The following is a 143,048-nucleotide window of genomic DNA, read 5'->3' on the forward strand; positions in this document are numbered from 1 at the left end:
ATGTGTCAAGTTTCCATCACACACACACACACACACACACACACACACACTCACGGACAAGCCAACTTACCAGTCAGCAAGGAGTGCTGCGTATACAGACCAACGCTCTCTAGTTGTTTTAATCGACATCTTTGTTTTGCATATTAAATTATTTATTTTATTTAATCAACACAAGACCAGTAGGCTTAACTATAATATTTAGCATGTGTGCATTTATTGTAGTGTCAGTTAAACGTTTTTGTAGAGCTGCTTTAAAAGAAAATGTATAGTGAAAAACACTTTTATGTGCATCCGTAGTATAGGTTACACAATAAAGGCCTTTAATATAAAATATATTTAGCTAAATGCTTTTAATCATCATGTAAAATGACCTGAAGCCAGTAGTATTCACTCATTAGGCCTCTGCCTTTTGGTTTGCAACATTAATGCAACCCAGCTGTCAGACCTACAAACAAACCTCAAGAGATGTTTGTGTTTAGTTGAGAAAAATTAAACCGATTTTTGTCCCAAACATATTCTAAATAAAATGAGATGGTTGTCTGTGCAAGTTGCCGCAACGATGACAATACAATGCTGTGGGAGTTTTCTGATGTGGTCAGTAAAATGAAGATTTTTTTTGTGGTTACTTACTTCATAGTTACTTACTTGTTACTTATGCTGCCTTCACATGCTTTTGGGATTATCGTAAATACTAGTTTCCTAAAAAATTGGACATTTGGACATTTGAATGTGATGAGCTCGTAATCATGATTCAATTCAATTAATGGGATGTAGGAAATTTCCAATAGAGGGTTGAAGGTATGAAGGCTAAAACACATAAGCGAGTTAGCATTTTAGCACTTCTGGTTCCATCGCCCTGAAATCATTGGTTTTTTTGAATGGGGTTTTGGTTAAATGGCTTAAACAAGGTCTGTGGTGAACACAAGCTCAAGACATCTACGGTTTATTATATCACGTAAAATACAGTATTACTCCACTTGTGATTTTTTTGAAGCTGTTGCGTGTCTTGAAAAGGTGGTTGCGAAGAAGTGGCTAAATGCTACGCCGAGCAGGTAACCTCAGTCGGCCCAATTTAGCTTATTATTGTGCTCTTATAAACTATAACTCAAACATTCTGGGGAAATGTTTTGAGGTAAAAACTGAAAGATTTGTCAGAAGCTTAGTGATGGTGACGTTGAGTTTGTGGGACCGTGGTGTTGTTCATTTATAGTGTACCTTAGCTTTTTACTTACGGCGACTGCATTTAGACTTCAAAATTCATAAAAGTTGCGTTCATCTGGGATAATAATCTTGATGGACAAAATATGTAAGCAAACTTGTTGCCCACAGAGCTAGTTTTAAGCGATAATCCGAAAGACTAAGCATAGTCTATAGATTTTTTTGAGGGAACGCATGTGTTGCTAAGTGCTGATTGGCCTACAGAACTGTTTAAAAAAAAAAAACAGCATATACTGGTTAGGTATGTTTTGAAGGATGGCAGCTGGTTTGAGCTAGTTTATGCTGGTCCTTAGTTGGTCATGAGCTGGTTGTAAGCTGCACAATTTGAGGTGTGATTATTATCTGTGTTATTTATAGACAGTGCAGGATGCTTAAGGTTCCATTTACATCTCTTAATCATAAATCAGATCAGTATGAAAGACTTCTAGCTGCTAGGCATTGACTGTCAGCACTGCAGTATCTTCTCACTGCCCTCTAGGGCCTTAAATCAGTACTGCAGCGGATCTGTCAGGAACCGCACCGGCCCACACGCGCCTCTCATTGATCGCTCGTCACACAATTATATATGATTGACTGTATGTATCATCACACATTTCTCACAGATATTATTTGAGCACACTGACATACCTTTATGGTAAAAAGATGATAAACCACTTACATACAAAGTAGAAAAAGAGGGGTAGGCAGAGAGATCAATCTTTTGTGCAGTTTAAATAGATAACACCCCTTATGATATGTTGTTCTACTTCTCTTACCAGATCTTTCTGTAAGGTACTTCAACTTACATTAGTCTTACGTCTATAAAAAATTATAATAATAATAACTCTAAGAAACTGTCAGCTTTATGTTTTTGCTTCATAAATTCATCTGACTACTTTATTTTTTTTCCTCATGTGTCTGTTATTCTTCCTTAATAATGAACATGAACTCCTCCTGTTGTCCTCGACTCTCACTTTATTGATTACAATAAATCCACTTAGAAGATTGATGATCTTTCACACAGCACATGGATCTCATTTTCCTCAAAACTGGAAGGAAAACAAAAGCATGGAAATGACTTGTTTAAGAGTCTGGCACTGCTTTCCTCTATTTAAATCAGATAGAGGCCGCTCTTTTGGAAAACAGAGCGGCATTTCTAAGTGGCTATCATGGTTTAGCATTAGGCGTGCAATGAATTGCAGTGGGGTTTGAGTGCCTGTGGTGGCTGTAGTTGATGGAAACCAAAATGACAAAAAAGAACGACAATCCTTTTGTTATTTTTGTTCTTCATCAGAAGCTGTGCTTTTCCAACCAGCACCGGTAATCCATATGAATTCTTCTACACATTTTTTGGGTTGTCTACTACAGTTCTCAAAGCCATTTGTTTGAATTTCATGCCGTTACCTCAGTCTGTTTTTGGTCTTCATCTCTGTGCCAGTAATGTATTTTCAGGACACAGGATATTTGGGGATTCTTGGGGAGAGATGGGAAGCCCCTCGCTTCTGGCGCTGAAGGTTCACTCGATCCCCTGAATATTTCTTCAGTTTTTCCATAGAATTCGGGGAAAGAAAAATAACTGATGCCAATGAAACACGGACTCTCCTAAACTGAATGATACAACTATACACTTTTATTTTGAGAACTGCCATTGTGAAAAACCATCAGGAGGACAGACACTTAAACTTTAATAAAAGGCATTATTGGGGTAAAAAGATAAAGAAAAGGTTTATCTAATATAGAAAGGTTATGTCTAGTTACATTTGAAACAAGTAGAACTGTGTTCTATGGAAGTTTAGTTCTGCCACAGAAACAAAAATGTATATAAAAAACTTTTAGCGTATAGTTTACTTTTCATATTGTAACTTTTAACTCTTTTTCAGAGAAAAAAAGTCAGAATTATGAGATGTACACTCAGAATTAAGAGAAAAATGATGTATGTTGCAAATTTAGAAATTCCCCCTTTTTTTTATTCTGCATGCGCATGTGGTCAGGTCAGGTGTCTAAACATTTGAGGGGGGGTGGGGGGATCTGAGATGTTAACTCATTTCAGAGAAAAAAAATCAGAATAGCAAGATGTTTTCATGCCATGAACAAGATGACAAGGTAAATTGTGGTTCACCTTCATTCCAGTCAGAGTAACAACACTGTTCGCAATTACAAAGACAGAAACAAAACATCCTTTAGGAGATGAAGAAGATATAATAAGCATACTAAGTAGGAAAGGACAAACTCTAACGAGACAAGGCAATGAGAATGGATAGAGGATGAGGATATATATGGTCCATAACTGGTGATGAGGAACGTCTTAAGAGCCTAAGAGGAGATAGTCTTTAGAACTCTGGTGAATGGGACCGGTTTGGAGGTGCAGAACCAGGTGGAGGAGCGACAGATGTTAACTCAGAATTGTGATATGTAAACTAAGAATTCAGATTTTTTTTAAATGGCATTTTGAGATGCACACTCAGAATTCTGAGAAAAAGGTCAGAATTGCAAGAAGTAAACTAAGAATTCAGAAGAAAAAAAAGACTTGTATTCAAATTCTGAGGGAAAAAGTCAGAATTGTGAGACATGCAAAGAATTTGGAGGGGGAAAAAGTCTGAATTCTGAAGAAAAGTGTCAGAATTGCAAGGGGAAAAGTCAGCGTTGCAAGATGTAAAATTCTGAGAACAAAAGTCTGAAATGCAAGTGTAAACTCCGCAGAAAATGTGAGTTTATAACTTGCAATCGCAAGATATAAACTCAACTGTGGGGAAAAGCTACAAAAAATGACCTTTTATATATATTCCTTCTGTGGCAGACACAAGCGTCCATAGTGTTCTGATTCTTCAGAAAGTTTGCTTGTTTAAAGCAAGAGGAAATGGGTCATGTCCCAGGATGCTCTCGGTTTGAAATGATTCAGACCTTACTGCAGGCTAATTGCTTTAACAGTTGACTGCTGGGTGGAAGTCAATGCAAATGGACCCTTAAACCACATGTTGTTACATTTGGTTTATTACACTTACTCTTTTTGAAAAGAAAGAATGGTGTATAACTCTGCATTGGTATTTTTGCATCTAAAGTGCAGTACATTTACTTAAAACACAGAGGTCTGAAACAACAGTGTCAAAATGGTAATCTTTTGCACAATTTAAATAATGTATAGCATCAAAACCATAACCTAACACTGCAGGCATAGCTGTTACCATAATTACTCTGAGTTAAAGACACGAGGGAACATCATGAAAGAGCAGACGAGAAAAGCTCTCTCATCAATCTACGACCATCCAGTTAAATACAGGTCTTTTTTCCATAAGAGGTGAAATTAGAGGGTTATGAGATGTTTACTGTGTATCGATAAGTAACCTGATGGTGTTTGTTGTATTTCATCAAAAGAAGTCCCAAGTGCAACCTGTATGCACATGTACTGAAGAATGGGATCCCTGTGTTTATGTCCTAAGACAGGAGATCATAAAGATATATTAAAACCAGCTGTGTGCTCAACTGGCTCACCCAGATCTGACACACACACACTTAAAGGCTAGTAAAAGAGGGATGCCACATGTGGAAACATAAACTTAAAAGGTGATTCATATTTGAGTGGAAAACGATGGTTTGTGAAGAACTAAGCACAAAAGAGACTGTGCATCTATGTATTTCAGGGACTTTTTTTTCAGGTTACATTGTTACAGTAAGTGGCGAAAAGTTATTCTCTTTAAGAGTAAATCACAGATTGTGTCCAAAAGCACGGATTCATTCAGCAACAAATCCTGTGGCTGCACCTGAAATTGCATATTCTCCGAATAGGAGAACATTCCTTTGTGACTGTTATAGAGTATGTTCTATATAGCATAAATGTGTGTAGTATGAATGAAATCTGGATGAATTTATGTTGTCATTGTATTGTGACCTGTGATTCACAAATCCTTTCCTGTGGCCTCATGGAATAGTAAATTGTCTATTTTCAATACGCACATGATCTGACGACCCGCTTACACCATCTTTTAAAAGTGACCCGTTTCTGATATTTGCATTACTAAACACTGGCGAAACAGCCCAAGACGTTCTGACCTGGAAAATGAAGTAAAACTACATGATACGCAATGGACGCAGATGAAATTGTTAAATTCTTTGCTTAAAGGTCAGCAAAACATTGCTCTCGTAAGATGAAGAAAAAAGAGAAGAGCCCTTGATCACATTTCATGTCCACCTGAGTTGACGTCATTGACTCACGACTCGCATTTACTGGGGGAAATCCGATTTGACCGCTTACATGGCAGATGCAAATGTACGCATCCGAATCATATCGGATTTATTACCACATATGAGTGAGGCCTGAATCCAATCTGAGGATATCGGAATTCATGTTTTTTTGGTTTGTTTGTTTTTTCCTGCTTAGACGTTCACGTCATATCCGATCTGTGCCACATGAGAGGGAAAAATCGGAATTGGGTCACTTGAACCATGCGGTGTAAATGGGGCCTGAATCTCATTGGACATTTTTTGATGGTGTTATGAATGCTATGAATTCGGAAATACTATTTTTACATACAGTTTTTATGTCTACTAGGGAAGTATCCATATTTGGAGGCAGCCAGTGGTTTTCGTTATGAATGAGACATTGAATAATTTACTCAACAGATGTCAAAAATCACTGATTCATTCAGGAACAGCAATGTTCTGTTCTAGTGTTTCTGTTGATAGAGCAAAACACAGACCAATTAACAGGTATTGTGTTAATATGTGAGTTCCTCTATATATATATATATATATATATATATATATATATTATTGAACTGATGTATAAATATAGTTTTTATAATTACAATTAAAGCTTCTGCAATTAAAGCTAGACTATGTAAGTTTCCGTCTGCTAGAGGGCGCCTATTCAATACAAAGGCATAGTTTGATGATGCCAAGTTTGAGCTCAGAATCTAGGGACATGTGGTCTTCACCTCACAGCCGGAGGAAAAGAATCGGGATAAGACTCATGTTATAAATCATGTTCATGGATGTGGTTATGAACGCTACTGTGGTATGAAGCAGAGCAGGACCGAGTGTTGAAGGAGCTGAGCAAGGCCGCTGGATCGATTGAAGCGCAACACACAGCTCACGAGCAACGGGACTTTCATTATGGCGGGACACAGTCGCCAGCGCTATTTCCACTTTTCCGGTCATGAGAATGAGGTAAAGCAGCTCTGTTTATCATATTAGATGTTAGTTTATCATATTAGATGTATTGAACGTTAGTCTGTGCGTTCGCTCAGCGGCTGCTGTGACACTTGTTGCACTGCTTAGAGTAAAACATTTCTGACAAATAAAACCGGAAACCGAGGGTAACGCAGATATGACGCAATATGACGACGACTCCCTCAGTCGTTCCGGCTCCTTGGTTAAAATAGCAATTTTCTCACAATTTACAAATAGTTGGAAACATTTGGGATATTGTAAGAACTCAACTGAACAAAATATATAACACTGGCCTGGTGGTTTTTGGATATTTTACTGCAAAAATCCTACATAGTGCACCTTTAATTAATTTTGAAAGAGACGATTACTACATTCCATTTCTGTCTGCTCCAGTTGAGTCAAAATGTCATATTTCCAATATGTTTAAAAAAGAATGTTTAGAACCAAAGCGAAAAGCATTGTCGCACAAAAACATTTTTTATGAAAATTCATCACTACACTTATAATATAAAAAATAAATGGTCAACAGACATATTTTGTCAGAATTGTGCAGCTCTCACACATTTCCCATTTCTTCATGCTTTGTTATTCAATTTGTTATGTCACTTTGAAGGAGAGTGTGGGATGAAACTCAAGAGACATTCAGCTCCAGTAGCTTCCCTCTGTATGGACTTGTAGAGCTTCGAGCAGCTCCCAAACTGCTCCAATCGCTCCTCTACACATCTTGTGGTGTATTTTTCATCCATTTTAGTGGTCTGTGCCAGTGGGAATTTATTCAAGCTTCTTCCCCGCCGCATCCATGTTTGATTATCCAGATGTAGAAAAGCTCTGGAAGGTTTTATTTTTAATGGGCTTATTACTTTTTTGCAGTCAATGCCTGGGTGTCTTCTTGCCATGTCTCAAATTGAATGTCTGTAAATAAAATAAAATAAAACATTGTTTTTCTTGAGGGTCTTCAATCTGAAGTTTAGTAATAATCCCTGTCATAGTCCTGTAATTGGTCATAGGCAATCATTTCATTTGTGTTTTGCTCCAAATAGGCAGACATCTCATCTGAGTAAAAAAAAAGACAGAAAAAAACAAACAGATTATACATAAAGGTATTGGAACAGGGAGTATTAATACAGGCCATTACAGCTCAGGGTATATCTTTTGGCAGCGGCTATTTACACAAAATGAAAATAGTGACAGATTTTATTTAGACTGTAAAAATAGCCATGTTTCCTATGCAATAAGTATAAATAGTAGTTAGATGCTATTTATACCTATAAATAGTGGCAGATACTATTTGCACCTCAGTGTTGTTGTAGATTAAACGGTATGCAATAATAGCAATAGGTCTCATGCATGACACTTTCGCAAATATACAAGAAAATTCGGAGTAATTTGTGCATAACATGGACCTTAACAAAAACTCTCCTCCAGATTCACAAACGCTCCGTATAGGGTTTCAGTTAAATGTGTGTATATTAATGAATTTCAAACATTAGTAAATAGAGTGAATTTTAAATATTCATTATCAGCATAATCCCCGCCCCTGAGTTGCAACTACAAATGACGTATCCAGGAACGCTGTGGATGGAATCTTTTGGACTTTGGCTCCAGTATTTTGCATAAATGACAAAGGGCCCTACCTTGTAACCAGCGCAATTGACTATTTACACCAACGCATGTGTCATTCCTATTTTGCACCCGCGCAAAGCGCGCATTTCCCTCCACAGAAGCACGTCGCTAAACTAGTGAATGAACTTGCGCTCCCTGGGCGGTTCAGCGCAAAAAAGGAAGAGTGTTCCGGCGCAAACAATCCCTGATGCTATTTTGCTGTTCCATTAAACAATTGCGCCACTGACCAGAAAAAACCTGGTCTAAAGTCAGTGGCGCGTTGCGCGTTGTTCATTATGCTATTTTAAGGGCGCATGCTTGACCATAATGTATAGCGTGCACAACGCGCACACACTTTGCTCATGTAATCTACACAGATGCAACAGTTATTTTTGCAAATCATAAATTGTTACACTAAAAAAATATTAACACGAGATGACGGAAATCATTGTGGTGTGCCAAGAAGATGTGAAAAAATAGGCACAAATCTAGCTTACAAATTATTCAGGCTAATTGTAGTAATTAAGGATCAGACCTGTTTGCCCAATAGCGGCAAGACATATATGTATATAAGGACATCTGACAAATTGGTTTGTCCGTCAAGAACCAGGAAAATAAAATCGACTGAAAAACTGAAAAAACTGTTTAACCGATGCTATTTTGGGTGAGTTTCTCCCATCCCCATACAACACAACTTCTCTGTCTTTCACTGCTCTTACAAGAACATCAGTCTCCTCGGCAATAGCAATCCATAATGGAACTTGCGCACCTGCTTTTAAAGGAAATTTTGGATGACGCTCTGATTGGTTTATTCACGTTACGCCCAAACCACCGCTATAATGAAGCTACTTCAGACCAACCCATTTTAGATTTGCGCCGGGCGCAAAAGCCATTTATCCCGCTGGGAAAATAGCAACAGCGCCGAGACCCGCCCACAAAGTTACTTGCGCTTCGCGCTTTGACACTTGCATTTCAGATCGTTAAAAAAAGGGCCCAAAGAAACAACACTGTAAACTTTTTTTTTTTTTTTGGTTTAACTTGAAAAAGTAAGTAACCTGTTTGCCTTAAAATTTTGAGTTTATTGAAATTAAACATTTGAGTTGATACAATGAAGGACATTTGTTTAATAAATAGAAACTCAAAATATCTGAACCACATAAAAAAAAATTATAAATCATGAAAATTATTTGGCTATTTGGCATGTTTCACTGCGTCATCAGGTAATATGCTTACAAAATATTTTAATAAAGTTTGTCGAATCTCAAAAAATGTTCATTGTATTAACTCAAAATTGTAATTTCAATGTACTCAAAATTTTAAGGCAACCAGGTAACTTTTGTTCTAAATAATTTTTTACAGTGTAATGAATATTCAATTATCTTATCTACCAAAGCATTTTTAGCCAGCTAAAAAACGCCTGGTGCTCTTCTGAAAACGGCCAGCTAGTGGTGCTTAAAAGTGCTTTGCAAGCTGAGATATTTTGGTTGTTATGATACAGAATAGCCATGGCAGTAATAGTATCTCCTTTTGAGGAATATTACACCAATTAAATTTACATCAGAGCAGCTTTATGAACAATTTACACACAAATTTGTTCTGCACATATTTTTATGAATGAGGCCCATAGAGTCTAAATGATTATATTTATTAAAATTATTAAATGGATCCCGCCTTATTTGGACAGTTAAGCCCTCCCTACATCTCTAACCCTAACCGATAAACATAAAAGTTAGTAGAGCGAGCAAAAGTCAGATTTGAACTTGCGTCAAAACTTTCCGCCATGTGCCTTACCCCTACACTATTGCCAGAATTTGCCACTTGTGCCGATCCAGCGTCTCTTTCGTCATTTTGTCTGGCCCAACAAGACATCAGTGGGTGGAGTTAGTGTAAATAGCCTCCGCCAACAAGGTGAGCTTTTTGAACTTAGTGTAAATAGACACTCCGATATCTCTTTTACCTGGAGGCAGGACTCCTAAAATTGCTGTGGCTGAGACGTTGCCAAGCTCATTTCGAGCAATGCACCTGTATGTGCCAGAATCCATCTGACTGGCGTCTTCAATCTGGAGCCAACTGGAAAGTTCATACTTTTGAGGGCCACCTCGGGACTACAGGAAAAAATGGAGAAATGGAAAGGCTGAGGAGGATCCCTAAATACTTAGGAAGGAGATCCCTTTTGTAATTCTTCACAAATTCATTAAAATGCATAACCAGGAATGCCCTAAAATGTCCTAAATCTTGAAACCATAAACACCTGCAGTTAGACAGGAATATTCCAATAAAATCTGGTCACATTTTCTGCACTCAATTTGTGTGAGGGGAAAAAAACTGTGTAATTTAGTGTAATGGATTTCAACATATCATTAGCCAAACTATTTAAAGGAAGTGTATGTAAGATTGTGGCCAAAACTGGTACTGCAATCACTTTTAAATGACTGTAGAGCGGCGTATCCCCCTCCCCCTGACTCGAGGTTGCCAGATAGGCGGAGCTTCAGACCAAAACACATGACAATGTCATCATCAACATCAGTTGAGAGCTGCAACAACAACTTTTAAAAAATGACAATATACTGGCTGGACTACTGTTGTCAGTGATATAAGTATTTGAAATGAACATGATTTCTTAATGTCTAGTGACATATCAGGGCTATTTTATCATTAATTGACAATTCTTACATACAGTTCCTTTAATAAACAGACACATGGAAGATGAGTAGACTTTTATGAATGGCGTGAAAATCTGTAGAGCTTGTAAAGTTATGTGGCTGAAGATTCTGCGTGACCCTACATAAGTCAAGGTTATATTGGTCTATATTACATACTTAGAGTTTATGTGTAAAACAACGGTCTTACATTTGAAAATGCTTTACCTGAACAGATATGTGTGGATCATCGCCCGGTAAAATGACCTCTTTTTCATCTTTCCTCCACTCCACTAGCGCCATGGGAAATGCAAACACCTCGCAGAGAAATGCTATACTGCTGCCAGTTACATTTACCAGATTATGCGGCGGCACTTTGATGACGGGGACTTACCAGAAATAGACAGAGAAACAGAAAGAGAGAAGGAGGGCATATCAGGGATCACGTTCAGAAACCACTTCCTATGTCAGCCTGATGTGAAGAGCTGTTTAAAGGTCATAAACCCCCTCTTTAAAGCCACTGGGAAAATTATAGGGGCCAGGTCCAAAATTCCCAAGTGCTGGCAGCTCAGAGACAAAAACACTATCGAGATAACACTTCAGTTCCATGTGCGAAAGAAAACAAGAAAGAGCTCAAAATAAATAAATAAAAAAACATGTTAGAAGAACACTTCATTTCTACCCTATCTATTAAAGAAAATATATAAATAAATATGGGTTATAAAACACTGTTGAAAAATGTTCTATTCTATGCATTAAAGAGGGAAGGAGACAAAGGTAAAAATGAAATTATTTTAAATATTAGGTGAAAAAACACTTGAAATACTTCTGAAGTTCGTCTCCATTTATTAAATTAATTAATTAAGGTTGCAAAAAGACATTTTTATTTATTAAATAAAGAAAATAAATATAAACAAATATGGGATAGAAAAAAACAACTGAAATGTTTTGATGAATTGTTATTTATTACATGTATTAAAGAATGAAAGAGACAAATATTTTTATTAAATTAAATATTATTGGTAAACGCTTCTGAAATACATTTACTTTATTTGAATAAATAAATAAATAAATAAATAAATAAATAAATAAATAAATAAATAAATAAATAAATAAATAGGATTGGAAAAACACTCGTGAAATTCTGTAAGAATTTTAATTTAATTAAATATTGGTGGTTAAAAACCCTTATGAAATACATTTACTTTATTGGAAGGAAGAAATTAATTAATTAATAGGAAAAACGCTCTTGTAACACCTGTAAGATTTTATATTTATATAGAAATAAATAGGGTTAGACAAGTTGGACAAGGGTTTGTTTAAAACATTCTTGAAACATCTGTAAGAATTTAAATTCAAATAAATATTGGAGGGGGTATTGGAATAAATAAATATGGTTGCAAAAATACTCTTAAAACATCTGTATCTAATGTAAAGAAAGAAAGAAAGAAAGAAAGAAAGAAAGAAAGAAAGAAAGAAAGAAAGAAAGAAAGAAAGAAAGAAAGAAAGAAAGAAAGAAAGAAAGAAAGAAAGAAAGAATTCCGTGCATTAAATAAATCATGTAAACAAACACCTGAATAAATCTATGGTTGGAAAGCAGTTAGTGTGTATGTTCATACCTGTCCTGCACGGCCCGTCGCTCACATTCAGTCCAGGCCGTGAATAAGCCGCTTCCTTGAATTTGCAGAGATTCATGTAGGTCTGACCGTCTGAGCCACACAGAGGTTTCTGAGACAAACACACACACTGGGCTTCTGGCTCCTCTCCGTCCGCTCCATCTGACCTGTCCAGTTTGCACTCCATGTCCTCTCCACACAATCCATAATAGACATTTCTCTGGCCGAGGTCACAGGTCTGTCCCTCCAGGTTGGCGCATTGAGAGCAGCAGCCGCAGCTGTCCTGCACCCGTCCCGCTCTACAGCCCTGCGCCCGCGGGCACAGCTCCGGGACACACTCATCACACTCCTGCGTCCTGTTCCCCTCATCAAACTCATCCGTCCCTTTGTAATAGTCGAAGGTGGCCAAGTCCTCGTCCATATAGTCATCCTTGTAATTGGGAAAACCTTCTCCGGATCTGACGCTCAGAACCAAAAGAGCAAACATAACTATGTGCATTAACATCGTGAGAGCTTATGTCTCGTGCCCCAGCTATGCATGCAATGAACGCAAGTTTTCCCCCGAAGCTGCGGCTTCATCCCCGAGTGTCGTTGTTCTGTCTCTCCCTCAGTCTCGCAGCTTCTGAAACCATCTGTGGCTGAAAGAAAATAAACACCGCTATCCTCCCCCACTCCCGCGAAAATACAGCTTCGTCCTATTGGATGCCAGAGTAGCAATAGGAAAAAAATCATGGTGAATTTTTGTGGTGTATTAGAAGTTTACCAAACAATACATTGCGTTTAAGAGTGTTTACAGCGGGCGATAGCTAACGACCACTAGGTGGCGGTATATCTCTAAACTTTAATTCAATTCAACTTTATTTCCAGACTCAAGGTAGCCTACATTAGTAATAAGACCACCAGCTAACACAAAATGACAAGCAATATAGAATATTTAAAAAAGACTATGCCAGTACTTTCTCATAGGTGATTGGTTTCGCATCACACTTTGCTTCAGATTAGACAACAACATAATACCATTCTGTGAATTATCCAGTCAACAGATGAATTCATACATCAAATTCCTAATTAAAGCCATACAAGTTTTTACTTTTGACATACAAAATAAATTATTAGCACTACTCCACCTTTGTTTTTTCAATATGATCCTCAAACAATCATTGTAGGCAACTTGAAGTTTACATAAACTCACTTTTTAAAACTTAACCCACATGGGAGCAGTATAAAAGGATGTACAATATGCTCTAAAAAGGTTCATCTTAACCTGATCTGAACACATATGAAATGTCCTTACCAACATAAATGTGCTGCCTATACATATCATCGTCATCACTTATATGCCCTGGCAGATAAAAATCTGCAAAACTAAGGTTGAATCTTTAACTTCAAGCAAATTCTAATATCATAAAGTAAAACATTCATTGTAAAAAAAATGTCAGACCTCTCCAAATCAAACATTTCTAGTGACTGGTCATATAAAAAATGTTTAATTGTCCAAATTGAATTTTGGTGAATTGAATTGTATCAGTTGTGGCAATAGTCTGTAAAAATGGGCTCAATCAGACATAATATGTTGAGCCAATGGGAAAAAACAAAAAAAAAACAAGCAGTGACGAGGGGAACAAGACTCACTTTAATGTACAGCCCGCAGATTCGAACTTACCCTGTAACTACATAAAACAAGAGGGGAACAAGAACAGACTTTAATTTCCAGCCTGCAGATTCATACTTATCCCGCAACTACACAGATAATTACCCCTTAATTAAAAAAAATACCTCCAGTATAAATAATTTGTTAATTTCCTGACAGTTACCCCTTTATTCCCCAAATAATACATAGTGTTCCCTTATACCTACAAGTACTTACTTAATAGTTACACTATAATTACCCAAAGTTATGCTGTAAATTCTCTTTAATTATGCAGTACTTTCCGGGCCAGAATCCAAAGCGTTCATGATGTTTGTACTTTGTCTTTGTATTTCGTTTTTGCCTCCTATAGCCTATAAGGACTGTAATACATTTTTTCCTATGTTTGACTTATTAGGTTAGATGCTATGCTTAAAAGACTGTGAAAATCACAACCTATGATAATTTACCTGAGTTATGTGTTGTTGTACCCCGTTCCTGTGAAAGACATATCCTGTCTTACAGTATAGTGATGTGAAATGTCTGGCTAATGAGACTGTTCCAAAAGCCTGTGTTGAATTGTTGTGTTGAAGCCTGTGTTCCTGTGAATGAACCCTTGCACCCGGCTTCATACACTCTCTCCTCCAGTATCATTACACTTGAGGCCCACATGGAAGTTTTCTGAGGTGACTTAGTGGGCCCCGGTCAACACATTCTCACACCCAATTCGTCACATATGGACGCTTGACCCGGACCCCTTGTCGTCACTTTTTATCAATATTATCGTCATGGTGAAATTTATTTTTTGATTTATTTATTGAAATTATTTATTGGTTTATAATTTTGGCATTATGACATGTTGGAGTGTGCTTCTCAATTAAATCAGCAAGCATAATTCAATTTACATTTATTTTATTTACGCTATTTATACACATTTTAACATGATTTCATTTATTTTATTTATGCTATTTAGATAGCCTGACAAGCCAGACCCACATCAAGATGTTTGGTCTGGAAACTCACCATAGACAGGGCTCAATCCGAGGGGCGGGATAAACGGTTGTCTTTCAAACTCCCTCTGCACGTGATAGGATAGCGCTACACCAACCAACGAAGGTGAAACAGAGCTTGCTGACTGATTAAACATTTGCCGTATCCGGTCGGCTAAACTCCGAACACATCATCTCCTTTTTAAGAATGACTTCAGTGCTGCTCTTTGTTCTTTTCTCAGAGAAAAGCTTAACTCCAAGTCTTCCAGAATCGCAGTCAAAGCTGATTCGAAACTTGCGGGCAGATTAAATTTGCTGCCGCTAGGGTGCGTCTAGATTTCTAGGCTACTATTTAGACACATTTTAACATGATTTCATTTACATTTATTTTATTTACGCTATTTAGACACATTTTAACATGTAACCCAACCCCATCCCATCCCTAAACCAACCCATTTGTGTGAACATGATATAAAACAGGATATAACATACGACTGCATCCACGAGTTCTTCCAAAAATTTAAATAATCCAAGTTTTCCGAGGCCAAACGATTGATTTGCATGAAGAAAATCCCCAAAAGCGATCAGTATCTCCATCCGTCAAAGATCACGAACAGAACACATCAAATTTCAAATATTGGCGCCCGTTACGTGAGATTTCATAGTGAAATTGCATTGGCTCTCGTATGTCTTGTGACCAATTGTGTCATTACGTCAGCATTGATTGTAAAATGTCATTGGCTCTCCTGTGTCTTGTGACCGATTGCATCATGTTTAAGAGTCTTTTGAATTATTTGAATGAGATGAATGAGTTCATTCACGTGGCAGCGGGATCATCATTTCAGCGATTAAAACATTAAGATCAACTCTGTTCTTCACATGAAGGCATCGTATGACTTCAGAAGACTTGGAATGCAACATGAGCTAATACTTTTATACTGTTTTGGTCAGTTTTTGCAATAAATACTTTTGCCTGGTAGGCCTATGTGTTTTAGATTGTTAAGATGTGGGTAGGTTTAGGGTAGGAGTTGGGTTAGTTGCTCCAAAATATAAAAGTAGCTTTTAAATATTAATAAAATGATGTCTGCTTTTACAAACGCAAAGAATTAAATGCGTCTGTGTATGACGCCAAAGGTTTATCATTGAAATGAATGGAGCACCCAGCGCGTTGAAAATTGACGATAAAGGTACGCCTAGTTCGTTGAAAAGTGACGACAAGGGGTCCGGGTCAAGCGTCCATTTGTGACGAGTTGGGTGTGAGAATGTGTTGCCCCGGTAGCCTAGAAATCTAGACGCAACCTAGCGGCGGCAAATCTAATTTGCAGCGAATGTCGTATAGCAACTCCCCATAGACTTGCGAGCTGGAAAAAACAAACTCTGGTCAGGCCAAACACATCGTGTATAGAGTCGGTGGGCGGGGCTTAACATAATGACGGCAGTCATCCGCGTGCTACTTGTAAACAAAGAAGCTGGCGAACAGCGGTTCTTTCGAATAGGCTTTGGCCACGACTCTGGAAGACTTGGAGTTAAAGGAACTGTATGTAAAAAATGTATTTCAATTAATCATAAAATGGCCCTGATATGTCACTAGACATTAAGAAATCATGTTCATTTCAAATACTTATATCACTGACAACAGTAGTCCGTCCGGCCAGGATATTGTCATTTAAAAGTTGTTGTTGCGCCGCTCAACTGATGTTGATGTAGTCATGTTGTGTTTTGGCCTGAAGCTCCACCCTCTCCACCTATCTACCAATCACAAAGTCAGTAGTGTTTCGGCATCCGGGTTGCCAGATCTGCTCTAGTTACCACAGCTGCAGTTACAAACGTTCCTACTGGGTCCTGCAGCCTATCTGGCAACCTTGAGTCAGGGGGAGGGGGAGAGGGGAGACACCGCTCTACAGTCATTTGAAAGGGATTGCAGTACCAGTTTTTGGCCACAATCTTACATACACTTCCTTTAAGCTTTTCTTTGATAAAAGAACAGCACTGAAATCATTCTTAAGAAGGGAAGATGTGTTTGGAGTTTTGCCGACCAGATATGGCAAAAGTTTAATTATCAACTAGCTCCGCTTCACCTTCTTCGTTGCTCTGGTTGCTTTTAGCAATATCCAACTGTGTGCAGAGGGAGTTTGAAAGACAACCGTTTATCCCGCCCCTCGGATTGAGCCCTGTCAATGGTGAGTTTCCAGACCAAACATCTTGATGTGGGTCTGGCTTGTCAGGCTAGGGCCCCGACCCCCTGGTTGAGAACCACTGCTATAGAGCCTTAGCAGTAAAGGCCTATATGAGCCTCCACTGGGATATCAGATCTGCCAAGTCTCTGTTTTAAATCGTTTAGAAAACTATTTAAACAGACTTACATTTATCAATACAGAATTTGACTTTTTTTTTTATTTACGCCTACTTTATATATTGTATTGCCGCTTTAATGTTTATGGTTCTTAAATGTCTTAACTTATATTTTCATGTTATGTCTTTTTTTGGGTTTGTGCTGTAAAGTAACAGAACAGTTTATATGTAATGCAACACCTATGTTAATATCAAAGTGGATTCAAACAACACGCCATTGATGAAAAACATAATTAATATTACCTGAAAGCCATTTAGTGACCAACTAAGATGTTTCTGAAATTTCACAGGATTCACAGTAATTCTAAATAGCAAAGATGCAACTGCCTCTCTCTTTTAGTTTCACATCCAGAGCGGTCACTCCTGTTGTAGGTCCTGGACTCTTGGCACAGGTTGTGCTGAATCATGGGATATGGAACAAAGCGTGGCCGGGCGAAAACTGACAACTAATGAAATAACTTTGTGGCGCATCAAAAGAAAAGGGAGGGTAGGATGGCGAGGGTGAGGATGTTTGGCTGGACTTCTTCAGCCCTCCCAGTGCCAGCCGGTCAGCCTATTAGGACCTGACTATGAGCGTGTTCTGGACAGAGACATGTTTTTGGCAGTGTTTCCGCCCCTGAATTTCCGATATATATTGAGCCGGTGATTTCACCACACAGCGACTGGCACACTCCGGAGCTGGTAAGACATACATATTATTGCTTGCTTTACTATTGGTTTTGTGTTATTTTCACTGTTTTATCTACTTAAGTATGGAATATAAACATCTCAGCCAGCATTATTAGGTTATCTACTTCCGACACTAATAATTATTGTTTGCTTCCTTCTCTGTTCCTAATTTGATTTCTGAACAAAGCTCATCACACCCATCCTGGTTCACTATGGCAACTGATCACCAGAATCCTGCAACCAAGCAAAAACAACCAGTTGCCAGTGCCTTCAAGGTACAAACACGTCGTCAGTGTATATTACATATCCGTTACTCCTATTTATTTTCCTTCATACTCTCTCTCTCCCTTCAAAGTTGGTGATCTACGAACAGGAAAACTTTCAAGGCCGCTGTCATGAGCTGACTGGGCCCTGTAACAACCTCCAGGAGGCGGACGTGGAGAAAGTGGGCTCAATACTGGTGCTGTGTGGACCGTGAGTTTGTGTGTGTGAGAAAACATGCAAGAGTAATCTCAGTTGGGGAAAAAAAAACAGTTTTTGAACCATGGCAGCTGGTTTGAGCTGGTTTAAGCGGGTCATGAGCTGGTTTAAGCTGGTCAAGTGCTGGTTCTAAAATGGTCCTTAACTAGCTCCAGCTCAGGACCAGCTTAAACCAGCTAAAGACCAGCTAAAGACCAGCTCAAACCAGCTGCCATGCTTCAAACAGATACCTAACCAGCATTTTTCAACAGGGATATTAAGCAAAATAAAAAAGAAGTTAATATTAAGTAAATTACATTTTAAACAACAACAAAAAAGTTAAGTTTGAATGGTTATTTTGTTCCGCTGCCAATGAAAATGAATCCAAACGAATGCAACACATGGACCAGAACAGAATATGTGGACCGAAACGGCTGCTCAAATATATTCCACTCCGGTTTTTCAATTTCTCTAGTGACAGAAATGCACATTAAAGGGATAGTTCACCCAAATATAAAAATGTAATGTTTATCTGCTTACCCCCAGGGCATCCAAGATGTAGGCGTGTTTGTTTCCTCAGTAGAACTCGAATGAAAATAAACATCACATTTTCATTTTTGGGTGAACTATCCCTTTAAGTTGTCCTGGAGTTAAGAGAAAACAAAGCCTGTGAAATTGGGCTTTGACATATCGCATACTATATTTTAATAGAAATACTTATATATTGAATCCAACTTAATAATGATAAAATGCTTTCGATGATATGCCAGCCCAGGGGGATTTTGTGAGGGACTGGCGCAGGTAACAGATGGCAAATATCTCCACGATTGTACCTAGTAAAAAATAAAAATAAATAATGAGGTGTCATATTTTCCAAGCCAAAAATGTATTTAGACACCTTCAACATTTTCTTACATCATCACATTTTATTAGCTATAGTTTAGAAAATGGTGATAAAACATGACCAGAACTCTAGTTAAACTATGTCAAATTAATCTTGATAATGTCAGATAACTTATAGAAAGGTCTGAAAGAGATTACAATCAACCAATCAGCTGTTAAATTTAAGAAGACAATCAGATAATGCCGATTTAGTTCAACCAATTACCAAGGAATGCTTAATTTTGTTGAGTCTGTGGCGCTAAAGGTCGCATTAGCAATTAAAGTAAAAATCACTGGCCAGGTCAAAGTGTCAGAATATTTTTTTGGGTATAATGTCTTACAGTTTACTTTATTTTGCTATCCTTACATAAATGAACTATAGTATCCTGCAAGCTGTATAATACAAATAGGCTAATTGTCACTGTAAATATATATACATTTCAGGTAGGGTGAATTCAGGGTGATTGGGACATTTTTGCCATTGTAATGACTTGGAGAAAGTGTCCCAATCAGCCTGAATTCACCCTATAGGAGTGGCATATTTTGAGTTGTGGTATTTGGATTAGTTCAAACGATCATTGGAACAGTTTTGATTGGCTATTCGGCTGGTTTTGTTACACCGATCTGACAGAATTTAACGACTCATTATCACGTGCATACTCTTTTCTCTAACGTTACGAACACAGACAAGTGGAGTGATGCAAACAGTTAAATGTCCCCGTGCTGTTAAACTAGCACTCTATGAACACTTCACGGTGCGAAAGCATGACAAAGAAGTTCACTTTTTGTTCTAGGTGGGTGGGATATGAGCAGCCCGGCTGTAAAGGGGAACAGTATGTGTTTGAGAAGGGTGAGTATCCTCGCTGGGACGCCTGGACCAACAGCAGACGCAGCGACTGCATCGTCGCCTTCCGCCCCATTAAAGTGGTAACTAATACATAACTGCAGGATTATGAAGTGTCATTGTCAAAAATATAATGTTAACACCCTGAGTGATGTGTAAAATTATAGTATAGTTTTGGAAAGCATTTATGCATACGCCTTTAGAGTAAGACATTTCAGTCAAGCATTCATTTGTCCCAAGGGTTTCTCTCAATATAGCGTGCTACTCTTATGTCCTCGCAGGACAGCCAGGAGCACAAGATCGTCCTCTACGAGAACCCAAGCTTCGCTGGAAAGAAGATTGAGATCGTAGACGACGATGTCCCAAGCTTCCACGCTCATGGATACCATGAGAAAGTCTCTTCAGTCCGTGTGCAGAGTGGCACGTAAGCAAAACCTCAAAAGTCGTGATCATTTCTGATACTTTCCACGTCCTCCTGTATAGTAACCGTTTCACTTAATTTCTTGTTTTAATCTCTATTACAGGTGGGTGGGCTATCAGTACCCAGGATACAGAGGCTACCAGTATTTGTTTGAGAAAGGAGAGTTTAAGGAGTGTTCTGAGTTTGGGGCCGTGCTGCCTCAGATCCAATCCGTGAGGCGCATCCGTGACATGCAATATCACCCAAGAGGGGCCTTTCAAACCTCTAACTAAGTTCCCAGCAATCCCCCTCAAACCCACAAAGCTTCTGAAACACCCCCTCTTTTCCCCACCTTTGAATGCTTATCTTTGACCCTTTCAATTGTCTCAGTGATTCCATTTGCTACTGCTGAGAAATAAATAAGTGATTTTGCGTTACGAATGTTTCTGAGCTTTTATTTGGGCAGTCACTGTTTTGTAAGTGGAATGGACTTTTTGATTTATAATTAATTACATTCAGTCTCTTTGAAAAGTGCCATTCGAGCCTGCCTGCCTAAATGTCACAATATTAACAGTAACATCATTTATATCAAGCTAAAAAAACAACAACTATATTGTAGCTTATTGAAAATATACATATTTATATTTATTTCATTTATCTAAAATACAAGATACTGTCAAAAGGGAACTCATTTTGGCATCCTTACCTGACATCATGGTCTTGAAAATACTTTTGATTCTGCCTCAGAGAAAACGGTTCATTGGAATATCACTGAGACAACACATTATGAGAAAATAGTAGAAAAAATATATATTTAAAAACAATTGTACAAAAGTCCTACACAGCGTTAAAATTGCAGTTTCTTGTGATGGCCTATTTGTGAAATAACATCTTTAAAATAAAATAAAAATCCATTTGAATATAATTCGATTTAATTTAAAATGTACTTATTTCTGTTGTGTAATATTATTATCATTTAGAAAACTATTTTAATATATTTAAAAATGTGCTATTATTTGTGCTAATATTTTAAAATATTCCTGTGATGCAAAAATTATTACAGGATCCTTCAGAAATCATTCTAATACTTGCTGCTCATGAACATTTCTTATAAATATCAATGTTGGAAACCGTGCTGTTTAATATTTCAGTGCAAACAGTGATGCATTTTCCCCCCAGAATTATATAGAAAGATCATAAGAACATTTAAATGAAACCAGAATGTTTTGTAACATTATAAACTACTGTACTTTTCACTTTTTTTTTGGGGGGGGGGGGGGGGAATGCTGTTTCATGCATACTGAGCTTTTTACACTGTTAAAGACTTGGATTCCCATCCTAAACATAGTCAAAGTTTCAAAAACTAATGTTGGACGTTTGATGGAGTATTTCTGTGTCAAAAATACTCCTTCTGGTTTTTCACAAGTTTTGGCGAGTTTTTTTCAAATATGGTCGGCTTGACGTTAATAAGAGCGGAAGGTCCTTGTTTGGGCCGTACGGGCTCTTCTCCCGGTAGGGTGCGTGCGCGTGACTAGAGCGAAAGAGGAAATGCAGACCCATAAACACTCGCTCAGCTGCAGATGCAGTCGTCCGTGAACACTTATGTCGCGCGACGCGCTCCACTTTATTCCTCATCAAGCGACTTCAAGGCTTCAGCACAGCATTCCGGGAAGGCAGCGCTGCATTTGAACCGATTTGAACGCAGAAATGATGGGAAGCTTCACAACATCGCTTCAGTCGCGTCTCAAAGTGGATCTCTACCATTCACTGCTGTCAGGACTTCACCAAATCATACCAAAGAAGTGTGTTTTTGACGGAGCGGTCCCAGCGATTCGAAAGGTTCGGTGCTGCTTTGGAAGCAGCCGGTGAGTAAAACTGCTTCAAATGTCTGTGCTGTTTGCTATTGTCACGTGAGTAAACATCAGTAAACGACACGATCGCGTGCTTCGTCATTGAAATGCGCTAACGGACTCTCTTGTTGTTCTATGTATAACGTTACACTAGTCTGACGTGCAAAACCGTTTTGCTTGCTACTGCTAAGGTTTAGTCGCATACAATAGTCCATAAACCCAATCATGTCCTCATACACTGCGAGTAAAGACACACAAATGTTGACAGGCCACTAAATACTGTACATACCACAGAGACGGAAGTCCTGCTGTTGCTGTTTCTCCTGTTCAATTTATTTCAGCCTCCGAATGATTCTGGATCATATATCTATTAGCTGAGATCGATAGCCATGGGTTTCTCCACGCTTGAGGACGTCACCGCTTTGTTCGCACTCATCATTCTTTAGCTCCGCCCACACGATACACCTCCTGGCGCTCTATTTTTTTCCGGAAAGACTCGGTACAGCCTATATTTATTTTATAAATATAATAAAACTAAAGACCCTAGATATGAAGGATGCAATACTACTGTATAGGTACTCAAGATTGACATGAGATTGACTGAAACTGAGTGTTTCACCCCCCCCCCCTTTATGAAATTTACACGCATTACATAATCAGATTACTTTTGATACTATGAGTAAAGTAATGCATTACAAGTAAGGTGTTACGTAATCAGATTAATTTTTGATCTAACCAGTAAAGTTACAACATAACTTTAACTTGCATTACAACTAACATTCATAATGCAGTCAGATTACTTTTTGATGTCACGAGTAAAGTAATGCATTAAGTAATCAATTAATTTTGATGTGAAGACTAAAGTAACGCATTACAACTAACACACATTACATAATCAGATAATATTTTAATCTAACGAATAAAGTAATGCATTACATGCAACACGCATTACGTAATCAGATTACATTTTGATGTTACAAGTAAAGTAACGCATTATATGCAACATGCATTATGTAATCAGATTACATTTTGATGTTACAAGTAATGCATTACATGTAATACGCATTACGTAATCAGATTACATTTGTTGTTACAAGTGAAGTAATGCATTACAAGTAACATGCAGATTACTTTTTGATGTTACGAGTAAAGTAATGCATTACATGTAACACGCATTATGTAATCAGATTACTTTTGCTGTTACGAGTAAAGTAATGCATTACATGTAACAAGCATTATGTAATCAGATTACATTTTAATCTAACGAGTAAAGTAATGCATTACATGTAACACGCATTATGTAATCAGATTACATTTTAATCTAACGAGTAAAGTAATGCATTACATGTAACACGCATTATGTAATCAGATTACTTTTGCTGTTACGAGTAAAGTAATGCATTACATGTAACACGCATTATGTAATCAGATTACTTTTTGATGTTACGAGTAAAGTAATGCATTACATGTAACGCATTATGTAATCAGATTACTTTTGCTGTTACGAGTAGTAATGCATTACATGTAACACGCTTTACGTAATCAGATTACATTTTAATCTAACGAGTAAAGTAATGCATTACATGTAACACGCTTTACGTAATCAGATTACTTTTGATGTTACGAGTAAAGTAATGCATTACATGTAATGCATTATGTAATCAGATTACTTTTGCTGTTACGAGTAATGCATTACAAGTAACATGCAATGCATAATCAGATTACATTTTAATCTAACGAATAAAGTAATGCATTTTATGTAACACGCATTATGTAATCAGATTACATTTTAATCTAACGAGTAAAGTAATGCATTACATGTAACCCGCATTATGTAATCAGATTACTTTTTGATGTTACGAGTAAAGTAATGCATTACATGTAACATGCATTATGTAATCAGATTACTTTTGCTGTTACGAGTAATGCATTACAAGTAACCCGCATTGCGTAATCAGATTACATTTTAATCTAACGAGTAAAGTAATGCATGACATGTAGCACGCATTAAGTAATCAGATTACATTTTAATCTAATGAGTAAAGTAATGCATTACATGTAACACGCATTATGTAATCAGATTACTTTTGCTGTTACGAGTAAAGTAATGCATTACATGTAACACGCATTGCGTAATCAGATTACATTTTAATCTAATGAGTAAAGTAATGCATTACATTTAACACGCATTGTGTAATCAGATTACATTTTAATCTAATTAATTAAAATGAATCTAATTAAGATTACATTTTAATCTACATTTTAACATGTAAGTAATGCATTACATGTAACATGCATTACGTAATCCGATTGCACTGTAGAGGTTGATGTGCAAATATGCCATTAAAACCCATGCATATGAAAATACTTTTCGAATAGCTTTTTACTGTATTGACCTGCAAAGTTATCCGTGTTAATAGATGAGTTCTTCCCATAAGGCTTTACTACCAAGAAATAAAATTCTTAGGGGTGAGGCACATTACTTACGAAAAGTGAAAAGTACACTTTTAAGAAAAAGGGGAAAAAATAAATGTATAGTAAATTTTATTACGAATTTACAGTATTGGACACTGACATTACAACAGTGCAATAAACATTTTTACAGTTAAATTTAAAATAAAAAGGACAAATTACCCTTAAACATACTACAACAACTGTAGGCAGACAAAGAATAGAAGCTGAAAAAAAAAGGACTGTAGGACACATTACTCACATACCGTCAGCATACCAACATCACAACATTGACATCAACGAAGACTCATGCGTTACAAAAGTGACTATTGGTCAGAACCGCTGTTCATCAACAGGTGAAAAGTGCTTGTTAAGTGGGAGTGGCAAAATGGCCCAGCATTTTTTTTTCTTTCAAAAATACGGTAACAATTAGTGTACAATGTAATGTGAACAATGTTTACAGTACTTTGACATTCTCAAACTTCCCTTAAGCGAACTAGTAAACAAAAGAAACAAACTTAAGATGTGTTTAACCTAGAGTGAGGGACACAAATGAAACACTTTCCCTTTGTATTCATTCGTTACTACATTGCAAGAGAAGAAAAAGAGATTTTTATGCTGATTGTGCAATTTCCTACCATCATTTTTGGCCCGTCATTAAAGCGACTAGAGTATTGGGATAAAAGTAAGAAAATGACGAGAAATAAAGGGAATGACTGATTGTACATGCGCAATTTTTCCAATCGTGATATTACGGATTCAACTGAGAACGTGATGGAATGTTGAAAATAAACAAATGATCCGTTATACGGCAACACACAGACCTTTGCATGTCAACACCCCAAATCTGAACACAAAATGTGGGTTATTATTAGGAGTGAAGAGGTGTGCAAACAAACGATGAGCTAAATTCATTCATTGGCCCATCCAATCAAATTCCCACACGCACATCGACACGCATACATTTTCAGGGGATCGTACTTCTTCTTAAATGAAGAATTTCGACCCCTTTTTTGATCAATAAACATTTACCATTTTCCTCTTTCAATCCGACATTAATACAAATATAACATTTTGTGATTACATGAACATTTGTCATAACTAAATACACTTTCTATAGAGACAGCTCAGCGATGATTGGTTGACTATTAAAGTTTAGAAATAAAATCGTGATGTCTATCGAAATGCGTGTGCAACTGATGCCTATAACCATCAACTGAATGAAAAAAAAGCATGAAGGCTGTGCTAATATGAACATAAAGGATAAAAATAAACCAACATCATACTCCAGTTACTTGAAGCACTTCAGGTTACTTGTAGGTGCGTGTGGTCCCGCGGTTCCACTATAAAGGATGATCTTTTGCTCTCTAGAGGTTAAAGTGGCTCTATGCAAAAATAAGTCTCTCTCATATGACGAAGAGCTAAAGATTAACTCCACAACACATACATGGACACACGCTTCACACGCAGATCTCTGCTTCGCCCTTAATGTCAGCCAGAAATCTTTTAGAAAGGCACCATGCACATGTACACGACTCAGGCTGGAGAGGAAGGCTGGAGAAAACCAACGAAACAGAATGATGTCGTAGTCAGCAGCAGCAGCAGAATTCCCGTCAACTCCAGGTCAAAGGTTAAGGCTTCTGTCACGAGTTTACAGCTACAGATTCTGCAGTTATAAGGCATCCTGGAAAACACAATTATAATTAGGAATGTCAAAAGTGCAGGTAAGAAAAAACTTAATCATCCTCCAGTGCTAGTACGCTTTATCATGGTCTGACTGCTTTTTAATGGAAACATGTCCATAACGCTACAGTAACTCACCTTATACTACTTGTATGAGGTCAAAGGTCATTACCTGTTTAAGCAAAACTTTACCATCTTATGGACTTGTACTCATTACCTTGATGCGTTTACCTCCGGTGGTTTATTTAACGTGATTCTTTAAAATGAACAGGTTTTTTTAGAATGATCAGTAAAGTTCCCAAAGAGACAGTACACCCCAAAATAAATAATGAACATACTGTATTTTATATGTTGAAAATGCTGGTAACCGAAAAGTTTTAGTGATTACTGACTTCCAGTGTTCCACACACACACAAAGACATTTGGTCAAAATATTTGCTTTTATGTTCCACAGAAGAAACAGGTCTTGCAGTTTTAGACAAGAGGGTAAATAATGACAGAATTCAATTTTTTGGCTGACCTATTTCTTTAAAGTTCCACTGTGCAATATTTATGAGGATCTTTTGACAGAAATGCTATATAATTTACATAACTTTGTTTTCAGTAGTGTATGAAGACATTACATAATGAACCGTTATGTTTTTATCACCTTAGAATCAGCCATTTCTATCTACATAAACCACGGGTCCCCTTACAGTGAAGTCAACATTTGGCACCGTTATGTTTCTACTGTAGCCCTAAACGGACAAACTGTTCTACAGAATGCTAGCTACTCTCTGCTGTCTCAGACGATTACTATTTTTGTCCTGTGTCGGCCACTGTAGCTCTCTATGTGCTTTGAAAGGGAGGGTTGAGAGGTGGGTGGTTGCAATTCGCAACCTCACCGCTAGATGCCGCTAAAATTTACACAGTGAACCTTTAAGTGAATTTAATAAATTAATTAAATTAATTATTTAATAAATGTATATACACTGTATTTCCTCAAATAAAAGCCTGTAGTCAATTAAACGCCGGGCCTCTGATAGTGGTCGGGGGTGTGGTCAGCACAAACAAATAAAGGCCGGTCTCAAATAAAGGCCAGGGGAAAATGAGTGGATAATCTCCTAAATGCCGTTAATTTAATGCAAAACCATCCTGATGCCACGCGCCCCGATGCGAGTCAGGCCAGTGCGACACACACTAATCCTTATCTCTTCTATAGTTAACCTAAAAACTTTACAGGGATTTCTTTGTAAATTAAATTGAGAATATAACGCATGCATGAGCCATTTTAAATAGGCTACTGTGGTCTATGAGAGATGCGACGTCTGTGAAAATGCCGTGTCAGGCAGGCTGCAGATATTGATCTTCACAATGCGTGCACCTCAATCTGCTCCGTCAGTAGTCAGGGCACTGATCAGGGAGTCAGCCCATTGACTGACCGGTATGTCCTGATCAGTACCCTGACTACTGAACTAGGGAGCTGATTAAGATGCATCTAATATTAGCCTCTCGTCTCTTTTATGTCTTAAGGGTGTCGTGACAAAAGAATCGTGTAAAACTCAGTAAACCTTGGCTTGATATTATTACTTGTGACATGAGAACAAAATATGCACTAAATTAACGATCTCTTAAATATTTCCTAATTTCACTAACCTTTAATGTCGTGATTTATTTATTTATTTGCTTAAACCTGGATCTTAATTTAAAATGGCTTATTTCTGCTTTTGTAGGCTCATTCAGTAAATATAAGCTCCTCATTTGTATGTGCAAACTGGGGCCGGTGTGATGAGTCATGCTCGGCTAGATTCGCCGAGAACTCGTTCATCTTCGGATGCGGAGCTGCGCGCGGAATTACAAAAAATGCGTATTATTTTGGTGTATGGTGATATTTTTGCAAATGTTTCTTAAAAAATTCAATGATATTTGTCCACTGGAACGATCACTTTAAATTGAAAACGGTTTACATAAAGCAATTATATTTCAAACAGATGAATTAGAAATACAGGCCTGCCCCTAATAAAAGCCTGCTTCAAATAAAAGCCGGTTCCCATCGGCAGTTCAGATAAATAAAGGCCCCGGTCTTTATTTGAGGAATTACGGTATATATATATATATATATATATATATATATATATATATATATATATATATATATATATATATATATATATATATATATATAATTTATTTACTTCAACACTCAATGTTGCTGTCAAAAACCTAAAGCACTTTAAGCAATCATAGTTCTTCTGTCTTTATCTGAGTTATTGCTTAAAAAAGCAAGTTGCACCTAACTGAGAAATATTTGAAGGCACCATGGCATTGTTTTTAATTTAATTTGTTGATATTTATACTAATATTTAACATTTTAATTGTAAAAAATATTAGTTTTTGCTGTGGTATCAAAAAACATAAAAAACAACCATTGCTACTGCCATTTACTACAGAAGTTTTAGTATTGTGACTTATAATGTAATCACACATACAGACATGATAGGGAAGACCGTTTACCTGCTTATTCAGGCTGTATTGTCACCTTCATACTGACTCAGGCGTTTTTTAGTCTTTAGTTCTTTCAGCCACTGAGGTGAGGACTCTTCTCTGAGAGGGGACAGAGACACAAAAAAATCAGATACAAAAATGCACTGTCATGGTCAAGACTGCCAGACAAAAGCCGATTCTGAAACTGAAACCCAGTAAATCTAAAAAGCACTCACCCGTTCTCTTTGCCGCCAGCAGGAGGCAGCACACGAGCAGCTCGAGGCAAGAATGGAGATTTTGGTGAGCGTGAGAGCTGAGAGGGTGAGGGGCCGTCTGTCTGATTGTCTGACTCTCCTCTCTTCTTTAGATGAACCTGAAACAAAAAAAGAAGAAAATGATGTTCTGTTGCAGGTCTATGACTCCCTATGCACCCTCTGAACTTTCCCTTGCCCTGTATCTCGCCCTCTCATTGGGTGTAATTTCCAGTCAAAACGCATTTTGCCCTGCATTACTCTGAGTTGCAGGTCCATATTAGTAGCATGCTAAATATTTCACAGGCATCTGTGACGCATCTGCGTGTCTTTCACATCGTGCCTATGATCATACACACTATGTGACTATGATTTTTATGAGTGAGTTTATTATGTAGAGTCATAAATCATTAGCCAGATAAATGATGAAATGCACTGAACACTACTGTACTTCATATAGCAATGTTACATTTGATTATTTCAAAATTAATTACTATTTGAATTAGGCAATATTTGTTACACTTTTTCAGTAAGTTAAATACGGAAGGCGATTCGCCAAAAGCTAGATAATTTTCTTTATAGCGTGTTGACGATGGATATTTTCTTACACAAACGCAGCGCTTTGCTTCAGAAGGACTTTATTAACCCCGTAGAGCCGTGTGATGCATTTTTATGATGGTCAGATGCACTTTTATGGACTGAAAAACGAGCAGACAGTCACTGCCATTATAAAGCCTGGAAGAGCCAGGACATTTTTAATGTAACTTATACGCCTAGGGTGACTTTAGGGTGAGTAAATCATGAGGTACTTTCATGTTTGGGTTACCCACTAACCCTTTAACCATATAAAGCCTCCTGTATCATAAATGATACATAAATGTCTAAGACCTCTAAATCATCAACATGATCAAAACTTGACTAACAACTGATATTTCTATCATATATTTTATGTATGTAGCCTGCTATACGGTATACTCTATACTTATAAAGATCTCGTTGATTTACATCATAAGATATCAGAATTTCATCTTACTTTTTGACTATATAAATATCAACAGCTGCACCAAATTGCATATTTTTGCTCCGTTTGGTGCACTAAATATATCAGGTGCACCAAATATCAGGCTTGTATTGCCCATATTGGGAATCATGAAGTTTCAGAATAAATCAGGTACACCAAATATATCAGGTGCACCAAATATCAGGCTTTTATTACCCATATATTGCTCATGCTCCAAATTCTCCTATAATTATAATATAAGGAGTTAAGAAATATAAGGAATTATAATATAAGAATATATATGTCAGGCTTTACAGGGCTAAGGAAATCAACAGGGGGGGAAAGTCTCCTCACCTTCAAAGCAGATGGGTCCATGCCAGGGAAGAGAGCCACTCTCTGAGGCTGAGACATAGAGGACGTGCGAGAGTCGATTCCCTTGGCCTGTTCCTCAGAGTCTGACTCCTCCCTTTGCTTGGGAGAGTCACTCTTCTCCTCTACAGAAAGACAAAAAGATTGGAGTGAGTGTCGAGGACTACAGGCTTTTATAGGCTCTGCAACACTAGAGATAATAATGACCCAAAGAGGACCCGCAACCTACTTAAATCCAAACCCGTGGGATGAGATGTACAGGTGCGCGCGTGTCTAGCTGCTAAGCTGTGTGTAAGTACCTGTTGAGTCCTTGTAGCGCCATTCATCTTCTCCTGCTTCGGTTCCCTCGGGTACTTGTGATAAGAGGGCGCTGTGACGGGCGGCTCGAGAGGGAGGGGCTCTGCGACTGCTCTTCTTGTTCAAGTTGACCCTGGCCCGTAGAGCACTAGAGTCTAACAGTGTCGTGGTTGTCTACAGATAAACAAATGATAGGTTTGAGTTTGGCTTCAAATTACGGTGTTTTCTAGGGATATTTCAGCACCTAAAAATGTTAAATGTGTCATTTATTCACCTTCATGTCGTTCCAATTTGGTTATTCGTTGACGCACAAATGACAATATTTTTAACTTTCCCCATCAGTGTTTTTTTTAAAAAGTTGCCAGCCACCACCAGGGTTTATGACAATTTTCACCCAAATGTAATAGCCAATAGAATATTTTTTTTAATGAATATCTGAGCATATAATATATCAAAAGAAAGTGCTGACCCTCTTCTTTAAAATAAATCAAATAAATTCTGGTGTCTTGAATTCATTTTTTTATCACCACTTGAATATGGGTAAGTTTAATTTAAAAAAAAAAGCAACATTTTGAACAAAAAGCTGAGAAAATCTCATTTTTGTGAAAACCTGTTTCCAGATCAGATTCAGAGCGATGATCAAACACAGATGGAGTAGATCGAGTCCATCAACACCTCTGATGCTTCACAGTCCTGTAGCTCGTCCTGGGTCCACATTTTATTTACTAACATTGATTTATATGATGTTTAATGTTGATGATTACGTTATTTTTCATATGCATTTGATTACATACGATCGCTTGTTTTACCCCGCTCAATCCGCTTGTTTTACCGCATTTGTTTTCAAACCTTAAACAAAGATTCAAACGGTCATGAATCAGCGTATTGATTCATGATTCAGATCGCCAATGTCACGTGATTTCAGCAGTTTGACACGCGATCCGAATCATGAATCAATTTGCTGATTCATTACTATTTGAATCTTTATTTGAGGATTGAAAACAAACCAGGAAGAGAAGACAATGCTGAATAAAGTCGTAGTTTTTGTTATTTTTGGACCAAACTGTATTTTCGATGCTTCAAGAGATTCTAATCAACCAACTGATGTGACATATGGACTACTTTGATGATGTTTTTATTAGCTTTCTGGACATGGACAGTATAGTGTGCATACACTTGCATTGAAGGAACAGAAAAGCTCTCGGACAAAATATAAAATATCTTAAACTGTGTTCCGAAGATGACGGAGGTCTTACGGTTGTGGAACAACATTAGGGTGAGTCATTATTCAGGGTATCTGCAGGTTTCACCAAGTCAAATTTAAGACTTTTTATGACCTTTAAGACCATTATGAATTCAATTTAAGACCTATATCGCACAATAAAAAAAGCATGCATATAAAAAAAGCATGCATAGGAAATGCAGAATCACAAAATTACTTGCAAAGTGAATTAATTACTAATTATTAACTCTTTTTAGTGCAATCGGGTATATTACTTTTATTTGGTCATTATGCAAGATGGTGAGGAAGATTCGCCTTCGTGTTCACGATCGGGGAACTGCAAGAACAGTCAGCTGAAGAATAAAATCAGTTTTGTGCGTCTGTGGGGTACAGTGCATTACACGTTCCCGGACAGGCGCCATCTTGGAAAACAGTCTCGACTTGTCGAGCGACGAGAGCTCTGCTAAGTGATGAACTGTGACTTGGAATCTCATATGGTCCGTTGTTTCCGGAAGAAAACACTGAATGCAACAGAGAAAAGAAATAAATAAAATAAAAATGTCCATGTTATTACATTTCACAAACTTAATTCCTATCGACCAGCTCACTTAGAACAGCGCTCGTGGATCGATTCGTTGAGACTGTTTTCCAAGATGGTGCCTGTCCGTGAACGCGTAATGCGCTGTCTTTATAAAGTAACTTCTTATTAAACTGTTTGTACACTTACAAAGTTCTCAATGCTTCGGTTTGCATGTAGGGACCCTCATTATGCCGTGTTAGTGTGAGGCTATTTTGAGCCTTGTTAGTGGTATTAACTAGCGATTTAATTTCACTACCCGGTGCCCCATAGACTAGCGTTATAAGCTAATCTGTTTTTAGAGATAAAACTCTTTACATTCGATTTTCATGAAAACGCATCCCAGAGAACGATCTACTCGGTAACCATCTGTTAATTACCCCGAGGGGCATTTCTCACCAGAGTTGTCCTTTAAGGATGAAGACTGACCTCTGGGAACGGGAGCTCCGTCTGCTTGTGAGGAGACACGGTCGAGCCATCAGGTGTGTCGATGAGAAGGGATTGTTCGGCTGTGTGGGGTGGGGTTGACTTCCGTGGAGACGGGGTGAGGTTGCCTTCAGATGAAGGCGTAGCTGGAGTGAGGCTGAGGAGGAGAGAAGGGATATTTGAACACAACTCATTTGTTTTATTAATTGTGCAGAAAACGCATAGAGAAATAAAAAAAACATGACTAGTTAATATAAACTCTTTCCCTGCCACTGACGGAATTTTCCGGCAATCCATGTTTTCACGGTTATATGGTAGGAGGTGCTTTTATGCATCTTCTAAAAGAGTGCAGAATACACAGGCAAAAGAAGAAGGCTTTATTAACACTTTATTTTCCGGGTTCAATTCTTGCTAAAAACTTTGCATATTACTAGGATATTGGCAGTTTATTAGAATGTATAAAGCACATATTAATGCCTTATTCTACATGAGCTAATTCTACACCCCCACCCACCCAAATGGTAAAAAAATACGTATTATTAAGTGACCTATTAGCTAATAATAAGCAGTATATTAGGAGTTTATTGAAGCAAAAGTCGTAGTTATTTTTTCCCCACACCAGCCGATGGGAGCTTTATTTATAAATAAATCAAATGTATAAATACTATAGTGTAATTATTTAACCAACAATTTTTACTGATCATGATTACTTTTTTATTTTTTTGTGTACCACAGTCTGTCTGAATACTCGATTGGCTGGAAGGTGTGAAATAAAACCGTTTAATGCACAGGTAGTTCCAAGTCATTGTTAAATCACCACATATTAATGTGCTGTTTTCACTGAAATGTGCGCACACATTCGTCACTCGTGGGGAGCGGAGATCCGTCATATTCAGGTTTTGTATAATAATATAGAGAATGTGTCACATTTGACCATATATTGCTTGGGGGGGGGGGGGGGGGGGGGGGGGAATCGTAAAACAACCTGTGGCAAATTTCTCCAAAGCAAAAGTATCTTAAACCTTGAGTGGTAGTAACATGTTTTAAGGTTGGCTTGAAATTAAAAAATTGCACCTACTATTTGGTAACTGCATCTTATTGATCATATTGTGAACCATTAATCCATGCATGTTTAATTGTTCTTTTCTGACCTCATAAGTTTTAATCAATGTCCTAACTAAATTGTCTGGAAAGACTTGCTTCTTGACAGACTTGTGCATCACAATATGGACGATTACTTCCTTTACATCACAATTTTAGTAACAAATGGTTTGTAGCCCATGTATTTAATGTGATTTGCACACATCACTTAGGCCTGAATGACGATCAGACTCCCGTTCATATAATTAGATTTAATTTTGCACTTCCTAATAAAGTTAACGGCTAACTATGACGAATAACTCACTTAAGTTAAAGGCGGCTATCCCTGTCAGCAAACACAGTGTCCACCCATCCAAAGACCATTTCAAAACACAGATACAACCCATCCCAGCTACCCAATGATCGATATATATCAGCTCTCATTTCATCTGAATGCCTTTTGCATTAGACACTATTGTAACCAAACCTCTCTGACAACCCCAGTCTGCTCTGTAATGAAGATGTATCTGCCCGTGTGTCTGTCTGAGCTCATTATAGCATTATATCCCTGTTCCCGATGACCCGCTCAATAGATGCAATTGATCCTGGTGTTGAGTTACAAACAGTGGCTGAGGTCAGTTTTTTGAGTCATTTAGGTACACTGTATATGCAAGTATATGCAAGTTTGAGGATAAAAAGGGGATTTTTTAAGAATTTAATTGGCGAGACGTGTGTGTTCACCTGTCATCTGTGCGAAGTCCTGTCTCCCATGTGCCGTACTGACTGTCGGTCTCCTGAACCAGATTATCTGTGTCTTTATTCTCCTCCTTTCCACTAACACTCTGCTTTACCAGCTCCTGTAAAGAGAAAGAAGAAAAGAGGATGTTTTAAACAGGGAGGTAGGGAGTACCAGTACAAAGACAAATGTAGTTAATTACCACAAAGGGGCCAAATCCTGATATAGTAACTTTTGAATGTGAGCATTATATCAGGATATATATGTATGTATATTATATATATATATATATATATATATATATATATATATATATATATATATATATATATATATATATATATATATATATATATATATATATATAATTAGTATATAATATATTCTTATTAGGGCTATGAAATATATCGAAATTAACAAAATACCGCAAATGTACATATCACAACGGCACTTAATATCTGAATGATTTTATTAGGCTACTTCAACATTGTGAAAAGTGTGTGTTTTAGGTTGACGTATAGAGCAGAGAATGGGCTGGGCACGTGACTGTTACTTATGGGACTTGCCTGACGTTAAAGGGTTATTAAACGCAATAATTTGTAAAAAACAATAACTTGCAGTCTCGCGCTGTCTCTCTCTCACACACACACACACACACACACACACACACACACACACACACACACACACACACACACACACACACACACACACACACACACACACACACACACACACACACACACACACACACACACACACACACACACACACACACACACACACACACACACACACACACTAATTTGTAACATAAATGTTTGCTAAAAAACTGCTGGTCACTTTCAGAAGTTGTAGCGATGCTTTCTTTTCCTAGAAAGAATGTGAAACTCATAGTTTCATTCTCAGTTGTTAGATATTTTTTATATATATATTATTTAAATTATTGATTTAAAGATCAAAGAAAAAAATTTATTCAAGATTTTACACACTAATACCAATATCGCATCGCATATCGAAGATCGCATTATTTAACAAGATATTGAATATCGCATTTTTCTTCAATATCGCACAGCCCTAATTCTTATAAATAATAACTATATAATTGCCTTTAATATTTAGTCGTTATTTTTAAGAAGCCAAAAATACTGCAAATGAACTTGAAAGCCAGTGAATTTATTTATTTATTTATTTATTTATTTATTTATTATGTGCATGATGCTTTTGATTGTGGGAAAGCATGAATTATGGAGACGGAGAGGAAAGGGAATGTAAAGCTGCAGCACTGCAAACAACCACAAGGTGACGCTGAATCCATGCTAAAAAACAAGGGTGTTCCTTTGGGTGTGACATCACAGCACCAGAGCTGGACATTAGCCAATCACTGAGTAAAGAGATGCAATTGTCCAGCAGGGCATAAAACCATCTTGTATGCATCACAGAACAGAGCAGCAGGGCTATTAACCTGGAACACATTTCAACTACAAACCCAACCATCACCAGTTCACTACCCTGTAACAAAGTATTCAGAAGTGTCATAGCTGTAGCTGCAGATACTTTAAGGGCAGTAATGTGATACCAGGAAATTAAGCTGAAGTCATAAAAATTGAGTGAAAATGAATGACAATGAAAAATCATCAAGAGACTGGTGAGACTCCCATGAAAGCGGTGCAAAGACCTCATAGAAATATACTGGTGGAACTGGTGAGTGTCTATTCAACCGTGCCTCTTTTAATGAGGAGACTACAGAGGGTACAGTGTATATAACACACACACAAACTGAGTCATCAGCTCCTTGATCACAAGCAGAACTGAGTGTGATCACTGTGTATGTGACTGTCAGACTCAGGGGTTTGTGCCAATCAGAGTTTAACTGAAAATATCTGGAGAACTTTCATTTTGATAGATTTCAAATTTCAGTAATTGTATGTGCTTTTGCTATTTTTAGTTTTAGTAATTTTAGTCCTAAATTTGAAATGTCTCCTCAGCAACTAACAGATAAAATATTTTTTAATATAATTTTTATTTTATTTCCGCTTTTCCAATGAACAATTGTATTCATGATTTAGAATAGTTTTAGTTAACAATAATGATACTGCAGAATGTAAAGTTACTTATTAAATGATATTAATAATTATGTTTGAAATGCTATCTATACAATCTGCATTAAATAGAAGACTAAGGATATTCATATCAATCATGGTAAAAGAACAGAATTTCTCAGAATGCTCTAATTCCTCTTCAAACAACATGAAGCAGATTTACACGACAAATCCGACACCGTTAACTGAACCAGTGACCAGTCAATTTGTTGTTGTGGTGAACTAATAAAGTTTCCCTGATGCATGACTTCCTTTGACAATCACAATGGACCTTTTCACAGACTGTGATGACGTGTTTCCACAGTTATCAACACTGCAAGTCAAGTAATATCTTTGATTTTAAATTTTTTTTTAAATGTACATTTATAACTCTATCCTCGAGTTTCACAGCCTAGTCCCAAACTAAAATGAATGTGTGAGCTGTTTTAACTAAAAGCTACTTGCACTGGCATATCTTACAATATTTCAATGGCATTGTTTTGTCTCAAGATGCAAACCAGTGACATTTATTTTCTGAGGCATTTATAAAAGTTATTTAAATATGCCCACGATGAGCCGCCTATAGGAGTTGTTTGTATTTTCCAATCCTCATGCATGATGGTTCTACGTCACTAGAAAAAACATTTGCAAAATGGCAGCCTATGTTGCACTACTATACTTGACCAACCCTTCAATGTGGGATTCGCAATTGTGGTGGGAAGTTCGGATCATTTTACTGACTCGAATCTTTGAATCTCATTCAGCAAAATGAACTTATCTTTTTTTCAAGTCATTTCGTTCATTTAAGCAGAATCTAATTAAAATGGTACATGTTACATTTTTTAAACACATTTAGTACTTTTGGAATAAAAAAATAAACTATAAGCTAATGCAGTCATGGCCAAACATTGAGGATAAAAATGATTAATTAATTGCGCTTGCATCACATCCTGATCCAAATCGTTCTTTCTTTAGTCACTTCACATTTAATCACGTCTGTTCCCTAGAAAGATACACCTCTTGGGACTTCTGGTTCGAGCCGTTAGTTTTGTCATCATGTCTGATCTGGGCCGTGACAGGCTCATATAATACATGAGTCCGGAAACAGAAAAGATTAGTTCTCTCGAGTCTTCAGGTCATTCATTTGTCTAGTCCCAGCCCCATATAGGGAAGACTATGCAGTCACCGGAAACAGAAGAGATTAGTTCATCTCTCGAGTCTTCTCGTTCAAGTCGTTCTTCGGGTCTGACTCTGAGTCTCGTTCTTTTGTCACATGACCGTGCCGGTTCTGTCTCACACAAGTCACAACATATACAACATTAATCGTATAATTGACTGCATGCTGTAATATATTTATTATTACTAAATCATCAGCAGATAGTGGCAATAAAACCTTTATTATGCCTATCCATTCTGACCAACTCAATGTGTAACGGATTCATAGGAAAATCAATTATTATAGGCCTACTAGCTAAAAAAACTGAACTAATCTTTTTTTTTTTTTTTTTTTTTGTGAGGAAGGTTGTGAATGAACTATTTCTGGACTGGAAAATGAACTAATCAATTCTGTTCCCTGGCAGACATACGGGATGTTGCGCATGTGTGGTCAAAATGAACGAATCGTTCATGAACGACATCACTAATTCACACAACGCTTGCTCTTGAAAGATGCGTCGTACCCAGTTTATTTGGACCAGCTTGCTCCTCAGAATCACAAATCACAAAATTTCCGGCTAACCGGCAAGCTCACATTATAACTGTTTTACTGAAATTGTTCTGCTAAGCAGCCGTGGGCCACTGTTACCTAAAACTGTGTCTATTAATGCAGATTGTCTGTCATTCTTACTACTTTAAGGAAAGATAAAGGAGAATCTTTTTTTTTTTTTTGTACAAACGTTTATAAACAGCTAATGTATGCGCTGTTATGATTCAGTTCATAACGGTTCATTTATGTGCACTGCAATAAATTAGAAATACACATGGGTTTTTTGATGGGTCAGGAATTACAGTTGCAACACCTCATAATGTACCTCAAAATGAGTAGCGTATCACTGAGAAACATCCTGCTCAAGATGTTCTTGCAAAGGAGGTTCGGGTTGAATAACTAGTTCAAACTTGGACTGATGTGGTAAAAATCACCATCATCGTTACTGTCTTTACATCGTTACTGTTGTTACTGTCCTGTGTGTACAATCGCTGAGGACTGAGGAAGCCTCCGAACGGAGCTGAAGTACAGTTATGGTAATGTGGATTTCGTTTCTGAAACACGGGCTGTGCAGTGTGCACGGTAGGGCCAATCACAGTAGACTAGGCTGTCTGGCCAATCAGAGTAAAGCAGCTCTCAGACAGGATGGATTTAGAGACACTAATAAATTTGTAGAGTTGTTTAAGAATCATTTAGGAATGTGGTGATGTGAATGAGAAAATTAAACCGTTTTTTTAACCTTTGATGCATATAAACCTGTTGTTGGAGACCTCCAAAACAAAATCAGGAGCCTTTAAAACAGCATAAGAGGGGCACTTTAACCTGTCTGTGAAACCAGGCCAACATACTTTGTGTTATATTACCATGGCAGTAAATTACAATAAACAAATCAACACCTGCGGCAAGGCTGTTTCTAATACAATCGCTGAGAGAATGACAAATCAACTCCTTGGTCTTCTCCACATAAAAAAGTACATAACACATTTGACAAATAATTCCAACTTCTCTCCTATAGTAATTCCTTTAATGAATTAAACCCACATGAGCAGTGTCATCTAAAAACAGCGTGGCTAAATAACTTCAAATTCACTCTGAAAAAAAATAATGATAATAATGGGACTAACTGACACTCACCAGAGCGCAATTCAGAATTTAAGATGATGGCTATGATGACCTGAGCATTAAGTCATTGGTTATAATGAGAGAGAGAGAGAGAGAGAGAGAGAGAGAGAGAGAGAGAGAGAGAGAGAGAGAGAGAGAGAGAGAGAGAGAGAGAGAGAGAGAGAGAGAGAGAGAGAGAGAGAGAGAGAGAGAGAGAGAGAGAGAGAGAGAGAGAGAGAGAGAGAGAATATGTGTAAATGACTGAATGAGAGGGAGAGTGTGTTGAGGCTGTTTGCATTAGAGAAAACAGCACAGGATGTCATTCATCAGCTCTTCCTTTCCTGCCAGGAAGAGTAACAGGCAACAGAGAGCAGTGAGAATCAGACCAGACAACATCTGTTCATCTCTCTCTCTCTCTCTCTCTCTCTCTCTCTCTCTCTCTCTCTCTCTCTCTCTCTCTCTCTCTATATATATATATATATATATATATATTGTTTTTTTTATTAACACATGCAATTAATTTAAATCAAGTTAAAATTATTTAACGAAATTTATGGAAATAAATGAAAGAAGTATGTGAAGCCGTGTCATTAACATAACTTTCGTCACGCAGTTAGATGATCTTAGAAGCAAGGCGTTTATCACAATCACACTGGGCATCTAAAGCACCTGTAAGCTCGGTAGGAGGAATTTCCATTCTAACTCTTTAATCTGATTCTGGTTCTGTTTGTGATCAGGCCATTTAAAGCAGTTAAACTCTGGGAAAGTATCCAGTGATCCAGTGGACAAATTCATTCAAACAGTCCAAAACTGCGCTAATGTAGACCAGGCTGATCGCATCAGACATATCAGAGATTAGAAACTCACATTGTGTTTTAGTGAAGTATTCATCCCATTGTGTGTTTTGCTTGGATTCCCACCCTAAACACTGAAAAAGTTTCACTTTTTTTTTTTTTTTATACATTTGATGGGAGTATTTTTGTGCCAAAAATACTCCTGGTTTCTCATAAGTTTTTTTTTAGCATGGGTCTATCCGACGTCAGATAAGGCGGAATGTACTGCACTGCAGTCCCAGGACTTCACAAAATCAACAATGTCACCAAAGAAGTGTTTTTTGGTTGTCAGGGCAAGACAACCCTGTACAGCTTCCCAAAGAACCCAGCGTTAATGGGACAGTGGATGGAGTTTGTTTTTCAGGAGCAGCAATGGAGTTGTGCAAGTGTTTTTGTTTGTTCCCTGCATTTCGGCGACAATGATTTGTAAACAAGGTGCAGTTCAACTCCGGATTTGTAGCTCGTCTAATGCTGAAAGATGGAGTGGTTCCAGTGATTAAGGTTCACGGTCATGTGTTGGAAGCAGGGGGTGATTAAAACTGTTTCAATATGTGTTTGTGTTGTTAGCTATCGACTCGTTCATTCAAATGTGCTACTATTCCATTGTTTTTCTATGCAAATATGTACTAGTCTGACGTGTAAAACCGTTCCACTTGCTACTGTTAACTTTAAATCGCAAATCATGTCCTTGTAATCCATGAGTTAACACACACAAATGGTGTAAAAATCGTGAGCATGACAATCCGCTAAGCAAATATAAGTTACAGTACAGTACATACATGTCCTGCTGTAGTCGTCGGTCGTTGCTGCTTCTCCTGTTCAGTTTCAGCCTCTAGATCTGATTCTAGAAGTAGGGCTAAATCTGATTGATCTCAATGGTTTATTTAGGATAACGTTTTTTTTTTTTTCTCCACGTTTAAGGATGTCAGCTTTCAGATGCTCAGACGGAATAGCTGCACATGCTCGTCATTCTTTAGCTCTGCCCACACAATACGCCTCCAGCCACTCGTTGTTTTTCCGGAAAGACTCGGTACAGCCTATCGTTCTTTTATAAATATAATAAAACTAAAGACTTTTCGGAGATATGAAGGATGCAATACTACTCTATAGGTACTCGAGATTGACATGAGATTGACTGAAAATTATTGTTTCACCCCCCCTTTAAAACACAAGCTCTGTCGTATTCTCCAACGGCTTCTGAAGAGCGCAATTTTGGTGACGTACAGTAAGCGTGTGAGAGTCTGTTATATTGATGCACAAAGAAAAAAATAATAATTATGTGCAGGCTGTCAATCCCTAATCACACGCTGCATTCATGTCAGTACATTCACATTGTTTCCACACACTCTGGAAGGATAATGTTTTATTTGTCACGTGTAGGTTGTTGTGTTTAGTAATCGTAGGTTTATGCAGTCAAAGCGGTTGATTTAGGAGTTTTTTCGGTATCGCTGCTTGACTCGTCTAAAATGAAACTTGTTGTTGCTCTGTACACATACTATAAACTTCTGATTATTTAATTTGCTGGATATAGCAAATGATGACAAAATGAATGTGTTTAATGAGATAAATGGCACGTGCATAATTTTACGTTAAGTGTGATTAATAGCGATTATTACACAGCCCTGTGAAATACTTGATTCTGATTGGTCAATCGCACATTCCAGCGATATGTTATTTCAAGATAACACCCCCTCATACGGGTACTACGATTTATCTTGACCGGTACTACTTCTATGCTTAACGCTGGCGCCATCTTGTGGCTTAAACAGCCGTGGGTTACAATGGAAGACTTCAAGGCAGGTTTCCTTTATAATGTTTTTAATATAGATATTTTTCTTACACAAACGCATCGATTCGAATCAGAAGGCTCTATTAACCCATCGGAGCCGTGGGGAGCACGTAATTTGATGGACAGCTGCATTGTTTATGGACTTCAAACACAACTACAACTACTGCTTGGATTAACGTTAGCCTGGACTTTTTAAATATAACTCTGATTGTCTGAAAGAAGAATGTCATTTACACCTATGATAACTTGAGGGTGAGTAAATCATAGACTTGGTTTCATTTTTGGGTGAACTAACCCTTTCAGCATTCATTTTCAACAATTAGCAAGGGCATATTGCAAATCTTCAGCAATAGATAAAGGCTTAAAGCAGTTTGGAACTGTTTTTCTTCGTGGAAGCTTTGTGTAAGAGCTAATACAATATTTAATCTCAAGACAATATTTTGTGTCTAATAATTATTTTTTTGAGAATAGTAGCCGTGTAATAGAGGGATAATGTAGCCGGTTCTTATCGCAGAACAAACCCCTTCAGAGTGATCCCTGATTACTCTGTCGGGGTTTATTCTGCGATAACAACCGACTGGGTGTACATTATCCCTTACTTAAACATTTGAATCGATGGACAGCCCTAATAAAATGTAAATGTATATAAATGTATAAATACATTTTAGCAATTTTATATTGCCAATGGACCGCTCTGGTCTGTAGATGTCAGTACCAGCTCAGGCTACTAAAAAAAAAAAAAAAAAATTGTCTGACCACTAGTCATAAACACATGCTAAAGCAAACAAAGTAACAGATGTCTGTACAATCAGCTCAAAAACAAGAGCACAATGATTCAGAAAGCTCTATGATACTCACTTCTAGAGTCACTTGAATATAAACCTAAAGTCAAATCAGGGTAAACATAGTTGCCTAACCTTAATTCAATCAAATATTGGCAGAAACTAAGGTATATTTTAGTAAAAGTATCACACTAGGGTAATGAAATGGATGCTTCTACCTAAGCAAATGCTAAAAACAGAGTATATTTTTATTCTTTGTGTTAAAAAAGAAGCAAAAAGAAAAGGTATTTTCTGAAAAACTAATCTGAATCCAAAATACAGACTGGAATTACACTGTTGATGCTAATCACTTGACCAGAAAAGCCAAGAGGAATGTCTTAAACAGCTGGTGGCTGATTAACCTAAAGTTTTTTGCATGCATTGCAGCGCTAATTCACAAGCAATGGCTATGAACACAACGTATCAGCAAAATGTCTGTGTGAACTTTTGCACATCTTTGCATATATCTACCCTCAAAGACTATCAAAGTGGGTGTGTTTGGGTATAAAGGCTTTCATTTTTAGCTATCCAAACAATGAGTTTATTTACAGCAGGTAGCTCTTCAGAGTCTCATAAACAAAGCTTGCTAATAAAAGCTATGAAGACACCTATGAACTGCTTGATCACCTTGGAAAATTACTGATACTATGTGCCTGCCAATCACTCATTAACAAAAACACACACACGCACGCACACACACGCTGAGAGGGAGTGGTACTTGGGACTAACATTAGTTGCAATTGCCTAAAGGAACACACTGACAATATAAGGGTGTAGGCTCTAGAACAATATCTTATTTTAAAGGGCAAAGCCTTGGATAAGAACACTCTTATCTGAACCTTTCAGTGTGAAAATAAATACACAGCAGAGAGGGAGAGAGAGAACTCGAAAACCTCTCACCATCTCACTACATGAACAGGAAGAGTGCGTCAGGGGAAACACAGAACAAAGAACGGATGGAAAGAAAAGATGAGAGAAAGGGTAGTCGTCCCTTTAACATCCAACACGATGTTTGGCCTGTTAAATGGAGTAAAAAAAAAAAGAAAAAAAAAAGATGTGTTTGTTTTTGAATTTGCACTCTTGAGTCTCGTCTCCAAATTTGAATCGCCTTTTCATACTGAACACAGGCCATTTTTAAACCTTTCTTCTTTTTCAGTAGTGAATGAACGTGCTTATAGGTGTGTGTGTGTGTGTGTTTGTGTGTGTGTGTGTGTGTTTGCTCAAAGACTCATTATCATCTCCTGGCATTCTGACAAGAAATTCCCACCAAAGGTGTGGCGGCATTTACCTCAGGGAGCATCAAACATTAACAGCTGAGTTTCCTGGGTTATGATCGAGCAGTGCAAGATTATTTTAAAGCTGGACTGAATTTAAATAAGTCAAGCCAGTAAGACTTTCTCTAGAACATGTATCCTAAAAGCAGGCATGATTCTGATTCCCCTTCCCGAATGGACCATATTCAAAATTAATACCGCATTTAATTTACAAGATAAGTCAATTTACCCATTTATTGTACTGTTATGCACCAGGGGCAATCGCTATTATTTGTATTATCTGTAAATTAATTGGAAATAATAAAAAAAAAAATTATAAATGTATTTACTATCCCTTTTGATCAATTTAAAGGTGCAGTGTTTGTAGCATCATCAGCTTCTGCTCACCCCTCCCATTCAAAACACAGAGAAGCTACGGTAGCTGACACAGGACAAAAATGTCATTGTCGGAGAGAGCAGAGAGTAACTATCGCTCTGTAGAGAAGTTTGTCCTTTTAGGGCTACTGTAGAAACGTGATGTCGCAAAATTGTGATTTCACTGTAAGGGGACCTGCAGTGCATGGAGATAGAATTGGCTCATTCTAAGGTAATAATACATAACGGTTAAAGATATATAGCTATCATATACACTCCTGAACAAAATCTTAAGACCAGGGGATGCATTGCAAGTTTTACACACTTCGCACTTGTGGGTCATAACCGGGTTGTAAGTGCTGCTTCAAAATGCCAAAAGAAGAAACAGGAGCAAGAGACAAAAAATAGAGAGTAGGCAATTTATTGAAAACTGCATTTAAACTCAAACAGGCCGTTCATCAGCTGATCAAAAGTTTAAGACCATAGCCTAAAAATAAACACACAACAGTACTAAACGTGTCAGGACTCAGTAGTGAGTAGCCCCACCGTTCTTGTTGATCACTTCAAAAACTCGTTTCGGCATGCTTGATGCGACTGTTTCCAGGAGGCTGGTGGGAATGTTGCTCCATGTGTTGAAGATGGCTTCACAAAGGGCATCCACGATCTGGAACTGATGTCCATCTTTGTAAACTTCCCTTGCCATCCATCCCCAAATGTTCTCAATGGGATTTTGATCAGGGGAACACGCAGGATGGTCCAAAAGAGCAACGTTATTCTCCTGGAAGAAGTCCTTCGTCAGACAGGCTTTGTGAATTGCAGCGTTGTCCTGTTGAAAGACCCAGTCATTACCGCACAGACGTGGGCCCTCGGTCAAGAGGGATGCCGCTGCAACAGATCCACATAGCCAGTCGCCGTTTGACGCCCCTGCACAACCTGAAGCTCCATTTTCCCATTGAAGGAAAAAGCACCCCAGATCATGATGGAGCCTCCTCCACTGTGCCGCGTAGAAAACATCTCAGGTGGGATCTCCTTGTCATGCCAGTAACGTTGGAAGCCATCAGGACCGTCCAGGTTAAATTTTTTCTCGTCAAAGAATAAAACTTTCTTCCACTTTTCAATGTCCAATGTTGCAAGTTTGTGTTGCTGGAGGAGGCATGGCCTTTGAAGACGTTTTTTGTTCTTGAAGCCCTTCTCCAGCAGATGACGTCTTATGGTTATTGCGCTGCAGTCAGCATCAGTAAGGGCCTTAATTTGGGTTGAGGATCGACCTGTGTCTTCACGGAAAACCCGTCGGATCCTGCGGCTCAGTGCAGGTGAAATCTTTTTGGGTCTTCCACTTGACTTTTTTGTCCCATAACTCTCAGGGTTTTTTAAGAAATGTAAAATGACTGTCTTACTGCAACCAATCTCAGCAGCGATGGCGGGTTACGAAAGGCCTTGCTTGTGCAGCTCAACAATCCTGCCACGCTCAAAGAGAGAAAGCCTTTTTGCCTTTTCTTGACAGTATGACTGCTTAAAGGACAATGACATGAAAGCCATAATTTTGTGCAGATTTGACCTTTTTATGGCTAAGGTCTTAAACTTTTGATCAGCTGATGAACGGCCTGTTTGAGTTTAAATGCAGTTCTCAATAAATTGCCTACTCTCTATTTTTTGTCTCTTGCTCCTGTTTCTTCTTTTGGCATTTTAAATCAGCACTTACAACCCGGTTATGATCCACAAGTGCGAAATGTGTAATCCTTGCAATGAATCCCCTGGTCTCAAGATTTTTTTCAGGAGTGTATGTATACTTAGGATCAGTTAAAATAAATTAGTATTTTGAGCAAGGACATATATACTATTACAAGGACAAGGATATATTATTATTATTATTATTATTATTATTATTATTTATTATTATTGTTATTATTAATGGGAGCCCCAATATTAAAGTGGTTGGTCAAAGCGATTACTGCCAGTTTCTTAATGCAGGGGTGTCCAAACTCTGTCCTACACTGTCCTGCAGAGTTTAGCTCCAGCTCGTCTCAACCCACCTGCTGAAAGTATCTATAAGCTGAATCCGAAATAGCCCCCTATACCCTCAAATAGGGCATTACTTGAGGCGACAACCATTTGTAGTGGTGTCTGCGACCATAGTGGGCGTGATTGAGTGCACTCATTCAATCCCACATTGCACCGCAATAACGAGTGTATCGAGTGTGTACGAGTGTGTCCGAATGTCTAGTTTTTCAATCACTCCCTAAATAATGCTCTCTTTGAGGGTTTAAGGGGCGATTTCAGATTTAGCCCTAGTATGCCTAGTAAGGCCTTGATAAGATGGTTCAGTTGTTTCACTGGAGTTTGGAGCTAAACTCTGCAGGGCAGTGGCCCTCCAGGAGCAGGACTGGAAACCCCTGCTCGAATGTGTAGTTTTGTCATTTTATCAGAGTTTACTGGAGATTTTTGCCTCAAATAATATGCTTAAAGTGGTCCTACACGTTTACTTTCAAAACACATTTCTTAGCCTGTAACCCTGAGCCACTGTCACGAAGTTTAAACTATTCCAGGCAAAGTGTTCATATATCAACTTGTTCATGTGTGATGATAAAGTATATAGTACGCCTGAAGGGGAAATGGAGCACTCTGCCTTTGTGTGCTCACGGCTGAAGGACACAGGAAACACCCCATTATGGTTAGTTAATTTTGTTACAATGTTATGTACCTGTTTTGACTGTTTCCTGTTTCTGTGAATGCAAGGTTCAATGTAAAGTACAGTTCTTCCTTTTGTTCACTCATCAGAGTGATGGAGGGAAAGCCCTTGACTGACAGAGCGGAGTGAATGAGCATTATTAAATGTGACATGTCTGAAACACAGCTATCAGGGGGTATTATAATCTAGGTGAAAACCTGCCCACTAGCATTGCTCCACTTCATTGTCTAAGACAAACAGCAGCTTCTTGCTTGTGAGATCACACACTGTTTTGTTTGGCACGCATGGACAACAACCCTTTTACCTGACATACCTAAATATCAATTTATTTTGAGGCACAACTCAAACAACAATAAATACTTTAAAAAAAAAAACCTGATCTTCTATTGAAACATCTGCCGAGAACATGCATGTAAATATTCAGGAAGTATATGCAAACTCCCATTGCAATGTACTATGAGTTTACCTGTTTTGTACAAGGTTTCGGTATGCATGAAACCGTACCCATGCAGACGTTGCCTATATTTGGTCTCTATCATGCTGACTTAGCTTACACAGAATGCCCTTCTGGGCTTACTGTGCATCTCAAAGCTTCTGTCATACCACTGCAAGGGTCAAGCCACCAACAAACGCAAAATGCAACCATCTACGCACACCTTGACTAGGACAGACTAACATAGCCTCTAACACACATACTGGCGAGTAAAATCTAAGAATTTATTAGCCCGAAGGCTAATGATAGGCATTATTTTGTCTCTCAGAGTGAAAATTTTGTCACATATTCGAGTGATTTACTCGCATTGTAGATGGTTGGAGAGGTACCAGACACAAAAGAAAGAATAAATGTATATAACAAATAGGAACAGATTGTATCAATCATCATCAATCATTGTATTGGCAGTTGTTGGAGCTCTAAAAGTTATCCAGACAGAATGACATACAAGAGGTCTCTAAATTTATCTCTTATAAAACTCCACTGCAATAGCCCAATGCTTCCCAACCCAGTATGCACATCAACAAATACATATTTTGGATGTCTCCCTTATTTGACCCATCCATTTCAGGTCCGAATATCCCTGTGTCCAAATATGCCTACCTCCCTACTAAACAGTATGAGAAGAGAAGTATGTCTAAATTCACCGTACTCAAAAACATGCAAAAAGTCCCCAGATGATCTGCTACTTCAGCCGAGAATCTGATGTGTGCATCTAAATGTCCACTGTATTATCCTATGAAGCCACGGAAGAGGGTTTTTTTAACCCTCTGGTCCTCTTCGTTTTAGAGTCACACCTGTCCTCCTCCCGTCAAAAGTGTCAAAAGGTCAAAAGTGACTGAAGCCTTAAAATGTATATTATTGTAGTTTGTGTGTGTCTCTGCGTGTGTTTACATGTGTTTGTGTCTGTTTTGAACTCTTGATGTTTTAGAGTGTAACCTCTTCCCCTTCCTGTGTTATTGTCACACTATTCATATGTGTGTGTGAGGTGGAGGTAGGGTGCTTTATTAATAGTGTCTGGTTTTGTTTGTCTGGCGTCATACTTGATAATGGGATGGGATTTTCATAACAAACCCTTGTTCTGGGGGGGGGGGGGGTACTTTTTTCTGGTTAATAGCTGATTTGTGGTTTGTATCACCAAAAGATTGCCTGAGTTTTTGTGTTTTTGCGTAGGACCGCGAAGGAGACAAGTGTGACTTCTTTTTTTTACGACCCTTTAACATAAACGAAACATCTCCATGATTGTTTTGTGTGTTCACATAGCTAATGCAACTAAAGTCACCAAGTGTCATTCCATTCTGCTGAACCAAAAAAAAAAGTAAAATTTCAAAACGTAAAATGTTTTGGTCATTTTTTACCAAAGAGGACCAGAGGGGAAGTGACACAACTGACAGCCAAGTCAGATGAAAATGACAACATGGCGGATTAGGTGTGACAGGGCCTAATTCACCATCTTCGACATACAAATTAGAAAAAAAATTGCTTTACCTTTCACCTAGTTTTGGTGTGCTCTTACAGTAGAAGGTTCTTGAGCATATAGAAGTCGCAGGGGCTTTTCTGCAAATGTCACTTTAGGGCAGAGGTGCTCATTCATGTACCCGGACAGCTAGCGTGAATCCGGAATCGCCCCAATAACCTGAAACAGGGCATTTGTAGTGGTGTCCGAAAACATGGTGGACTTTATTGAGTGCACTCATTCGATCCACACATTGGACTGCAACATACAACCAATGTATGCTCAACGCTGTACGAATTCGCACACTCGTTTTCATTCACTCCTTCAAGTAAACTGTATTAGTGGACTAATGTAGGCACTAGTTAGTTGGGGTTTAGGGGGCGATTTTGGATTAATCCCTACTAGGGCTGCACGTTTTCAAGTTTTTCATTAACCGTTAACCGAGGCCCTTAACGGTTAATACTCGGTTAACCATAGTGTGCGTCAGGGTTATTTTTAGCTTATTAATTTGACGGCTGCCATCTCCGTAGTGAACGCGCCTATAGAGAGAAATGCACATCATGGATTACATAATCAGAGAGTAGCCTATTTCTTTTCGTTTTAAATTGTTAAAAGACATTTCAAGCTTTCTTAAGATATATTTCATGTCTGTGAGGCGTACGCTGAGTTTCGTTAAATTAGGATGAGATGTGCTTCAGTTCACGAGCCACGCAAGTGGCCGCGAGGCGAGGGCGCCTGCATGATTAGGGCATGTAACGTTAGTAAAATATGCAGCCGAGAATGATTCACACAGCGTTTGACTCGCGCGGCTTAGCCTCTCGGTCTCCCGGCAGAGAGTTCAAGCATCTGTGGACTCGTCCCTTCAGCTCTGGCCATCTTGCTTTCAGTCCGCGATTAGCTTTTTTTGTTTTCTTCATTACAGTTAAAGTAACGTCTGCTTTTCGCTAGTCCCTCACAAGTTTCTCACTTCAAACTTTCTTTCTTCTGCTCCGTTATGCACAGCGCGCGCGGCTCCCGCTCTGATTCTGCCCTAATGCATTAAAGTCCAGTGCGACTTATGTTATTTTCCTCTTCATGACGCATTTTTTGACTGATGCGACTTATTCTCCGGAGCGACTTATAGCCTGAAAAATGCGGTAAGCACTGCATTGCAATACTTACATTTTGCCCCGTCACTCTCAATTTTAAAGTGCTCCCACCACGCTCTACTTTTTCTTTGCCCGCTTAGAAACTAAGCTGGTCATGACTTCTTCTTGTGGATATTACAAATGTCTGAGGGCGCTCTGGCGGTCTCTAGTGGTGCAAAAATATATTACAACTAAATTCAAAGCACGTCATTGACTCCACTTAACCGAGCAAAATGTTTCACTCGGTTACGCATTTTTTAACGGTTAACCGGTTAATCGATTAACCATGGACACCCCTAATCCCTACTCTTCTACAGAGTTCAATACGAATTGCTCAATCACATTTGTTTGTAAACCTGTTTGTAATTAACAAGAGATCCTTAATTAGCTGGTTTAGGTGTATTTGATTCAGGTTGAAGCACAACTTTGCAGGAAGGTAAATATCCAAAAACAGGATTGAGCAAGCCTGCTTTAGAGGCTTCATGCAGCAGAGATGGGCAACTTTGGTTCTAGAGGGCTTGGGTTAGATTTTTCAGGTGTGTGTGTGTGTGTGTGTGTTTGATTAGGAATATAGCTAAACTCTGCAGGAGAGTGGGCCTTAAGGACTGGAATTGCCCATCCCTACCATACAACTTGAGAACTATAGAAGTTCAGTTTTAGGCTGAGACAAATAATAAAAGCAATCAACCAATTTTGTTTAAATGGAAAATGACCACTTAGACAAAGATTGAGGGCTACATGGTGCCGGGGGGAAATCAGCATGTGCACGACTGTATTTTGTTCTGGGTGATGTATGGTTTGAGGGGTAATGATGTTGAGTAATGCAGAGATAGAAATTGCAAATTGTTTCTCTTACAGAAGAGGGAGTGCTTGGTGAAGCCAGTGAGGTGGTTCGTCTGCGCAGGGATAAGCGCTGTTGGCTGCGCAGGCTGAATCTGCGGAAGGAATCACGACTGCGACTGGCCAGGCTACGTAGAGACGCGGCCCTCTTAAAGCCACCTTCGCCCTCTCCACCTCCTCCTCCAGATCTTCTCTCCATGTTGCTGGATACCAAATTGAGGGCGCCTTGAAGGGAACGGCGTACATTCCCCATCCATCCCGACACTTGCGAATGGGCCACCGTCAACTTGTCGCCCAGGTACTCCATCGCTATCCACTGATTCAGAGCGAGTCCCAAGAGGTTTGTGCCCTTATGGAGCTCAATGTCAAGAAATCTTTTTCAATGAGGTTTTAAGGTCTGTTGATGGTAGTCCAATCCCACCTTCGGGGAAGTAGCCTCGATTTACATGGGAATCCAGTCCAGTCAGGTCCACTTGAAAGTGAATTTATGTAGAAACTCCATGGTGGATAACATTTTATGACACAGATGACCTTCGTTTTTAGTCCAGTCCATCAACTCAAGCGTTGTTCTGATACACAGTGTCTCCAGAGTGAGGCTAGGACAGATTGTGCTCTACTCTGCAATGCAGTACGAAACAAACTGTAAACTACCACCAGGCAGTCAAATGCGATCTAACTTCCCACCATGCTTTACCGAAGTTTACGGACCATTTTCAGTAGTGTACCTCGATATGATGCCTACGTCTTTAACTGCAAGACAAAGATATACAGTAACATTAAGTCACTCAAATTAAGTTGCTCAATGAGATTATTTAAAAGTAGATGGACCAATTATATATGAGTACTTGTTCTAAAATGTAGTTTTCTGTGACCTGAGACGTCATATAAAAAGCTGGAATAAAGGACACTGGATTGTCCCAGAGATCACAACACTACTGCAATGCCTCATGCTCAGCAACAAAACAAAGTTATAGTTATTATGTAACCACAAAGGCACCTGCAATTACATCTGTAAACATAAAATAGAGGTAAGTGATGTCATGGAAGCTGATTCAATACGCCTTTCTTACTTACTGACCTGAACGACACTTTTTAAATAGTTACATTTTAATCAATCAATGGACGAATTACAATGACATTCTGATAAACGTAATGTGGCTTAGAGCTGCGTCACTAGATAAGGTCTGAAATAAGCAGTGCACCACTCCTACATGAACGTTTGAAAGTCTTTTGAGTGAATCTGTCAGCAGATTCACATACTCAAACAAATGCTGGTCAACTAATGAATCAGAGCTGTCAAACCCACACACACACACACACACATACACTTTCCCAGTCACGTCTCAAACCTGTCAAGGCAGTGTGCCCTGCTTCAACAACTTCATCTCCTAAAAAGCAATCAAAACTGTCCACCTGTCAATTCAGAGAACGTCTGTAACTCTCAATGCAGGGTCGATCGGAAAGCTGGAGACCAAGTCAAGTGTTTCCTTTTTTCTTTGTTGCTAGAAAGCTCTGTATACAAAGGTCCAGGATGAAAGTCTGTTCGTAAACCATGGAAGTTACGAGCCAGAAGTATCCAGGTGGCTTCGCAGGCGTTGACAGGAAAATGCATATACTGTTTTGAGGTGGTCTCTTCCTCTGGTGTCCCTAAATGTGTCTCTGCAGGTACTGGCAGGTAGAACACAAATGCGTCAGCTTTCCTGCCTTCGTCCCCCTGTGTTACAGGACTTGTGCTCAAGGAGAAAACAGAGGGAGGAGGAAAATGAGAGCAGAGACAGAGAGGGAGGGGTAAGGGAAGCCAGCAATATGAGAGAGAGAGAGAGAGAGAGAGAGAGAGAGAGAGAGAGAGAGAGAGAGAGAGAGAGAGAGAGAGAGAGAGAAGATATATGCACTGCAGTATTCCCTGCTACTGTTCCAGCTTAGAGAGAGAAGGAGAGAGAGACAGAAGGAGAAAGGTGCATTGGTTATGCAATATTGTCAGCAGCTCATTTTGCTGAGAGAGGAACGTTTGGTGAAAGGAAACAAAATAAAAAAGAATTTGTCAATGGAAACAAATAAAATAGGATCAATACCAAATACCTGTGCATGTTATACAGAGTAAATCACTCTACTCTGGCGTATAAGGAGTTTAAAGTACATAGTACATTGAGTTAGTTTGCTTTGCAAATGGACACATCTGTCATGCAAACATCACTGAAGACCAACCAAACCCTGCTGTCCATTTTTAACCTGGTATTTATTTCCATATCCACTTACTGAACCTGTCTTTGAATTTGTCTTTGACACAGATTACAAGCAAAACTTAAATTACTATTAAAAGTTACATTTTCCTGTACATCGTGATCGATTATTGGACAAATTGATTATGTATGTATTAATTTAATGAGTTCAAATTAAATGGGGGGTGGGGGTGGAAGAGGACACAGCCAGTGAAATGTTGTGATGCACATAAGCACCCACTAGTGGACAGAGACTGAGCTACACTTTGATGTTAATGAAGAGAAAAAAAAACTTTAAATCTATTAAATCTATATCTAAATAATAATAATAATACCACACCACTGAACTATTACAACTTTCTAAAGTACTTTACTGACATTAATTGCTCACCCTCATGTCGTTCCTACCCCAAATCTTCAGAACACTGATGAAATTCGAGAGCTTTCTGACCCCTCCGTATACAGCCAATTAAATAAAAATTTAAGTAGGGCTGGGCAATTTGGCCAAAATATCATATCTTTGTATTTTTTGTCTGAATGGTGATACACAGTATATATTTGGATTAAAACAAAGAATCTGTATTCATTTGAATACTACTTTTATTTCACATCAATGTCCTAAAAACAACGTTGCTATATTGAAGGCTATAAAAAATACAGTGAATGTAAGGTAGGCTATGCAAAATATTATGTGCAAAAAGGAGGGTTTACAATCTAAAAACAAAATCCATAATTAGAACTAAAAACTACAAGTGAAAAAACAAAACAAAAGCATATTAGCCTATATTTGATTACCCCATTATAATGGTCACTTTTATAAAAAAATATACTTACTTGTTAGTTTAAAATTCCACATATGGCACATTTATAATCCAACAACAAATATTTTGGAAATATGTGTACTTCAGTCAGAATTATTGCATTCCTATTCTATTGTGATCCATCTGTTTAGCTTGAATGCGTGTGACGGCGCTGATTTACGGATGTTTGTATTTTAGCAGAGATTCATTTGCAGAAGCCTTGTCCTCTCCTGACAGAAAAATAGACATATTTGCATGCCTTTCCAACATTTACAGATGGAGAATATGCCTGTGAAATGTAATTTCAACCGCATTAAAAAGTATGTGTCTGTCAGCACAAGTAGCCCATCTCTCAGAGCATCTGACAGGACAAACTGATTTAAACTATACATGTTAACTAGGAATGCAACAATACAGTTTGTCCACAGTTCAATACATACAGTGTTTTTTTCGGTTCTGATGGCTAGTCACATCAGTTTTTTGCAATTCTTTTCTTAGGCGAAGGGTTTTTATTTTAATAATCTTTCTTTATTTTACTTAAAAGACCTTAATTAAACTTTAAACTTTACCTAAAAAAAACCTTGTACAAATTCCTAGTGTATTGTATAATATAAAGATTACCACTGGCAGCTCAGAGCAGTACTGCACCTTTTAAGTATGAAATTGACTGAAAAAAATGTAAAAAATAAAACACTACATAGACTTCACTATAAACTATACATTGATTCTTAAAGCTTTATCAAAGTTTTTAAGAAATTACATTTTTTCAGTCAAGAGCAGTGAGTGATTTTCTTTTTGCCCTTTTTTACATTAACATTAAAGGGATGGTTTACTCAAAAATTAAACTTCTATTAAAATATCAGTAGACTCATAAGTGCACTCAAACAGAGCCAATTCGGAGAGAAATAATGAATTTAATGCAAACCTGAAAAAAACAAAAAAATCACAAGCGTGTATTGAACCGTGAATGACATACCGAACAATTACTATTCTCAATAATATTGAGAATTGTGCCATCCCTAATATTCTAACTATATTTTACCAGATATTTTAAAGCCCTTGCTATAAAGCATGTGTCATGCTTAGGACAAGTTGTATCATGCACTTTCCCTACAACAGGGAATATAGTATATTTGTATCAATATACTGTATATCGATATAAACAGTATTGCGTCATTCCATAATGTTTGTAAAAAAATAGCAATGTAATGTACAAACTCGATATACCACCCAGCCCTACTTTAAAAGAAGAAATTGTTGAAAAAAAGTCATTTTATGTTTGTTTTTCTGCACACAAAAAGTATTCCGAATGCTTCATAAAATTAAGGTTTAACCACTGGAGTCACATGGACAAGTTTAGCAATGTTTTTAATCGCCTTTCTGGACCTTCAAAGTGTTATTTAAATAGCTGTCGATTTAGAGGTAAGAAAGCTCTCGGATTTCATCCAAAATATCTTAATTTGTGTATTACGGTACAACATGAGGGTAAGTGATTAATGACAGAATTTTTATTTTTTTAGATGAACTAACCCTTTAATTTTTTACTTAAGTCAGTTGTGTTCTTTTGCACATACAGTGAGATCTCACAGAAAGTCTGAATTAATTTTATTCTGAATTATTAAGCTCACTAATCTGATAAACAAACTTTCATGTGAAGATATTAAAACATAATTGCTGCTTAAAAAAAAACTACAGACTCCAGTTTCAAAGGTACAGCCGGCACAAAAGAGACTTAAAGGTGCACTATGTAGTATTTTTGCAGTAAAATATCCACAAACCACTAGGCAAGTGTTATTTTGTTCAGTTGAGTACCTACAATATCCCAAATGTGTCCAACTATTTGTAAAGTCTAAGAAAATTGCTATTTTAATTAAGGACCGGGACGTTTCAGCATAGCGTCTGAGGAAATCGCCTGTCAATTGCGTCATATCTGTGTTACCCTCGGTTTCGGGTTTTATTTGGCAGGAGCGCTTTACTCTTAGCAGTGTGAACAAGTGAAAACACAGAGTAACGTCATAACATCATTTTCAACACACTAAAATGTATCTAATATGATAAACAGAGCTGCATTACCTCATAATCATAACCAGAAGAGCGGAAATACTGCAGGCGCCGGGCGAATGTGTCTCGTCCCGTCACAATAAAAGTCCCGGTGCTCGCGAGGTGGGTATTTGTGTAGCAATTGCTCCAGCAGCTGTGCTCAGCTCCACAACACTCGGTCCTGCTTTGCATCATACCACAGTAACCTAATAACCGCATCCATGAACATGATTTCTGCCGAGTCCTATTTTCCACCGGCTGTGAGGTGAAGACCACATGTCCCAAGATACTGCGCTCAAACTTTGCGTCATCAAACTACACCTTTGTTATGAATAGGCACCCACCAGTGGACTGAAAGTTGCATAGTGCACCTTTAAAACCAGCAAGACAAGAGTCTTATACATGGGAAAAAGCTAGTCAATTAAGCTAATCAATAAAGTTCCTTTTATAGAGACAACAATAGTTATGTAGATGGAATCTGCTTTCCTTATGACAATCGGTACACACATCTCATTACAAGATAAACAGTATAGATGCAAAGATTTAAAATACAGCTACAATATAAATTTGGCATTAAGAGGATCTGGCTAATATCCAAATATTGGTTAAGTGCATACATTAGCCACAGTGCTGAGTGATAAATTGCTGACCATAGTTTTATAAATGTGTCATCACTAGAAAAGTCATCCTAGTACTCGCATGAGTCACAGAGCCACTGCTCATGATTCAGTCATCTGCCTGATGGTAAAACCACATAAAAGAACACGAATATCTCGTTTTCTGAAAAAAATAGTTTGATCATACAGTATATTAACTGATGCAGCGTAACTTAAATGCCATCAAATGAATATGTCCCCAATAACTATACTTTGTATGTTTGTACACTTAGTAGGTGTTTGTGTAGGTACATTTCATATGAACTGACATGACCCCATTTTCAGTTCCATAAGTCACCTGTTCCAATATCCCAGTTACATTTGAAAGGTTAAACAACAATATACCATCAAGGTTCTGCAGTATAGGTGTTACTGGTCATGTTACATCCTATTACCCCGACTATCTAGATAACAGAGTAATTCTAAAGTCCAAAAAGAACAAGTGGTCTAAATAGTGGAATGTTCCTCTTTAAACCACATGTGGCCCCATACAGGAAGGGTAATTATTTCTAACTAATGCTACTTCCTTTGTGTTAACACTTTATAAATCAATGTTGAAAATTGCAGCCTACATTACAGAGGAAGTTGGCTTTTTATATTTTAAACCGTGCACACATTTAACAAAATATGTGCGATAGACGATGACCAAAAATAGTATTATAGTAAAAGTATTATGACTCAGCGAACACAGCAAACAACAGTCTTTAAGAGTTCCAAAAAAGGAAGATATTTATTTACTCATTTAGACAATATAAATAAGTAAATAAGAATTGAGAGATTCAACAATCAGAGATCTTGGGCCAAAGCAAACACTTCTTTCATAAACATAACTGTACAGTAGCTTCTTTATATTAATCTTCTCCAATAGTCATGTGACATTCAAAGAGACACTGTTGATGTGCAGATGATACAAAAGGGAACTTGACCTGGTTGCTTGAATAAGTTAATTGTGCACTGTTTAAGATTGGCTTGGGTATTTACATTAAAATAAATGATTCATACAGGTGCTATGCATAAGGCAAGGCAAGTGTATTTATATAGCACATTTCATACACAATGGTAATTCAAAGTGCTTTACATAGAAAAGGTTTTAAAATAATGATAAATAAATCACATAAGAAATAAAAGCCTGAATCACTAAATTCGGTTTGATTCATAAGTGATAAGACTAATAAAAATGCTAGAAGCAGATGTTTTAGGCTAGCTAAAGCTTAAAGGCATAGCCAGTTGACAGCTATATCATTGAAAACCCTAATATACGATATTTATCTATATTTCATGTTTCTGATACTGAGCATCGGTACTAAACTCGTATAAACACAGCACAGCAGAAACTGTTCTACCTGAGCCCAAAACCAATAACTTTTTCATTTCAAGAGGTCTGGGGAGAGAGAAACTAAGGAAAAGTCCTTTTTATGGAGGGTAAGCCATCTACCCCCCTTTGAAGTTAATTCGAAATAAACTAAGCACTTGAATCATTTCCAGGAAATTAAAATAAAAGTCTATTTAATTAGTCAGACAGCAGGAAGCATCTACAGAGTCCTAACTTAGTCACATGCAGATAATTCTATTGAACAGAACAATACAAACTACAGGGGAAGAAACAACTTCACAAATCAATGAGCTATAAAGATTATGAAGATACCTACGCTAGAAAAAAAAAAAAAAACTCATCAAAAATCAGCAGGAGCTCCAAGACTTTATGGAACAATCAAACATTAGTCAACCTGTGTGTTGTCTAATATGATCAAACCTTCACCTAGATTTGTCAACTTGTCTCATGCTGCTTGCTGCAAGTTGTTGTGGTATTTTTAGTTGTATAACCCTATTGACAGTAAAATAAAGTAAGCTTACCCATAGCCACCAACAGCAGGAAGGACAGAAGTGATAAGCCATCTTTCTATGAAGCAAATCCTTCTATTTAGCCCAAAAGAAGCTTTTACAGCGTTCACTTTTATGACGTTTATTTGAATGTTCATTACTTTTGTACCACTCTCTAAGTCCTTGTAACTCGCCTTTGTCTGTGAGCACACAGTGATGTAAAAATGACTCTTCCTATGATGACCAATACTGAGAAAAGATGAGAGAGAGAGAGCGAGAGAGAGAGAGAGATAGAGAGTGCTTCCTCTTTAAGGTCACATGCAGACACCCACATAGCAGGTTCACAACAATAAACTCAAACATTAAAATAAGAGCTACACTATCGGTCTTGGAAAGGTTTCTATTTCAAATGAAAATGTAAAAGTATATTCTTGGCTGTCAGACGAGCCATAATGCCTAGCCACTATGAATCATAAACATCAACACTGTAATAACTCGATTCATACAGCAGATGGCAATATGTATGCACTCATACAACCTCTGCAAAAAATACAACTGCCTTGTGGAGTAAGCCTCTCAGTGAAAAAAAAAAACTTTATTCTTTCTTTAAATATGCAGAAATGTGTAAAAATAAAAAATAAACTTGCCAATCAAAAACGATTTTAAGCTCTTTTAAATGTTTTGTTTTTATTTATTTTTTAATGTTGAACAAATTATTGTTGTTCATACACACGTTCACACTTTTTTACACTAACATGATCATAATCTGTTTTACCTTGGTTTACACATTCTTACTCGCTACTAGCAGTGTATCTTTGTTAGAAATTGCTGTATTATTACACACTAAACTTTAAAAGCACTACTTTCTCTGATCAGACTGCATTCCTGCACCACCCACTCACACACACACAAGCTTGAGTTAGCCTCCATACCCGACAAACATGCATATAAATATAAACATTCAGCTTTAATGACCCTCAGCCAAAATAACTATTTCAATATGCGCTTTAACAAGCCTATAAGTCCATCAGATATGGGCAAACATCATTAGCCAAGCACCGCATGCCAGAAAGGGTCATATGACAGCTGTTTTTCACATTGTAAGGGAACTCCTCCAACATCTGGTCTCTAAAGTTTGGTGACATCATCAGAATTCAACAAGCAATTTCTCCAGCTTTTGTTTTTGTCTACTTTCCATTTTGAACATGGTGAGGAACTCGACTCTTATGTAAGATGCATGCTTAACCATGTGCATTGTAGGGCTGGGCAATTACATCTCAATATGTTTTAGCCTTTTGACAGTATCTGAAATATATCTCAACATCGACTAGGGCTGTGCGATATTGAAGCAAATTGCGATATGCAATACCTTATTAAATAATGCGATATTCGATACGATATTGCAATTAGTGTGTAAAATCTATTTAAATTACTTGTTTTTTTGTTTTTGTTTTTAACTAAGAATGATACCATTTATTAGGGCTGGGCGATATGACGAAATATATCGTCTGGACGATAGAAAATGTCTATCGTTTTATTTAAGGCTCTATCGCTTACGCCAGAATTTTACGCCAAGATGCACCTCATGCCATCGCATGCCCATGCACGCTGCAATACATAAACAAACAATGAGGAAGACTATAGTAGACGCGGTTCAGACCAGGGTAATTCTCAGAGTAATTATGCCAGAGTGGTGGCATAAGCGCTCAAAACAAACTTCAGACACAGACGCTGCAACGGGCTTTTACGCGTGGCACACCAGCCATATATTGAAATATTTTAATGGCAGGTGTAGGTATGGCGAAAACTAAACATTTTCTTGACCGACCACCGAGCCTCATTAGCCGGTCGAAACTGGTTAACCGATTAGTTTAAAATATGCTGCGCTATTTGAAATAACAGTCGCGAGCTGCGCTCCCTCTCTCTCTCTCTCACACACACACACACACACACCCACTGTCCTAGTGCTGCCGCCTCCCTTCCACTCACGTCACTTTTTTTAAATCCCCCACAGCGCGAAACACGAGTCCCGCAATCTGAGGACAAATGGCTCCTTAGTTTCGAAATGGTTTGGGTACAAGGTGATCGCGTTGAAAATAAAGGCGTGTTTCCAGTGTAAGAAGCTCAGTTGAAACATTGCCACGGCTCATTTAAGAAAATGACAGCTCCGAAGAGACGCCGCTTTAGTTCGAGGTAGTGTTAACAATAATAAAGAAAGACGATCAACACATTATGTGTTACCACTGAAATGTAGATGAAATATATTTCCAAATGTAAGCCCATCTTAAGCGAAATGCACGCTTCATACTGTCGTCTGCCCTGCCCTTTTAGCCTGTTTACTTTTTGCAAACCTTGTGAGCGCGCAAACCCAAACGCTGTGACCTCGCGCCAAATGTTTTTATTGGTTTATTAAGTACAAACAGGGGAGTTATGAAAAATTGAGTGCGAGGGATATGTTCACTTCACACAAAAAGATTTTGGAATGAGATGGATAATTGTGGCGTTTAGTCCACTGTATAATAACCTAATTTAGAGATCACTTTTTTTTTTTTACCGACAACTTTGATCGGTTAACCATCGGTCAAACAGTCATCGGTTAACATCCCTAGGCAGGTGTTAACTTTACCAACAGTCTTGCTGGAAAAAAAGGTTCTAAATAAAATAAAAATGTAGTCCATACTACCACCTGTTTTGTATATCATTTCAAACTGCATTTCCACATTGCAATTTTGTATAGACTATTCATAAACTGAATTAACAGAAAAATTGCTATATCGTTATGCATATCGTTATCGGGATATCAAATGAGCTATATCGGGATATGAAATTTTTGCCATATCGCCCAGCCCTACCATTTATGTGTTTCACATTCTTGGATTTATGTGTCTCACACTCTGGGAAAAGAAAGTCTCTTTACAAATTCTTAAAGTGACCAACAGTGTTTTAGCAAAAATTTATGTCACAAATCTGACAATATAATTTTAACATCAATGTAAACAAACAAAAAATATAATGCAAATGTAATGCAGACAAGAAACTGAACTGAAGGGATCACACGCTTTCTGAGAGGCGGCTTATGTGCACATTTCGGTGTGTGTGTCAGACTTCAAGTTCAAGGTGTCAGTGCGTTTAATAACTCTTTTTAACGTCAAGCAAGTAACATAAGTAACAGTTGTGTGCCAGGTCTATACTGTGCTATATGCTTTGCAGCTTTTACCTAAAACGTACACTTTTTCACAATGTTGAAGTGAAAAACTATTAAAATCATTCAGAAATTGCGTGCCGTTGCGATATGCATATTGCGATATATACATTATTTCGATATATTGTTCAGCCCTAATATCAACGTTATCATTTTGCCAGCTGAAATCAGCCCTGCCCACAACATTTCAGCTCGGGCAGTTCGGTCTGGACTTGATCCATAGAGGAGTAATTATGCCCGAACAGAAACTGTTCAGACAAATGAAAATGTCAAGGTGGGCTTTAGACGATGATGGACAGATGATAAACAGTAACGTAATCATCCACGTCATCAAAGACGCTTGGGTTGAATTTGTTCTAATCCTAAAAGGAGAAGTTCTGTTGACATTAGACAACTAACGTTATGCGTCGCTCCGTTGTTTTGATTGGTTGTAGGTCTATCCAATTGAGCTTTTTCCTGGTTCGGTTGAAACATGCCCCATAATTACAGACCATTGGAGCAGTATCAGACTAGAATTGAGTATGACAACATCAGGCTATAGGAATAGTGCAACCAAAAATGAAATGTGTGCGCTACAGTCTACTGAAGCTATACAATGTGTTATGTTAGGAACTGACAAGTAATTTCTCCATACATGTAACAAACTATGTGTGTGCACCTTAATTGGAAAGGTAACAAGTTTACATTATAAAAAGTTAAAGGTCCCGGTCTTAGCGATTCCATCTTTCAAACTTTAGTTAGTGTGAAATGTTGCTGTTAGAGCATAAATAATACCTGTAAAATTATAACGCTCAAAGTTCAATGCCAAACGAGATATTTTATTTAACAGAAGTTCCCTTTCAAAGCCTACAGCAAATGGCCGGTTTGGACTACAGCAGGAAGTGCAGGGATGTAATGACGTCACTAGAACCGTTTGTTGACTAATCCTCCGCCCACAAGAACACACAAAAAAGGGGCCGTGGTCTTGTTGCTCTCCCACTTGGAGAAAAGCACGCATTCAGCGCTTGCATCTCCTCGTTACTATATGGGGAGAGGCGGGACCTTTCTGGGCAAAGTGGACTAAGCTGCGGTCCAATCACAACACAGGAAGCGCTGGCCCAATCAGAACTCGTTACATGTTTCTGAAGGAGGGACTTCATAGAACAAGGAAATCATCCGGCCGTTTTTAGGACAGACGAAACAGCGCTGTACAGATAAGTAAATTGTGTGCAAAATACTGCGTTTTTTTACACGCGAAACATGAACTCATGTTATATTGCACACTGTAAACATAATCAAAGCTTTGAAAACACGCGAAGAACGGGACCTTTAAGTACTTCGAGATCACAACTGGTAAAAAAGTTGTACACCATTTTTCATTTAGAAATGCAAATATAAAAATAAAAGTATGACAACCGGTATGAAAAGTGGTCATATTAGAATAACTACTTTTTTTGTATCTTATAATATACTATAGACTAGTTTCAGCTTCATCCAATTAACAGATGTTATTCAGTATTGTTTAACCAAAATGTCTGACTGTTACTACAACATCAAAAAAAAAAAAAACTTGTTTACCTCTTTGTGGGGGTGTAAATCATTTGTGGTGATTTACAAACAAAACACAATCAAATATAAAATTGCAATCCGATAGTAAGTTTAAAACAGCAGCGACAAAACATGGTAAATTCAGTATTAGACAAACCTTGATATTGAGGCATCGCTGAATAAATATTAAATAGATTGCCCAGGCCTAGTGAAAATTAATTTTAAATAGGTGTATGTATGTGAGCATGTGTATGAGAAAATGAGTAGCAAGGAAAAATACACAAAACAAAAGTTGTACTTTTACTTACCGAGTTTTCTCCAACTCTTTCTTTGTGTGCACTGCGACTTCTGCGAGTTCTCACGTGGACAACCGGACCATCAGCAGAGCTTTCCGGGGGGGCAGATCTTCTACACATGCTCCTTGAACGTTTCTAAACAAACATAGAAGGGCCTACAGTCAAGTTTCTTTAGTCCATGCGAGGAAAATGCAATGCAACACAACTAGGGATAAGCTGACACTGATATTTAATCACTCTGAAGTACATTTGCCAATAGTGATAGTTCTGCAACTGAAAAGACCAATTTCAGATGGTGCACACAATTACTGTTGACATTTGTGCATTGTTAAAAAGTGTGTGCGAGGGCGAGTTCTTCCTCACCTGTTGTGCTTTGTCCCTGTGCGAGGCACGGTTCTCTCTCATCCCCTGGGATGCCAGCTCCCAGTTTGGACTTGATATAGAATCAGTGACAGAGAAGGTTGCATCCTGACTAGTGGGTACCAATGTCTCTTTCCTAGCTAATGGTGTTGCGGAAGAAGGAACCAAAGATCCACTTGACCCCACGTTCATGGGTAATGAGGTCCAGCATCTTTCTGGGGTCAGTAGAGAGGGACCAACACTTGTATGTGTAGTCCACATAGGAGTTTGAATTGGAACCATGGGCGGTGCAATAGATGGATGCTGAACCGGAGTAAAGACGGGAATCATGGAAGAGGTAGAAATTGGTGTCACAATGTTACTTAAACTTCTATCCTCTTGGCGCAAGTTTTGCTGCTCAAGACCACCAGGTCTGGTGCTAATTGGTCTTCTGGATCCCTCCGTGGCTGATACCCAAAGAGGCTCGTCTACAGTCAACTCTGCTTGATTATGTCCCCAAACATTAATTTGCTCAGAAGGCAAAGTTGAGATATGCTGTTGAGTGCCAACGGCCCAATCTGAGGTCTCAATCAATGAGTGAGGTGGCAGCCTAGTTCTTTCTGTATCAAATGGTTGTGAATGAGTTTGGCTTTGGTGAAGAATTTGAGGTTGCAAAGGTGGTGGGAGTTGAGTTCTCATACGTTCTCCAGGGTAGGGCGGGAAGAAAGCCTGGGACTGAGGATGGAAGTAAGGATGAGAAGGAGACTGAACTTGAGATACTGTTTGAGGCTGGAGAACATTTGTTTGTATGGCCTGTGGACGAGCTTGAGTCATTGAACTAACACCTCCTGATTCTAAACCTCCAAATCCAGTTAAAGGGAAGGCATCGGGTTGAGTTTGGCTCCTAAATGAGTCAATGTCTAAGATAGCTGGTTTATAAAACTCATCAGGACGAAGTGAGGGCTGCTTCCATCGAGCTGTGGGGCTATTATCATGGCTATCTCTAACAGACCTAACACCCAGAGACACTGCGTCCAGATCTAGAACTTTAGGCCGAAGTGGAGATGTAGGTGTTGCCTTTTCTTGCTGTGTCTCTGTCCAATGTTGTTCTGTTCCTCTCTGCCGTTCAGGCTGCTGTTGTCTCTCTTCTCTTTCTTTTTTTGATCTCTGTTTCACTTTCTCTGGCTGGAGTGGCCTTTCCCGCTGTCTCTGCAACTCAAAATCAAGAAGCTGTCGCCTCTCAAGCTCCTTGATCCTCTCAAGTTCCTCCAGCTCTCTCTTGGTCTCTCTTTCCTCTGCTTTCTGTCGCTTCCATCTCTCAATTTCTAGCTCTCTTTGCTTCAGTCTTTCGAGTTCTTTCTGCCTTTCAATCTCCCTCTGTCTTTCAATCTCCTGTTGTCTCTCTAACTCTCGTTGTCTCTCAAGTTCCCTTTGCCTGTCCAGTTCTCTCTGCCTTTCCAACTGTCTCTGTCTTTCTTTCTCTTGCTCTTTCTGTTTCTCCAGCTCTCGTTGCCTGTCCAATTCTCGCAGTCTTTCTAACTCCTTAAGCTTCTCTTTCTCTCTTTGTTTTTCAAGTTCTCTCTGCTTCTGTCTTTCAATTTCCCTCTGCCTCTCCAACTCCAGCTGTCTTTCTCTTTCTCTCTCTATCTCCTTCTGTTTTTCAAATTCTCTGAACCTAAGCATCTCTTGGTCGAGCATTCGCTCTTTCTCTCGCTCAAACTCTTTTTGCCGTTGCCTCTCAAACTCTCTCTGCTGCTCAAGTTCTCTTTCTGCAGCCTTCATTCGCTCATATTCAATTTGGTTCTGACGCTCCTTTTCTCGCTTCTGTCGTTCCATTTCCCTTTGTTTCTCCATCTCCCTATGTCTCTCCCTCTCTAGCTCTCTCTGTCTTTCCAGCTCTTTTTGTCTCTCTTTCTCAGCTTCTCTCCTTTTCTCCCTTTCAATTTTGTTTTGTTTCTCAACCTCCAAGTCTCTCTGTTTCTTAATTTCGCGCTGCCTTTCTAATTCCTTCATCTTTTCCAACTCTGCAATTCTTTGTCTCTCCATTTCCTCACTAAATGCTTTTTGCATTTCCCTTTCATGCAATTTATAATCTGTTCCCGGTCCAGTGTCATTTTTATGCAGTTCCTCTTGCAAATCTTTGTGCATTGCAGCTTCCAATGAAGGATTTCTTCTAAATTGAGCAGTTGAATTCTGGGGATTCCACTGCCCTGATCTAACAGTGAAATCATCAAATGGAACATCCTTCATCCCTCCACCCACTATACTTTGTCTACCTCTCCCAAAGAATACTTCATCATCCACTCTCTCACACTGATGCACAGGCTCTTGGATCTGACCAGTCAGAGCAAAGTAAGTGGCCCTAGGTTTGTTAATTTGCTCTTCAGCATCTAGCATCTTAGGTCGTTTGGGTGCTGCAACTTCCTCTCGTTCCCTTTCCCTTTGTGCTTCTAACCATTTCTTACTTTCTGCTTCGCTCTCTTCCTCCTCTTCTTCCAGTGCTGCTGCTGCAGCCATGTGCAATTCCATTTGCCTCTGTAGCTCTTCTTCCATCTTTCTCACCATCTCTTTCTGTCGTTCCCTTGACGTTTCAAGCTCTCGTTCTGCCTCTGTGGCAGTCCATTTATGTAGTGCCCCTACTCTGAGGTAACGTGGACTGGTTGTTTCATCCTTTTGCGGGTTACTTATCTCATGGGTAGGTCTGTCCTCTTCCCCTTGAGGAGCTGATCGTCGTGAACGTAGCGTGAGAGCTCTGTCCTCAAGCAGAGCGGTAGGCAAAGCCTCACTAACAGCACGGCTCTCTCCAAACAAAGCTACGGTATCAAATACATGCTCCACACATACAGGGCTGGAAGGAGAAACTTGCTCTCTATAGGTCACTTTGACCAAACTTCCGGGATCATCATCTTCAAGAGCTTTAAAGATTTTGTCTTGAATTCGCAAAGAGTGGCTCCGCCTGGGCATGGGTTTAATTGTGCTTTCTTGCTGTGCTTTTGTGCCTTGTGAAATGCTATCCTCCATCACTTGAACATTATGCCTCTCCACCACATGTTCAAACATAGATGCTCGTACTGTTTGCACTCCATCACTATTAAAAGCGGAGTGGGTAGGCAAGTCATCAACATCAAGGGATGATACTTTCCTGTCCTCCTGTTTGTTGAACTGTCCTTCAGTCGTGGAATAATCAAACTAAAAAATAAAAATAAAGATGAAATTAAGTATATGTATTTTTTACATTCCATTTGCCAGTGGTTTTGTTAAGCAAAATAACCTTTTAGGATTCATTTGCATTTTTGCTTCATCTCCTGAAAAGCAAGCAAGAACTTTCAGTCAGACAAGATGAGATCTTTCTACAACTGTGATCCCTAAAGAAGCAGCCTTTGACAACCCCCATACCTGACAGGTATGTCATTTAGAGGTAACACTGTCTTTGCTTACATATAAGCTATCATTACAGTGGGTGGCTGTGTACAGTATGTGTATTACACGACTGATTTAAAGCCCAACTTTGGGATGGAAAGAAAATGCTTCTAATCAGCCACAGAAAGAATGCAATGAAGAAGTCTCATTTGAAAAAACAACAGATTATCAAATTTGGCAAATAGCTTATCCAAGTTATTCTTTCACAGAGAAGGGTTTAAAAAAAGATATCAAAGGTAACAAAAACTGTGAAGTACAAGATAACAAAACAGACGTGAAAAAACTAACGTGTGAAGGATTGTATTGGTAAGGTTTAAACTTTCTGAAGGGTTGAGGGGACTTTGACAGAAGCAAACATTGAGAGCACATGAAAAGGGAGAGGAGCTTGACGCGTGTGACTGAGAACAGTGAAATGGGATCTGTATGCTCTTTGTCAAAGCTCATAAAGCAGGGTGGGGCATGAAGGGGCCATAATCAAAGAATCCTCTTCTCTCACAAACTGACCTTTCCCACCCCCCTCCCTTCAAAGCGTGCATGTTTCATAATCACAATATGACTAACGCTACAACTCAGGTTACACGTCTTTGGAGTGCCGCACCTTCTGTGACATCAGAAGTGCCTTTTCAACCTCATTTGTTATTCCTCTCTCTCTCTCTCTCTCTCTCTCTCTATTTTAATGAGTGATCAACGTACATTTTTTCAAAAGGATTTTTCTATTAATTTAAAAATTACATATTGTTTTAATCTATTAATATGTAACTGCCATAAAAAAAACTGTATTACGGCAAGAACGCACAAATACAGTTCCCTTGTTGTGTAAAGAGATGTTTTATGTACTCATTAAAAATGCAGAAAGAGTCAAATATTAATACACAAATATATTGTAACCATTAATGACTGTCAATTAGTTTGTTCAGACAAATTCTGATTGACTTGTGACTATCATGTAATAGTCAACTAATTATGCTGTGGTGTCCTTTGTTTTAAAATGTTACATTTGCTTATGGACTTTGAAAACAAGGTGTGCCTTACTGCACCTTATAAAGATGTAGCAGTATGACTAATGGCAGTGGTTCATATTCCCATACCTTTTTGCTGAGATCTTCCTCAACCAGCTGGGGGCCTTTGGACTCATTGGAACTGAGGCTGTCAAGCTCTGGTTCAAATCTGTAAACAAATCAGGTTAAATAGAAACAAATTCTGCTTTCTGTTCTCATCAGTATGATCTTAAGAACCAGACACATTAAAGGTAGAGTAGGTAAGAATAATCTAAAACACTTTTGTCCAAATTTGTTTAAACTTTCTTTATATGTCAATACATAATTAAAATGGAAGTACTCTGAAAAAGAGAGTATAAAAATCGTGCGACTCTAGACTTTTTAATCTGCAATAAACACCGCTCATTATTTTCGTCCGGAACGAAACAAGTGATTGGCTTGGGCGACTGTCATTTTCTCTCTCGCTACCATGGCTACCACCGCTTTTGCTACAGGATCTGCCCACATACGCACGCCCGTTTGATTTGAGGAGTTCAAGCATAGATATACGTAGATGGAAAATGTATGTAAAAAAAACACTGACCCTTTGAAAAGTGTCAGAGAAAAGCTTAATTCCAAGTCTTCCAGAGTCGCGGTCAAAGCTGCTTCGAAAGACTGCCGTTCGCCAGTTTCTTTGTTTACTAGTAGCACGCAAACACAACTCTGCCGTCACTATGTTAAGCCCCACCCACCAACTCGATACACAATGTTATTGGCCTGACCAGAGTTTGGTTTTTACAGCTTAGAAATGTATTGAGAGTTGCTAGACGATACTCGCGGTAGGGTTGTGCCGATGGACGATATCATCGTCCATCGTGATGGCTGTGCGACATCACGATGGTGTTTCTCCATCGTGATGTCGCACAGCCATCACGATGCCACGCCCCCGCCCCGCTGTGAGTCTTGCGAGTCGACACCAGCATATGTGACCGGAGTGGAGCAGCGGCAATTTCCCCTCCACGCTCTTTCTAAGCATTCAAGAATCCCTCCACTCCAGCTCCGCTCCGGGTTCACCATCTCCCACTTCCCGCCTCCCTCACTGATATCAGAAACACCGCTCCGTCTTTGCTCCGAGGAAATTTGCGGCTAATAACTGCTAAAGTATTTTAGTAAGCTCTGAAATATCACTATAAAGTTCGGTTTATAACCTGCATTAACTGAAAAAAATTATAAAAAAATAAACAATAGGAGATTAAGAGCCTAGTTTCGACCTGGTTTATTGGAACATTTGTGTGCATTTTCCCCCACTATGCCAAACTGGCTTTATCAAAAGTGAAATATCATTGATGCTTTTTGCAGTGCAAATTTGTTTGTATGTTTGGAAGTTTGGAAAGATAAACGTTTTCATCAATTATTTTATCTACGGATCAATACAGATTTCTGCTCATTCAAAATCATATTATAGAATATAATAACTGTATAGGCTACCTACTGGCTACTGATAACTGTATGCAGGTAGCACTACAAGATGTTTTTGAAAGCATTAGAGAGAACGATTAGTTTGTGTGTGAAAAAGTGCTATACCAGTTTAAAATGTGCTTTCACCCGAACATATTCAGTATGAGGTAAAAAAAAAAAAAAAAAAAAGAATCCCTTAAACTTTACCATCCCGCTCATGCCCATCGCCCATCGCCGTGATCATCTGTATAACGCTGGTTGTTTACCGTGTGAGTTCTGAACACTGCACTATGCTTATTTAAATCTTTTCGTTTCTACACATTTTAGGCTACATATTCCTCATGTCTGTGAGGCAAGCCTGCTGAGTTTCAGTTTATTTGAGACGCGCTCCAGTTCATGATCATTGAAAGCGATCGCTTCCACGACCTCATAGTCTAGGCTACCTATTTGCTTCTTATAAATTAAATACATACAATTTCTCCGAAGAAACCTTTATTAAAATTAAGATACAATTTGTACAAAACGAAAGAAAGGCTTTTTACAAAACAAAACTTAATTTTAAACTAAATATAACCACCAAAATCATTTCTGACCCACTCGCATCTTTGCACTTATAGCCTATCATAATCAGATGAAATTAAAAAAATAATATTAGGCTATAATATTTAAACATAAATTAAAAACATTGTTTAATGGCTACATCAAGTATAGTAAGCTACAGATTTATGTCATGTCTGAGCTGGATTTGAACGTCATTTTACCGGCGGGTTCATGAGCGCACGCCTGCGGATTATTGAGCTGATCACACCGGCTCCGCTCTGCTCATTAGTCATTACAGGCTCGTTCTCGCCAGAACGCCCACGTATTCAAAAATGGTCGGGTTTAAATGGGGCTCGGGCTCATAATTACAGTTAATGTGTCGGGCATGGCCGGTCTCTCGGGTGCATTGGCTTGGGTAGGGTCGGTCTTGATTTTTTTGAACTGATCTAAGCTCTAGTTCGAAAAAACGAAAACGAAACTAAAATATTCGTTTTTCGCCCCCCCCCGGACGATATCATTGGCCATCACGATGTTTTACTGTACACATCGTCAGCTGCCGATTGAAGTGACATCGCCCAACCCTAACTCGCGGCAGTATTAAATTTGCGTCTAGATTTTTAGGCTACAAAAGTCATCAAGTGAACAACATACAGCACATTATATCCATGTGTGTTTGGGAATGGGGCATTTGCAGCAGATATATGCTGCCCGTCATAAATCAAAGCATATCTCGGAGGAGAACACCGGCAAATGTGACAGAATGGACGACATTATAGTCTGTATTTGCAATACACGGTTCAGCTGCGAGTGATCAGCGATAAAAAAGCTGCGACTCCCACTCTCCATGTGCTGCTTCTATCCTGTCAACCGTAGATATGTATACATATCTATGCTGTCAACGGACTGCTTGCGCGTGCAGTGACATTTAAATGATGCATGTCACTACATGCACTCCGCTCCTTCTTCTCCACTCGTCTCAGATAATGAGTCATCCAGCAGAGTGGTCGGCATAGTGCGTTCATGTGTTTTGGGGGCGTGGCTTTGGAAAGAGCCCAGAAGGGAGAAGGTAAAGTGAATGGAAATAATGAGCCGTCTCTAAAACAGTCGTGAGATGTCTACAGGCACTCAATTTTGTATGCTTTATTTTTCAGAGTACTTACATTTTAATTATGTATTGATATATAAAGAAAGTTTAAACACATTTTGAAAAAAGGTTTTTTAACCAATTCTTACCTACCCTACCTTTAATGCCACCACATTATTACCAGTGTGAAACTTTGAATGTAAATCGTAATGAAAACAAATTGGTATTAATTGTTTTCTGTACCATCAAGTACATGTAGTTTACAGTTTTGTGTTGAGAAAAAAGGCTCCTTATTTAACTGGTTTGTGAGACATGTTTAGTTTTTAGAATTATCTTTGCCAGCACAATCACATATACAAAAATCACTTATATACATAATGTAGATAATGTTTATTTTGTCATGTAATTGTGACTTTTCAGGAGGACCCAAAGGCAGTAAATCTACAGCAAAACTGATAACTAATTAACAAATTAACATGAAATTGATAACTAGTTAACAGTTGTCATTTTTTTGAGTTACAGCAGTAACATTGTAGACTTCAATAATGAATGCTGAACACCACTGGATCTTACCTTTTCGTACGGTCAGATACTATGTTTCGTGGTTTATATTGTGGCTTCTGGGGTGGTGATAGCGTAGTAGGCACTTCTTCGGTCAGTTCCTTAATGCGCTGTTTTACCCCCATCAATCCATCTGTATCAGAGATGGACAGCCCTGGTGAGCGAGGCTCCGTCCCTGGAGTATCCACACGTGCCACTGAGAAGGATGAGGAAGAAGAGTCCAACAGCAGGCTAATGCGTCTCTTTATACTGCTACCTCCTGTATCCTCAGGTTTAGAGTCTTTCTTGAAGTCCTCATCTTTCGATTCCATCTTTTGAGTACTCTTCTCAAGCGCAGGTGCCTTTTTCGGCCCTTCTGCCTTTTCATATTCTTTCTCTTGAGTCACAGCACCAACACCCTCTGGTGTTTCAGGAGTGTTTTCTTTGCTGTCCTCCTTGGGAGGTCGGCGGTTTAGGGAGAGCCCAATTGACTCAAACTTTGAGGTAAGGTCAGATGAAAGGGGTCGTCCTTTTGCCCAACGAGGGGCAGGTGTAGGGGATACAACCTGAGGCTCAGACTGATTGGGGTTTTGAAGGAACACAGCTGAGACCGGCCTGGGCCTTGAACCTTTAGATTGAGGCCGAAGTAAAGTAGGAGAACACTCTTCCTTGGTCCCAGAATCCTCGCTACTGTCCTCATAATTGAGTCCTATATCTGATAGGAAGCCTAATGATTTAGCACGAGTGATTGAAGGACCAGGTGTTTTTTTCCGAGAAGCAAAAGGCCATTCAGCACCAGGAGTGGAGGCGTGATCATCAATTTTGTGCCGTGCCGGTGTGGCTCCAAAGCTTGTCCTTCTCAGCACGTCCCCAGTTTGGGTCGTTCTAAATTTGTTGGAATCAGTAGAGGCAATGGTAGGTGCTGGTTTAAAGGGTTGTGCCACAGGTTTGTTTGTCTGTCCGCTGGGCTTTGGGCCCGTTTTAAAGGCAGATGGTAGACTGAGTTTACTGGCTGGCTGTGGTTTAGGTGTGCTGGGCAGGTCTGGCTTAATGTAGGAAACTGGTCGACTGGATTCAGGTCTAGGTTTTGGCTGTGGTTTGGGAGCAAGAATGGGGCGAATAGTAGGATTTTTCTCCACAGTGAAAGGTTTTGGAGTGAGTCTGGGCTTGGGCCCTGGGACAGGTTTGCTCGGCTCTGATGAAATAATAAGTGCCCCCTGGCCACCTGGACTCTCCATTAAGCTCTTGTTTCTAGAGTCTATGAGAGGGCTAAGGTGCAGACGACTCCCAACCACACACGGCCGCCCAGCATCAACCTCAACCTGGGCAGCCATCGCACCACCTGAAAAACAAAACAAAAACAGATATTGTGTTAGCTAACAATCATTTAAATGATTAATTTTACATATTAAGTCGCATTCACACTGACAGTGTGTTCGGAGTTTTGCGGACCGGATACAGCGAATGTTTAAATCAATGGAGATCAGTTATTTAAGTCCCTAGTTTTTAGAGGGCGGTCCTACACTGCACGGTTTTCAACTGTATCTGGCCACAGGACACATTCTGCACTTCTTTTGGTCATTTCCAAATCTCTTCACTGCACATTTGCATAAAGTTAAGCTCTGCTCAACACTGTCTCCCTGCCAACTGTCACTCGTTCACCAGAAATCATCAGGCTCTCAGTGATAAGGAAAATATATCCGATCACCTTATCACAGCCAGGTAATCACTGTCAGTATAAACCTTCCTTTATGTTGGTTGGAAAAGTATGGAGTCAGTTGAAACTACTGGCCAGTTTTAGCAATGCTTAACATCCAACATGGCGAGCACTGCACTATCATTTTGTGGCATAAAACAAATAGTGTTTTCAGAAATGTTGTTGTGGTGGGGTGTCTATATGAAGCTGAGGAAAAATGCTATCTAACCCTCTTTCTCTCCACCACCGTGGACACTGCCTTGGGAGATACAGACAGAGCTCACAAGAGCACAATGAACGCTTTACTGACATATCATTAATCACGCTGTGAGAGAAAGAGTGTGTGTGTGTGTGTGTGTGTGTGTGTGCGTGCAGGTCTATTAAATCAGCATGATTGGACATTGCCCAGGAGGGAGGGATCAATTCGCTGAATTAAGAGTCCAGACTGAGACAAGTCGGTGCGTAAAAATTCTGCTACTGCAGGCAAATACACATCAAACAAAAGGAATTCACAAGATAATCCAGAGAGCCATATTTGCTAATGCAATACACATGTCACTCTTGGAAACTGTGCGCTAATACAAACACGTGTTCACACTCAAATGGCCATGCAGACTTTTACAACAGACACACACACACAGGCACTCACAATTTACACAGAACGAAACTGTGATTCACATCACATTCACATACCTGTGTAAATGCACATGCATTTGCCATGCTTTCCCCATGCAGTTATCAAATTGTGCTTTGTCTGCAGTTTTTTCAACATCACAATAATAACTCACCTGCCTGGCTGTCAACCGTCTGCAGTGGAGCCCTGGTTTCTGTGGTAACCGCAGAGTGATGTCATATCATATGAAGAAGAGGCGGAGCCAGACTCTGTTGCAGGGAATACAGCATGGTCATACACCGTTACTTTGCACAATTAAGGTATCAGTGTCCGTTGTCATTTTGACATCTCCACACATGCACATGTACACTTGTTGTCAATGGCATAGCTTGCTGAAATCGTTGAATATCATAATTGAAAAGGCAAACAAGTATGTTTGTAAAGACTTTTGAGACAGCACAGACTCAAACACACAAACACGTATCCAAAATCTAAATTTTTGCAACATGCAAAAAAGCATCTTTTACAAACAAATGAATACACTGAATGCGGACACACGGATCGAAGCAAGACATTTACCAGCATGATTGACCTATATTACCAAACAAACCAACACATTTGATATGTCTCCGGTAGTGAAATCTTAGCTGTGTGGTTTGCGCAAGAGGGGTGGGGGGGGTAGAAGCAGGGGCATGGCCAACGATGAACAGAAAGAGGGAGAACGACTGCAAAGGAAGGAAAGGAGGAGGATCCTGGTCAGAACGCATGGACTGGTATTCGCTTGTTGACAGGAAACGCCTCTGCAGCTGGAATGTTTAATATCTACAGCTTCAAAAACCAGAGTGTTTAGAAAAGTCGTTCCTGGGATCCCGCAGAGACACATTTACACACAAACACGATTTAGCAACTGACCTAGAAACATTAAAACAGGTCTCTCTATTAAAGTTAGCAGCACTTATCTCACATAAGTTAGACTGCAAATCTTAATCTTGGCAGACTTTTTGGTGACAGCAATTATCACGCTAGAGAGCTAAAAGTCACAGAGTGTGCCATTAAAAAAAGAAGTTACAGACAGTTACAATAAATATAAATGTGCCATGAGATCACAAAATATTGAAACGCAAAAGCTGTCTCCTTGAATTTGTGGCGAAAGCTTTCACAGTGCTTGCATCATGTTGTTCTGTCTCAGAAAGCAAAGCTGAAGTGACTTTTGTTATAAGATAGGGTTGCCACGATTACTTCATTAAATGTGAGCGCTTGTGCCACATTTCAGAGATGAGAATCAAAGGACTGCATTATTAGATCATTAGACCAAGGCTGCAGCCATTGCACATGCCGTTAATAACGCGTTAACGCAAATTCATTTTAAAGGTGCCCTAGAATGAAAAATTGTGCCCTAGAATGAAAAATTGCCATAGTGAAATAATAAGAGTTCAGTACATGGACAACACATACTGTGAGTCTCAAAAACCATTGCCTCCTACTTCTTATGTAAATCTCATGAAAAACACCACAGAAAAATAAGTGATTCAACATAAACCCAACCATGACGCAATCGCTGGGATCATTAATATGTACGCCCCCAACATTTGCATATATGTCCGAACATGTTCATTGTCAGGCGGAACTGACGGAGCCGAATCATCGGGTAAACAAGCGTTACATGAGGATAGCGAAAATGGCAGCTCTCATGGACACAAATGTCATGTTCCAGGCTGTGCAGTCATGGTTGATGTTTATTATAATCAGATACCGCAACAATTTAATTCAAGATCGTTCGTTTGTTCGGCCCATTTCAAGCAAGCTTCGCTCAGCGTCTTAAACTGAACAAAGTAGCAATAACAACTGTATTCCTGCAAGCAGTAAGTAGTAATTTATCCACTTATTGACTGTTTAAACAATTTCTGATTAAATTGAAAGTTTCTTAGAGAGACAGCATTGTCTAGATAATGCAAGATGCTAGTACAGTCACAAAAGGAAACTCTAAGTACCATACAAAACTAAAAAAGTGTCTGATGACAAATATTACTATTATTTTGTATTACAAAATACAACCGTAGATACGCATATCATACTACGTTAGTTTAGTTGATGTTTAGTTGCTAACGTCACCTTCTCCACCATATAAGTTAAAACGATAGTCATTTGACAAGGCTTCTATTCATTTCTATTCATATATAAAAATATATATATTTCTATTTTTGAGAACTGAAGTATAATATTTTTGCATGCTTGTATTTCAGAGTACACAGATCTAGGGATGGGTATCGTTAAGATTTTAACGGTAATTACTACTCTTATCGATACTGCGGTACTTTAATGGTATTCTTATCGGTACTTTTTGAGATACATACATATATTCTAGTAATCAAATGTAAAATAACACTGCATAGTTTATCATAAATAGCCTAAATTAATGCTTATTAAAGCTGAAGTTATTCATTCAAGAGCTGTGAGTGATTTTCTCTTTGCATTTGGTTGTTTAATTCGCAGTAATTCGTCATCATGATTATTTACACTGCTGCCTCTTTAAGATAGATGTGCAGATCTATAGGCGACTGATAATAGGCAGATGCACTACATTTTCTCCCGACTATATCCATAATAACTATGTCCATTTTAGACACAAACTGTGTTGTGTTTAAGAGACTCTCCAAGCCGGTCATTTTGACATAGATGTTTGTGTACATTTGATCGTTTAGACACGAGTGTGAAACCCAAAGTGTGATTTGCTCGTCTCATTGCAGGCTGTTTCGGAGCCCGCGCCGACTTGGGAACAATCTCTTGCGGACATTTTTGTGCTTTTAATCGCTCTTTTTATTATTAAACACGTCCCACAACCAACAGTAGCTAGACTGTATTTTACAACAATCACTGATCGTGCTGATTCAGTCATTAGGCTACGTTTGAGTTTTAGGTAAAAATGTCAGCGTTGCAGCAAAGGGAATTAAGTTGCACTAGACATAAATACTATTATTATAATCTTTGGAAGCCAAAATCTAAAATATAATCAGACTATCACAGATCTAAAGTGTAACCAGCTGTGTTTGAATGCTTAGTTCTGTCCTCGGCTGTCGTTTGCGTCTCTCTCTCTCTCTCTCTCTCTCTCTCTCTCTCTCTCTCTCTCTCTCTCAAAAGTACCGACAGCAGAACCGATAACGTCCAAGCTTATCGATACAACGGTCTTTCAAAATTCACCCCCGGGGCCTGTTTAATACCGGTTTTCGGTACCCATCCCTACACAGATCGCCATCACTGAGTAGCCTACATTGTGACTACTGTTATAGAAACATGCAATGTCGTTGACGAAAAAAGACAAGTCTAAAATGTAGTTTAAAATATAAAACCTTGAACAAAAAACACTGGTTTTGGTTTTGTCGGGGGGTGGGGGGGGAAGACCGTTCGTGCTTGCTGTTGCCAGATTTCAGTTATTTAAATCCCCCAATCAGAGCTTTTCTGTCAAAAGAACACGTATAATATCCGGTGTTTTACTTAAACATGATCAATCTGGCAACCATACACGAGCTCTCTCTCTCGTGCGCGGTCAGCACGGATGAACTGAAAACACCAATAAACAAGTAAGCTGCATTTCAGCAATCTCCATTTGAGATGTTATGCTTAAAGTTTTATTCAGTCGATCTGTGTTCTGTTAGGACTCACCAGCCGCTTCGCTGAACAACTGACCAACTGTGTGAGCTGCTGAAATAAGCCAATCAGAGCAGAGCTCAACATTAATATTCATGACCCTTCCAAATAAGGCCAAAACAGAGCATTACATCCTAGGGACAATTTATAGGGTTGAAAATGGACCTGTAAAACTGTATCTGGACAATTTTTGTCATTAAATAAGCCACATACCCTCAATGTAGATGTCAGAGAACAATTTAACATATTGTTTCAATTCATTCTAGGGCACCTTTAATGGCACTAATTTAATTAATGCGTGATTAACGCAGCACGCATTTTCTGTTTGATCCGTGGCGTAGCCCGTAGTTGGAGAAATCGAAAGCAGCCATAGACGTAAAGGATGCAGCAGCAAACAGAAATAGGGAAAGAAAAGGGTTAACAATCATATTACTCTGAAACAAGTGCAGTTATAGCCTACATAAGCTACCATCTTCATTAGACTTAGTTATCTTAATTAGATAATAATTAACTTACAATCTGAGTACAAAGCTAGCTCTAGAATCATAAACCAACCAAGGCTGTAAAAAAAATAAATAAAAAAAAAATCACTCAATCCAATCAAATTGGATTCCAGTGGAAAGTTAAACAAGAAAACCATCCTCAGAGAATGCATGATAGTTGTTCATCAAATATCATAAATTAACAACTGTCATTTAACAAAAAGCTGCTAGAGTTTCTGTGAAGATCAGATCATCAAACTAGTGTTTCTGCTGAATGTTAAATGTGCTTAACTAGAACTATCAGAATAAAAGAGTAAGTGGGTTCACACTAGGGGTGTAACGGTTATCTATAATATGGCTTGATGAAAATACGCATAAAACAGACAGAGTTAGGCTTAGGGCTGCACGATTAATTGGGGAAAAAAATCACAATCTCGATTCAAACATAAATGCGATCTCATTTCTTAATGTTGGCGATTCACTTGTGTGTGTTTCCCTCAGATCATGCTGAGTTCACGTGTTATTGGTCACACCAGAGCTTGTCACACACACACAATAAAAAAACACTAACCAATCAATCATAAATCTCCACTTCTCTCCTCTCCCTCATTGGCCAGTGGCCACGTTCCGCTGTTACTGACGTGTAACAAGGCGGCAGGCCCTGCTGGCTAACAGAGTCAGATGTGTAGCGGTAATTGGTAAAAATTAACCCCAGTGTGGAAAATCCCGGTGGCGACGGTGAGAGTGAGGATGTAACAACAACATTAGTACAGAAAAAAGGAGCACAAGCCGTGTGGAGATTTTTCGGGTTTAAATATGAAGACGATGCGCAGTTATAATTTGCAAACAGTGCTTTTTCATCGTCGTAGCACCGCAAGGTAACACCACTAATCTATACAATCACCTCAAACGTCACCACAAAATACAGTATGAGTTAGCCGTCTTTGATCGTTAGTTTGACATGTTCACCGGCGGCAGCCGATTAATGACCACTGCGATCAAATTTTACCTCATACGAAATACTGGCAGCGTCCAAAGATTTGGCGCACAGTCCTGCAGTGTGACTTCTCCTACAACGACAGTCAAATATCTCATTTTTTATGACGAACTATGACCAAAACGAGAGCTAGAGATTTCTTTGCCACATTTCAGTCCCACGTGTAATGCAGCTCACTGTCACTGCACACGTCATTCATTGATGATATAAACTCTGAACCAGTTTTCTTGTGTGATCCGTCTTTAGCGCGCCTTGACTATCGTAGTCTGACATTAATGTTTCAAAGCTATGTAAAAGCGCCCATTTAAGCCAGCTTGTCATTGTACCGTTCTGCTGTTTTTCATTAAGAATAGTGTTGATATTAATTTAAACTCAACATTCAATCAATCTGATCAACGATAGGTGTACTTATACTACAGATTTACCTCCTCTCGTTGACCATTTTTATTTTAGCATCCCTCCACCACCCCATCTCCTCACTTCAATTTAATAAACTCTCATTAGATGCCATCACAATCCATAAAACATTACAGTCTAGTTATAGAGTATCTTTATCCCGGGGGGGAGGAGGGGGATACTCTGGGTTCGGGCAAAAATCCGAGCCCGGAGCCCTCCCCTGGACAGCACGCCAAATGCGCATAATCTTTACTCTATTTAATTTGATGTAAGTGGGAACTCGTGAAACTATGTTATTCCCTTAATTTAAACGAGTTGATACATACCTCTCTCGTCTCAGTGCGTGCTCTTAATCTCTCTGACGGGCGGTGATGATCTGATAGCATTTAGCTTAGCTCCCTAAGCCCGTTCATTCACTATGGTACCAAACAGAGATCAAGTTAGAAGTACCAAACACCTCCACGTTTCCCCTATTTAAATACAGTTACACGAGTAGTTGAACGATCAAGTATGGTGACAAAATAAAACGTGGCGCGTTTCTAATTGGATTAAAAAGGAGAACAATAATGTATGGCGGAATAGCACTTCTGAGAGTACTTCGGCTCGGCGCAGTAAAAAGTCCCGGCCAAAATCATCTTCCCTCACACCTCCCTATTGACAGAAATTAGAGAGTGAGGGGGAGGTGTGAGGAAAGATGTTTCGGCCTGGACTTTTAACTGCGCCGAGCCGAAGTACTCTCAGAAGTGCTAATCCGCCATACATTATAGTTCTCCTTTTTAATCCGATTAGAGAAGTACCACGTTTTATTTTGTCACCATACTTGATCGTTCAACTATTCGTGTAACTGTATTTAAATAGGGAAAAGATGGAGGTGTTTGGTACTTGATCTCTGTTTGGTACCATAGTGAATGAACTGGGCTTAGTGGGCTAAGCTAAATTCTATCAGATCATCACCGCACGTCAGAGAGATTAAGAGCACGCACTGAGACGAGAGAGGTATGTATCAACTCGTTTTAGTTAAGGGAATAACAGTTTAATACGAGAAAGCGGTGAAGTAACCCTTTAAGTTTGCGTTTTCGCACCTATCACACATGCGCACTTCAACAACATAAAGCTTTAAAATTATTCTCTTTAAGGGGTCTAAAATAAAGAAAAGAGAGAAGAGACATTTTTTGATACTCCTGCACTTTATTATACTGAATGTCCTGTGTTTTATTTGTTTTTGTGTAATTGAATTGGTGATCTCAATTCAGATGGAGAAAAATCATGTTTCAAATTTTAGCAAGAATCGTGCAGCCCTAGTTAGGCTAATATGTTTTTGTCGATGAATACGCATTCTGGCCTACCAATATGGTCACTCTTTTTAAACTTTGTTCAATAGTAGTGTCGTATGCTAATATGACCAATCATTTTTTAGATGCACTCACGATGCGCTCATCCAAAGCTCACACACGGAAAGCCACATCTCAGACAGTGCACAAATATTGTCTTGCGCTTGAGCAGACAAATTCACAAAAAAATCTCAGCATGCCCATCTTGTCAGAAAGTAGGCTATGTCTTAAGTAAACGTAAACAGTTGAGAAAGACAACGCATGTGGATCTGTATCAGTGTACTGGATCCGTGCATTAGCTATTAAAGTGACAGCAACATTTTAATGGTAATCAAACAACAGGAAAATCACTCACTGCTCTTTACTGAAGAGCTTTTGTAACCGAAATAATGATTAGGCCTAATCTTTATTTATACAGTGAAGATTATATGCAGTGTTATTTTACTGATTACTTTCCATTAAGCATGTTCATGTAAATCAGTCATTCACTTGTCCGGAAAAAAGTTAGATTTGTGTGTGTGTGTGTGTGTGTGTGTGTGTGTGTGTGTGTGTGTGTGTGTGTGTGTGTGTGTGTGTGTGTGTGTGTGTGTGTGTGTGTGTGTGTGTGTTGTAAATATAGCTTATTCTGAAGCAGCTTTGACATATTTTAAATCTGCATATTTGTGATATTTTACTTTTTAAAAGGTAAAATCTTATTAAATATATGCTTGGCTTCAGGTTTCATATTATATTCTTAAATTTGATTGATACATTAAATTGAAATAAGACACTATAGGGCTGTTACCAATAAAATGAAAAATAAAAAATAATTTACACAAAAAAATTACAATTGCATTAATTAATATTATGAGATTTGTATTTTTAATAAACTAAATGCAGCAGGTGAGTCTTAATGAGTAAGTCATTGAGTCATTAATTGAAACGATTCATTCAAAACGACTGATTCATTCAAGAATGAGGCAGTCATTTACATAAAGGTCATTTAATCTTTTATTCAACCAATTGATTCAAACACTGAATCATTCAATGACAGGTGACCTCTCCTTATGGTTCAGCTGTTTGGAACTTTGTTGCTTGGAATCTTTGTTTGGAACTATTTTCACAGCTGAAATAGAACAAAAACACTCAATGTTTCAAATGTAATAACTAAATGTTAATTAATTGTTTATGGAACTGTCATATGAAATCAGCAAAAAAAAAAAAAAAAAATTTCAATTTCATTTTGGCGGGTGTAAATAAAAACATACTAGCCAGTTAGGCCGGTGATGCATGAGGAATTACATGCATGATACATAAGGCTCTGTTCTCGGTCATTTATCTAGTCTATAGTGCTATGCGATGACGTTTCATACGCCCATTGGCTGCACTGCCTGCACGCAGTTTGCAGTGAAACCTTGTCGGGGACAAGTGGATTTTTTGAAGGGGCAAGTGAAAGAGAATTTTACTTGGCCGACCGAAAATATGTCAAAGCTGATTGAACGCTGCGAGAATATTGTTTATATTGAACACAATTTTTTTTTAAATCCGGACAGGCACATTTTTTACTCGGACAAATGTACTTGTCTGAAGGACAAACACATGAATAGGCTTAATGTCGAGCCCTGTAATTTACTTGAGTACACTAATTTACCTCTGTGTACTTTATATGTGTTTTTCATGCCAACAATGTTAATAAAATGATCAAATGCATTTAGTGGCACTCATAACTTCTCTTATTTTTACCTGAAATTTGGCTAGTTGAAATTCCGATTGGCTGATAACTTTAGAAGTTAATTTAGAACCCTGTATGTATGTGTGTGTGTGTGTGTGTGTGTGTGTGTGTGTGTGTGTGTGTGTGTGTGTGTGTGTGTGTGTGTGTGTGTGTGTGTGTGTGTGTGTGTGTGTGTGTGTGTGTGTGTGTGTGTGTGTTTGTTTTTGTGACATATCAGGACAAAAATGTGTATAATAACATGTGTGTGACAGGTATTACAGAAAATGGTGACATATCAGGACATTACCCCATGTCCCCACTTTTCAAAATGCTTATAAATCATACAGGAGGAGTTTTTTTGAAAAAGTAAAAATGCAGAATGTTTCCTGTGATGGGTAGGTTTAGGGATAGGGGCAGTGTAAGGGGATAGACAATACGGTTTGTACAGTATAAAACCCATTACGCCTATGGAATGTCCCCACAATTCACAAAAACAAACATGTGTGTGTGTGTGTGTGTGTGTGTGTTATTTAGAAAAAAGTTACAATGGTTGCCTTAAAATTTTGAGTTAATACAATAAACATTTTTTGAGATTCTACAACCTTTATTAAAATATTAAAAGATTTTCTAAGCATATTGGGTAATTGTGTGTGTTATTTCTGATGACGCAGTGAAACATCCCAAATAGTGCTATTTTCATGATTTATCCTTTTCTTTGTGTCTGGTTTAGATACAATAATATTTTGAGTTTCTATTTATTAAACAAATGTCCTTTATTGTATCAACTTAAATTTTAAATTTCAATAAACTCAAAATTTTAAGGCAACCAGGTTACTTACTTTTTTAAGTTAAACCAACGAAAACCGACATTTTTTTTTACAGTGTATATATTAGGGATGCAACAATACAGTTAATCCATGGTTCAACACATACCTCAGTTTTTAACCACGGTTTTTCGGTTGGGTTTATTTGCTATTCTATTCTTAGGCGACAGGAACAGAAAGAGGTTAAGGAGAAAATGTTTTTATTATAATACTCTTTCTGTATTACTTTACTTAAAAAAACTTGTATTTATTCTGGGTGTATTGTATAATATAAAGTAGGCTATGTCTTATGCGCTCAGCATGTTAAATGCAAATTAAATGTTTAACCGGCAAGGCTTTAAAACGTGGCTGAACACCCCCTAACTTTAGTGCATATGATTGGATATTTGTTCTTATCAGCACGTAGACTCACAAGCACACTAAAAGAAATAGAATTATTAATTAAATGCAAAACCGAGAGAAAAAAACAATTCACAAGTCCGTATTGAACCGTGAGTGCTGTACTGATTCCGAAAGGTTCAATATTATATTGAGAATTGTGACATCCCTAATATTATAGCACGGGAGAATGATGCACTAAGAAGGAACAGTTTTATTTAGTATAGTGTATAGTTGTACTATCTTTCAACTAATCTGGCAAGAACCCAATTCAGCAATTGCCAACTGATTGCCTTGAAGCCTTTTTACGCAACTGTGTTTACTGTCTTTTGTGTGTGTGTGTGTGTGTGTGTGTGTGTGTGTGTGTGTGTGTGTGTGTGTGTGTGTGTGTGTGTGTGTGTGTGTGTGTGTGTGTGTGTGTGTGTGTGTGTGTGTGTGTGTGTGTACAATTGACACTCTGGTTCAGCCAGTTTTGCAGAAGGAAAATACCTTCCATGCTCTACCTGAGTAACACCACCAATGAATGAGCACGTCTGGCAGGGCTTGATCACACACACGACAAAGCCCATTACCTGCACATAAACCTCAGCTGAAGCCATTCAGCACATCTGAGTGGAAATCATTTGACAAGCTTACCTGCCAGAAAAGACAAGTCGGAAAGTAGAAATCGCAAAGAAAAAAATGTATATGCCTGTATTAAGTGGAATTATTCAAATTAGATTATATTAATTTATTTGTAAGGGGACAATGCAATTTCATAAAAACACATGAACAAGCATGATGAGTAAAAAAGCCAGAATTAGCCAAGAGGCTATTTTTCATCTGTACTCCCCTGGCCAAGATGTTAAAAGAGCAAAAGTATGACACAATTAAACTGAATTACATCAAATTACCGATTTTAGACACATAATCTATGGTTTAATTGTTGTAATGTTTTTAAAAGAAGTATTTTGTGCTCAAAGGCTGCATTTATTTGATCAAAATTACAGTAAAAACTGTTATATTGTGAAATATCATTGCAATTTAAAATACCTTCTATTTGAATATATTAGTTTATTATTTTATAAATCTTACTGACCTCAAACATTTAAAGAGCAGTGTAGCTGATACCATCCACTTTAAAGAACAACTCATCTACTGTATGCAAATGTTTCAACACAGAACAAACCGAGAGATGCATAAAGTGCAACAACATTACCAGGCACAGAATCACAGCGTGACTCACAGGAGAAAAACTTGATGAACAACTACCAGAAATTAACAACAACCAATTTTATCCTGGAAACAATAAAGATTACAAAAGTGAATAAAAATGATTACTAAAAAAAAGAGAAAAATCAAGCAACCGTGACTCAACTAACGTTACATTTTGCACTGTAGAATAACGCATAACGTTAAACGATGTAGAAATGTAAAGTCCACCACAGTCCAAGCTTAATGTAAATGCCCATCCATATAATGGTGAAAACAAAGCACAAAGACCCTTAAAATACCACAGTACCAAAATATACCATAGTAACGACTGAAAATCAGTTATGGGATCATGGTCTCCTTCAAACAGCTTTCATAATATTTCTCATTTTGGTTTGATTTGTCATTTTGTTGACATTAGCTAATTCCACAATACCTTGAAGTTTCCTATGAGAACGTTAAAGTTTTGTTGCATTAACAACACACAGTAAACATAGTATTTTGGCGTAAACTATGGTTACCATGGTATTTTTGTAATGGTCATATATGTAAATAGCTCGCGTGTGAGTTTCTTTGTTAGCTGGTTTGACTAGCCTGCTTTATTATTCCCATTAGTCTGAAGATCAACAGACGCAGCGTGACAATAAGTAGACTACGTAAAACACACACGAAGTGATAAAAGCACAACATTTCACTTTACACACCTTTTCGTCAACTCCAAAAAGCCGTCTGTCTGTCCCACCTGAGTGTGAGCGGTTTGGGATCTGAGCTCAACCAAACCTCGCTGCTGTCTGTCGGGATAGACCCAAACGAGCGTCCTGTTGATCGCCTGTTAATGTTCGGCTCCACCGCCGGTGAGTCCCTCGTTATTTAGTTGTTGCTTTATCCCGTACGAATCGCAGTGGGACACCATTCCCCACCACACCTGTGCCGCTGTATAAACGGCCGTCTTGCTATGAACACTATTACAGAAAGGCTCACACAAACTTGCTGAGAGAGCCGGAAGGCGGTATGGGATCGCATTGCACGGAAGGATGGAGGATTTGTTTTGGTACGCCAGACTGGGACAGTGTGGAGGGGGTAGTGACTTGAGTACGTGCGCCCTCTCTTGGAGGATGATAAAATAGGCCAAGATTTCCTAGACCTAGATAGATAAGTAGATAGACGAGATAGACGCTTGGCTTCACGCAAGAACAGTTTTTATTTCCTTCAAGGCAAGCCTGTTTTCCGTGGTTGTACGAATTACCCGTAATTAGTCAGGTAGGGTAGGGCAAACTACCAGTTTGCCTTAAAAGGAACTCTCCACTTTTTTGAAAATAGGCACATTTTCCAAGTCCCTTAGAGTTGTACAGTTGAGTTTTACCGTTTTTGAATCCATTCAGCCGAGATGACAAATAAGGGTGAAACAGCATTTTTTTTTTTAAAAAATAAAGTTCTAAATTGCTTGTGAATTGTATGAATTTGTAAAGTTCAAATACTGTTGTTTTTGAAACTGTTAGAGGTTAGCCATTTTTTTCTCATTATGTCATTTATTAAGTTTTTTTTTACAGCTCCAGGCAAAATTTGACATTACTATAAAATTTAAATATTGAAATATTATTAATTTCAAATAAAAATCAGGTATGTTTTTAGTTTAACAAGTATTCTTAAAGAATGATCATTCAAATTCTGCATTTTCTTTTCACAGCTGTTTTTCGATTATATTCTTTGCTTGTGCCATCTTTTACCACTCACTCCAGAAGACATATTGTGTAAAATTAGAAAAAATGTTTGAAAATGTTTTTGTTTTTTAATATATATATATATATATATATATATATATATATATATATATATATATATATATATATATATATATATATATATATATATATATATATATATATATATATAGAGCCATATTATGCAATGTTTTCAAATGCATATAATTATTTAATCTAGTTAACATTGTAAAAGTTATTTAATTGGGTTTGAAGTGATGTCACACCACAGGACATCCCGTTACACCACAGGATGAAATTAGTCACTGTATGAACATTTATGGTCAAATATATTGAATACTTTTGTAACAAACAAATTAATTTGCATCTCTATTTGAACATTAATTAATTAATATATATATATATATATATATATATATATATATATATATATATATATATATATACACACACACACACACACACACACACACACACACACACACAGGTGCTGGTCATATAATTAGAATATCATCAAAAAGTTTATTTATTTTACTAATTCCATTCAAAAAGTTAAACTTGTATATTATATTCATTCATTACACACAGACTGATATATTTCAAATTTTTATTTATTTTCATTTTGATGATTACAACTGACAACAAAAATCCTAAACTCAGTATCTCAGAAAATTTTAATATTACTTAAGACCAATACAAAAAAAAAAACTTTTTTTTTTTTAGAAATCTTGGCCTACTGAAAAGTATGAGCATGTACAGCACTCATTACTTAGTTGGGGCTCCTTTTGCCTGAATTACTGCAGCAATGCGGCGTGACATGGAGTCGATCAGTCTGTGGCACTACTCAGGTGTTATGAGAGCCCAGGTTGCTCTGATAGTGGCCTTCAGCTCTTCCGCATTGTTGAGTCTGGCATATCGCATCTTCCTCTTCACAATACCCCATAGATTTTCTATAGGGTTAAGGTCAGGTGAGTTTGCTGACCAATTAAGAACAGGGATACCATGGTCCTTAGACCAGGTACTGGTTGCTTTGGCACTGTGTGCAGGTGCCAAATCCTGTTGGAAAATAAAATCTGTATCTCCATAAAGTTGGTCAGCAGCAGGAAGCATGAAGTGCTCTAAAACTTCCTGGTATACGACTGCGTTGACCTTTGACCTCAGAAAACACAGTGGACCAGCACCATTAGATGCCATGGCACCCCAAACCATCACTGACTGCGGAAACTTGACACTGGACCTCAAACAACGTGGACTCTGTGCCTCTCCGCTCTTCCTCCAGACTCTGGGACCCTGATTTCCATAGGAAATGCAACATTTACTTTCATCAGAGAACATAACTTTGGACCACTCAGCAGTCCTTTTTGTTTTAAGCGTCTAACGAGACGCTCCCGACGCTGTCTGATGTTCAAGAGTGGCTTGACGAAGGGAATACGAAGCTGAAACCCACGTCTTGCATACGTCTGTGCGTTATCCCTATTGATTGTACACTTTTTTTCTACCACTTATTTTCATTCAATTCGCCTCTCTATTAATGTGCTTGGACACAAAGCTCTGTGAACAGCCAGCCTCTTTTGCAATGACCTTTTGGGTCTTAAGGGGGTCGCACACCGGACGCGGAGCTCGGCGGCGCTCGGCGGCGCGCCACGTCTTAAAAATTTGAACACATTGTTTTCAATGAGTGTACGCACACCGGTGGCGGCATTCGGCGCCTGTCCGCGGCGACTCAGGAAGTTGTTCTAAATCCTGCCGCGCCACAGAGCGCCATTTCAAGGCTTTATATTAAAAGTATATTATCGTTAAGGTATACTGATTTCAACCTTTGCTACAAGACACATTTGTTTTACATTCTGAGTTCAACAGCTTGAATAAAGTCTAAACATATTTTGGGGAAATGTATAATAAACTTAGCCTTTTAAAATGTGCGCGTCCGGTGTGCGATACCTGAGACGCTGCGTGGCGCGCCGCCGAGCGCCGCCGAGCTCCGCGTCCGGTGTGCGACCCCCTTTACTCTCCTTGTGCAAGGTGTCAATGGTCATATTTTGGACAACTGTTAAGTCAGCAGTCTCCCTCATGATTGTGTAGCCTATACAGAACTAGACTGAGTGATCATGTAAAGGCCTTTGCAGGTGTTTTGAGTTAATTAGCTGATTAGAGTGTGGCACCAGGTGTCTTCAATATTAAACCTTTTCACAATATTAAAATGTTCTGAGATACTGAATTTGGGATTTTCCTTAGTAGTCAGTTATAATAATTAAAATTAAAAGAAATAAACATTTGAAATATATCAGTATGTGAGTAATGAATTTAAATAATATACAAGTTTACCTTTTTGAATGGAATTATTGAAATAAATCAACTTTTTGATGATATTCTAATTATATCACCACCACATGTATATTTATGTTTAATATATGTATAATATATGTATATTGTATATAATATTTACAATATGTGTTTAATATATATATAGAGACGGAGATATATTTATATTTAATTAAATATATTAAGTATAATTTTGCAAACATAACAGACAAAAATTCTTGGTAGACATCTGACTTAATAATGTCACACTACAGGACGGGCTGTCACAGCACAGGACTTGTTCACCTTTGCCGTCATTTTGAGTCATTTCTGTACAAGACTGATCTTGGGCCTTACAGTAACTGAATAAGTTCATTGTTTTAAACCTGAATATGTTTCTTTTATTTTAAATATTTTTCTTTTTTCTCATAATAGATCATTCACACTACAGGACTATGAAAAATGGACACGTTCATGGTCTGATAGAAATGATGAAATTTATCAAATTAATAAGATCAACTTTTAACCTCTTTAGCACATCCAAACATTTGGGGCATTTCCTGGTAGGGGGCTTGACTAAATTACCCCTAGGCTGACCATGTAACTGCCAGTACAAAAATCTAATATCCTATGTCACACTGCAGGACAGCATTTGTGTTTCAAAACTAAACGTACTGTAAATATTATTTTAGTACTTTTTAGAATTTTGAAAACTTACTTAATTAAGTAAATACGTACAAAATAATGCCAGGGCATTTATTAGCTGCTCCAAGCATATCTGCTTTATTTTACTAATATTTACATTTGATGAGTCATCAATGTTACAGTCACACAGCAGGACATTTTGCTATTCACCTTAAAAAATGAACAATACCAAAAACATTTTATGTCCCAAAATCATAATATTGAAATAAAATGATGATCTATGCCCCACTGGCATGTGTTGTTTTAGTTAAAAAATGCAGTTCAGTAAACATTTACACTTAATTACAGAAAAAAACATGCGTCACGTCATCTGCCCATCTGGCAGTAGCACTTTTAGCATATAGCTTAGCATACATCATATCGTATTAGTTAGACCATTGGCATCACTCTCAATAATGACCAAAGACTCAAAGACTTACTTCCTATTTAAAACTTGGTATTCGGTAGTTACATCGTGTAGCCTACTAAGACCAAAAGAAAATTAAAAGTTTAGATTTTTATACCGAATACAGATAGGAACTATTTTCTGATTCCTGCGTAGCAATCATAGAACTGTGCGGTCATGCCATGGGTTCAGCAGCAGTGCCTGAAAGTAGTCAGATAACTTCTAGTGCGACCGGCACTAAGTTTGTGCCTTTGCTGATAATGCAGAGTTGTAGCCCACAAATTAGTGGATTTACTGTATTTACTGTATTTACTTATGATTAGCCATTGTTCTGTGTGTTGTAAAGAGCTGTGATAGTGAGTCGAAGGTGCACCATCATGTTTCACTGAAAACCAACGAAAATCAAATAACGAAATATTCAGTGGTTGACTGCTCTGAAACATAGTTTGATTAAAATAAAATGTGGAATTGCCGGTATTGTTTATCTACACAGTTTCTTTCTATGGTACAAAATACTACGTTAGGGATGTTACATTCTGTGCCAAGGCTTCGGAGCTTGTCTCCTGCATTGAAAATTATTTGGCGGCCGCCAAATAATTTTCAAATAATTTTGTCCCGTCAAAGCCTTATTTAATCAGTTATTCCGATTTATGGGTGATAGATGGCAGGGCGCATGTTAACTGAGTGACAGAGAGAAATAGCGGAGCGCGCTCACTCTCTCTGTCAAAAGGTTGGAAGACCGAATTCATGTCGGACAATTTTTTTCCTTGAATTTTGACTCTTCTCTGACTTACCAGTTTGAATCTGCTCACCTCGTCCCTTCTGCTCCAGTCTGTTCAGCCGCACTTTCTCTTTCACGTTTCAAAAGCTCATCTTCAGTGTAACTGTTATTCCGGTTCAAATAGATACGGTTCAGGATCTGCACCAAAGTAAATATCTTCTGAATTGTCTCTCACAAACGTCTCCATGGTTACAAGGTTTCTGTACAAACTGTCACATTGGTTATGTTGACGGAAGTTTGCCTATTTTCAAGTGCTGTGTCATATCATTGGCCGATGCACCAATGATGGCCGCAAAGTTCAGTGTTTATTACGCAGGAATGAAAATAGTTCCTAGCAATATCGGTCTAAAAACCGATATCGCAACTTTTCATTTTTCGTTGGTCTTAGTACACCATGTACAGACAAGTCTAGTTTTAAATAGTAAAAGTATTGAAAGTCTTTGGTCATTTTTTTAGTACGATGCTTATGGTCTATACGATACAGTGATGTATGCTAAGCTATGCTAAAAGTGCTACTGCCAGATACAGAGATCGGCTGAATGGATTCAAAAACGGTAAAACTCAACTGTTTAACTCTAAGGGACTTGGAAAATGAGCCTATTTTCAACAACAAAAAAAGAGGGGGGAGTGTTCCTTTAACTGACTGAATATGATTCATTAACCTCCTTAGCTCTGGGACCATTTTGGGGGATTTCCGCTTGGATTTACCCAAATTGAAAAGCTTCCCATACCCACAGTTGGTCTAAATACACGTTTTTTTTTTTTTTTTTTTTTTTTTTTTTGCTTACTTTACTTTACTTTTTTACTTCATTTTACAGGAAACCCTTTAAGTTACACAAACACCGCTGAAAGTGATAAACATTTAATTATGTTGTCTGAGCTGTAATAACCCCAACAACCACCAAAAATCTGTCTGTATTTTGTCAGAATTTTGTCTGTATCATGTTGTAGCCTACTTACCTGACGTCATCATACTCAATTCTAGTAAGAATATGAGTCTGAAACTCCTCCATTGGGCTGTAATTGGTCTGGGGAGTGTTTCAACCGAACCAGGAAAGACCTCAATTGGATAAACCTAGTACCTACAACCAATCAGAGCAACGGAGCGGCACATACCGTTAGTTTTCAAATGTCAACAGAACTCAACTGCACTGTGTTGCCAAGTCTGCGGTTTTCCCGAGGGTTGTTTTCCATGTCCGAGGGTTGAAGCGACCTCAATTATGTGATATATAGATCCAGGAATGCAAATTTTAGCAGGCAACCGTACCAAAATAACACACATTTTACCCCCCAAATGCCATTTTTTTCTATTAGTATTATTAAGCTATTATTTTGTGCTAGTAGTTGGTGTATTTTGATGTAAAAACTTGGCAACCCTGTCTGAAATGCCACATTTTTCTTACGCATGCTGAAATAAACTATCTTTGCCGGTGTTGTAGAAAAAAATTATTTAAGGACACACAGAGTACTTACCAACATGATCATCATTTCTGAGAGAAATAGTGAAGGTGAATGCATATATGAACAAGTTTTCCATTTAGGATGTGAACTAATTAAACACAAGCACCTTTGATGATGTGGATGATTATGTTACTGTTTATCATCTGTCCATCATCGTCTAAAGCCTGAGAATTTCATTGGTCCGAACAGTTTCTATTGGGGCGTAATTACTTCTCTATGGATCAAATGGATAATTTCTCCTCTTTGGATAATTACTCCTCTATGGCTTGGTCTGGTGATAGCCAGACAAAATTAGCATCACACTGGTTCATAAAAAAACAAAATTGCAACAGAATCTTAGGTGTCCTTCAACTACTGCTAGAAACATTCCTGTGGTGACCTAATCAGTGCTTCAGCCCTAACACTAACCTAACACTGCAGAGATAACATTATGCATCACTGACAAGCCTCAATTTACTGAAAAAAGTTTTGCATGAGCATTAGCTGTAAAATTAATCTGTCAATGAACTAACGTATACATCAGTGAACAAATAGCATCCATATCTCACTACGCTAACGTTACCCTGCCAGTAAAATAGATCAAAGTAACATTAGGTTAATCAACCATTCAGAAACATTCGGTTCGAGCCTTGATTATCGAACTTCTTTGGGGCCTTTATCTTGTTCCAGGTCCGACTCCGGTTCAAATTGATACAGTTGCACAGATGTGTCCTCAGAGACTCCCATTGCCATTCTTTCCTTAAAATATATACCCCTCAACTGTTGTCAAGGCGACACTCCACGTGTCTTGTGTCAAACCCCCACAGAACAGAGGGGCGGGGTGAGCAATGTTTATTATCATTTAAAGTCACATGCACTGAAATGGCTTGCTGAAAACAGAGCTGTTTTTGACCAGGTAAAATGAGTGGTTCTTACAACACTAATGATGGTTTTTAATTAAAGTATATTACAAACTTTTCACTTAGACACTAAAGAATCATATTAACACGTACAAAAATGGCATTATATGACCCCTTTAACAACCACAATTAAACACTGTTTTTTGATATGTGTTATCCGCCAAAGTGACAGGTGTTCATTTCAAACCTTGGGTGTAATGTATGTGCAAGCTACAGGGGGTTAAAGGGTTACTTCAGCAATTAGCATATGGCTTTGTATCAATAGAAACCCTGGAGTATATTCAAATGATTGTGCTTCTCCCCCCCAAAACCATTGAACTGATTTTATGAAAATGAACGCAGTCACGTTGGGGAAGTTAAAGTGATTCAGTAATCCAGTAGTGGTGGCTTTGGGAATGGCCTCACAGGGCAGCGAAGCATTCTGGGGATTGTTGTCTTTCATCCCCATGAGACAAAAATATGTTTCTGTCTTTTCTCAGTCTAGAAAGCACTAAATTCAAAAATAATTTCACATTTCTAATACATTAATGACCCAGTTTAAATACAGATTAATCTTCCCAGCGCTGAAGTACTCCTTTAATAAAACAACTCTTGACTGAATAACTTTTGTTGCTTTAAAAAAGAGTCAATGTATGTTTAATGACTTTTCAAAACAGTTTGGTGAGGTTGTAATCGAGTCACTTGAAAACGATAAGTGCTTATGACCCTGTATTTATGACTAATAAAAGCAGATAAAATACACTAGTGTTTTCCACAGGCACGCCTGATGATACAATGACTCGCCTCCTTAGGTTGGAATGCAGCCTCTCATCAGCCATTGTCTATAACCAGTTCAACCTTTTATAATCTTTCCTTTTTTCTTTTTTTTTTCATAATCCCCTTAGACATATAGAATGCAGAATCTAATTTGTAGCTGATTACTAAGACATATGTAAATTAAACAAACTAAATGCTTCATACACATACTAGCCTATAAGTTAAAAAAAATACTAATAATAAATGTACTCCATAAAAAATAAATGTGACTCTTTTTGCAATGTCTTATATCTATATATTAATTTGTATTTTGTTGTTATGTTAGATGCATTCTGTGGACGTTACAGTTTATCTATTTGTATGATGTAAATGGAGATGTTTCCTATAGCCAGCAGAGGGGGCTGTGTCACTTTAAGTATAAAGACAAGACATTCACAGGGAAATAAACTTAATAGAAACCTTTGAGTTAGTATTTAATAATTTTAATAAAATGATTGCATTCCAAAATTATTTTAATTATAAGATTTTTTTTTTTTTTTTTACCAAGAATGAGAAAACTGGAGCTCATCTCTTAAGTCAAACCAAAATGCCAAGATATATACGTGCAAAAGCTTTAGTCCCAGCATAATATACTCAAACAAGGCATTCTTGGAAAGTAAAGATCAATTGCAGAACCACAATGGATTTTGGGAGTTCTATTTTTAAAAAATGCTGCGCTTTTGCACTTATAATTGCACTTTATAATCAACCTGAATGATTAGAATAAAACTTCTTTGAACATAAATTACTTTTACACATAAAATATATGAACTGTGAAAACTGTTTTGTGAAAACAAGATTTAATTTGTCATCTTTTAAAAGGTAAGGTTTTGCCTTTCTTGTAATGGTCTTCCATTTCCTCATGTCATGTCAGAATTCCGTAATAAACTTGAGAGTGCAGATGTGCCCTCACCTTTTGACTAATGAATTTCCAACATGATTCCATGACATTTCCCGAAAGTCAATATATTTGAATGTGTAGTACTGTGTGTTGGGAACAAACTATTCATGCACACATTCAGTGAAGACACAAATCATGCTCATGTAAGTCCTGCAAGTAGTGAGGTGGGGCCTGTAAGTTGTGAGGTGTACATAGTCTGCTACAATGCTTAGGTAGGTGGTAAGAAACATCCAAAGTAACATCCACATGTTGGCAGGACCCAAGGTTTCCCAGCAGAACATTGCCCAAAAGCATCACATTGCCTCGCCGACTTGCCTTCTTCCCATAGTGCATCCTGGTGCCATGTGTTCCCAGGTAAGTGACGCACACACACACGGCCATTCGCATGATGTAAAAGAAAACGTGATTCATCAGACTAGGCCACCTTTTTCCATTGCCCACTGTTGGCTCATTTGGCAGTGGACAGGGGTCAGCATGAGCACCCTGACTGGTCTGTGGCTATGTAACCCCATACGCAACAAACTGCAATGCACTGGGTATTCTGACACCTATAACAACATTATTTTAAAAAACAACGATTCTGAAAGCACTGCATGAGATCTCATAATAGTGTAATAAAGATTTACAGTACTAACAAATAAATATATTTTATGATAATGACATTTTTTAAATAGGATGCTCATAAAAAATATTGTGGTTATCTCTAAAGTTGACACTCAACTTATATTTACTATGTGAATCTAACATCATGTCATCAAATGGAAAAGTCAGCCAGTTATGTATTATCATGTTAATTATTGCACTTTTACCTCCAACATTTGACCCCAAATACCATACATTTACATTTTCTTCGGTTATTGAAAAATTGTTGCTTTACTTACTTTAAACAAAACTGAAAATCATTAACAAGTCCTTTGTCTAAAAATATAGACATTCCTTTTAACGATTCTCTTTTTCAACGCTTTTAAAAAATATTAAAGATCAAATTAGTGCAAAATCAACTTTTTGGTTGCTTTCTGCGACTGCATCAAAAAGAGAATAAAGTCAAACGCACCTTTTACCCCTGTGCGCCTTTGGCCCTGTTGTATTATCAATAGCAGCAAAAGTGTTTTTCATAAACATAATAACATCATACCCAACATTAATGTTTTAATGGTACCATTATAAAATAAAATAATATAATATAATATAATATAATATAATATAATATAATATAATATAATATAATATAATATAATATAATTAATATAATATAATATAATATAATATAATATAATATAATATAATATAATATAATATAATATAATTAGGTGTTAAAAACACCTAATATAAAGTTTGACCTTTTAAAGGTTTTTGTTTTCATGTTCAGGTGTCATGGAGTCTTTCCTGCTAAACTAGTAAAGCATGTCACATGAGAAGGAAGTTATTTTTTTTCTGTTTGCATTTCCTTCAAGCTTGTTGTTTACCCTTTCTACTCAGAAGAGTGATGTGAATTGTGCCTTAAATGTCAGGTAAGACATGTTATATTACATTGCTTAACTAATACATTTCATATGTCAAAGCCTACATAAAAAGCTATAGTTTTTATGTTCTTATTCGCTTACACTGTTATAAATGAAAATGTGATGAGGACATTGGAAGTAATATAATGTAAATTCACTACACATTAACTTTGTTGGGGGAGTTAGCAGCCTGTGTAGTACATTAATGAAAGAAACAGACTTCAGAGAGCTAAAGAGTTTGTTGTTTGAAATGAATCCCCAGCTTTGACACAGTGTCATGTTGAGTTTCAGCAGTTACTGTGTTTTCTCTAAAATTCAGGCTGAATAATGAGTTAAAGTTTTATTATTTACCTTAAATAATGCAAAAAATACTTATTTCATTAACTGATATGTTCATTTACCAACCTATTGAAATAGCAGTATCTGTTTTGTACCTTTGTAATACACTGACAACCACTAAACACATTGGTGTGGACAGTCATATGAGGAATCACAAGCAGCATTTTCCCAAGCTGAGAAGGTTAATATTAATATATAGAAGGTGCATAGTGTCATTCAAACCAACTCTAAACACCATCATGGTAACACTCAACATTAAAAATCCAATAAACATTCATTTTACAACATTAGGTGCAGGCCCATCAAGGTATTGTAGTCATCTGTTGCAACTTTATAATAACCATCCAGATGTTTATAGACAGTTTACAAACCAACTAGTAACCCGTAACAAAGTGTAGAAATATCTGATCCGTCTATCTATTTAATGTTTATAGATGTTTTAAAAAATGGTTTCTTAAAGGTTTACAATAAAAATGTAAAAATCTTTTTAATCATTACTCGATACCTAATATATTATATGATAGATAATGTTTATTACAATAAACTGTTAAATTACAGTACTACTAATAATTAGTAAACATTTAATTATACTTTCATGTTAACGGTAAAAATACTGTTTACTACACTGTAAACAATTTGTGGTGGTTTTTGTTTGTTTAACTTAAAAAAAGTAAGTTACCTGGTTGCCTTAAAATTTTGAGTTTATTGAAATTAAAAATTTGAGTTGATACAACGAAGGAAATTAGTTTAATAAATAGAAACTCAAAATATTTTTGTATCTGAACCACATAAAAAATGTGATAAATCATGACAATAGCACAATTTGGCATGTTTCACTGCGTCATCAGAAATAACACACACAATTACCCAATATGCTTACAAAATCTTTTAATAATATTTTAATAAAAGTTGTCGAATCTCAAAAAATGTTAATTGTATTAACTCAAAATTTTAAGGCAACCAGGTAACTTTTTTTCTAAATAATTTTTTACAGTATAACAAATGACAATGAACTAAAGTATTTGCACTGTAAACCTTTTTTATTTATAAAAATTGTGGGTGAACTTAAACTGTATGGCTATGCTGTGGTCCCTGTGCGCTTTGCGTGTGTGTGTGTGTGGGGGGGGGGGGGGGGGGGGGGGGCTCCATGTCCATTTTGCTAGGGGCTCCCAAATTCCTTCAAACGGCCCTGATTAGATGTAACATTAAAAAAAATCTAATGTAAATAACTGATTAGACAAAAAAAAAAAAAGAGAGAAACTAAGAAACAAAGAAGAAATAAAATACCTGGGAATGCTAATTTAATCATTTTTTACAGTAAATTATACAATGACTTGTCCTTTTTCTTTTTCAAAAAAGGTAAATTGAACAGTATTTTTCTGTAAAATGGTTAGAGCCAAATGGAAATGTTCTGTTAACCAATTAACTGTTTTCCACCATAACATTTTTACAGTCTTTTACCGTTAAAAGAAAATTACCGTTATTTTTTTTTTGTGATTTTTTTTTTGTGATATTAATATACTTTTTTGCACTGCTCGATGAGAAATCTGTGATACGCCCAAAAATCTCAAGCCAAGTCAAATGTATTTGTATCTTTCTTAATACACGCGGTTTCAAAACAGAAATCATCAAAGGAGCTCACAGAGGTCACAGAGCTGGAGAATGTGGACATGATGGCAGAGAAGACTGATATTAAGTTTCCAAAAAAGCACAGACAAAGCAAAGAATATCCTCATAACTGTGAGTCATACAATACATGAAAGCAAAACTATACATTCATAACAGTAAGGTCATAACATATTGACTTATTCTCTTTCATCTGTACTGTTCATCTTTTTTTTTAGTGCAAATAAGAGAAGCCAGTCTTTAACTCTTTAATAAGTCAATAGACGATATAAATAGCTGCATGAACAAACCTCTTTCTCATGTAATAGACATTATGCAGCCAGTACAGAAGTTTATACCTGAGTGAAATATTCTCTTTCATCAGTCCTGTATCTCTTCTTCTTTTCTATAGTCAGCCGTGGAGAGACAAAAGCTAAATTTGGTGAGTATGACATTATGGTATTAAGTATCATAATTAAGTATTAAATGCTTATCAAATGTTGGTGTTCTATAGCTCAATGAATATGTTTAAAGGCATATTTTAAAAACATAACTGACAAGCAATAAATACTTTCACAATTATTAACAGTTTCCACAGGAAATATAAATGAAAACCAAAAACAGGAGAAATGCAGCGCAGGACGGGATAAGAGAACTTCTGAAATGAGTGAGTATTCAGCTGACAATGAAACACATCACTTATGTAAACTGTGTATAAAATGTATAAGGCTTAACATCATAGGCTGCCACACCATCCTAAAATTCTCAAGGTTTCATCATGCATTAGACGCATTACTTATAATTTGTAATGAAAACAAAAAGTTAATCTGAACGTGTTTTCCTTCACAGTACTTAGAAATGACTCCATCAGCTCTGTTCATTCATGTGACTCAGGATATGCTTCAGGAAAATTCACAGACAATTCAGTTGTCTTCAACTTTGAAAATGAAGAAGAGAAGTAAAATGATGTCAACTTCAGCACAGACAAAATCACTCCAGGTGCCGGAATCAATATCTAAACTATGACATGAATTGTTTCGATTCATTTGGGATCATTTGGAAAGATCACACACACTGAATCATGCAGAACAGTTTCTCAATCAGTACTTTACAAATGAAAACCAGGGACATTTTGACAATCAGTAGCCTATATTGTTCATTAATGTTATTAAAGTTGTAAAGGGTTGTATAATGCCAACGAAGAGCATATCAATTATATGATATATAAATCATGTATCAAAATGATTTATGTTATGTAGGAGTCAACCAGTAGGCCTAACTTATTCTTGAAAATGAACGTTTCTATGACTAATGAGCTCATGAAAATATTTGATGTGATATGTGCTGTGTGCTGTGATATCTCCACTTCATGTCAGAATCTTGATCAGACTGTCTGTTTATTTTGTGACAATCAGGGTTACTTGAGTTAAGAAATCAGATAACTTTGTTAAGTAACTAGTAAAGTAACACACTACTTTTAAAATTTACAACAAAATATCTGCGTTACTTTATTAAAAAGTAACACAAGTTACTTTTTCATATTTATTTCACTGACAGCTATCTTCTCCAAGTGCAAAGGTGTTGTGTGTGAACAGGTTATTGTAGTTAGACTAAATGTGAGCATTTATTCATCTTACTTGCACAATAAGATTAAGTACTTCTCAAAATGAATAAAATCAGTCAAATGCAAAATCAGAATACTATGGAAACCTTCAATAATAAAATATTAAATAAAACAAATACTTTTATGCATTTAATTTACCTTATTGACCAATATTTTGCTGCTAACTTTATATGATTCAGTTAAACCAAAAGCAAAAATGACTTTAGATCTTCTGAGTGGCAGAAGAGCTGCTGCGTGTCTGGAGTTAATAGTGGAAAACGTGAGTTGAGCAAACGATTGTCAGCTTAAACAAAAGTTTGGGCTTGATAAAGTGGTCCTTACAACCACAGATTCAGTGGTCCATGGATAATGACATGCAGCCAGGAATCTTTTATGAGCCTGATTTCGACATGATTATTTATAACTGTCATCACATTTTTCGAGTGAATCCCGCTTGTGCAGATGGGTCAGTGTATGGAAACGTGTATGTGGCCGCTTGTCACGAATGGAAAGCAAAAGTTTTATGCAAATTCTGAATATATTATAAACCTATTAATAAAAAAATAAAAAAATAGTTATATTGCCCAGACAGCGCGCAAAGAATGCTCCCTTTATAATCACTAAAAGCTGTCACAAAGAAAAAAAGATCTCACAAAGTTCCGCAGTGAAGCTGGTATACAATGAATCTTTTATTTTCACAATGTCTGCACTTGTTACCGCGCTTTTAAACTGAACTCAGCGCCTGGACAAACACTCGAGCGGTGAGTGGATTCCAAGTTGAACACCTATGACTGGCCAACTGTGTTGTAGATAACTACAAACTAGTCTGTGATTGGCTACATTACTCACCGAGGCGAAAACATATTGGAAATGTAGGCTGCGTCTGAAAACCAAGGCAGCTGACTTGTTGCCTCGCTGCCTTATCAGACAATGACTTGTAAGGCAGTGTTTTGTGCATGAAGGCACCTCACGAAACTAATAAGTGAGTAAGTGTAATAGTTGATCTGCAGCAAAATAGAGCGAGCTTTGGTGAGAACTAAACCCATATTTAATTACTACATTAGTTATTTTTTCGCTAGAAATTACATCAGAAGTGGGAAATATTGGTTAAAAAAAACATCCATTTACACACAAACTGACCAGCAAACGCAACTTTCGGACGTCATCTTTTTTTTCCCAGCTCAACTGTCACTGAATGGAAAGCAAAGGATTGTGGGATATCAAAGGCAGCGAAGGATATATGTATGCTGCCATCAAAAAACGATCAGATGAAGGTCTCAGGAAACAGGAAGTGAAGCTAACAATAGATTCGGACTTTGGTCGATGACTTCCTGCCTTTAAATCTGTCCTTCGAAGGGAGTATTTTCCAGGTTTTGGACGCAGCCGTAAGCGTAACCATTTGAAGAGTGCAAATACAGATACACACTGGATTATTTGCTAGCTCCTTTTCGCTAATAATATGCTATTATTATAAATTCTTACAGAGGATTACAGATCCTAGAGAAGCAGTTATGGGCAGCGTTTCCCTCTTAAAGCAGAAGCAGCAGCAGGTTGGCAGTGGTTTGAGTGAGAAAATTACACGCTATTATCCAAGTCCGTCTCAAGCTCAGAAAAGAGATGTCCATGGGGTCCGTTTTATTTTTACCAGCTGAGAACTCACGAAGAGCTCATAAAATGTTCAAAACAAATAAGAGAAACACAAATTACACAATAAATTGCCCATTAAGTGTAGGCCTATGTGTGTTCATGTTTCCAACCTGAATGCACACACTCATTAGATCTCGTGTCTCCGTGGGGACCTAAATTCAGGTCGCCATGAGCAAGCTTATAAATACAGAATGAGGGTATTTTTTTGTTTTTTGAAAATGTAAAAATGCAGAAAGTTTTGTGTGATGGGTAGGGTTAGTGTAAGGGGATATAAAGTGTGATATAAAGTGTGTAAATACAGGTGCATCTCAATAAACTAGAAAGTTGTGGAAAAGTTTGTTTATTTCAACAAAGGTGAAACTAATATCATACATCTGGCCCACACCCGCAGCCGTTTTGATAGTGGCTGGTTCTGAAATATATCCGTCAGGGCAGTGTAACAGAGGCCAGCTGGTGAGATCTGTGCAGGTAAACTCATGTCAAGAAAGGCTCTAGTGACTAATACAAGAAGTTGCAGCTTTTTAGTAGTGGGAAGTTTGGATTATTTTACTGACTCTGATCTTTGAATCTTATTTAGCAAAATCCAGTCATGGCCAAACTTTGAGAATAAAAATGATTAATGTGGCGAGGTGGACGAGCGAGAGACATGGGAGGAGCGAGCGAAATGAGCGTCACCTGCAGAGGCACACACCGGTCTCAAGTTGAGTCCTCTCATGAGGGAGCTCAGAGGCATATAAGGATGAGAGAGGACCAGGCCTGGAATTTACGCTGTTTACATTTTATTATGTGTGTGTGGGCAGTCGTACGTGAGGGGCTGCCCGTGTTACTTTCATTTTGTTTATTATTTGATTAAAGTTTGTTCAACGTTTGTTGAACGTTCCCAGCTCCTTTTTCCTGAACATACCAACCTTGCTTCAATAAATTAATTGCTTAGCTTGCCTCACCTCCAGATCCAAATCGTTCTTTCTTTAGTCACTTCACATTCAATCACGTCTGTTCCCTAGAAAGATTAGTACACCTCTTGTGACTTCTGGTTTGAGCCGTTAGTTTGAGTCATTCGGTCAAGTCCTCATGGGCTTAATGCAGAAACAGAAAAGATTAGTTCATCTCGCGAGTCTTCCCGTTCAAGTTGTTTGTTCAAGTCCCCATAGGCTGAATGCAGAAACAGTTCATCTCTCGTGTCTTCGGGTCTGACTCTGAGGGCCCATCTACATGAAGCCAGAGCTTTCCCAGTCTGATCTTTTTTTTTCCTCGTTTCAAGAAATATCTGTCCACACAAGATCACCGAAACCGACTCAAAACGATGTAGTATACATGCTAGGCCAGTGTGTGGCGCTGTAATTCTGCCATAGAAATACACTTAAAACTGAGAAGACGAGTTGTGGCTAGAAGGGGTATAGCAGTGGTAGGAGGTGAGGCAAAGTCTTACAATAAAATAACAATCAATTAATTTGCTACTTAACAGACATGTTTTATTAACGCCTACACCTATCCCAACCCTAAACCTAGCTTTACAGTAATGCAGATACGGTAATTAAATAATACAAAATTGATGTGTGCATGCCCAGTGCCCGTAGTTGTATCCCTTAACTCTTTCACCGTGCTGGACGTAGTGTGATGACATCACCGTTTCGCAAAATATACGGATTGGCTGTACACACAAAAGCGCAAGATTGTCGTTTTCTGATTTTTCCACTCTGGGACCCAGAAAAGAAAATAACGGATTCATGTTTTCCAAAACGCTGGATCCGTGTGGACAAAATGCTGATACGGTACAAAACGTATACGTATACAACTAAACCAGTCTCTGTGTGGACGGTCCCTGAGTCTCGTTCTTTTGTCACATGACCGCTTCCCGGTTCAGTGTCTCGCAACTGTCACATCTGTTCAGTGTCTGGCACTCTGTGGGACTTTTATGTTGAAGGTATCTGTGCATTTTTCTGTGTCCTCTTTCCTGTGTAGTTTGTAGTTCTTGTAGTTTTTTATGTTGATTAGTTTTCCCAGGGGTTTCCCATTTACCACTCCCCTTGTTATCTTATTAGCCTTGTTCCCTGGTGTGTATTTATACCTCTGTGAATCAGTTGTTCTCTGTCGGTCATTGTTTGCTGTTATGCAGGTATTTCACAGTTCTCTGTTCCCCGTGTTTTCTTTTCGTTTGCTCAGTGTTATTTTGTTCCTGATTTTTGATTGTTTTGGTTATTAAATTTCCCCTGCATTTGGATCCCACTTCTCTGCCTGCCGTCTGTTTATTCCCCGATTCCGTGACAGCAACCAGTGATGCCAGTAACTTAGTAACTATTAACACATTACTCTAATCTGACTACTTTTTTTTTTCCAGTAACGAGTAATCTAACCAGTAATCATTTTAAATTAATTTATCCAAGTCACTGTGAGTTACTATTTCACTCATTTTACTTAAAATATATTTTTGCTTTCTTCTTGCATCTCAGGGAGAGTACATTGTTGACATTACTGTTAAAAATGCACTTTAAATAAAGTGAGTGTTGGCAAAAATGGTTGTCATTTCTATGTTGAGGCGGCTGGGATGTTGTAGGCAACTGCTGACAAAAGTAATGCTGATAAAGTAACTTTTAATCTTACTTAGTTACTTTTAAAATCAAGTAATCTGTAAAGTAATTAAGTTACTTTTTAATGGAGTAATCAGATTACTTTTTCAAAGTAACTGTGGCAACACTGCTTGCAACATATACAACATTACAGTCGTATTATTGACTGCTTGTTGTAATATATTTATTATTATAAAATCATCAGAAGATATGGGCAATAAACCTTAATTATGCCTATCCATTCTGACCAACTTAATGTGTCCAGAATTCATAGGAAAATCAATTATTATACTAGCTAAAAAAAATAAAAATAAAAAAAAAAACTGTTTTTTTGCTCACCCTCAAACAGTAACAATTTTAACATACTATACAAACATTTCGGTGGGGTATTTTGAGCTAAACCTTCTTCACACACTCTAGGTACATCAGAGACTTATTTTACATCTTTTAAAAAGATGCATTTTAGGAAAAGTTATTTTGCATTTAAGTTGAAAGAATGTGACGAATGTGCATGAATTATTCTTTATTTATCATTTACTAAAATCTAGCAATTTAAAGGTAAATAATATTTTAACAATACATTTTTTTAGAATAAAATTTCTGCTGAAATGCAAACCTTTTTGATGCATGTTTTAGATGTTTGACACATCGAACCTCTATATGAACTTGAACGTGTCAATGGACACCACGTGCATTTTTGTCGGTGTGTTCCTGAGACAATAATTACACATCACTTTCTTTTAATAATAAAAATGAACTGAAATGTTAATGATTCTGCAAGAAAACACTATGGGATACCACGTTTGCTATGTGTTTGAGCTTACCAGATATTATTATTAGATTGGTTCCCAGATTTGATTTATTTTTCCATTTTTCTATTTTTCCCCATCTCCTCTTAGCTTGGGGAAACTGAGCGCACCTAATGCTTTGAACGATTTATGACATTAAAATCAAATTTATTCATCTTTAAATGGGGTTATCTGCAGATCTGCAGTCAGAGGGTTTAAAGCTGATGAGTTTTGAATCTTGTGGTGTATGATGGCTTCTAGCTGTGAGAATCCTTCTCACTCGCCGCATGAAAGAATTTGACATTTAAAGGGTTCAATCATTAGGTTTAAGTCAGCTTTGAAATATGTTGTATGGATTAAATCCTGTCCTCACTTTGACAAATGAATGGTTGTACTGTGGGGAGCAGTCCGGTGCAGCTCCACAGAGCTTTAAACATGTAAAAACAAGATTTGCTTATTGTTCTCTGAGGATAATACTTTCCTGGTGTTTTGAGACAACTGTATAGTTTCTGAAGTGTGCGTAAAATTGCACAACATCAATATTAAAACCAAGTGTGAGTCATCAGGTAGTTTTCAATAGTTTTAGACCATTTTCTAAATACTAGGCCTATTTTGTTTGTTTTTTGTCTTGTCTGATTTCTTAAATACTTCACTGATATGATTCTGTCATCATTTACTCATCCTCATATCATTCCAAACCTGTAAGCCTATCCCCTGATACACTGCACATGTCTGAGACGCGTTAAGGCTACGGCAAGGTTATGTTCCATCTTCTACGCGGTGCCAACTAACACCAGGAGCATTTCAGAAGCGAAGCCACGGGATTCGCAAAACCAAGTGATTACACTTTTAGGGGTTAACAGCTTATGACCCAGGACCAGTAGTAGTGAAGAATTGAAGACCAAGAGTCAGGATTGCAATTAATTAAAAGAAAAATGTACTTAAGAATAGTTTGCAGAAAGCAAAAGCAGAAGCCAGCTTCAAGTCTCACAAGGAGTTCGTAGGCCGCGCTCCCTCTCTCACCCTCTCGTTGCCCCGCCCCATCGTACATACAATTGTCCCAACAGTTATACCATTTTCAAGGTCTTATCCACGTCATTACGGCAATGTGGATGGTTTTGATTGGCTCAGAGACAATGCACGGTCATGGTAAATGTCCACTCATGTCAGTTAATCTGATGCACATTTCCATAGACGTGTCACTTGTTGACGCTTTCACCCCGGAATTAGGCCTATAGTGACCTTCCAGGTGTGGAGCAGGCGCCAGCTTGCCCAGAACAACAAGTCCACCCATCTCTTAGGGTGCCTATTGTACATCATTCTCAACACTGATCTGTAACATAGAATATTGCGCACATAGACAGAGAAACAGTCGCTCCAAGGTTGGAGCTGATTAGGCTCCAGTTCTAACCAAAACATTCTGATCATAACGTGCTTTCTATCAGTGAGAGGGACACACAATAGTACAGGCAATATTCATCTTGAGTCTTTAGTGTTTCAGTAAAAGGAAATATAAAAGGAATAAAATATAATACATTAAATGAAAGACACTTAAAAAAAAAAACATAAAGCAAAATCATAACCGGAAAGAATCTTTATAAAAATATAGAAAGATACATATTGATTAAGGCTTTGATTATGAATTAATTAGGGCCGGGATATATATATATATATATTAGGGACTTTAACCTAATTAATTAAGATTAATTAATTACGGGACTTTAACGCGTTAATTAATTACGCAAAAAAGTAAATAACAATTTTAACCACACTTATTTTTGCACCACGGAACGTTTTTCAATGAATGAGTTTCGACGGACCAATTATACTGGAACACCAACTAGTGCTCACGAGTCACGACAACAACAAACCAGTGTGAACATGAACGAAGAAGCTGATGAGACCGCTTTGCTTGTCCCCGTGGATGGGAAATTTTGTTTTAAAAAAACAAAAGGATGAAAGCGTCGACAAGAGCATGGTTGTGTGCTAACTAATCAACAAGGAATTTGCCTATCACCGCAGCACATCGAGCCTCAAATATCACAAATATGCTTTTGCTACACTTAATGGCAAACATTACACTGGTCTGCTAGCCTAGAAATTTAGACGCACCCTAGCGGCAGCAAATCTAATCTGCCCGCAAGTGTCGTCTAGCAACTCTCAATACCCTTCTGAGCTGTATTCCCCTAACTCTTGCTGGGCCAATCACATCGTGTATAGAGTTGGTGGGCGGGGCCATAATGACGACGGCTGAGTTGCGTTTGCGTGCTTCTAGTAAACACAGAAACTGGCGAACGGCGGTCTTTCGAATCAGCTTTGACTGCGATTCTGGAAGACTTGGAGTTAAGCTTTTCTCTGAGAAAAGAACAAAGAACGGCACTGAAGTCATTCTTAAGAAGGAAAGATGTGTTCGGAGTTTTGCCAACCAGATACGGCAAATGTTTATATACAGGTATATTGAAGCGGCAGTGGATTTCAGAATACAGTCCTAAGTTGTTTTTCTCGATTTTATTGTGTTCCAACATTAATTATTTGTTTTGTCCAGTTTAAATTGGTTTATTGTTGTTTTTTACTATCCCACTTGAAAATATACTACATTGTTTACTGTGTTAAACTAGTAAATATACACTAACTCTGCTCAGAGTTCACTAACTAATCCTCTACTCCCTATCACATATCAGATCAAAAAGGCATTTGTTTTCAATAAAAATTAAGAACATTTTTGAAAAGTGTGTATAAAATGTCTATTATGTGTTTAATAATGAAGCTTTTTATCGGGTATAGGGGCATGGGCATCTGGCAAAAAAAAAAAAAAAAAAATGTGGATGGGTCGTCCCCCAGAACATTGGAATAGGTGCAATTTACATTAAATGCAAATAGGTCTCCTTGTTCACTAAATGTCTGGTTGGGCCAGCCAAAATGACAGAAGACACCAAATTAATAACAGTGGCAGTAGCGTAGAGGTAAGGCACATGGCAGGACGTTTTGACCTTAGGTTTGAATCCACCTTTTGCAGAACTCGCTCTACTCCCATTTGGTCTTTTCCCATCACTCATTATTTCAATAAAAAATAAGAAAATAAATAAGAAAATAAAGCATCTATTGTGTGTTTAATTAGAAAGTATTTTTTAGTGTGGGGTCGGTGAACAGACATGCAGTGAATTAAAGATAGTTAAAGGGAGTGGGTTCAATATCACTGATCTCAAAAAGTGGGTGGGTCTTCCCTCACTCACATACAATGGTTCCAAAAGCCCATGGGTAGGGGTATTATTGCCAATAAATTATTTGCCTTGTTCATGTTTGAGATGACTATTCTTGGGCTATGTTTAAAGGTTTATTAAATTTTCACTGACAGCCCAAATTTTGCCTTTAGCCTATAAGACTTCAGGGATGTTTGGACGGCTATTGAACGTCTTTAAACGCAAAACTGCTTGCAGTCTGCTGCATATTAAACAGTCGTCCATTGTAGAGCGTTGCATCGCACAGCATTATTAAAAACGCAATTTAGTTAATTTCCATACATATGCGTGAGTCCGCGCTGACAACAAACATATCGACCATTTCATTTTTCGCATTTCAAAAGCGATATGGAGATTATGATGATAAACAGTTAGAGGAAACTGGCACTGAACATGATTATCGCTTGAGTTAATGCATCATTTTGATTGGTTGATTCCAGCAGTCTGTTGCAGTGAGTGCAGTTGTTTGCTATTCGAATCATCAATGGAGTTGTCAAACGACAAGGTTCAGACATTATTAAGCTTATATGCAGAGTTTGAAATCTAGCGGGAATTGGAAAGTCGCACGCAGTCCTACGTCACTGGCCTAATCTTCACAGTATTTAAAGGGTTAGTTCACCCCAAAATTAAAATTCTGTCAATAATTACCTCCGTTCATCTTCAGTATGCAAATGAAGATATTTTTGTTGAAATCTGTTGGCTCAGAAAGGCTTTCATTCAGACCAATGTCATTTCCTCTCTCAAGACTCATAAAAGGCTCTAAAGACGTCATTACAAAGCTCATCTCACTACAGCGGCTCTACAATAATTTAATGAAGCGACGATAATAGTTTTTGTACGCAAAAAAAAAACCCTAAATAATGACTTATATAGTGATGGGCCGATTTCAAAACAAAGTTTCGAATGGTTATGAATAAGTGTATCGATTCATGATTCGGATAGCCGTCCGTCATGTGATTTCAGCAGTTTGGCAGTTTGACACGCGATCCGAATCCTGAATCGATACGCTGATTCACAACTGTTCGAAACTTTGTTTTGAAATTGGCCCCTCAATTTCTTTCTTCAGCTGAACACAAGGGAAGATATTTTGATGAATGTCAGTAACCAAACAGTTAAAGGGGGGGGGGGGGGGAATCCTGTTTCATGCATACTGAGCTTTTTACACTGTTAAAGACTTGGATTCCCATCCTAAACATAGACAAAGTTTCAAAAACTAATGTTGGACGTTTGATAGAGTATTTCTGTGTCAAAAATACTCCTTCCGGTTTCTCACAAGTTTCGGAGAGTTTTTTTCGAGTATGGGTCTACTTGACGTTAATAGAACGGAAGGTCCTTGTATGGGCTGTACGGGCTCTTCTCCCGGTAGGGTGCGCGCGCGCGTGACTAGAGCGAGAGAGAGGAAATGCACGCCGTAAACAGTCTCTCAGGTGCAAATCCAGTCCTCCGTGAAGACTAATGTCGTGCGCCGCGCTCCACTTTATTCCTATGGGTGACGTCGAGCGACTTTAACGCTTCAGCACAGCATTCCGGGAAGGCAGCGCTGCATTTGAACCGATTTGAACGCAGAAATGACGGGAAGCTTCACAACATCGCTTCAGTCGCGTCTCAAAGTGGATCTCCACGGTCACTGCTGTCAGGACTTCACCAAATCATACCAAAGAAGTGTTTTTTTTGACGGAGCGGTCCCAATAAAGGTTCTGTCCTGCTTTGGAAGCAGCCGGTGAGTAAAACTGCTTCAAATGTCTGTGCTATTGGCTACCTTCGCATTAGTAAACATCAGTAAACGACACGATCGCGTGCTTCGTCATTCAAATGCGCTAAAGGTTACTCCATTGTTGTTCTCTGTTGTATAACGTTACACTAGTCTGACGTGCAAAACCGTTTTGCTTGCTACCTCTAAGGTCTAGTCGCATACAATAGTCCATAAACCGAATCATGTCCTCATAAAATGCGAGTAAAGACACACAAAGGCCACTAAATACAGTACATACCACAGAGACGGACGTCCTGATGTTGCTGTTTTTCCTGGTCAATGTATTTCTGCCTCAGATTTGATTGTGGATCATTATCTGGATTAGCTGAGATAGCCATGGGTTTCTCCACGCTTGAGGACGTCACCGCTTTGTTCGCGATCGTCATTCTTTAGCTCCGCCCACACGATACGCCTCCAGGCGCTCAGTTTTTTCCGGAAAGACTCGGTACAGCCCATATTTCTTTTATAAATATAATAAAACTAAAGACTTTTCGGAGATATGAAGGATGCAATACTACTCTATAGGTACTCAAGATTGACATGAGATTGACTGAAACTGAGTGTTTCACCCCCAACAAACTATGACCAAAACGGGTGCTAGAAATTTATTTGTAGCCAGCATTTCAGTCCCGCGTGTAATGCAGCTCACTGTCACCCAACGCGTCATTCATTGATGATATAAAGCTCCGGGTGAGTTTTCTTGTGCGCGTCCGTTTTTAGCGCACCTTAACTATCGTGCAGTCTGACATTAATGACAACTGAGATCTTACAGTGTGACATGGCTTACATCGGGGATCATGTTGGTACAGTCTGACAAGGGACATTCGCAAAGGATTTTGAAAAATCGCACAGTGTGCAGGACCCATTACTGACATCAACATATCTTCCCTTGTGTTCAGCTGAAGAAAGAAATTCATACAGGTTTAAAACAACTTGAGGGTGAGTAAAGGATGATAGTATTTTCATTTTAAAGTGAACTATCCCTTTAAAGAAAACAGTCAGCAGAGCAATTCGAAAAGGTTATGGAAGATTACATTTATTGTAAATCAACTGTACTGTACTAATGATTTTTATTTTATATAAAATATATATTTTACAAAATAAAATTATAAGGTCAGTCATATATCTAACCAAGTTGTGTTCCAAATTTGAAGTTAATATCACAAAAAATTAAGATCCTATGAGATTTTTTATTTTATTTTTTGTATGTATTCTCCCGTAACAATTTAATAAATTCCTGTCCAAATGCCACTTCTATCACAAAACAGTAGCCAAATATGGAACCTTTAGACCTTTCCGATGATATATGTTTTGTCAAGATATAAAGTAGTTAAAACGAATTTTGTAACATGAAACCTGACACAGCTCACTAAGAGAGGAGCCCACCAAAAGAGGGTGCCTATTAAAAACAAAAAACAAAAAATGGCGTACTTTGATGACGCCAAGTTTGAGCTCAGAATCTGGAATGTGGTCTTCACTTCACAGCAGGTGGAAAAGAATCAGGATAGGACTCATCCCTGCGTCTCAATTCGCATACTATACAAAATATTCGAAAATAGAATTAGTATGTCCCAAACCGTAGTATGTTGAAAAGAGTATTCCGGATGGTTTACTATTTCTGGTCAGAATTCGAAGTACAGATCTACGCACACTCTTAACGGCTGATATTGCCCACAGCCCATTGCGAGTTGGACGAGGATTCAATTAGAATTAAAGCTGCAAGCAGCATTTTGCGGGGTTCAAGCTTATAAGGCCTTTTAAGCACATAGGCATTAAAGACATTAAGTTTTATTTAGCAAGTTTTTAAACACTGAAACAATAGATGGAAAAGTCCATTTACAGCCAATATAGGCAATTTACCATAGGAAATGCATGGTTTTTAAAGCTTTTGGACAGTTATAGCGCCACCTATAGTCCGATCTCTTTAAAACTTTGCATGCTTTATCAGCATGGTATGCCACACGTACCCAACAATTTTCGTGAAGTTTTGAGTTTCCCCTTAGGATTTATAGGTTTTTGAGTGTATTTTGCCACGCCTCTTTTTTAAACGGCCCTAGTATAGCCATCCAAATGTAAAAGTTCAAATTTTTTTTCAATGATTATTGATCTAGAGAGTCTAGAGAATTATCCTAGACTAGTTTGGTTTCGATCGGGCAAAAAACCAGGGACTAGTTCGCAAAAGTAGGTTTTTAACATAATTACGAAAATTTAATTAATGATTTGATTGACAGCAACAGTTCTAGAGGCAAAGTTGTTCAGTATGAGGAGATCTATCATATGATATGCATATTTTGTGGATGGGTGCCACACCACGTGATAACAGAGCCATAAAACTCGTTAGCACCAACTAGTGGCCGATTTCTTTCAAAATTCTTACAGACCTCTAGGACCATGAGTCAAACATGTCCACTGAGTTTCATTCTGATCGGCCTCTGTTAACCCCGTCTAATAGGTGCTCGAATTCATTGGCCGATGGCGGCCATGTTTTTTGAGATACACCAATGTCCTCATAGACTTATATAGTACCTTGGGCCAAGACACTGCATACCAATTTTCAGGTCAATCGGACTAGTGGTCGTGTGGTTATAGCTATTTTCATGTTTTTTTCAACATTATAGCGCCACCAAGTGGTCAATCGTCGCGATTTTTTTATCGAGACCAGAGAATGAGCCCATACACATGTGTACCAAGTTTGGTGAAGATATCTCATTTCATTTTGGAGTTATAGTCTTTTTAGTAAAATAGGCTCCGCCCTCAGCGTCCATTTTGATCCCCTTATCTTCCGTGAATCGAAATTTCAACTTTTTCTCAATGAATGTTCATATTCAGACTACAGACAACATTTTGGCACTGGTTTGGTTCTGATCGGTCAAAAAACCAGGGACTAGTTCGTAAAAGTAGGTTTTCAACAAAATTCAAAATGGCGGAAAATTTTTAATGACGGAAATGAAATCGGAGATATACGTTTTGTTCGCCAAGGTCTCAGCTTTCCAATGATATAAGACACTTGAGTGTGGACCAAACGGTTTAGGAGTTATGAGCCATTTTGCGCAATTGATTGCTATAGCGCCACCTATGGGCCAATCTGGCTCATAATTTGATAACCTTTCCTCGATTTTTGTACTACCTATTGACAAAGTTTCAAGTTTCCAGCCCTTACGGTTTGGTCTGCACGATGCGTTTTTCGGCTGAATAATAATAATAATAATTAAAGCTGCAAGCAGCATTTAGCGGGGTTCAAGCCTTTAAGGCCTTTTAAGCACATAGGCATTAAAGACATTAAGTTTTATTTAGCAAGATTTTAAACACTAAAATAATAGATGGAAAAGTCCATTTACAGCCAATATGGGCAATTTACCATAGGAAATGCATGGTTTTTAAAGCTTTTTAACACATATAGCGCCACCTATACTCTGATCTTTGTAAAACGTTGCATGCTTCATCAGCATGGTATGCCACATATACCCAACAATTTTCGTGAAGTTTTGAGTTTTCCCTTAGGATTTATAGGCTTTTGAGTATATTTTGCCACGCTTCTTTTTTAATTGGCCCTGTTATAGCCATCCAAATGCAAAAGTTCAACTTTTTTTCAATGAATATTTATCTAGAGAGTCTATAGAATTGTCCTAGACTGGTTTTGTTCCGGTCGGGCAAAAAACCAGGGACTAGTTCGCAAAAGTAGGTTTTTAACATAATTGCAAATATTTAATTAATGATTTGATTGACAGCAATGGTTCTAGAGGCAAAGTTGTTCAGCATGAGGAGATCTATCAAATGATATGCATATTTTGCCGATGTGTGCAACACCACGTGATTTCAGAGCCATAAAACTTGTTAGCGCCAACTAGTGGCCGATTTCTTTCAAAATTCTTACAGACCTCTAGGACCATGAGTTAAACATGCCCACTGAGTTTTGTTCCGATCGACCTCCGTTAACCCTGTCTAATAGGTGCTCAAATTTCATTGGCCGATGGCGGCCATGTTTTTTTAGATACGCCAATGTTCTTATAGACAGACATGGTACCTTGGGCCAAGACATTGCATACCAATTTTCCAGTCAATCGGACTAGCGGTCGCGTGGTTATAGCCCTTTTTGTCTTTTTTCCATGTTATAGCGCCACCAAGTGGCCAATCGTCGCGATTTTTTTATCGTGACCAAAGACTGAGCCCATACACATGTTTACCAAGTTTGGTGAAGATATCTCATTTCTTGCTGTAGTTATAGCCTCTTTAGTAAAATAGGCTCCGCCTTAAATGTACATTTCCACGCCCCTTTTCGTTCATGAGTCAAAATTTCAACTTTTTTTTGATAATTATTGATATTCAGACTAGAGAGAACATTTTGGCACTGGTTTGGTTCTGATATGTCAAAAAACCAGGGACTAGTTCGCAAAAGTAGGTTTTTGACAAAATTCAAAATGGCGGAAAAATTTGCATACCGGAAATGAAATCGGAGATATACGTTTTGTTCGTCATGATCTCAGCTTTCCAATGATATAAGACACTTGACCCTTAGGAGGAACGGTTTAGGAGTTATGAGCCATTTCGCGTTTTTGGTTGCTGTAGCGCCACCTATTGGCCAATCTGGCTCATAATTTGATAACCTCTCCTCGATTTTTGGACTACCTATTGACAAAGTTTGAAGTCTCTAGCATTTACGGTTTGGTCTGCACGATGAGTTTTACGGCAGAATAATAATAATAATAATAATAATAATAATAATAATTAAAGCTGCAAGCAGCATTTAAGCGGGGTTCAAGCCTTTAAGGCCTTTTAAGCACATAGGCATTAAAGACACTAAGTTTTATTTAGCAAGGTTTTAAACACTAAAATAATAGATGGAAAAGTCCATTTACAGCCAATACAGGCAATTTACCATAGGAAATGCATGGTTTTTATAGCTTTTTCACAGTTATAGCGCCACCTATAGTCCGATCTCTTTAAAACATTGCATGCTTCATCAGCATGTCATGCCACATATACCCAACGATTTTCGTGAAGTTTTGAGTTTCCCCTTAGGATTTATAGGCATTTGAGTGTATTTTGCCACGCCTCTTTTTTAAATGGCCCTGTTATAGCCATCCAAATGCAAAAGTTCAACTTTTTTTTGATAGTTATTGATCTAAAGAGTCCAGACAACTGTCCTAGACTTGTTTGGTTCTGATCGGGCAAAAAACAGGGTCAAGTTCACAAAAGTAGGTTTTTAACATTATTACGAATATTTAATTAACGATTTGATTGACAGCAATGGCCCTAGAGGCAAAGTTGTTCAACATGAGGAGATCTATCATATGATATGCATATTTTACGGATGTATGCAACACCACGTTATTACAGAGCCATAAACATAATAGGTGCTCAAATTTCATTGGCCTATGGCGGCCATGTTTTTTGAGATACGCCAATGTCCTCATAGACATACATGGTACCTTGGGCCACGACACCGCATACCAATTTTCAAGTCAATCGGACTAGCGGTCGTGTGGTTATAGCCGTTTTTGTGTTTTTTTCATGTTATAGCGCCACCAAGTGGCCAACTGTCGCGATATTTTTATCGTGACCAAATATTGAGCCCATACACATGTGTACCAAGTTTGGTGAAGATATCTAATTTCCTTCTTGAGTTATAGCCTTTTTAGTAAAATAGGCTCCGCCCTGAACGTCCATTTTGAAGCCCCATAGCAAAAATGAATCAAAATTTCAACTTTTTTTTGATAATTATTGATATTCAGACTAGACAGAACATTTTGACACTGGTTTGGTTCCGATATGTCAAAAAACCAGGGACTAGTTCGCAAAAGTAGGTTTTTGACAAAATTCAAAATGGCGGAAAAATTTTCATGACGGAAATGAAATCGGAGATATACGTTTTGTTCGCCAAGGACTCAGCTTTCCAATGATATAAGACACTTGAGTGTGGACCAAACGGTTTAGGAGTTATGAGCCCTTTCTCGCAATTGATTGCTATAGCGCCACCTATAGGCCAATCTGGCTCATAATTTGATAACCTCTCCTCGATTTTTGGACTACCTTCGGGTAAAGTTTGAAGTCTCTAGCCCTTACGGTTTGGTCTGCACGATGCGTTTTATCGGAGAATAATAATAATAATTAAAGCTGCAAGCAGCATTTAGCGGGGTTCAAGCATTTAAGGCCTTTTAAGCACATAGGCATTAAAGACATTAAGTTTTATTTAGCAAGATTTTAAACACTGAAATAATAGATGGAAAAGTCCATTTACAGCCAATATAGGCAATTTACCATAAAAAATGCATGGTTTTTATAGCTTTTTAACAGTTATAGCGCCACCTATAGTCCGATCTCTTTAAAACTTTTCATGCTTCATCAGCATGTCATGCTACATATACCCAACAATTTTCGTGATTTTTTGAGCTTCCCTTTTGAGTTAGCGCCAACTAGTGGCCGATTTCTTTCAAAAATCTTACAGACCTCTAGGACCATGAGTCAAACATGCCCACCAAGTTTCGTTCCGATCGGCCTCTGTTAACCTTGTCTAACAGGTGCTCAAATTTCATTGGCCGATGGCGGCCATGTTTTTTGAGATACGCCAATGTCTGCTTACCAATTTTCAGGTTAATTAAACTAGCGATCGCGTGGTTATAGCCCTTTTCATGTTTTTTTCACATTATAGCGCCACCAAGTGGCCAATCGTCGCAATATTTTTATCGTGACCTCAAATTGAGCCGATATACATGTGTACCAAGTTTGGTGACGATATCTCATTTCTTTCTTGAGTTATAGCCTTTTTAGTAAAATAGGCTCCGCCCTGAACGTCCATTTTGAAGCCAATTAGCAAAACTGAATTGAAATTTCAACTTTTTTTCGATAACTATTGATAAACAGAGACCAGAGAACATTTTGACACTGGTTTGGTTCCGATCGGTCAAAAAACCAGGGACTAGTTTGCAAAAGTAGGTTTTTAACATAATTGTGAATATTTAATTAATGATTTGATTGACAGCAATGATTCCAGAGGCAAATTTGTTCAGCATGAGGAGATCTATCATATGATATGCATATTTTGTGGATGCGTGAAAAAACACGTGATTTCAGAGCCATAAAACTCGTTAGCGCCAACTAGTGGCCGATTTCTTTCAAAATTCTTACAGACCTCTAGGACCATGAGTCAAACATGCCCATCAAGTTTCGTTCCGATAGGCCTCTGTTAACCCCATCTAATAGGTGCTCAAATTTCATTGGCCGATGGCGGCCATGTTTTTTGAGATACGCCAATGTCCTCATAGACGTACATGGGGCCTTGGACCAAGACACTGCATACCAATTTTCAGGTCAATCGGACTAGCGGTCGCGTGGTTAGAGCCCTTTTCATGTTTTTTTCACATTATAGCGCCACCAAGTGGCCAATCATCGCGATTTTTTTATCGTGACCTCAAATTGAGCCGATATACATGTGTACCAAGTTTGGTGACGATATCTCATTTCCTTCTTGAGTTATAGCCTTTTTAGTAAAATAGGCTCCGCCCTGAACGTCCATTTTGAAGCCAATTAGCATAAATGAATCGAAATTTCAACTTTTTTTTGATAACTATTGATAAACAGAGACCAGAGAACATTTTGACACTGGTTTGGTTCCGATCGGTCAAAAAACCAGGGACTAGTTTGCAAAAGTAGGTTTTCAATAAAATTCAAAATGGCGGAAAAATTTGCATACTGGAAATAAAATCTGAGATATACATTTTGTTCGCCAAGGACTCAGCTTTCCAATGATATAAGACACTTGAGTGTGGACCAAACGGTTTAGGAGTTATGAGCCTTTTCTCGCAATTGATTGCTATAGCGCCACCTATGGGCCAATTGGGGTCATAGCTTCTCAGGGTCTCCCCAACATGAGTACTACCATCTGACAAAGTTTCAAATTTCCAGCTCTTACGGTTTGGTCTGCACGATGCGTTTTAGCGGAGAATAATAATAATAATAATAATAATAAAAATCAGTACAATTACAATAGGGTTTCAGCACTTCGTGCTTGAACCCCTAATAAAAATCAGTACAATTACAATAGGGTTTCAGCACTTCGTGCTTGAACCCCTAATAATAAAAATCAGTACAATTACAATAGGGTTTCAGCACTTCGTGCTTGAACCCCTAATAAAGCTGCAAGCAGCATTTAGCGGGGTTCAAGCCTTTAAGGCCTTTAAAGCACATAGGCATTAAAGACATTAAGTTTTATTTAGCAAGATTTTAAACACTGAAATAATAGATGGAAAAGTCCATTCACAGCCAATATAGGCAATTTACCATAGGAAATGCATGGTTTTTAAAGCTTTTTAACAGTTATAGCGCCACCTATAGTCCGATCTCTTTAAAACTTTGCATGCTTCATCAGCATGTCATGCCACATATACCCAACAATTTTCGTGAATTTTTGAGCTTCCCTTTTGGGTTAGCGCCAACTAGTGGCCGATTTCTTTCAAAATTCTTACAGACCTCTAGGACCATGAGTCAAACATGTCCAATGAGTTTCGTTCCGATCGACCTCTGTTAACCCCATCTAATAGGTGCTCAAAATTCATTGGCTGATGGCGGCCATGTTTTTTGAGATACACCAATGTCCTCATAGACATCCATGGGGCCTTGGACCAAGACACTGCATACCAATTTTCAAGTCAATCGGACTAGCGGTCGCGTGGTTATAGCCCTTTTCATGTTTTTGTCACATTATAGCGCCACCAAGTGGCCAATCGTCGCAATTTTTTTAACGTGACCTCAAATTGAGCCGATACACATGTGTACCAAGTTTGGTGACGATATCTCATTTCCTTCTAGAGTTATAGCCTTTTTAGCAAAATAGGCTCCGCCCTGAACGTCCATTTTGAAGCCAATTAGCAAAAATGAATCGAAATTTCAACTTTTTTTCGATAACTATTGATAATTAGCCACCAGAGAACATTTTGACACTGGTTTGGTTCCGATCGGTCAAAAAACCAGGGACTAGTTCTCAAAAATAGGTTTCAGACATACTCCAAAATGGCGGACATTTTAAGACGAAACAAAAAAATTCCCGCTTACAGTTTTTTCATCTTGGCCCAAGGATTTCAAAAGTATAAATCATTTGAGTCTACGACCACCGGTTTATGAGAAAAGCTCACAAATGTAAAAATTTTTGGTTTTTTGCGCTATAGCGCCACCTATTGGCCGATTGGGCTCATATTTTGATAACCTCTCCTCGATTTTTGGACTACCTTCGGGTAAATTTTCAAGTCTCTAGCCCTTACGGTTTGGGCTGCACAACGCGTTTTATCGGAGAATAATAATAATAATAATAAAAATCAGTACAATTACAATAGGGTTTCAGCACTTCGTGCTTGAACCCCTAATTAAAGCTGCGAGCAGCATTTAGCGGGGTTCAAGCCATTTAAGGTCTTTAAGCATTTGACGCCTTTTGCATGAAAGGTTTTTAAGCACTGAATGAATTTGAGAGATATCAGGTGAAATGAAGTGATGAACTGACAAAATGTGATTTTAAATATTATAATAGTGACTTTATAAAGTCTAAATATGAATTGATCAGGAGAGTGCAGAGAATCATACTGCTGTGGTTTGGTTCCGATCAGGCAAAAAACCTAGGACTAGTTTAGAGGCAAAGTTGTTCAGTATGAGAAGATCTATCATAATATATGCATATTATGTGGCTGTTTTAACCCCACCTGATTACAGAGATGGAAAATACCATTTACAGGCAATTCACCATAGGGAATACATGGTTTTCAAAGCTTTTTAACACTTATAGCGCCCCCTATACTCCGATCTCCATAAAACATTGCATGTGTCTTCAACATGTTATGCCACATATACCCAACAATTTTCGTGAAGTTTTGAGTTTCCTCTTAGGATTTATAGGCTTTTGAGTGTATTTTGCCACGCCTCTTTTCTAAATGGCTCCGTTATAGCCATCCAAATGCAAAAGATCAACTTTTTTTGATAATTATTGATCTAAAGAGTCCAGAGTATTGTCCTAGACTGGTTTGGTTCTGATAGCGCAAAAAACCAGGGACTAGTTCGCAAAAGTAGGTTTTTAACATTATTGCAAATATTTATTTAACAATTTGATTGACCGAAATGATTCTAGAGGCAAAGTTGTTCAACATGAGGAGATCTATCATATGATATGCATATTTTGCCGATGTGTGCAACACCACGTGATTGCAGAGCCATAAAACTCGTTAGCGCCAACTAGTGGCCAATTTCTTTCAAAATTCATACAGACCTCTAGGACCATGAGTCAAACATGCCTACTGAGTTTCGTTCCGGTCGACCTCCGTTAACCCTGTCTAATAGGTGCTCAAATTTCATTGGCCAATGGCGGCCATGTTTTTTTAGATACGCCAATGTTCTCATAGACAGACATGGTACCTTGGGCCAAGACACTGCTTACCAATTTTCAAGTCAATCGGACTAGCGGTCGCGTGGTTATAGCCCTTTTTGTGTTTTTTCCATGTTATAGCGCCACCAAGTGGCCAATCGTCGCGATTTTTTTATCGTGACCAAAAACTGAGCCCATAAACATGTGTACCAAGTTTGGTGAAGATATCTAATTTCTTACTGGAGTTATAGCCTCTTAAGTAAAATAGGCTCCGCCTTGAATGTACATTTCCACGCCCCTTTTCGTTCATGAGTCAAAATTTCAACTTTTTTTTGATAATTATTGATACTCAGTCTAGAGAGAACATTTTGGCACTGGTTTGGTTCTGATATGTCAAAAAACCAGGGACTAGTTTGCAAAAGTAGAATTTTGACAAAATTCAAAATGGCGGAAAAATTTGCATACCGGAAATGAAATCGGAGATATACGTTTTGTTCGCCAAGGTCTCAGCTTTCCAATGATATAAGACACTTGACCCTTAGAATGAACGGTTTAGGAGTTATGAGCCATTTCGCGTTTTTGGTTGCTGTAGCGCCACCTATTGGCCAATCTGGCTCATAATTTGATAACCTCTCCTCGATTTTTGGACTACCTATTGACAAAGTTTGAAGTCTCTAGGATTTACGGTTTGGTCTGCACGATGAGTTTTACGGCAGAATAATAATAATAATAATAATAATAATAATAATAATAAAAATCAGCACAAATACAATAGGTGTTCAGCACTTCGTGCTTGAACCCCTAAAAATCAGTACAATTACAATAGGGTTTCAGCACTTCGTGCTTGAACCCCTAATAATTAAAGCTGCGAGCAGCATTTAGCGGGGTTCAAGCCATTTAAGGCCTTTAAGCATTTGACGCCTTTTGCATGAAAGGTTTTTAAGCACTGAATGAATTTGAGAGATATCAGGTGAAATTAAGTGATAAAATGACAAAATGTGATTTTAAATATTATAATAGTGACTTTATAAAGTCTAAATATGAATTATAGAACAATATTAATCAATAGTATGACAAAATTACTATTTTACTTTGCTAACAGGATTAACATGTTGCTAGGTGGTTGCTACGTTGTTCTTGATGGTTGTTATGGTGTTGCTAGGCAGTTGTTAGGTGTTTATAGATGAAAAAGTCAATTTACGGCCATAATAGGCAATTTACCATAGGAAATGCATGGTTTTTAAAGCTTTTTAACAGTTATAGCGCCACCTATAGTCCGATCTCTTTAAAACATTGCCTGCTTCATCAGCATGTCATGCCACATGTACCCAACAATTTTCGTAAAGTTTTGAGTTTTCCCTTAGGATTTATAGGCTTTTGAGTCTGTTTTGCCACGCCTCTTTTATAAATAGCCCTGGTATAGTCATCCAAATGCAAAAGTTCAACTTTTTTTCAATGAATATTTATCTAGAGAGTCTAGAGAATTGTCCTAGACTGGTTTGGTTCCGATCAGGCAAAAAACCAGGGACTAGTTCGCAAAAGTAGGTTTTTAACATAATTGTGAATATTTAATGAATAATTTGATTGACAGCAATAGTTCCAGAGGCAAAGTTGTTCAGCATGAGGAGGTCTATCCTATGATATTCATATTTTGCAGATGTGTGCAACACCACGTGATTGCAGAGCCATAAAACTCGTTAGCGCCAGCTAGTGGCCGATTTTTTTCAAAATTCTTACAGACCTCTAGGACCATGAGTCAAACATGCCCACTGAGTTTCGTTCCGATCAACCTCCGTTAACCCCATCTAATAGGTGCTCAAAATTCATTGGCTGATGGCGGCCATGTTTTTTGAGATATGTCAATGTCCTCATAGACATACATGGTACCTTGGGCCAAGACACTGCATACCAATTTTCAGGTCAATTGGACTAGCAGATGTGTGGTTATAGCTATTTTCATGTTTTTTTCACATTATAGCGCCACCAAGTGGTCAATCGTCAATATTTTTTTATTGTGACCTCAGTTTGAGCCCATACACATGTGTACCAAGTTTGGTGAAGATATCTCATTTCCTACTTGAGTTATAGCCTCTTTAGTAAAATAGGCTCCGCCTTAAATGTATATTTTCACGCCCCTATTCGTCCCTGAATCGAAATTTTAACTTTTTTTCAATGAATATTAATATTGAGACTACAGAGAACATTTTGGCACTGGTTTGGTTCCAATTGGTCAAAAAACCAGGGACAAGTTCGCAAAAGTAGGTTTTCAACACAATTCAAAATGGCGGAAAAATTTGCATACCGGAAATGAAATCGGAGATATACGTTTTGTTCGTCAAGGTCTCAGCTTTCCAATGATATAAGACACTTGAGTGTGGACCAAACGGTTTAGGAGTTATGAGCCCATTTGCGCTTTTGGTTGCTATAGCGCCACCTATTGGCCAATCTGGCTCATAATTTGATAACCTCTCCTCGATTTTTGGACTACCTATTGACAAAGTTTGAAGTCTCTAGCATTTATGGTTTGGTCTGCACGATGCGTTTTACGGCAGAAGAATAATAATAATTAAAGCTGCAAGCAGCATTTAGCGGGGTTCAAGCGTTTAAGGCCTTTTAAGCACATAGGCATTAAAGACATTAAGTTTTATTTAGCAAGATTTTAAACACTGAAATAATAGATGGAAAAGTCCATTTACAGCCAATATAGGCAATTTACCATAAAAAATGCATGGTTTTTATAGCTTTTTAACAGTTATAGCGCCACCTATAGTCCAATCTCTTTAAAACTTTTCATGCTTCATCAGCATGTCATGCTACATATACCCAACAATTTTCGTGAATTTTTGAGCTTCCCTTTTGAGTTAGCGCCAACTAGTGGCCGATTTCTTTCAAAAATCTTACAGACCTCTAGGACCATGAGTCAAACATGCCCACCAAGTTTCATTCCGATCGGCCTCTGTTAACCTTGTCTAATAGGTGCTCAAATTTCATTGGCCGATGGCGGCCATGTTTTTTGAGATACGCCAATGTCTGCATACCAATTTTCAGGTTAATTGGACTAGCGATCGCGTGGTTATAGCCCTTTTCATGTTTTTTTTCACATTATAGCGCCACCAAGTGGCCAATCGTCGCAATATTTTTATCGTGACCTCAAATTGAGCCGATATACATGTGTACCAAGTTTGGTGACGATATCTCATTTCCTTCTTGAGTTATAGCCTTTTTAGTAAAATAGGCTCCGCCCTGAACGTCCATTTTGAAGCCAATTAGCAAAAATGAATTGACATTTCAACTTTTTTTCGATAACTATTGATAAACAGAGACCAGAGAACATTTTGACACTGGTTTGGTTCCGATCGGTCAAAAAACCAGGGACTAGTTTGCAAAAGTAGGTTTTTTAACATAATTGTGAATATTTAATTAATGATTTGATTGACAGCAATGGTTCTAGAGGCAAAATTGTTCAGCATGAGGAGATCTATCATATGATATGCATATTTTGTGGATGTGTGAAAAAACAAGTGATTTCAGAGCCATAAAACTCGTTAGCGCCAACTAGTGGCCGATTTCTTTCAAAATTCTTACAGACCTCTAGGACCATGAGTCAAACATGCCCATCAAGTTTCGTTCCGATCGGCCTCTGTTAACCCCATCTAATAGGTGCTCAAATTTCATTGGCCGATGGCGGCCATGTTTTTTGAGATACGCCAATGTCCTCATAGATGTACATGGGGCCTTGGACCAAGACACTGCATACCAATTTTCAGGTCAATCGGACTAGCGGTCGCGTGGTTACAGCCCCTTTCATGTTTTTTTCGCATTATAGCGCCACCAAGTGGCCAATCATCGCGATTTTTTTATCGTGACCTCAAATTGAGCCGATATACATGTGTACCAAGTTTGGTGACGATATCTCATTTCCTTCTTGAGTTATAGCCTTTTTAGTAAAATAGGCTCCGCCCAGAACGTCCATTTTGAAGCCAATTAGCATAAATGAATCGAAATTTCAACTTTTTTTTGATAACTATTGATAATCAGAGACCAGAGAACATTTTGACACTGGTTTGGTTCCGATCGGTCAAAAAACCAGGGACTAGTTTGCAAAAGTAGGTTTTCAATAAAATTCAAAATGGCGGAAAAATTTGCATACTGGAAATAAAATCTGAGATATACATTTTGTTTGCCAAGGACTCAGCTTTCCAATGATATATGACACTTGAGTGTGGACCAAACGGTTTAGGAGTTATGAGCCTTTTCTCACAATTGATTGCTATAGCGCCACCTATGGGCCAATTGGGGTCATAGCTTCTCAGGGTCTCCCCAACATGAGTACTACCATCTGACAAAGTTTCAAATTTCCAGCTCTTACGGTTTGGTCTGCACGATGCGTTTTAGCGGAGAATAATAATAATAATAATAATAATAATAATAATAATAATAATAATAATAATAAAAATCAGTACAATTACAATAGGGTTTCAGCACTTCGTGCTTGAACCCCTAAATATAGCTGCGAGCAGCAATTAGCGGGGTTCAAGCGACTTAAGGCATTTAAGCATTTAAGGCGTATTGCATTTAAGGCTCTAAAGCAGTAAAATAATTAAATCTGGGAGCTCAGGTGAAATGAAGTGATACATTGACAAAATTCGATTGCAAATGTTAAAATAGTGACTTTATAAAGACTGAATTTGAGTTGTGCTTGCAATGGCAAAACTTGTGGCCCTGTTGCTACCCTACACTGCTGACATGTTTTTAGCAAAATGCTAACACGATTAGCATGTTTTTAACATACTGGTAACACAATTAGCATGCTGAAATAATCGATGGAAAATACCATTTACAGCCAATACAGGCAATTCACCATAGGGAATACATGGTTTTCAAAGCTTTTTAACACTTATAGCGCCACCTATACTCCGATCTCCATGAAATGTTGCATCCTTCTTCACATTGTTATGCCACATATACCCATCAATTTTCGTGAAGTTTTGAGTTTTCACTTAGGATTTATAGGCTTTTGAGTGTATTTTGCCACGCCTCTTTTCTAATTGGCCCTGTTATAGCCATCCAAATGCAAAAGTTCACCTTTTTTTTGATAATTATTGATCTAGAGAGTCCAGAGAATTGTCCTAGACTGGTTTGGTTTCGGTCGTGCAAAAAATCAGGGACTAGTTCGCAAAAGTAGGTTTTTGACATAATTTCGAATATTTAACTAACGATTTGATTGACAGCAATGGTTCCAGAGGCAAAGTTGTTCAGCACGAGGAGATCTATCATATGATATGCATATTTTGGGGATGTTTGCAACACCACGTGATTGCAGAGCCATAAAGCTCGTTAGCGCCAACTAGTGGCCGATTTCTTTCAAAATTCGTACAGTCCTCTAGGACCATGAGTCAAACAGGCCCACCAAGTTTCGTTCCGATCGGCCTCCGTTAACCTCGTCTAATAGGTGCTCAAATTTCATTGGCCGATGGCGGCCATGTTTTTTGAGATACGCCAATGTCCTCATAGACATACATGGGGCCTTGGGCCAAGACACCGCATACCAATTTTCAAGTCAATCGGACTAGCGGTCGCGTGGTTATAGCCGTTTTAGTGTTTTTTTCATGTTATAGCGCCACCAAGTGGCCAATCGTCGCGATTTTTTTATCGTGACCAAAGAATGAGCCCATAAACATGTGTACCAAGTTTGGTGAAGATAGCTCATTTCTTTCTGGAGTTATAGCCTTTTTAGTAAAATAGGCTCCGCCCTGAACGTCCATTTTGAATCCCCTTAGCAACCGTGAATCGAAATATCAACATTTTTTCGATAATTATTGATATTCAGCCTACAGAGAACATTTTGGCACTGGTTTGGTTCCGATCGGTCAAAAAACCAGGGACTAGTTCGCAAAAGTAGGTTTTCGACAAAATTCAAAATGGCGGAAAAATTTTCATGACGGAAATGAAATCGGAGATATACGTTTTGTTCGTCATGGTCTCAGCTTTCCAATGATATAAGACACTTGAGTGTGGAGTACACGGTTTAGGAGTTATGAGCCCTTTTGCGCTTTTGGTCGCTGTAGCGCCACCTATAGGCCAATCGGGGTCATAGCTTCTCAGGTTCTCCCCAAATTGAGGACTACCTATTGGCCAAGTTTGAAGTCTCTAGCACTTACGGTTTTGTCTGCACGTTCAGTTTTAGGGGAGAAGAAAAATAATAATAATAATAATAATAAAAATCTTTACAATTACAATAGGGTTTCAGCACTTCGTGCTTGAACCCCTAAAAATCAGTACAAATACAATAGGTGTTCAGCACTTCGTGCTTGAACCCCTAACTACAAACGCGGATACAAAGTGTTAAAAACTACCAACATGACGGGTGTGCGAGTCCGACGGTTAAGTAGAGAAGTTTAGATGAAGGGGTTTGAGTGACCAACTATCAGTATTTAACCCGACAAAAATATATTTATTCAGTGTTGTCCACATTATATTTCACCTGCAGCAGCATTGTGAACTTTTGTAATGACACGTTTGGCCATTGACTTTTTAAAGCATCATTATATTTAAACTGCAAACACACTAGGAGAGTCTCTGCATTAAAGACCCACAAATGACAGATCAACATGCTACTATATTTCTCTCCCATACGGTAGGAGATTAATCTGAATGTGGAGGATTTGAACTGTGATGATGATTGACAGGGCAGTTCAACGGTGATGGGATGCACTTAACTAAGTGACAGAGCTGGTTAAAGATGGCGAAGTAGTATGTCCCGAAGCTTGCATAGGCTTTTCTGCTACACACCCAAAAGCATGTACTTTTTCTTCACAAAAAGAGTACATACTTTTAGGACATAGTAGGCTATAAGTAGGCGAATTGGGATGAAGCACATGTTCATGGATGTGGTTATGAACGTTGAAGCAGAGCAGTAAAGCATTTCTGACAAATAAAACCGGAAACCGAGGGTAATGCAGATATGAGGCAATATGACAGGCGACTCCCTCAGACGTCCCAGCTCCTTGTTTAAAATCGCAATTTTCTCATAATTTATAAATAGTTGGAAACATTTGGGATATTGGAAGAACTCAAATATATAACACTGGCCTGGTTTTGGGATATTTTACTGCATAAAAACCCTACATTGTGTACCTTTAAGCGGTTAAAATGATTACCAGTCTTTAAAAATACAATAATAATATTTATGTCAAATTAGGTAATGCTTTTAATACATATTGACAAATCAACGAATACGCAGTAAATAATTGCATTTGCAAACATTACATTTTGATCACAATCATTATTGCCCTTGGAAAATCATTCGTTTGTGCAAAAACACATGGCGAATACTGTGAGAATAAAAATAGTGTAAATCCTGTATTTTGTAATCTTATAACCAGCAGGGGGAGCTCTTTCACAAAACATAGCATATATTATACATATAATTGTATAGCAATAAAAAAGAAAGAAATTATATTTATTTGAAATCACACAGTCTGTGATTTGCATGCATTTCATGTACAGTACATGTCTGAGTCATCAGAGTCTATTTTTGTTAAGAATACATCCCCAAGTGTGCCATAAATGACTTATAAGCCTGGCCGATGGTGGAAGTGGGATGACGGTCACAGCTGAAAACACTACATAATGTATTCTATTACACATTTTAAGCGATCTTATCCACCACTGGATCGCATAAAGCAAGTACGGCCTCTCTGATTTCAAATTAATTCACAGTTTTAAATGTCCTTTGAGCTAATTGTATGTATTGTTGATTAAATCAGTCTTGCTCGCTTGCTCTCTCTCTCTTTCTCACCCATACACGCACAATCTCTCCTCTGCCATAATTAAATCTCTCTCTGAATGCTCCCATTCTCCAGGGGTCTCACACTGCTTGAGGTGGGCTAAAAATAATTCTGGTCATTCAAGTCTAGACTTAACTCCCACCCTCACGAGTGCATGCACACGAGCTACACGTTTCTCAAAAGTGTGCAATCACACCTCTCATGTTACCATTCTTATAGGTATATTGCGCATTTTTAAATCACAAAGTCAAAAAAGTGTCTCTCCCTTTTAGATTACACTGTATATGCTTCTCTGATATTGCTACTTAGCAACAGTCTCCAAGACAACAAATTCAGCCCTCACCTCCTCATCTTGTTTTACTTTGCCACTCTTTTTCTTCGTTATTATAGACTAGCTAGAAAGGGTTTATCAAACCCTAAACCTTCTGATTGTGTCTTGAAATAAAACGTTTATGGTGGTTTGCAGTGTTGGTTTGCAAACTGATAAAATGAACTATTTTCTTTGGATTGTGTGTGCAGTGAAAAGCGAATCAACCATCAAGTGTGAGGAATGCAAATCGTGGCAGTGAAAAGTCAGCTATTTTTAAATGCATCTAAAATTAGAGCTGCAACTCTCCCTAAAAACTACGGTAATTAATTCAATGCAGCACCTGTGCTTTATACATTGAATTGTATATATCGCGGTCTTTTCAATCGTCTTTCAATCAAACTTGTAACAGAGACACAGGGGTGTGCTATCTGCAACAAAAAGGGGCCCAGTGATATTTTGTACAGTAGCAGCACCACTGCTCTGAATGTACCGGCAGATGGAGGCGTAAAAATGAAGTGGTGTGATGATGAAGTCAAAGATCCAGTCTTTATTCCAAAAAGTGCACCAATAAAGGTTTACCAATGGAGTGCAAATGGTATTTTACAGTGAGAATCAAAAGTTATGATTCTCAAAATCAAGAATCAAATCAAGAATCAAATATGATTCTCAAAAAAAGAATCAAAAGTTATGATATATAATATCTATAACTCTGAAAGGCCCTCTTAAAGGGGTGGTTGCATGCGATTTGACTTTATTTTAAACTTTAGTTAGTGTGTAATGTTGCTGCTTGAGCATAAACAGTATCTGCAAAGTAACCCTGAAAGATCAATGCAAACGGAGATATTGTCTTTTAAAGTTTTGGCAGTTTATTGCCTACAAAAACGGACGGTTTGGACTACAACAAGCTTCTTCCTGGGTTAGTGACATCATAAACCCTAGTCACCGCAGATGTGACTTCTGCACGTAATGGTAAGGGCCGTGGCGTTTCCGGACAACCTGTGCTTGGCAATTCAGCCAATAAAAAAACATGAAACTACATTTGGCCATCTAACCAGTCTAAGACCATTGCGTTTTTCAGAGGGATGGGCTTCATAGAAGCAGGAAGCAAATGAGCCATTCAAAGGACACTGGAGAGAGCGGTGTGGAATAAAGGTAAAATATAAGAAAAATACAGCGTAAAAAAAAAAGAAGTATTAAGACATGTTATACTGCACCACATAAACACAACCAAGCCTGGAAAAAAAAACACGGAACCACCCCTTTAAAAAAGACAAGCCCTCTAACTTGGGCTAAAGCATTTAGGAATTAGAAGGTAACAAATTTAAGAAAGGTAAGAAAAATTATTTAACAGTAACAAAGAGTTATACCGTTATAATAGTAATTCAAAAATATATTAACATTTGGGAACAAAACAAACTCAAATAACTTTTAATGTTTAAGAATACTAAAGCAAGACTCAAACAGATCACCAAAATCCCCCTCGCACATGAGAACAATGAACTGTGCCTTCCATTGGCGGGAACAGGATACTCAAAATGGTGGCATTTACTGTGACTGAGTTTTGCCTAAGGGGGTAATCTAGCACTCGGAAAGCGTTCCACCCATAGGGGCTGCCATTGCTAACCAAGCCATCACCTGCTGTTAGCATCCCATTGACTCCCATTCATTTTTGAGTCACTTTGACAGTGAATAACTTTACATCTGAGACGTTTAAAGACTCCATTTGGCCATTGTTTATTTCTAAAGAAACACGACAATGCATAAAAGGCTCCGTTACCTTGTATCTTACACTATCGCCCCGCAGAAGCTGTTTTTGTAAAAATAGGCTAACGATTGCGTCATAACCAACGCGACTCTGTCGCACAGTTGAGAAATTACCGTATTGACCTGAGGAGACGCTCGCAGGCAATCTTTTACTGTCTATGAGACAGTCGGGGGGACGTGGAGACATAAAGTCTGATAAAGTCAAGGGAGAAGAATGGAGAGAAGCCCATAGTGAGCCAAAAGCAACGGGAGAAAATATTTAAACAACGTGATTCAGATTTCACTTTCCACAACTACTAGAAGACCTACAGCTGTCAGACAGGAGGCTCACGTCACATCTACGTCGTCAAGCTCAGTCTGAGCCTGTGCAGTTCGCTCAGCCATCAGGAAGTGAGTGCCCCTAGGTTGACTTCATTTTTTGGCCGTTGACGTCAATGGAATCGCTCTGTCCATTTCTTTTACTAACCAAACCAAATCACTTATGCTTAACCAAAATGGCTTAGTTTTGCCAACATTCTTCAAAACTTTTTTTGTGTTTTACGGAAGTCATAAAGTTTGGAAGGACATGAGAACGAGTAAATGATGACAGCATTTAAAAGCAGTAAATTTACTTTACTGTATCCTAGTTTAAAATCAGTGCTTTACTGTCAAGTGCATTTCTGTGTGACAAAAAGCAATATTAAGTTTATCTGCATTTGCAGCAAATTCGATAATATCTATCATTATTTGTCCTTGTCCTAGTTTTATTTATATACTCCAATTTAAGGCCCCAACCCCAGCAAAAACATTCATGGGGAACTCATGGGCTGGATGAGCTGGGTTTGCCAGGGTCAAATTTTAGCCCCAGTCAAGCCCTGGTTTTGCCTGTTTGTGGTAAGAACATTTTTCAGTAAGTTTCATAAGTATAACTATTTATAATATGTATGTGGTTATATGGAAACAGTAAAAATTTAACATGATTACCGGTCTTGTTTTACTTCAATACATAAATCAACAGTGAAATGTATAACTCGTATATCAAACTGAAGAAGAATTGGCTTGGTGAGGACAGGAACAACGCTGAACATTACACAATCAGTGACACAAAAACATCTGTGTTAACAGGTGTTCAAGTTTGCACAAAACAGATAATGTGTACATGATGTTACAAAAAGAAGTGTATGTATGCATTGTCTCAATCCTGTGTCAGAATAAGAGTTCTCCTCATAATAAGAGTCCCTAGTCACAGAGGCTCACTGTGACAGGCCTGTATTTCAGTCTTTCGACGCAGGCAAAAAACAACTTTGTCAGGCTTTTCCAGTCTCTGCTGATGTCTGAGTGAGTCCCGCCATCGGGTTGTGGGGTGGCCAAACGGTCTTTTGATGTCGAGAGCCGGCCATTTGATTACGTCCCGTGTACATCGCCGTCTGACATCCTGGCCACATGTCCGGCCCAGAGCTTCTTGGCCTGTTCGGCCTGGTTGACGGCATTCTTGACCTTGCTCGTCTTCCTTCCTTGTTCCTGATGTGGTCCGTCCTCTTGACTCCGACCATCCGCCGCTCGAGGGCGTGTTCGGTCACTGCCAGCTTATGCCTGTCTGTTTCTACCGGCGTTCTACAGCGTTCGAACAGTTGGTTCAGAACTTGGATGTGGTCCATGTGGTCCATCATGCTGTAGCCAGACCGAAAGCCTGCCTGAACGGTGACTGTTGTTCGTCTAATTGCCTGGCTATATAGTGGTAGTCTGAAAAAATTACATGAATTATATCATCGTAATTGTATGAACATCATTAGATTTATCATATTACAGCAATAAGAAAACAAATTTAATATCGTATTGCACTTATTAAATATTCAATCTGTTCCTCAGACAAAACTATTGTATAGAATCCGAAGATTTGGAATATACTACTGCTTTATGGTCTTACATATAATCTTTTTTGGACCATTTTTCAGGGGGGGGGGGGGGGGGGGGGGGGGGGGGCTTTGGAGCTTGACATCCCCAATCCCCATTGACTTACATACTAACATTATGGCTAAGAGTTCATCCATAATATGGGTTTATGTTTCCGGGTTTTGAGGAGATACTGTAATATACAGTCGGTTTTAAACCACATGATGGTGAATAAATGTTTTTCAATTTAAAAAAACATTTATTTAAAAAAATAATGCAATTTTGGGTTAACCTTCACTATAAATTCAGGTGTTCAGGAAGGAAGCATCCACACGATTGGCAGTATAATCATAGTTATAACAGGGTATTTTTAGAAATGATGGTTTCAACTTGTTACCATGAGGATCACCTTGAGAATTGTGCTCCCAGCCCCTGAGGTAGTGAGGCTGCCCTGAGAAAAAGTTTAATTGGAAATGATCATTCAGACTGTAGAAAGAGCGGATGAGAGAGTGAGGGAGAAAACTAATGCTCATTCAGTCGGTCCAGCAGACTCATTAAATGCAGCGTAAAGGGCAGTGAGACGGCATGGTGTAGGACAGACACAGCTGCACAGACTAGCACTCTGTTAACACTGTATAGTGCCTCATAGCAAAATAGATCATTGTCTGTCAATAAGACATTGCATGTTCTGGTACAAGAATGACATTGGAATGGCTGGACATTTTCAGAGCTTTATGACTGCTGTATGTGATGAAAAGTAGGGAGGAAATGGTTATATTATATTCAAATGTGTTTTTTATCATTAGATTAAAATGTTTATTGACTGACTAACTGACTGACTAAATGAATACCAAAGAATTGAAAATGATGGAAATAACTACTGTATGTCACATGCCAGTTGCAATAAAAGTGAGAAAAGATCTATTTGCAACAGTGGATCTTTATTTAACAACTAAGAACAATGTATGAAACAAAACAACTGCTATACACACAACGAGAACTGACAATAAACAGAAAGAAACCCAGGAGGATATTCCAGAAGACAGGTTATGTGACATACCTGGGTATGTTTAAAGGTGCCCTAGAATGAGTTGAAACAATATGTTAAATTGTTCTCTGATATCTACATAGGCAAGGCAAGGCAAGGCAAGTTTATTTATATAGCACATTTCATACACAATGGCAATTCAAAGTGCTTTACATAGAAAGGAATTAAAATAGGGCTAAAAATGCATAAGAAAAAGAATACAATGTAAAGAGAATTAAAAGTAATAAAATGATGATAACCAAAGAAAAGAACAGGTAAACTAAAATAGTTTTAAAAAATTATTTAAAAAATGATGCATAGATAAGGTGCAATCAGTCGGACATACAGTGGCACAGTGCTCATTCAGTAAATGCACAGCTGAACAAATGTGTTTTGAGTCTGGATTTGAATGTGGCTACTGTTGGAGCACATCTGATCTGTTCAGGAAGCCGGTTCCAACTACGGCTGGCATAATAGCTAAAGGCAGACTCTCCTTGCTTTGAGTGAACTCTTGGTATTTCTAACTGACTTGATCCTGCTGATCTGAGTGATCTGTTGGGTTTGTATTTAATCAGCATATCTGCGATGTATTGAGGTCCTAGGTCATTGAGTGATTTATAAACAAGTAATAGTACTTTAAAATCGATCCTAGATGTAACTGGAAGCCAGTGTAAAGACCTGAGGACTGGTGTGATATGGTCATATTTTCTGGTTCTGCTCAGAATCCTGGCAGCAGCATTCTGTATGAGCTGCAGCTGTCTAATGGTCTTTTTGGGAAGGCCAGTGAGAAGTCCATTACAATAGTCCACCCTACTGGTGATGAAAGCGTGAACCAGTTTCTCTAAGTCTTGCCTGGAGACAAAACATCTAATCCTTGCAATATTTTTCAGATGATAGTATGCTGATTTAGTTATTGCTTTGACATGACTACTGAAACTCAGGTCTGACTCCAAAATTACACCAAGATTCCTGACTTGATTTTTTGTTATCAGACCTTTAGCCTCAAGATACGCGTTCACCTTGAGAATTTCATCTTTGTTTCCAAATGTAATGATTTCAGTTTTGTCTTTGTTTAACTGAAGATAGTTTTGGCACATCCAGTCGTTAACTTCATCAATGCATTTGCACAGCGAGTCAATGGGGCTGTAGTCATTAGGTGACAGTGCTAAGTAGAGCTGGGTGTCGTCAGCATAGCTGTGGTAAGCAATATTGTTCTTTTTCATTATTTGGCTCAGTGGCAGCATATACAGGTTAAACAGGAGAGGTGCTAGAATTGACCCTTGTGGGACTCCGCATGTCATGGACGTCCACTCAGACTTATGGTCTCCTATACTCACATAATAACTTCTCCCTTCTAAGTATGATCTGAACCATCTGAGGACCATCCCAGAAAGCCCGACCCAGTTTTCCAGCCTGTCTAGAAGTATGTTGTGGTCAACAGTGTCGAATGCAGCACTGAGATCGAGTAGAACCAGAATTGATGTTTTGCCTGTATCAGTATTCAAGCGAATATCATTTATAATCTTTATGAGCGCTGTCTCTGTGCTGTGATGCGGTCGGAAACCAGATTGAAAATTGTCAAAGAATCCGTTTGAGTTTAAGAATTTGTTTAGTTGATTGAAAACAACTTTTTCGATGATTTTGCCTATGAAGGGGAGATTTGAGATTGGTCTGTAGTTGCTCAGTATGGAGTTATCTAGATTTCTCTTTTTCAGAAGAGGCTTAACTATTGCAGTTTTAAGGGCGGTTGGAAAAGTCCCGTAGAGAAGTGAGGAGTTCACCACTTCTAGGAGATCTGCTTCCAAACAGTTAAACACACTTTTGAAAAAAGAAGTGGGGAGTGTGTCTAGGGCACAGTTTGATGTTTTAAGATGCTGTACTGTGTCTTCTAAAATTTTACCGTCAATTGTTTCGAAATCAGACATAGTAATTTTCCGAGGGTTTGGTCTGATCTGACTGACCCCAGAGCAACTAGAGGATGTGCTGATCGCCTTTCTGATATTTTTGATTTTCTCTGAGAAGAAGGAAGCAAACTCACTGCATTTGCTGTCTGAGAGCATTTCTCTGGGAATGTGACTCGGGGGGGTTGTTAGTCTGTCTACAGTAGCAAAAAGAGTGCGCGTGTTGTTTATGTGTTTGTTTATAATATTTGAGAAGAAGGTCTGTCTAGCTTTGCCTAGTTCAACATTGAAAGCATGAAGGCTGTCTTTATAGATGTTATAATGGACTACAAGTTTTGTCTTCCGCCACTTTCGTTCAGATTTTCTGCATTGTCTTTTCATTATTTGAACTGCTGTTGAGTTTCTCCATGGTGCCTTTTGTTTGCCACTCTTTTTCCTGACTTTCAGAGGGGCAATATCATCCATTACACTCTTAACTTTTGAGTTAAAGGAGTCAAGGAGAAAATCAACAGAGTCTGCAGATATGCTTGGTTTTAGAGATAAAGCCTTCATAAACAGCACATTAGTGTTCTCATTTAAGCATCTCTTTTTGACAGAGACAGATCTAGCTTCAATGGCAGGAGTGATTGATATGTCAAAGAAAATACAGAAATGATCAGACAGTGCCACATCCTTAATGAAATGTTTAGACCCTTACTGATAAGTAAATCTAGAGTGTGTCCACGATTGTGTGTTGGTCCATTTACATGCTGTGTCAAATCAAAAGTGTTAAGAACAGTCATGAGCTCTTTTGTTGTACTGGATTCAATATTATCTATGTGAATGTTAAAATCCCCAGCAATAGCAAAACAGTCAAACTCTGAGGAAATTATTGATAACAGTTCTGTGAATTCCTCAATAAAGGCTGGTGAGTACTTTGGAGGCCTGTAAACAATGATAAGCAGGATGCGTGGAGAACCTTTTAACACAATACCCAGATATTCTAGAGACAAATAGTCACCAAATGATACTTGCTTACATTGATAGAAATCTTTAAAAAGAGCAGCAACACCCCCACCTCTCCTAACAGCTCTGCAAACACTCATAAAAGTAAAGGTAGGAGGGGCTGCTTCATTTAGGACTGTTGCACTACAGTTTTCTTCTAACCACGTTTCATTTAGAAGCAAAAAATCTAGGTTGTTTGTGGTTATTAAGTCGCTGACTAGGAATGATTTGTTCTTAAGTGAACAGATGTTTAAAAGTGCTAACTTAACAGTATTAATTTTTTCACCCACATTAGTCTTAGTTTGACAGGTAACAGGCAGCAGATTATATTGGTTTGTTAAACGGCCTGACAAGGCCTTAGACTTTCTTTCACGTAACAGAACAGAGATAGAGAAAGAGGCAGGCACACTGGGTTCCCACTTGTTTTGTAAACATTTGATAAAGGTACTGTTATCATAGCGGGGACCCAAAACACATCACTGAGAGCTGGAATCAGTTGTTTTTGGTTCACCTACAACAGATGGAGGAGGGTGTGGGCCCTGGCGTTGTGACCGAAGAAATCTCACAGGAGGAGGGGGAGCTGGGCCCACAGGCTTTGGTGGTTGTGGGGCTCGACGCTTTTTGGTTGATATCTGGGGGCTCGCAGCAATTGAGTGTGATAGTCTAGTTCCAACAAAAATCAGTTCCTCCATTTTCTCTGAGAAGCCCAGATGCGGGGATGCTGGAGAGAGGAATGACATGTCTGGTGAGAGGGGCTGTTGCTCTGGTGTTATCGGAAGTTGAAGTATGTTGTCCTGGCTTTGCTGTCCATTTTCAAGAAAGTCATCTTTGGGTGCTGAATCTTGGAGCAGTTCTAATCCTTCACAGTCTGTCTGTAGTGAGCTCTGTGGGCAGGGCTCAGCTGGGAGTGTGTCCATGAGCAATTGTTGTGGCTGTGTGGAGTTCTCATTGTCCTTGTGGGATGTGTCAGCCGAGTGTCCATTCAGGAGCTGAAATGAATTCCTGTGGTCATCCATACTCTGTATCAGGTTGAGTGGGTTAAAACACACAGCTGAAGGATGATGAAGGGAAAAATAAATATTGTCCTTTAGCACTCTTGCACCAAGTTTGTTTGGGTGGTGGCCATTTGATGTAAACAGTTGTCTCTGACTCCAGAAGAGATTGAAGTTATCAATGAAGTTCACTCCATTCATGTTACAGGTTTTTTGCAGCCATGTATTAAGCCCAAGCAACCGTGAGAATCTATTTGTTCCTCTTGCTGGCAGTGGTCCACTGATGAACGGCTGAACTTTCAGTTTTCTAAGTGTTTCAAAAAGTTCATTGAAGTCCGACTTCATGAGTTCTGACTGCTCTCTCTGAATATCGTTCTTCCCCACATGAATGATTAGTTGATTTGCAGTCTTATGTTTCATCAGAATGTTCTCAATTTCCCTGTTTACATCAGAAATGGTTGCTTGTGGAAGGCAGCATGTAGTTGTATCTCTGCTGCGAATGTTTCTGACTGTAGAGTCACCCACTATCAGAGTCCTTGGCTCGGCTGTGCTCTGAGCTGAGGGCCGCTGTCTGCTCGACCTTGAGTGCCTGTTAGCATTAGTGTTAGCTGCGGGCTGATGCAATCTGTGTTCGCTCATATTCATCACGTTTGGGGATTCCTCACCCACATTCATTAATACTTCAAATCTGTTTTCGAGATGTATCGATGGTGGTCGGAAACTAGAGTTTGCAATCCTTGTGTCTGGGGTAGAGCATGCAACGGCAGCAATATATGAAGCTCGTGACAATCTGATGTCTCGAGTGCGTTTGGGTCTTGCCCCCTGTTTGTGCCATCGATTAGTGTGTTGATCAGTTTCTTGTTTCTCTATCTGTTGAGTAGCACTAAATTTATGGGACTCACCGGCTGTGTGCAGAGGGCGTTTGTGATGAAGCTCTGCTGTGTGATTCGTCCGGTTCGGTGGTTCCGCAAATAACTTTGTTTCAAGAACTGCAATCCTTTGTAAAAGTCTGTGGCAGTTTGTGCAGCAAGAAGATTCCTTAGCTAGAGGAGGCATTTTCTTATCCTTTCGATAGTAGGCAGCTGTGTTTTCCCTTCTGGAATGTAAGCTGATGGCAGCGAGAGGCTGGTCAGATGAAATGTTCCACTTTTTTGTAGTAATCCAGTCAACAGAGTTTCTAGTTTTATCGTTGAAGTCAAGCTTTGTTGTTTGAGCGCTGTGTTGATTTGCTGAAGTTAAAATCATGAGATAAAATATAGAAGCGATAGAGCAAAGCGCGGAGCAGTAAGCAAGAGCGTCCGAACAGTAGCGAAGCAGGAAGTACTCTACATAGAGGGTGTGTGGCTTATTTAAGGGCAAAAATTGTCCAGATACAGTTTTACAGGTCCATTTACAACCCTATAAATTGTCCCTAGGATGTAATGCTCTGTTTTAGCCTAATTTGGAAGAGTCATTAATATTAAAATTAGAGCTCTGCTCTGATTGGCTTATTTCAGCAGCTCACAGCAGTTCAGCAAAGCGGCTAGTAAGTCCTGACCGTCCTGACAGAACACAGATCGACTGAATGACATTTTAAGCAGAACATCTCAAACAGAGATTGATAAAATGCAGTTTTTATGCAATTAAATGCAGTTAATTCAATTTTTCATTCTAGGGCACCTTTAAGAGTAAGTTAGCGGATAACCTCAACTTCCAAAACCAGAGTTTTTTTCAGGTAACTTTCAGTGTATATAAGTATCCATAGCAACTCACTCTCTGAACATTACCTGCAGGTTATGTTCTAGAGTTAGTTTGCTTAAGAGGTATTTAGATATGTTTTGTATAATTAATAGGGGTGTAATGGTACACTTATTCATACCGAACCGTTTCGGTACAGGGCTTTCGGTTCGGTGCACGTGTGTACTGAGCATTTCCGAATGGATGGGTACTGAGCAATTTCGAATGAATCGACTGAGAACCATGGCCTCGGACTTGGAGGTGCTGATTCTCATCCCAGCCGCTTCACACTCGGCTGCAAACCGGCCCAGTGCATGCTGAAGGTCCTGGTCTGAGGGTGCCAACATGACAACATCATCTGCAAAGAGCAGTGACGAAATCGTGTGGTCCCAAAAACGGACACTCTCCGAACCTTGGCTGCATCTAGAAATTCTGCAGATAAAAATTATGAACAGAACCGGTGACAAAGGGCAGCCCTGCCGGAGACCAACATGAACCGGGAACAAATTTGACTTACTGCCGGCAATGCGAACCAAGCTCCTGCTCTGGATGTAAAGGGACCGTACAGCCCTAAACAAGGGGCCCCGGACCCCATACTCCCAGAGCACCCTGTGAAGGATATAGAGCTGGTCCAGTGTTCCACGACCAGTATGAAAACCACACTGCTCCTCCTGAATCCGAGGTTCCACTATTGGCCGAATTGTCCTCTCCAGTACCCTGGCATAGACTTTCCCCCGGAGGCTGAGAAGTGTGATCCCCCTATAGTTGGAACACACTCTCCGGTCCCCCTTCTTGAAAAGAGGGACCACCACCCCGGTCTGCCAGTCCATAGGTACTGTCCCCAACCGCCACACAATGCTGCTGAGGCGTGTCAGCCAAGACAGCCCCACAACATCCAGAGACTTAAGGTACTCATGGCGAATCTCATCCACCCCTGGCGCCTTGCCACCGAGGAGCTTATTAACTACCTCGATGACTTCAGCCCGGGTGATGGACGAGTCCCCCCCCCCCCAAAACCCACAGCCACTGCTTCCTCAAAGGAAGACGTGTTGGTGGGATTGAGGAGATCCTCAAAGTATTCCTTCCACCGTCCAACAATATCCCCAGTTGAGGTCAGCAGCTGCCCATCTCCACTGTAGACAGTGTTGGTAGGGCACTGCTTCCCCCTCCTGAAGCGTCGAACGGTTTGCCAGAATCTCTTCGAGGCCAACCGATAGTCTTTCTCCATGGCCTCACCAAACTCTTCCCAGACCTGAGTTTTTGCCTCAGACCCAACAGACCCTCACAGTACGTTTGGATTTGCCGAGTCTGTCCAGCTTCCTTCACCATCGGATCCAACTCACCACCAGGTAGTGATCGATTGACAGCTCCGCCCCTCTCTTCACCTGAGTGTCCTTAACATACGGCCGGAGGTCAGATGAGACGACCACAAAGTCGATCATCGACCTTCGGCCTAAGGTGTCCTGGTGCCATGTGCACTGATGGACACCCTTATGCTTGAACATGGTGTTCGTTATGGACAAGCCATGGTTAGCACAGAAGTCCAATAACAATAACTCGGGTTCAGATCAGGGGGGCCGTTCCTCCAAATCACGCCCCTCCCAGTAGAAGTCCCCCAGTAGAACGATGGAGTCTCCAGTCAGAGCACTTTCCAGCACCCCTCCCAGAAACCCCACGAGGGCCGGGTACTTTGCACTGCCATTCGGCCTGTAGGCACAAATGACAGTGAGAGACCTATCCCAAACTCGAAGGCGCAGGGAAACGACCCTCTCGTTCACCGGGGTGAACTCCAACACATGGCGGCTGAGCTGGGGGGCTATAAGCAAACCCACTCCAGCCCGCCGCCTCTCATCATGGGCAACTCTAGAGTGGTAGAGAGTCCAGCCTCTCTCGAGAAGTGTGGTTCCAGAGCCCAAGCTGTGCGTGGAGGTGAGCCCGACTATTTCTAGTCATTATATCTCAACCTACCGCACAAGCTCAGGCTCCTTCCCCGCCAACGAGGTGACATTCCACGTCCCTAGAGCCAGTTTCTGTGTCCAGAGATCGAGTCGTCGGGGGCCTCGCCTTCAACTATCGCCCGATCCACTATGCACTGGCCCCTTATGATCCCTCCTGCAGGTGGTGAGCCCACGGGAGGGCGGCCCCACGTCGCTCTTTCGGGCTGAGCCCGGCCGGGCCCCATGGGGGAAGGCCCGGCCACCAGGCTCGCATACAAGCCCCAACCGACGGCTCCCAGTCGACGTGCCGGGCGACGTCTCGGTCCTTGATTTTAAGTTGGTCATAGTGGGCTAGTGAACTGCTCTTAGTCTGACCTGCCACCAAGGACCTGTTTGCCTTGGGAGGCCCTACCAGGGGCATATAGCCCCGGACAACATAGCTCCTTGGATCATTCAGGTACTCAAACCCCTCCACCCCAATAAGGTGACAGTTCAAAGAGGGGATATTAATTCTAAAGAATAAAAAAAAAATTTAAAACAAGTTTAAATGTTAATCCAATTCAAATATATTTATTATTTATTTTATTGTCATCTCACACATGGATCTGCATTGAATTAATTTGCATCAAACAAACAATATAATCCTTATTTTCAGTGAATAAAGATTACTTATTAAACTAACACATTTAAAAAATGATTGCATAACCATAAAATACGTGGCGCTGTGCACTAAGTATGTTATGTAAATCACCATTAAAAAAAGAAGTAGAGGAAGTAAAATGAAATGCTCTTTCTTAGCATCTGTTTCCATGGTGAATCATCGATTCATCACTCTGTTAAGAGTGTCTTGCAAGATAACCAGAAACATACTCTGAGTTGTCTGAACTTACTCCCGAACCCGTTTTTGGAACCAGCATACCTTGAGTAAGCAAGGTGTGGGTTAGTCAACCGAGAATTCAAGGTATATGTGACGGTAAGTTAACCTTGCTTTCTGGGATACACCCCAGAGCTTGAATACACAGACAAATCAATCAGCGAAAATGAACAACAGGTGCAAACAATAATCAAATAATGAGAAACCATAGTAACTAATAGAAACACAGGAAAAAAAATTAAATACTTTCAAATTTCACATGAAACGTGCTGCATCCCAATTAGCCTACTTACAGGTCCATCTAAAAAAAAAATAGCATATTGTTATAAAGTTCATTATTTTCCATAATGTAATGATAAAAAAATAAACTTTCATATATTTTAGATTCATTGCACACCAACTGAAATATTTCAGGTCTTTTATTGTTTTAATACTGATGATTTTGGGATACAGCTCATGAAAACCCAAAATTCTCAAAAAATTCTCACAAAATATAAATAAATTAGCATATCATGAAAAGGTTCTCTAAATGAGCTATTAACCTAATAATCCGAATCAACTAATTAACTCTAAACACCTGCAAAAGATTCCTGAGGCTTTTAAAAACTCCCAGCCTGGTTCATTACTCAAAACCGCAATCATGGGTAAGACTGCCGACCTGACTGCTGTCCAGAAGGCCATCATTGACACCCTCAAGCGAGAGGGTAAGACACAGAAAGAAATTTCTGAACGAATAGGCTGTTCCCAGAGTTCTGTATCAAGGCACCTCAGTGGGAAGTCTGTGGGAAGGAAAAAGTGTGGCAAAAAACGCTGCACAACGAGAAGAGGTGACCGGACCCTGAGGAAGATTGTGGAGAAGGACCGATTCCAGACCTTGGGGGACCTGCGGAAGCAGTGGACTGAGTCTGGAGTAGAAACATCCAGAGCCACCGTGCACAGGCGTGTGCAGGAAATGGGCTACAGGTGCCGCATTCC

At 38.5% G+C, this 143,048-nt stretch overlaps 3 protein-coding genes across 5 annotated transcripts; 1 reads left to right on the top strand and 2 right to left on the bottom strand.

Moving 5' to 3' along the window:
• Nucleotides 1-6,052: 6,052 nt before the first annotated feature.
• Nucleotides 6,053-12,965, bottom strand: kazald3 (Kazal-type serine peptidase inhibitor domain 3). The gene is made up of 4 exons (XM_067412579.1): nt 12,224-12,965; nt 10,833-10,993; nt 9,923-10,070; nt 6,053-7,416 (listed from the first exon to the last, which is right to left on the bottom strand). The coding sequence occupies exons 1-4, from the start codon at nt 12,723-12,725 to the stop codon at nt 7,331-7,333; spliced, it is 897 nt and encodes a 298-aa protein (XP_067268680.1). The 5' UTR covers nt 12,726-12,965; the 3' UTR covers nt 6,053-7,330.
• Nucleotides 12,966-17,811: 4,846 nt separating this feature from the next.
• crybb2 (crystallin, beta B2) lies at nt 17,812-20,853 on the top strand. Its single transcript, XM_067412580.1, has 6 exons — nt 17,812-17,869; nt 18,045-18,132; nt 18,213-18,331; nt 19,993-20,125; nt 20,324-20,466; nt 20,567-20,853. Exons 2-6 carry the CDS (start codon nt 18,070-18,072, stop codon nt 20,733-20,735), a joined length of 627 nt encoding a protein of 208 aa, XP_067268681.1. The 5' UTR covers nt 17,812-17,869; nt 18,045-18,069; the 3' UTR covers nt 20,736-20,853.
• Nucleotides 20,854-24,819: 3,966 nt separating this feature from the next.
• On the bottom strand, nt 24,820-91,607 carry si:ch73-138n13.1 (uncharacterized). 3 transcript variants are annotated; one of them, XM_067413393.1, is made up of 13 exons: nt 91,479-91,607; nt 74,814-74,907; nt 72,363-73,671; nt 68,819-68,897; nt 64,335-67,499; nt 63,984-64,106; nt 34,853-34,968; nt 33,035-33,188; nt 30,809-30,980; nt 30,495-30,634; nt 29,126-29,262; nt 28,920-29,009; nt 24,820-26,427 (listed from the first exon to the last, which is right to left on the bottom strand). In XM_067413393.1, the coding sequence occupies exons 3-12, from the start codon at nt 73,661-73,663 to the stop codon at nt 28,928-28,930; spliced, it is 5,469 nt and encodes a 1,822-aa protein (XP_067269494.1). In that variant the 5' UTR covers nt 73,664-73,671; nt 74,814-74,907; nt 91,479-91,607; the 3' UTR covers nt 24,820-26,427; nt 28,920-28,927. The 3 variants fall into 3 exon arrangements, with proteins under 3 accessions (XP_067269494.1, XP_067269496.1, XP_067269493.1); XM_067413395.1 differs by lacking the exon at nt 91,479-91,607 and adding an exon at nt 86,315-86,624; XM_067413392.1 differs by lacking the exon at nt 91,479-91,607 and adding an exon at nt 86,277-86,624.
• Between the last annotated feature and the right edge of the window lie 51,441 nt (nt 91,608-143,048).

This window comes from Pseudorasbora parva, chromosome 13 (genome assembly GCF_024679245.1).
Source record: "Pseudorasbora parva isolate DD20220531a chromosome 13, ASM2467924v1, whole genome shotgun sequence".
NCBI lineage: Eukaryota > Metazoa > Chordata > Actinopteri > Cypriniformes > Gobionidae > Pseudorasbora > Pseudorasbora parva.

Coding starts and splice junctions, on each gene's coding strand:
- kazald3 (XM_067412579.1), bottom strand. CDS start 12,725: ATGTTAATGCACATAGTTATGTTTGCTCTTTTGGTTCTGAGCGTCAGA. Junction 10,071..10,832: donor ATCCACACATATCTGTTCAG/GTAAAGCATTTT, acceptor TTTTTCCTGTAG/TCCCGAGGTGGCCCTCAAAA. Junction 7,417..9,922: donor TTTAGGAGTCCTGCCTCCAG/GTAAAAGAGATA, acceptor TTTTTTACTCAG/ATGAGATGTCTGCCTATTTG.
- crybb2 (XM_067412580.1), top strand. CDS start 18,070: ATGGCAACTGATCACCAGAATCCTGCAACCAAGCAAAAACAACCAGTT. Junction 20,126..20,323: donor CCTTCCGCCCCATTAAAGTG/GTAACTAATACA, acceptor ATGTCCTCGCAG/GACAGCCAGGAGCACAAGAT. Junction 20,467..20,566: donor GTCCGTGTGCAGAGTGGCAC/GTAAGCAAAACC, acceptor TCTCTATTACAG/GTGGGTGGGCTATCAGTACC.
- si:ch73-138n13.1 (XM_067413393.1), bottom strand. CDS start 73,663: ATGGCTGCCCAGGTTGAGGTTGATGCTGGGCGGCCGTGTGTGGTTGGG. Junction 64,107..64,334: donor ACAGGGACAAAGCACAACAG/GTGAGGAAGAAC, acceptor ATGTTTGTTTAG/AAACGTTCAAGGAGCATGTG. Junction 29,010..29,125: donor GCTGGCGGCAAAGAGAACGG/GTGAGTGCTTTT, acceptor GTCCCCTCTCAG/AGAAGAGTCCTCACCTCAGT.